The 101165-nt window shown below is 38.5% G+C and overlaps 2 protein-coding genes across 20 annotated transcripts in view; one reads left to right on the top strand and one right to left on the bottom strand.

The window, feature by feature from the left end:
• The window catches only part of CMAS (cytidine monophosphate N-acetylneuraminic acid synthetase), an 11259-nt gene extending 10430 nt beyond the window's left edge, over positions 1 to 829 (bottom strand). The window contains exon 1 of the mRNA XM_027449995.3: positions 592 to 829. Within this exon, the coding sequence (XP_027305796.1) occupies positions 592 to 752 (161 nt within the window). The 5' untranslated portion in view covers positions 753 to 829. The remainder of the gene's footprint in view (positions 1 to 591) is intronic.
• A 19820-nt stretch (positions 830 to 20649) lies between these two features.
• ABCC9 (ATP binding cassette subfamily C member 9) lies at positions 20650 to 97115 on the top strand. Of its 19 annotated transcripts, XM_072042195.1 has the most exons (42): positions 20650 to 20869; positions 22228 to 22265; positions 28419 to 28584; positions 31190 to 31331; positions 31697 to 31818; positions 32911 to 33077; positions 33731 to 33973; positions 39390 to 39584; positions 42710 to 42874; positions 44380 to 44535; positions 47262 to 47396; positions 48643 to 48805; positions 49420 to 49460; positions 50387 to 50529; positions 53241 to 53349; positions 54576 to 54686; positions 55607 to 55679; positions 57293 to 57398; positions 59266 to 59310; positions 61550 to 61588; positions 63153 to 63254; positions 64738 to 64822; positions 66204 to 66284; positions 67308 to 67445; positions 68073 to 68198; positions 68754 to 68850; positions 70515 to 70759; positions 71778 to 71926; positions 72725 to 72794; positions 73645 to 73802; positions 76472 to 76564; positions 79281 to 79383; positions 81669 to 81770; positions 84528 to 84648; positions 85706 to 85836; positions 87251 to 87329; positions 90262 to 90370; positions 90606 to 90709; positions 91389 to 91522; positions 91901 to 91963; positions 93790 to 93969; positions 94811 to 94950. In XM_072042195.1, the coding sequence occupies exons 3-41, from the start codon at positions 28440 to 28442 to the stop codon at positions 93925 to 93927; spliced, it is 4728 nt and encodes a 1575-aa protein (XP_071898296.1). In that variant the 5' UTR covers positions 20650 to 20869; positions 22228 to 22265; positions 28419 to 28439; the 3' UTR covers positions 93928 to 93969; positions 94811 to 94950. The 19 variants fall into 19 exon arrangements, with proteins under 19 accessions (XP_071898296.1, XP_005023062.1, XP_005023060.1 ...); XM_005023005.6 differs by lacking the exon at positions 93790 to 93969 and having other exon boundaries at positions 20651 to 20840; positions 94811 to 97115; XM_005023003.6 differs by lacking the exon at positions 93790 to 93969 and having other exon boundaries at positions 20651 to 20840; positions 22132 to 22265; positions 94811 to 97115.
• The last annotated feature ends 4050 nt before the right edge of the window (positions 97116 to 101165 follow it).

The raw sequence follows: 101165 nt of genomic DNA, 5'->3' as shown, positions 1-101165 counted from the left end.
ATTCTCATGTTTCTTCTGGTAGAATGAAAGAAATTCGTAATGCCCACGTTCTTAGCACAACTGATGTGTTTGCTTCTATGTGACTAATGGTTGCTGCCAAAGTTTCACACACTTTGCCACAAAGTGAGCTCCTGCTTCTGAGCACACAATTATTTCCTTCTCTTTGGCAATTCTGGGACTTTCTCTGCCTCCACGACTCTGGGAACTTGGAGAGGCTGACAGAAGCACGCTCCCTCAGCCTTACACAGCGCAGGCAGGGGGATGATTTTACTGCTGTCTTCGCATACATAGCACGAAGGCACAAGGAAAACCGAGCAACATTTTTTGGGCACGCGCAGCACTAGGACACCCTGCAGGACCACAAACGCCACTTGAGATGTCGCAGCTCTGTCACAACGAGGGCAACCAGCCTCGGGCCACCACCCCTGACACCCTTCCTGCTCCCGGCTCCCCAACCCCCGCAGCCCCACGCTGGCTCCCGAGGGCACAGCACCCCGCCGGCACCGACCCTGCCTGGGGGTAACGGCCCCCGCCCACCCTCACACACCCAGGGGGGTTGGGGGGGGGGGGATGCGGAGTGCGCATGCGCACCTGTGGAAGACGCCGGCGTCCAGCGCGGCGCGCAGCACCCAGCCGACGAGCGGCACGCCCGCCAGCAGTTTGATGTTCTTCAGCGGGATCCCCTTGCTGCCGCCGCGCGCCAGCACCAGCGCGGCCAGGTGGGCGCGCGGCCGCGCCTCGCCCGCCTCCATGCCGGGCGCCCTTCCCGCTACTGCGGCTGCATGATGGGAAGTGTAGTCCCGCTCCGCGCCTGCGTGTGCGCAAGAGGGCGGCCGTTGGGCGGGGACGTGAGGGAGGCTGGGAGGTGGCGTGGCGGCTGGGGCAGGGCGGGGCGTGGCGGGGCGGGGCGGGGCTGCCCTGGCAGCCTGGGGCTGAGCACGCCTGCAGGCCGCGTCAGGAGTGCTGCGTGGCCCTCAACTGACTGGATTCAGCAGCTTTCCGTCAGCTGCCAGCATAAATCTTCAAACTTTCACGTCCTTCCCGTGGGGAGAGCGCCGGCAGAGGGCAGAGTAATCACGCCGGAGCCTTTTGACATGAGAACATAAACCAGTCCTCGCTTGTTTTCCACCTGCTAATAACCGCGTTAAGCGTAAAACTACGCCCCAAGTTCTAAGAATTCACCTCTAGAAACCGGATGGATAAGATAAAGTGATGCACTACCAATGCTATACTGCCACAGAGGAAATTGCTTTTTAATACAATCTGGAAAACAGGAAGTAGAGGCTGTTGAGCAGCATTATGAAGTCAGTCCTGGAGACTCGCGTTTTCAGCCCATCACGGGAACGTGTCCCACATTTTGCTGAAGTTGTCCTCAGGTTATCTGAGATGTGTCACAGAGCAGATGGAGCTTGTCTACCGCTGCGAGGGGAAACACTCCCAGTTATATTCAGCTCTAGGAACACATTAAAAAGAATAATCGCTGGGGTTTTGTTCTTTCTGAAGAGGACATCTGTTCAATGAAACACAGCAAAGAGATCATATGCTCTATTAAATCTCTTTCTGAGCTTCTTAGATAGCTGCTACAATAATCAAAATGCCTACACATTAAGTAGGATACCTGCCAGAATAATCAAAATGCCTACAAGTTAAGTAGGAATGGGTTGAAAAGATTTGTCTTTTGGTTCATCACCTTGTGAAAATTGGATGATTTAATGGCAAAGATACTTGAACTTCATAATTCAGTTTGGTACTTTCTCATAATCCAGGGATATCCTAAACAAGGAGCCAATTCTGGTTCACCTTTTATTTACAAAGAAAAGAAATGACATTAGAAGATCTAGCATGCATCATAGCTTTTCTAGATGGGGTGCATCTAGTAAGAATTTTTATTACAGGTCTGTACATAATTAAAACCTGTTTGTATTTTTCCCTTCACACCAAAAGCACGTCTTTTACTCGTGGGGCTGGAATGGTCCTCAAGTTGATATCTTAAATACTGTTGCCTTTCTTCATAGACATGTACCTAACCCAGTCTTTTAGACTATCAGTACTCCAGGCAATCTTGAGAAACATATGATAGCAAAGCCTTTCCTAATCTTTACTGAATCTTCCTTTCTGCAATGTTAGCCCATTAATTCATGTCTTATCTAGAACAGATATTCAGAATAGTTTTATTTCCTATCTCTCTATAACAGGCATATGCATATTTGAAAATAGACACCATCTCAATTCTTAGACTTTTCCTTTTTAGGAGCAAGTTACCTTCATTTAGTTCAAATCTTCAGGCTTCTGATCATCCCCATTATTCTCAAGAATGATGATAATGTAGGACTCAAAATTAAACAGAACATTGCAAGTGAGAGAAGCAAAAGTACCAGTACCTCATGTACCTTGAAGGTTGTATTCTCATTTGTACATCTCTAGTTTTCCTTTTCTTGCACAATATTGACGTAATTCAGCCAGTGATTCACTTTGGCCTAAGATTTGCTCCTGCAAGAGCTGATACATAGCCAGATGCTTCCAAGCTGTGTCTTTGCATCTGGCAATACCTGCCCAAATGCAGTATCTTGCATTTGCTCCTACAGCAACCAGTTCTGTCCCCACCTTAAAATATTTTCATGTAAACCATGTTCCCCTAGTTTATATGAAAGACATGTGCGACATTGTCATGACTTTTAACTAAAGATATCCATCCTCTTGTAGCTGTAAGCCTAGTTTTTAAGATTGACTTTATAATTATTTGACTTGTTCCAATTAAGCTATTACTGACTGTTAGACTAACGGCCCAAATGCATCTATATCAACATTTTTGTTCAAAACAAGAGTACACTTCTGAATTGAATCTCAAAGCACATAAACTATTACTGTGTCACACTACTTGCTAAAGCACGTTTGGATAGTTTCCAGGCTATTCCCCCCACCCCCACCCATTTTTAACATATGTGGCATTTTATGCTTTATGGGCTTGATAACACTGAGATTTCAGCAGACAGCTGATTTAGTATCCAAAGATGAAACTCTGAGCTAGTCTGAGTATATATTACTAACCTAAACATATTTTGACTTGTTTCTTCTGTATTTGTACTGGCAGCTTGCTCCTGAAGGGACTGTGTGGGTTATAACACTCTGAGATAAGAACATTTGCTATTCTAATAATAGAGCAGTGGAGAACAAAACAAAGAATACAATGCTATGCTTTCTGTTTCTTTGGAGCATGTACTCTGTTTTATGTAATCATGAAATGGCCTGCAGGCACAGGTTTCCCAGAATGGAGGAAAGGGTTTCAGCTCTCCCATCACTGCTAGCTAATGCAGCACATATTCCCACATCACATAATGTGGTTGTGGTCTTGTGACTGTACAGCCTGCCCACCCCTACTCCTATCATGTCCAACTATCCTTGAACAATGAGCCCCAAACTGGCTCATTTCAAGGAAATACTGATAAGCTAGCAAAAGTAGGGGGAATAAATCTATTTTAAAAACATGTTCCATGTCATGCTATTCCACTGGGGATAATAAAATCTGCAAATTTCCTTTCTGGCCATAGTTCAGTTGCTATAAACTATCACACTGTAGTTTTGCTTTAGAAAGAAGTCCATTCATTCACATCTGTGCATAAGAGCAGGGAGACAAATGAACAAAATTGAAGGTATTAGGTAGATCTGTGCTGAGCTGTTACTGTGATCACTGTTCAAAGGTTATGATCTACTAACAGGCAGCACGCTGTGGACCTTAGCACAATGCCTATTAATCTCTTGGATGTTTAGAGCAATACTTTGTTACGCAGTATGTGACTATTAAATACAATGTGTTTCAAGCATGGCTGAACAAGAAACCTCATCCTAATGAGTGCCCGGGTATGCATTCAAACTAACATCCTCTGAACGGCCAGTTGTGACATCTACCCTGCCCTCCATCTTCTGAACTGCCAGTCAGTCATGAGTCTGTTCACAGTGATTGCAACACTGTTCTTAGTCTGTAAGATGGGAAAAGTGTCTAACAGTGGTTCTCTGAAGCTCACATTGGAGCTTCGTGAGTCAGAGCCTTTCTGGTATGTTGGTGAAAGCCTGACTCCTTAATAACAATGGTAAGACTGCCATTGACCTAACGGGCCAGGAGTAAATTTGTGTGCATGAAGTGTAGTTCAGTGTCAGTAGGGCCATGCAGGTGGCTCCAATTGCAGGCTCCTATTTTTTCTGGGACATACCTAACTTAATAAGTGCTACAGAAACAGATCAGAAAGACTCAATGAAAGCATGTGTTGGAAATCTCTGACTCAGAATCTCCCTCAGATTTTGGGAGATTCTGCTACATCTGGATCATATGGAAGTTACTCTTTCTTTGCCTTTCTCAGGTACAGGAAAGCTGAGAGGCTCAGATCTTGCCTTCCCTGCACTGAACTGTGGATACCTCCAGTGGAGTCTGTGGAGTCAATCACTAATGCTAGGGTCAAAACAATACAAAGGAAATAAGGAATTGGCCTCAGGATGACGAGCAAATCCCCTGTTCTTGCTATTGGAAGTTTCATGCAAATTTTGGGCTGTCCATACATAAGAGCTAGATAAATAAATATTAACATGGGTTTATAAAAAAAGCCAACTCTCAAGGGTCTAAGAATTCTCTAAGTCACCTCTGAAAAGCAGACTGAAAGGAATACAGTTGCTTGGAGCTTACACTTGACTTGGTGTATTACTTAGACTTTCTGAAGAGAAAATGGAGCAAACTGCTCTGCTGAAACATACTGAAATGCACTGTGTTTAATTAAATTCTGGCTAGATGGATTAGGTTCCCTATGGCCATCTGATGTACACAGAAGAAATCAGAGAGACCTGAAATGTGGATAATTAACAGTAATTTCAAAATGTTTAAGTGAACTCTTCATTGTTATTGCTTTGACTTTTTCATTATTATTGCTATGACTATTAAATTATTTGACAAATGGTGTTGATACTACCTGCCTGCCTATGAATATTAAGTATTGTAATAACAGCAGTAATTTATATTTATTTTTTACTTTAAGAGAATCCAAGCCATTTTGCAAATCAAATCATTTATGTTGCAGATGTTTGTACTTATACTTATTTTTCAGTTTTGTGGCTTAGATTCACCCTGCCTAAATCCGGGCCTCTAACTGAGGCAATAAACTAGCAGTCTGCATACCTTAGATATATACCTTCCTTGTATGGCCAAAAAAAACCAACACCATAATTTCAAATATCCTTCAAAAGGTATCTTTAAAGAATGCTCTAAAACACCTAATCTTTGAATTTCTCTCTACACAGGGTACATCAGAAGGTTGCGTCAGCTGGAAAATGAGTTTTAGTGATGCTCATTATCCCATCATACTTAGCTTTTTCAGATGCCAGGTTAGTGTGTCCTGATTGTATAGGTGTACTGGGTCTGGCTGGGATGGAGTTAACTTTCCCCACAGCAGCCCATACAGTGCTATGCTCTGCATGTGTAGCTAGAACAGCAGTGGTATCACACCAGTGTTGTGTCTGCTGCTGAGCAGTGCTGGCACAGCATCAGGGCTCTTTCTAACCTTCCTAGGGGGTGTGAGAAAAGAAACATCACCAGGGAAGCTGACCTAAACCAACCAAAGGGATATTCCATACCATGTGGTGTCACACTCAGCAATAAAAGGTGGAAGAAGGAAGAAGAGCAGAGGGGTGGGCTCTCGTGAAAACGTCGGTCCTCCTCCTGAGCACTGGCTATGTGCATTGAGGCCCTGCTTCAAGGACATGGTCAAGCATCGCTCATTTGTGGGAAGCAGAGAATAATTTCTTTCCTCTGCACTTCCACATAGCCTTTTTTGTTTTGTTTTGTTTTGCTTTGTTTTTCCCTTTCCTCCTCCCTTTTTCCCTTTCCCTTTTTTTTTCCCCTTTAGTTAAATTGTTCAGTTAATAATAATCTTTCCTTAATAATTATTTTTTTTATCCTTATCCTTTTATCCTCAACCCGTGAGTTGTTCTTTCCTTTACTTCCCCTCCTCATCTAAGGAGGCGGAATGAGTGAGCGGTTGTGGTGTTTAGCTGCCTAGTATGGTAAAACCACAACAACAGGTGAGATTAAGCTCATGGCCAGATGTGCAGGCAGGAAGAAATATTCCTCTAATTGAGACTTGTAAAGATCTTTGTTAAATTGGTTTGTTGATGTTGTTTTTATTTTATTTTATTTATTTTATTTTATTTTATTTTATTTTATTTATTTTATTTTATTCTGTAGTAGGGTTTAGTTATGGCCCTCCCTAAACTCTTCTTCAAATGTAAGGACTTGCTTTGTATCACAATGGATGACCTAAATATTCACTTAATGATCTAACAAATATTATATGTCAAATCATGGAATCATAGAATGGCTTGGGTTGGAGGTGACCTTAAAGATCAAGTTCCAGCCCCCCTTCCATGGGCAGGAATGCCACCCACTAGACCAGGTTGCTCAGGGCCCCATCTAACCTGGTCTTGAACACCTCCAGGGCATCTACAGCATCTCTGGGCAACCTATGCCAGTCCCTCACCACCCTCTGAATGAAAAATTTCCTCGTAACCTCTAATCTAAATCTCCCCTCTTTCAGTTTAAAACCATTCCCCCTTGTCATATCATTATCTACCCAATTAGAGTCCTTCTTCATCCCTTTTATAAGACCCCTTTAAGTATTGAAAGGCTGCAATGAGGTCACCCCAGAGCCTTCTCTTCTGTAGGCAGCTCTCTCAGCCTTTCTTCATAGGAGAGGTGCTCCAACCTCTTGATCATCTTTGTGGCCCTTCTCTGGACTCACTCTAACAGCCCCACTCCTGCTGCTGCTGGGGGCCCCAGACCTGGACGCAGCACTCCAGGTGGGGCTTCATGAGGGCAAAGTAGAGGGGGACAATCTGCCCTCTTTGAATGATATCTTTAGCTCCCTTCCAGCCCCCTTTCTTTTTATTTTATAAAAATTATAACTTGCAGTGAAGGCAATCTGACCAAGAAAATGGGAAGAGAAGAACCCCACACCTTCTATTATGTAGAAGTCTCAGAGAAGATTGCCATAGAGGGGAACTGAAAGACATGAGGGAATCAAAGGACATGGGAATACAAGTAAAAGCTGTTGTAAGAAAATTCAGCATAACAAAATTCAATGCAAGCTCTTGGAAAAAAAAATGAACATTTTATATTTGTTTACAAAATCTCTATGTAAGTATTCTCTCTGGGGACAGCAACAGGACTCGAGGGAATGGGATGGAGCTGTGACAGGGGAGGGTCAGGCTGGGTGTTAGGAAAAGGTTCTGCACCCAGAGGGTGGTCGGGCACTGGGACGGGCTCCCCAGGGCAGTGGTCACGGCACCAAGCCTGCCGGAATTCAAAAAGCATTTGGATAATGCTCTCAGACATAAGGTCTAGTTTTGGGTGGTCCTCTGTGGAGCCAGAAGTTGGACTCCATGATCTTTGTGGGTCCCTACCAACTTGGGAGATTCTGTGCTTCTATATAAATTGATGTTATGCGCTATCTTTCCCTCAGAGATTTCACTCACATGCACTCTTAAGGACCACTTGTGTGCAACACAGCCAACAAGGGACACTGGCTGTCAAATATTTGTCATTTCTCTGATTGACAATAGTGAGCTTGTTTTTTGACAGATCTTTCATATCCTTTAGGAACCAGTGCTTGTCATAGGGTGGTCTTTTGTTTCAGGATTTTGCTTACTCTAGTCTCCATAAATCTAAGGCAAAGTTGCTGCTTTTGCACATTTTTTCTTGTTTGTTTGAAATGTACATCTGTTTTTCTGATGGGCCAACAGGAAAAGGAATGCTATATGTCATATCATGGAACCTTGTTGCCATGTTCCTGTTGTCAGAAGGCAGCATCTTCTCATGACAAGTTGTCTGTGCTGAGGCCTTATCAGAGTGCAGGCCTTTTGGGCTTGACCTAAACATCACATTACTCAATTTTACTGCTGAGAACACTGTTCTGGGAGCAGTGTCCAGGGAATGGTGTTCTTCATTACCAGTACAGTCTATTCCTTTACTCCTTCCTCTGCTGTCTCATCTGGTGCTCTCACAAACATATGTTTCCATTCATACTGTGTTCATAACACTCTTAATATTTATTTTTTTTGTTACAAATCTCTACAACTTTAGCACACCAATCACTCATTTTATCTGTGTGCTGGGTCATTAAACAGTTTATCTGCCTGAGTCCATAAACATCCTCAAACTACAGCCTCTGTTTGCCTGCAATATATGTCAAAACTATTTATGAAATACATGTTTATTTTACACATTAACAAATTCTTCCACTTGAAACACAGGAATGTGTGTATATTTCCTCCTTCTTGTCTGACACTGACCATCCCTGACTGACGCTAATGTTTTTGGTCTGTCAAGTGCAGTGCTTTTGCATATTCCTTCTCAGCAGAGGAGAAATCCATTATTTGAAACCGTGATCTATAATCTGAACATAGCTTGCTTTATTTGCATCTGGTCTTGAGCAACTTATACTTTTCTCTATCTAACAGAGTAGATTTAATTATAGATTCTTATAGCTTATACTCTGCTATGTCTCCTGAAACTGCTCCTGTAACAGAGCCTGTCACGACCCTGTGTAACCCGATTGACAGCTCAAAGCAGCAGTGGCAGCTGGTGGGAACAGTGCCATCTAGTGACATTATTATAACAGCATTAACACCATGCCGTATTGAAGCAAGTAAAACCAGCTGAGAAAATCATCGTCAGAGATGGAATAAGAACTCTGCTAGATTACCCTTCTTACTCTAACAATGATGCTGATATATGTCCATTGGGAATTTAATAAAATTACCAGCTGTTTTTACTGTAGATATATTTCCAGGCAGGCATCTATGATTATTACACAAGAAATAGCTTCTGCAGATGCCATTATTCTATTACAGTATTCAGTTCCTAATTACTGTATTTTATATTTGTTTTATGGTCGGGCTGAGTTGGATTTCCTATTTTTTACAGACTAAAACTTTCAGGTACAGACCAGATGGTGGTTTCCCTTTATTAAAATGAATCACTTGTACACGCATGTTGCTCTTCTTCCTTTCAATGTAAACACCCTCCCTGTATCTAGGCCTCAAGCTGGATGGGAAACAAGTACAGTAGAGTGTTGTTGTTTGGACCAGTTCCTATTTTCAACCTCATTGCTGGCAGATGACCCACGGAGCAAGCCCTAGATAGAAAGCACATGCGAAGTCCGAAAATCATTTTGCAGGGTCAGATAAATAGTCCTCTTAATAATTTTCTATGAGCATGTGAATCACAGAAGAGTGTACAAAAGATCAGGCAGAGATCAGGGTCTCCTGATACTACCTTTGTAATTCATGCTGTTAGGAAATCTACTTCCCACTCCCCATTGCTTACGCAACAGCCGATAGAGTCAGAAAGTTCTTATTTCTCTCGTGCCCCCGTGTTTAGCTAACTGTCTTCTCAGACCGAAAGATATTTTGTGTCATGTTTCTGTAGGGTCACTTGCCTCAGCGCAGCTGCTGGGAGTATTACAGTGCTCAGGTCTGCACGTACAATCTTCCCGTTTCACTACAATGGAAATTTTTGAAAGACGGTTCTCACACTCCAACTAATCAGTTAGTGAGTAGTCATTTTGGACTACCCACACCAGAGCATGAGACACATTTCATGCATAATTGCTGCTGGGAAGTCAAGTCATTGAGTATGTGTTTGCAGAAGCTAACATAAAGCCATATATCATTTGGGATAGTTTTTACTTTTTCACAAACCTCTCCTCTCCCCCAAAATGTACTGTGCTGATTATGGATTAAAGAATCATTTTAACTTGATAATAAAGACAGAGCACATTCAAACATATGCAATGTAGTATGATTTTATGGATTTTTTTAAAATAGTTTCAGTCATGCAATTTTAATTGATTTTACCCTGATTTTACAGATAGCTGAGTTGACTAGTATGGCCAAGAGGTGATTAGAATGACCAGGTACCTTAAGCGACTCATGTACTCTCCACTTTTTCCTTGTTGTGTCTTGGAGAAGCGTTGGACACACAAATTTCTACTTTGTAGAAAGAGACATTATCTATTCATCTTATTGTCTCCCATCTTATGATGCAGTTTTCTTATACTTGTCTTTGCAAGGTTTTTGACATTTTTCAGTAAAATCTCTGAAAACATCTCAGGAGTTTTTGATAATGTGGAACTAAAAACTTTAGTCTGTTCTACCATGTAACCTTAAATTGTCTTTCAAACAACATTAAAAAGCCTGGTCTTTTAAAGTTTTCTACGCTTCATTACAGTGGTCTGCTTTCAAATATTTGGGCTACAATTTGCACGTATCATGTGTTGTATACTATATCTTAGAGCAATTTTGGAGATTCACAATTGTTTGTTCTAAGTGATCCAAAACAAAGATCTCTGTTCAAGCACAGGAGTGAGCTTTCTTGGGAAGACTAAGGCAAATCAAACACCACTTCTATACAGTGTTTCTGAGGAAATGATTCCTGAAAAAATAGTAACTATTGACAATACTGCACCTACAGGGATCTATGTGGTGCATGGTGGTACTAATTTAATGCTAATCTCTTGCCTGTTACAGTACTTGAAATGCATTACATCTTCTTTAATGTCAGTAATTGTTAAAACTACCTGAAAATTTATATTTGACATAGAAATAAGGATTATTCTAAGGTTGGATTAGCTGTGTCTCAGGGAGAAAGTGCACAGATGGCTGCAAGGGGATGCCATTCTGGAGCTGGAGCTCCTCCTGGTGCTGACCATAGCCACGCTGACCAGGACAATTAGCATCCAATTGCCCTGTCAACCATTTTGCTCTTCAGGCTAAATTGTCCATGTAAATAACACTGTAGGCTAATTTTCACCATGTCTTTCTTCCCATTTTCCTTAATGAGCTACTCTGTTAGCTCAGACCAATAATTTTTTGTATCCATTGAGGTGTTTCTTAGAGCTCAGAGGGAATGGCACCCATATGGTCTGACAGCAAACACTGTTCATAGAGAGAAGGAACCTGAATCATGTATTGAATGAACATGATGCTTTAGCTTCTGAAATTCCAGCAACCTCAATACTTGCTTCTAAAGGACTACAGGAGAATGTTGTAGATATCTGCATAAGATGGTTGCTCTATCAACATGTTTATTGGTGGTAGTTGATAATGAAATACAGAACATTTTTCATAAGGGGACTATTCTGCCATTGTTACAAGCTTTATAAATTTTCATGGTGAAAGCTGAAATGCGTATTTACAGGACAGAAAGCTTTCTGAACAAGAATCCTATTTTCTACTGGTTAACATGTATACAGAAACTGGGGTAAAAGCAGTGGGAATATAATCTATTGTAAAACAGTATTTCAGTTTGTTTTATTTATCAGGATTGCACTTTATGGGCTTCCCCAGACATAATTCAATGTGTTAGTACATTAAGTAACTCATTCCTCATGTTCATATTCTTCAATTATTATATATGTCTCTTTATAGCTTTGTAAGTTCCTCAGAAAATGTGATTTTTGCAGATGCCAGGAATCAGCATCTCCTCCCAACTTCAGTGGAAATGTACTTAACAGAATTAGCATTTGTTGTTAAGGAGGGAAGGTAAGATTTTCAAAATATGGGGTTAGTATCCAGTATCCTGAAAATGTTTAAACAAATGTTGTAAGAATGAGAATAAGAATTTTTCATGTGTAAGTCTTCTCACAATTTTATCAGACTTTTCATCTCAATAAATATGAGATATCAAGGACCCACAAAATTCCAAATATTAGGTTTTCCAACTTTTTTCTTTGCATTTTGCTACTAAAAGAAGGAAGGAAATAAAAGTTGGGGGGGGGGGAGGGGGGAGAAGAAGATAAGAAAAAACAGATATTTTTCATTAGTAAAAAGGATACAAAAATAGTTTGATTTTTTTTTCTTTTAAACTAGCAAGACAAAAGTTTTTCAAAGGACAATTTCAATCAACTCTTTTTGTCATGGATTTCCTAACAGCTAGTATAAACCAGCTTGATTAAACACTAGTTACCGGGGTGAATGGTAAAGAGCAGAACAAGGTATACTTTACAACCACAGGCAGCATATGAATTTAAGAAACTTCAGAACACAGTTGCCATGCAGTGGACCTCCCTGTCTTCATCATTATTCTGTTATTTTCTGAAACTGACTAAATTCCTTTCTCTTTCTTTCAGTCCAAATGAAGCCACCTTATCTTACAAGGGTGTCTGCTAAATACAGGTAAAAAGGGGATGAGCAAAACCATATTTTTCCTTAAAGACACAAATGCTCCTAGTCATTCTTTATAGTGTCTCCACTTTCTCTTCCCTTCACAGTGTAAATAAAAGACTGCACATATGCATCAGTTGCTCAGGACACAATACAATCTATGAAAAATGTATTGGACATGCCACATTCCAGTTTTGTGAACTCATATTTCTACCCAAGATTTTCTGAAAAGGGACAAGGGAGTTCTGCCTCATGACGATATCACTTCCTCTGTTCAGATATAACATCATATGTATATGATTCTTATATGTAATGGCTCTTGCTTTATGTTTCAAATGCAAAACTGCATTATACTGCTCTCAGATATCCCTCAGACACATCTAGCAGTTAGGTGCTGCAAGATGGCACACAGAATCTGTCTCATTGTAGATAATAAAACAGCCTTCAATTTAAAACATCTGCTGGGTGATAACACATCTACAAACCAGATCTGGATCTGAGCTGTGCAAATGGGGTTAATTTCTAATTATGGCTGGAATGACAAGCAATACATGACTTAACATGTAGTGCAGACTCACATACATGTACTAGCTTGCTTCCTGAGATAGCTGGGAGGAGGAATAAATTAATTCATCAGAATAGCTGCGTTCGGGATTGTGTGCAATCAACTTACAAACTGACTCACAAATGGAAAATTTGGCTAGAGTGATTCTGGTCATGGTTGTTCGATGATGTCCAGATTGCCTCAGCATGACAGCATTTTGTATGCAAAGTTACAAAAGAATCCGCTGGTCCACTTGAAATGAGGTAGTGCTCCCTATCAAGTCGATTACTGTTGCAGGGACAAGATGTAAAACAGAGAATGAACACTAGTGAAAGTCTGTTTAATTCCCTTTTACATTTCTCAGACCATTTGCTTTATTGCAGCAAATATGATGTAAATCTCCCTGAAGTCATACTAATAAATCTTATGGTGTCTGCTGAGAGTCTGCCTGGAAGCATTATATACCTCACAGTGTTCATTTTCTACTACTGTTCTACAGGAACTGTTATTTTCACCCCAAAGAGTCTTTTATTTTCTACCATTTTGTGCCATATGTTATCATGTTATTGCTGTCTTGGAACTGGACTGAGTTGGGCTGTAATAATGTTTCCCACTTTTTCTGTATTTATACAATCCCTTTGACGATGCTGTCAGACTGCTGTCACAGGATCATGACGAAGTATTACAGAAGTACTTTAGATATACCCTAATGAGGAACTTTCAGAAAGTGTTTTTGGAGAGTCTATGGGGATACCATTCCTTATGATGTGGTGTTTCTACAGTGTGATGATTGCTGGATAGTTTAGGATATTTTGATTTATTTTGATTTGAGGTCTTCTGTGTCTTCTGATTAGATATTGTATTCCACTGCTGTGTCATTGGCATATCCTTCTGTACAGAAGTAGAATTATTTGAAATTAATCTTAATGCTTTTAGCTAAATTCTTTTACAGATTTTAATCTGTAACCATGGGATTCAATAATGTTCTCTGTGCTGTAAGATAGACTTTAAACTTGTTTTACCATTTTCAGCAAAGGTCATAGATGGCATCAGCAAGGAGAGAAGATGAAAAGGTCACAGATACAGGATACTAGTCTTTAGTACCCACTAGAAACAGAAGTAGTTGGTAAGTCAAAAAGCATTTTAAGACCTGAGATACTACACTCACACTGCAGCAGTTAAATTACCTAGATGACATATTATTAACTCAAACACAACATAAAGAGTGACCACAATTAATTTAAATATATTTCAAAATTGCATTTTTTTATAAAAGTGAATTTTAATAGAAGTCTTTTATTTTATTTTTATTTTTATTCCCCGAAATTTCAGAGACTGGACTACTGGACTATGAGGATAGTCCAGAATAGCATATGGGAATAGCAAGAGACTGCACTACATATCTTGCGTTGGAAAAAAAAAAAATAGAGAGAGAGTGAGAAGGACCTTCTTAAGCATTGAATGCATCCTCTTATGGTAGTGACTTTTACAAGAATGTATAATATCTGGTGGAAATAACAAAACAAATGCTGTATTTTGGATACAGCAGATGTCAAATTTTAGGGTTAATATAAGCAAATATGGACTCTATGTTTTCCTGTAGAATGTATTTCTTATAAATCTTTCTTATTTCTTATAAATCTTTCTTATTTCTTATAAATCTTTACTTGCATTTATACATTCATGCTAGCATAGAGCGAAATACTGCTCAAGTATGAATAACAAGTTTCAGAACTAACATCAGAGATCATAAGGCATATTGGAGGAGGCTTGTTCTACCAGGTCTAGTAAAAATGGTGAAGATGACTTCTATAAGATACTTGTCATGATTATTACTCTTTTTATCACATTGTAAAGGACTCTTTTGCCATATTAAAAAAAATAAAAAATAAAAAAATAAAGTGGACTACATGCAAAAATATCTTGTGTTGATAATTTATTTCCATACCTCAAAGAAAAAAAAAAAAAGAAGAAAAAAAGAAAAAAAAAGAAAAAAAAAAAAAGAAAAAAAAAGAGAGAGAGAGAAAATAAAAAGATACAGGGTAGAAAAAGATTTTTTTTAGAAAAAGGTAGAATTTTCAAAAACGTTCCAGTTATCTAGATTCATAATTCTCATTTCTAAATGTATCATAGAAGCAGGTGTCCACTTCACTAATTCTATGTGTGTGAGAATTACTTAAGCCTAAAACAATCATACAGACTCTCTGTTAGTCTATGGAGTGAAATCACTCCATAGACTAACAACTTCAACTGTATGAAGTTCATACTTCAACTGTATGAAGTTCAACAAGGCCAAGTGCCGGGTCCTGCACCTGGGGCGCAATAACCCCAAGCAGAACTACAGGCTGGGAGAGGAATGGTTGGAGAGCTGCCAGGCAGAGAAGGACCTGGGAGTGATGGTGGACAGTCGGCTGAATATGAGCCAGCAGTGTGCTCAGGTGGCCAAGAAGGCCAACGGCATCCTGGCTTGTATCAGAAACACTGTGACCAGCAGGGCTAGGGAGGTGATCGTCCCCCTGTACTCGGCTCTGGTGAGGCCGCACCTCGAGTACTGTGTTCAGTTTTGGGCCCCTCGCTACAAGAAGGACATCGAGGTGCTTGAGCGGGTCCAGAGAAGGGCGACGAAGCTGGTGAGGGGCCTGGAGAGCAAGTCCTACGAGGAGCGGCTGAAGGAGCTGGGCTTGTTCAGCCTAGAGAAGAGGAGGCTCAGGGGTGACCTTATTGCTCTGTATAAGTACATTAAAGGAGGCTGTAGTGAGGTGGGGGTTGGCCTGTTCTCCCATGTGCCTGGTGACAGGACGAGGGGGAATGGGCTAAAGTTACGCCAGGGGAGTTTTAGGTTAGATGTTAGGAAGAATTTCTTTACTGAAAGGGTTGTGAGGCACTGGAACGGGCTGCCCAGGGAGGTGGTGGAGTCACCATCCCTGGAAGTCTTCAAAAGACGTTTAGATGTAGAGCTTAGGGATATGGTTTAGTGGGGACTGTTAGTGTTAGGTTAGAGGTTGGACTCGATGATCTTGAGGTCTCTTCCAACCTAGAAATTCTGTGATTCTGTGATTCTGTGAAATAGTGAAATATCCAGAGGGGAATGAGTTCCCAGTATCTTATATGCTTGCTTTACAATGAAAAGCAAGCTTATCTTCTTTATATTTATATTTTCTATTTATTTATATTTATATATATTTCATTTATATTTTCTTTATAGAAAAAATATATTTTCTCTTCAAATTCTGTATAGATAGTCTAGGCAACTAGCTAAGATGTAAGCAATCAATTATCAGCTATCTAACTCTAGGTTAGGTGAGTTCTGTTTTCTGGGTTCCCCTTTCAGGAGTTCACATTGAAATTAGTCACCTAAACATCTTTTTGTTCCTGTCTATGATGTATCTAAAATCCAAAATTTGAAAAAAAGGGGACTTGTGAAGGCAGGTGGCTGGTTGATTTCTATGGGAGAAAATGATTCTCTCCCTAGTTTAGTCTTGTCATGTTTGCAAAAAGGATAAAATCAGATCAGAAGGTTTGCTGGTTTAGAAGTGAAATGAGATTTTACGGTCAACATGCAAGAACAGTCTAAATCGTCCAATGTCAGCCCCAAGGACATAAATTCAATACAGCACAAATAAAAACAAAGAAAACACCAACACTTTGCTCCAGCTCCAGCCAGACATTAACACACAACATCCAGAACAGTGTTGTCATTTATATTTGTGAGTCTAAGCGTCTAGTAGACTTTATATTGTAGTAAAAAAGACTACTTTATGAAATTTAGGATCAAACACCTCTGTGCTTAAAGGAGATGCAAGTCTTCTGTTGTTCTTGACAGACTCAAAAAGCCCTCCAGTATTAGAAGAATAGCTGTCAGGTTTTGTGACTTTTTTTTTTTTTGACTAAAAATGTGTAATTTTGAATAAAAATGTTTAATTCAAACCGTACATGTTTTCTTGCCCATGTGACTACCCTTAAGTACCTTTATCAAACAGAACAAATACAACTGGAGACCTAAAAGTAATATTGTGTTTAACATTTAAACATATAACTAATTTTTATGAATTTTCCTAGTGCTTTACTTCATATTTCTGGGATCTGAGACACTGAGACTCAGCTAGTCTATCTCATTTTTGCTTACTGCCACTTTCTAGTTAATGCTCTGTGTACAAAGGCATGTTATTCAAGTGTTCCTGTTGCAACTTAGAACTTTCTAACTCTTTATGTGGTTGGACTTGTGTTTTTGTATTCATATAAAAACTACTTGGGGCTGGAAGTTTGGCAAAACAATGTGAGGAAGCATCATGGAAGGATATGCTAACAACTAAGTAGTAGTCCAGACTTATGCTTATGAGCCTTGTGTGGGACAACCCAGATACCTGCAGCAGTGCAAATCTCTTCTGCGGATAAACTGCAATTTTGCACCCTGATTCAGCCAAGATTATGAACTACTGAGATGAGTGTAGCATTGCATTTGGTGCCTGGGACTTCACTACTGCACCACTTACACTTAGTTGTCCGTCAAAAGATCAGAAGGATGGTACATCCCTGCTCAAGTCATGTGGCTGTATACACCTTTTATAGTGATGAACTCCGAGGTCTGGGATTTTCTTGTAGTTCTCCATATAGAGCTCTTTTCCACTTAGGTTGCTCTGTTGAACTTTTGCTGTATATATTTTCCACAACACTTTTCCCCATAGAAACCAGGAATAATAACTTTTTTTTTAAAGCTGTGGAAAATATTTTAAATAATGCTAAGCTTCTGGTGCTTCTCCTCTCCAAGCTTAATCACAATAAATATTTAAAAGGGACAGAGAAGTTATTCAAAGAGCAGGCTGCATTTTCCATTACATTAAAAAAAAATTAAAATAGAAAATTGACGTTTTGGTACTTCTTTAAAGTGTTCTTGGCAGATCCATTTTTTGAGATAAAATTAAAACGAATGCAGTAAACCTTTCTTTTATTTTAAATAGAACTGTAAGCATAAATACAATTAATCTTGAAGGTGTGTCACTCTGGTCTTTTTATATGATGGCAAGAGTCCTGACACAGCACTACTAAAGGATAGCTGCTGTGACAAATTTAGAAGTAAGATAAAGGCTTGATATGCTTTAGCTTATATAATTTCCTCCTAGCATTGCCTATGTAGCTATATTAGTGTAAGACTCTGGTACACATAGGTTTAAAATAAGTCAAGTAATTTATCCATACTTTTTCAGCTGAAGATCCATGAGAGGTTTTGTGAAAAACAGCTGGTTCAGTGTCAACAGTTCAAACAAAACCTGTGTGTATATGTGAAACAATGGTGATTTCAGCTCTTTGCCTAAGGAATGGGAGAGACTGAGGGCTTGTATGCAGCTACCTGAGTTGGGCTAATGAGTAATAGTTCTTTAAAGGCCAGTTATTTGATTGCTAGTGTTCGTGGGCCATGAAGTACGTGTTGAGGGATGTCTATGGACTGGTCTGCAATGTGGGAGAGAGCTGTACTCAGCAGAGACTCCACATATTGCAAAACAGCTCGTTATATGAACAGTGTCCAAAGCACAGGTACCCTCTGCTGTGTGGAGAGTTAAATAATCCAAGACAATTAGAGTGGAAAGTGCTCAGCTGGGAGCTGTGGCAAATTAATCCACGGCTGCAATGGATTGTATTCACAAAGGTGAGTGCTATTTCATGAAAACGTTTTCCCACTCCCGCTATTCCTTCACCATTTCAATTCCTTCAGGTTGAGCCGGTCAAGCATGATGCAAGCCTGCAAACAGCACAGAAACTATCGCCAGCATGTTAATGGGCTTTGGCACTTAATTTTGCCTGCTGCGAGCCAGCAGCCAAAACTCGGCGGTTTCGTAAGATCTGCGCACTTTCCCCCCAGAGTCATCAGGTAATGTGGCTGGCGGCGCTGCGCTCTGCAGCCCTTCAGCCCTGATGGCTGCACACCCGCTCCCCGAGCAGGGACGGCAGCGAAAGACTGGGGCCTAGGCCAGGGCTGGGGCTGGGGTTGGGGCCAGGGGGCAGCGGCCCGCAGTGGGGGGCGTCCGGGGGCTTCTGAGCAGTGGCTACAGGCATTCGGGAGGCGGGCGTGGGAAACTGGATGGGAGGTTTTGGGCAAAGACACCTAAAAATCACCCCATTTTTCTCATTTAGTTACAAATCCGAACGCATCTTAAACCATTTTGCATTCCTTGTTATTTATTTATTTATCTGGCGAATCAAGAAGCCCAAACGCAAAAAAAAAAAAAATCATTCTGGATCAGAGCAGAATGTTTTCTGACGTTTTAGAGCTTTCCGCTCTCCTTAATCCTTCTAAACATTCATTTAGAAAGCATTTTAGCTAAAAATTAAAGCATTCAATTGGAAAATAGAAAATGAAACATTCTGGTAGCTGCTACATTTATTTTCATTTACTGTACCCTTTTTTTCCTTCCTTTTAAAACAGTTTGATGGAAATGGGTGAATCAAATTTTCATGTTTTAATTAAGAAAATCTTTCCATTACTTTTTTCCCCTTGTCAGAAATCACATTTTTTATTTTTTTTTCCAAAACGCCACATGATGGGTTAAAGATTTTATTTTGTATCATCTTTAATGAAACATAGATATATAACAGAACTCAGATCCTTTCCCCTCAAAGTTACTTTTTCCTGAAACACTAAATATTAATATGTTTGAGGGAAGGAAAAAAAAAAAAAAAAGGCAAGTAAAACATTTCAAGCGCTGTGGAGGATGGTCAAGGACTGTCTCAGTCGCTCAGTGTAATGGTGTGTTGATGTTTCAAGTCAGTGCGATATATCAAAAGGCAGTACTCTTTTTTAGATCTGAGGGTCCCACTTTTTTTTTTCCCTATAGTCATAAGGTAAAAAAATAAAAAATATATAAATCTCAGAAAAAGGAAAAGGCTGGATTTGCCAAGATTTTAATGATTCTGGCAATATTTGGCCCCAAGCATTCCCCTGCATATTCAGATCACAGTTTTCTGTAATCCCTTTCATAGCATGAAAACACATTTGACCACAATCCATTTGAGACCATCTGTTCCCCGCTGATCTCAGTGCAACCCCTGGATTCTGCTAAGTCTGAGCAAACTTTGTACCAGAGGCCTCTAGCTCTGGTACCCAACCCCAGAACCGCTGTGCTTGTAAATGCTCTGAGTATTTATGCCAAACCCCAGGTCTAGCCCTAAGAACTTTGCCGTTTTTGGCCTCAAGGTGTATGGCTTGATAAAATGAAGCTATCATGACAGAAAAATCTGAACCTTGGCATATCTTGCTTCAATGGCACTGAAAGAAAATAGGCAACAAACCAGCCTTTAGGCTCTCGAGGACCTCTTTAACTTTAAATAAAGAAACATACGCAATGTAGCAACTTCCAGGGCTGCCAAAAAAATATTATCCCTTATAAATAAGGGCAATTGTATGGAAAATTATATCCCTGGAATAAACATAAAATTTACTTCGAATTTTATTTCAAGATTATTTGTTTTCCATCTATTTCAAAAGAAAAGCTATCCAGTGCTTTAAGTGATAAAAAAGTGGAATTTCTTCTATATGTTAAGTGGGAGAGTCTGGAGGGATCTAGGTTAAAGTAAAATATCTGAGTAGACTTATGCTTTCTCTTTTGCTCAAGATGATGGACAATGTACAAAATTATGTTGTCAAATTCAAATTAACCAAGCTTAATTCAAAGGAATTCAAAAACTGAAGCTCCCATGTCTGCCAAAAGTTAGACTACCTTGTCCAAATCAATTATTTCAGGATAACCATCTGATAATAGCCTGCGCATTGCAATGCAGCCTCTTGGATTCTTACCACTCCAGCGAGTAAGAATGAAAATAAAAGCAAGCAGAAGAAATCCCAGGGGACTGTAGCTTCAGGCGGCGAAAAATTGGTGCTTCTTGCTTGCCTGTCTCTTCCCAGTTTCCTGCCCCCTTCGGCGTGTGAGAAAGACAAGCAGAGTTTGTGCGCTTTGGAAACTCGATAGGAGGCAGCAGCTGATCTTCCCATCACCAGCCTAAAAATAATCCACTCCAGGGCTTGGAGCTGCTTCACTAAGTGGAGGAAAATCCTGCCACCGGGATGATATTGATCACATAGCACAACCGAGTGAAAATTTGGGTTGGTATTTTGTTTTTGTGTTTGCAAAGGTAAGCTACAAAGTTTGCTCTAACATTCAGCAAGCAAGCGGGGCATGCAGTGCCCCCCCCCACCCCGTCATCCCCCACTAACCGTCTCCTCCTCCTTCCCTTTATATCTGTGGGACAGGGCTGCTCCTTGTTCTTTCCTGGGATTACAACTCAGATCTGTTTTCCTTTTCCTTTTCCATTCTCAGGCATTCTCAGGCTTTACAGTCCCCTACCGCTGATGTTTTCTTTGCTGCTGTGCACAGGGTTATGTTTCTTTTTTTAAACCGTCCTGTCTTAGCATGTGGAGTCATAGGTTTTGCAGCAGGCAGCGTAGCACGCCGATGGTTGAAATTGCATTGTGTTAAGGAGCTTACCAAAAAAGAAAAAGCAATGTCTTAGATGTGTGAGAGCACTGCAGATGTTTGTGTGAAATGCTTTTCAGCGTCAGTATTGTGTTTAGCAGCCTTGGTGTTGTGATTTTCTCTGTGTTTGGGGCCTGATCCAAAACCCACTGAAGTCAATGAGATACTTTGCTTTGACTTCAGTGCAGTTTGGATCGGGCTGCTGGTATACACCAGTTAGTGATGAGAATGCTGACAAGTATCAGAAATTCATCACCTTAAGGCCCAAGGTAACTGGGACAGTGCTTAGCAAGGAAGCAGGGTATATCTAGGGTAGCTGGTCAAAGCCGAAATAGAAATGGAGAAGTTTGGTACAGGATCATTTGGGGTAAAAGAGATTTTAAGTGGGCAGCACTTTTTTGCCATTGACTTAGCAGAACTCTTTGCAAATAATGCATATCTATGGATTGCAGATTCCATTATATCAGGTGCTTTTAGGGAGGTAAGAAAAAAGAATTAATAGGTTTATACCTGGAAAGGAAAATGATTCAGAGCACTAACTGAAAATCCATGGCAAGTTAGGCCTTCCATACTGCTTATCCAACCTAAAAATAATTTGATCTTTTTTAAATTTTCTCTGTGAATTTCAGGAAAGAAGGAAAAAAAATCTTGCTTTTGTAATGACTCCATTACTGAGAAGTTAAAAACCAACTACTTTCATAAAACTCGCAGCATTTTCTCCATCCTGCATCTGTATGTGTACACATATGCATATATATATATATGTATACATGTATACATGTGTACTTGTATATATGCATATATGGGCATATAATGCAAATTCTAAGACCAAAAAAATATGAACTGAGACCCAAGTATGCTCTGTAAGCTGATGTATTTTAATCAGGAAGTGCAGCTATTGATTTTATTTTATTTTTTTAGGCAACTGAACTGCTGAAATAAATACTTTTTTAAAGTTCCATATTTCCCCCAAGCAAGGTCCACCTGAGAACTGTATTTATGCTGTTTCCTTTACAGTCATATCTTGCAGAGCGTGCAGAACAGTGATAATCCAGGTAAGATAAAACTCTTGAATATGAAGATTTTTAAGCCCAATTTTAAAGTCTTATTTTAAAGATAATTAAAATGTATTTATCTTATTTTATTTATTTATTTATTTACCTATTTATTTATTTATCTTATTTTAAATATAATTAAAATAAATTTTAAAGATAATTAAAATGTCTGTAACTCAAATTCTTAACAGTTTTGCACTCAGTGAGGCTATTCTTATTGTTTTTATGGAAATTTACATTATCTGCCATTTTCCCATTTTATTCTTTTCTATACCTTATGTAAATTATCTCAGGAATTGACTCTATGCATTAAGGATCCCAATTTCAATTTGTTAAAATGAGATTTGTAAGTGTTTAGGTTAAATATTACATCACATTCATGCTTAATTTGTTGTCCTTTTACTTTTTTCTTCCCAAAATGCTTTTCTTATTCACAATGAGTATACATGTATGTTCCTAAACTCTTTTGTACTGATTTCTGTTTATTATATTATGACAATGTCTGTACATCTTAACTCAGAGCCAGAAAGTCTCAGTTTGCCAGTGATGGAGATTTTTTGATGAAAATTTAAATGCTTAAAGGGCATAAACTTTTTTAGCTATTTCATTGCAGGGTGAGCTGCTGTTAGTTCACATCCTCATTAAAGTAAACCAACAAGGAATCAGATTGCCAAATGATGTCAAGGAGAGATGAAACTGTCCACTGGCACCATCATGGACTCATCCTCCTGACTGCTCTTTTCATTCCTCTACTCTGTGAAGTTCTGCTCATTGCTTTAGCTTGCAGCAGACTGTTTGCAAAGGGAGAAAGAAAAAGCACCACTGAAAATCTGTAACTAGTTCTACTGTTTGCAAAGACTGAAGTTAAACTGAACAATTTGTCATTAATTTTGAAGCACAAAGGCCTCTCATTGTACAAGTGATAAAACAAAAAATTACCAGGTATTTGGCAGCCTTACTGGGGCTGAATGTAGCTGCTACCCTCAAATAGTATGCACTTGTTATCCGAAGATCTTTATCACATTACTGCATTTCTCCTGACTGAAATGCTAGGTTAAGCCTAGCGTGCTTGCCAATGTTATTATAAAGTATAGCATTCCTACTATAATTATTAGTAAAGCAAATATATAATGATATCCTCACTTTGGTGCAATCAGCCCTGCATAGCTTGGTGGCCTACTGTATTCAGCAGAAAGAGGAATTATCTCTGGGAAAGCCATTTTTGTAATAGCCATAATACTGTTTTCTGAAATGAGTGTTAGGATCTCAACAGGCATCCTGAAAGGCTACTGCTACTTGATGAGAAATAGTGGTCAATAACTTCAGATGTCCAAAAAATTTCAAAACAACTTGTTACCCTTTCATCTGTCCTCTCCTGAATATTTATGTCTAGGTTATGCATTCTGTTGTTTTGTAGTGGCAGTTGGACTGCTCCTGTTTATTGCAGTCATTTCTGTACACTATACAAAGCCATCTGCCTGTAAATAAGCCTTCAGCTACAAACACTACAAACTGAGTAAGAACTTAGAAAAAAGGTCTTGATAATTCATGTGAGAAAAAGAGGTATGTGTGCTTTCCAGAGGCTGTCCCTTCCTTTGGGACACATAGGTAAAGATTTGCTAAGAAACCAGTGGACATTTCCCTGCTGTGCTATTCCCCATGACTCATAGGTCCTTGAGTTTGTCCTAAATGAGCTAACATTGAAATTGAAGTATGGCAGCTGCAACAACTCAACACTGGTCTCGTCTCAGGCTTGCAGCGAGCAGAGCTTCTTGTCTTGGAAAGAGTACCGTGGTAATAGAACACTGTTAACTCTGAGACTGAGTTAATATTTTTGTGGTTCCCCATTGGACCTTGTAGAGTACAGCAAAGCAGGCAGCTGCCTGGAGCAGCAGGCTGCCGGGGAAGATAAAGCAACCTGGCTTTGCTGCTCGATTCAGCTACATACAATTCCAGGAATTAGAATCTCCATGCTGCTGCCAGTGTCACCAAGGATGGAGGCTTGGCACGCGTAGGAGGGCAACTGTGATAACGTCTCTGAGTTGCAACAACCTCTGCTGTTCTCTCTACCATCCCTTAACAACAGAAATCTCCTCAAATCTCTCCTCATGTGGCTCTGCAGCCCAGCTTTTCCTCTTTGACCTCTCACTGCATACATACTGCAGCCTGAAAAATTTGTCTCCACATCTTTGGTAAGGAGAAAAGTTAGCTTTGGCTACACTGTGTGGAAAGCTTGAGTGAACTTTGTATTCTGACTTGCTTAGAGCTAACTCAAAGAGCTTCAACATGGCTATTCATTTCAGGCATAAACTGTTTTTCAGTGTGGCCAATATTCTGTCTTTGGCAATGATAAAGAACTGGTGCTTGGGAAAAAGCATAAGAAGTCTTTGGAGTATTTAATTATGTTATAGCATGATGCTTAGCACTGCGTGAAACAAGCAGCACTTCCTCATTTAGGCAATATACCTCTATCCATCTCTCTATAGGTCTAGTTCTAAATGAACCCTACCATAACCTTACTAAAGCCAATGGAAGAAAAGTCTAATTATTAATGAGGAACCCAAATTTGGTCAGTGATCATTCATAAATGTGTTTCATCTTCCTTTCTAAATCTGTATGTAGTTTTGATGAGTTTTAGCAGTAGGAAAAACTACAATTCTTGATATTATTTCTAAATTTGATGTTCTTCCATTTCACATTTTTATTCTGTGAAAAGAAACTTTATGGTATTACAGAACAAGAGGGATTAGTGCTTTCTCATTCTGCCTTTTATCGGTTATATGCAGGTGAGATCTTCCAAGCTATCTTCATTTCCAGAATCATTTTTTGACTCAAAATTTTCAAATGTGCATCTGTGCATCTCCAAAGCCTCCTATGTACATGAGTTTTCCAAAAGTCAGAACTAGGTCTAGTGATTTGAGCCACATGGGCAAAACTGGGCTGATCTTATCTGATCTGATACCTTCTGCACCTGAAGTGGATGCGAAAGGAATGCTGAAGTGGTTTGTTGCTCCCTGTGAGGGACAATTATTTCTCTGCCTCTAATGTAATGCAGTATATTTTCGTACATCACTATTCAAGACACAAAGAACAGCTAGCAGCCTGTCTTCAAACACCAGAAAGCATCCACGAAAGCTGGCATGTACCAACAGATGCAGCACATCTCCTCTGTGGGTCCTCCATTCACAGCCATAGTTCAGGTCTAGCTCAATGACAGATGGACAGTTGGAAGGAAGGAAAGGAGGACGGACGGATGGATGGACAGGAGGGCAGACCACTGGAATATTAATGTTTCCTGATGATCAGAATACTTTAATAGATTTTAAGCGTTAGGAGCATTAATAATGGTGGTCTCTGGATGTGCTGATTAAAAAAGAAGTATTTTCTGATTTAGTAACTTGGGAATTAATGGTCAATTACTTTATTTCATTTCATTGACAATGCAATCTTTTTGACCGTGTTTTTGTTTGTTGGTTGGTTTATTTTAACAAACTAACCAACCTAGACTCTGATTTCTCTCATTTTAAGAGAAGAAAATTAAATTCTAGCTCTTTGAACCTGTAACAAAAATGTTGTAAATAGACTGCTTATACGTATCTTGAAAATGATCATCAGTATGACAGACACTGTCTCTCTGTATTGGTGTTAATGATAGAAACAGATTCTTTCCTCAGCTCTATCAATGTACAAAGGATGGTTGTTTTTAAGACAGTATATTGTTGGACATACTCCACCATAAAACTGAGCATAGCAAAGGTGTTATGCATCTTTCTTGACAGCTTCTAGGGACCACTGTTTGAGGTGTCATAAGAATCCTCTAGAAACTGATGGTTAGGTCCTAGCTAGCAGAGAGCACTCTCCATGCAGATAATGGCCTATTCTTCCATGGGGACATCTACTGCCTATATTCCATTTCACTTCCAGAAAAATAGGAAGAAAGAAAAAAAAAAGGCAAAACAGTTTCCCTTAGCTTCTCTTGGACACAGTTTTAATCCTTTCTCCCAGATTTATATTTGACTAGAAGCCAAAAGCTACACTTGAAGTCAGTGATTCAGTACTTGTTTGAACCCAGGATCCCCCTGCCCTTCAGTACCAATCCAACCACTAGACCACAATAGCATCTTATGCTGTCTCAGAAAAGAGCCCTATTTGTGGGAAAGGGAGGAAAATTCCCAGCAGAACTCCCTTGGACTTCTGACCTTCGATAAAAATGAGGAAACAACACTTCTGATTTTCAAGAGATTATCATTACCATTTTGTTTCTCTTAAAGGAGACATGTCAAGCTTTTACAAATTAAAAACAAACAATCTCCTTGTAGGTTTTTTTTAAAAAAGTTATTTGTTTGTTCTGTTAATAACTCTACAGACTATTTAGAAAGAATTCATGAATTCAAAGGAATACTTATTTTGCATTATTAAACATTTAGAATTTTGAATATATTTTATATTAAAGTATAATGTCAGATTGATAGTGGTCATATCATACTATTCATTTTGGAGATTGGGTCAAATTCTCCATCAAATTTTGTTCTACTGAAAATTGGGTGGGTTACCCATCATCTGTTGCACCACAGTAAGTACATGAATTCATGTTTGCAGAATGTGGTCCACCATATGACCCTTTGTTATGCTTCACTTCTGGTAAATCTCAATCCACGAATCCCTGATATGTTTGGAAAAGGGGTTGCATTTATCACATTCTTTTCAATTAAACTCCTTTACATGTTTCAGTGATATATTTCAATATGGATTACGCTTTCTGGACCCAGAAAAAACTACTTAAAAGCAAAAAGAGGGGATTAGCAGAGGTTCAAAGTGCTTCTTTGATCTCTGTATTCTTTTGAAGATCTTTGTATTTGTGTTCTCTCCAAGGTAGTACTTGAGTAATTTATATTTACCTTGTCATATTTACCGTTTTTAAACAAGTAAACCGATAAAACTAGTCTGAACTATCTAAGGAAATAAGGAAAGCATTTTTCCTCATTGAACTAAATTTTTATTTTTTAAATTGTATTCATGTATTTTTTGCATGTCTTTATCGTCCTGAGTATGCAAAACTCATTAATGCCAATGTTATTACAGAAAGATGCATTCACCAAAACATACAATATACTTCGCTGAATTAAAGGCATTCTTTTTATTTAGCGTGTAAAATTTGAAAAACAATGTTGTAAGCAGATAAGTTTACACAAGCTATTCTACAGCACTACATTTCTGTGTATAGGTTTTGGGAAAAGAAACCAGCAATGAAACATTTTGGTGGCAATCTTCTTTGATCTTCCTATAAAGAAGAATGAATAAATAACTAATGCACAGGGTGATAAAAGCCAGAATCTGGCCATAACTCTGGGTCATATTGTGGCCCACACTCTGCAAGCATGAACGCGTGAGCTATCTTGGTGTACAAAGACAATCTCATAAGAAAACATGGAAGCCAGATAGTGGCCTAGATGAGGCTAAGCATGTGCATAAGGATTTGCAGGATCAACAAGCATGAATGCTGATTTACTGCCCATGCAATCTTCAATACAACCTACTTCGATTAAGTAGGTTTGCACTTTGTCTGGAATGACTAGTGTATATGATCACTGTTGTTCAATGGGACAATGAAAAAATGCAAAATATCAGGGAATTCAAAGCTGCCAAACAAAAGGTTCAATGTGCTTGCACTGAAAATGTGCAACAAATCTTATGAACAGAAAAGTTGCGCAGAGAGTGTTGTCTCATCAAAGAAAGAGTAACACACAGGATTCAGCTAATGTGAACTTGAGTTTTCTTACTAGAAGTGAAAGTATTTTTTCTCAAAAAATTCTTGTTCTTTTTCCACATCCTCTTATGAATATAGAGCACTTGAAGTCTAACTCTTGTGCATATAATGAACACTAGAAGACATTGCACAGAATATTTAATTAATGTATATTCGTTTAATATATTTAATATAAACACGGCCTTCTTTCCAATGTGCTTGTACTTGAACAGGCCCCAGAGCATTTTCAAAATACCAGAAATTTATTCTTTGTCAATTGCCCAGTGTGTTCCTCATGTATCTCTCTCTCTCTCTCTCTCTCTCTCTGTATGTAGCTGAAAGAAATGTTAGCAGTCTTGGTAGTCAACTCTTGCTTCAACATGTCTCCTGTATTCTCTTTTTTGTAGTAGCCAGACCTTCTGGAAGCCATGAGGCTTGCATTTTGTGGTAACGACAATGCTTCAGCCTATAACATCAGTGCTGGTGTTCTTAGAAATGTCTGCTTTGTGGATGCCCTCAACTTGGTTCCCCATGTCTTCCTGCTTTTTATCACCTTTCCAATTTTGTTCATTGGTGAGTTATTCAGTGGAGCTGTGCAATCCTACAAACACTTGAGCATGTGTTTAAACTCAGACATGTTTACATGTGCTTGGAGGCCTGTGGTGCAAACTGCTGGATGCTTTGTATTTGATAATTTTTAAAAAGAAGAGAAAGAGTGGTTTGATCCAGAGGACCCGGAGCAAACTCACTTGACATATTGGGGATTTTAGATACAAATCTGAAGTAAGAAACAAGAAAGATGGATGAGAACCAGAAAAAACAGTTTGAAATGCTTTGAAACTCCTCTGTGGAGAGGCTTTCTTCAGATTTGAAATAAGCAACTTGCAAACTTTGTTATTTATAGATGCTAGAAGACTTAAGACAGTGGGTCTGAATTCCCTTGAAGTTATGCAAATTTTGGAGAATATCTTGGATCTAGCAGTAGGAGAAGTGTAGGAAACTTTTAGAACAATAATTATCTCTTTTGTCAATATTTGGAAGCAAAGGTAGAGCAAAGGTTACAATCTTTGCCTATGGGAATGAAAATAATAAATGATAAATATTTCTGGGCTAAGTGGGCCAGTGAGCTAAGACACTTAATAACTAGTGATCAAAGCTATCGTAAGGTTCAGAGACTGAAAGCTAATTAAATAATTAAACGGGGGAATAGGAAACAAATTTTAACAGAAGAATAATTAAAGACTGGAGAAAAAAAAAAATCAACAACAAAGGTTACGGAGCACTGCATCCAACAGAAATCTTAATATCAATGCTGGATCTTTCTCTGAGGTAAGATGCGAGCCATCCTTGAATTACAGGGCTTTCTGCAGAAGTGTTTGAAACTCAGTACAGGGTCTGAGGGCTGACGTTATCTTTTACAACTTTCTGTGTTGTATCAACTTGTAGCAGGCTCCTTTAATATTTTTACAGGTATTAGCCAATTAATTTTGAAATAGTATTGCGACAACTAAGAATTCACTCTGTTTTCTAACAATGTTAGACATAAAACATGGTAGCTTAAATTATATGGCATGCAATTATATATGTGTGTGTGTGTGTATACAATTCTTTCTTTTCTATTTTGTACCATGATAAACAGGAGAAGTAAATGTTGGACAGAGCTTTAAGAGCCAGCTAGAGTCCACAACATTGACTGAATCTAAAATTGAAAACTGATGATGAAATGTGTGCAGATTTATGTGCAAAAGGTAATAAAAATGAAAAGCAGTTTGGAAGAGACAAAGATAAAAGCAAGGTCAAAGGAAGACATATTTGACTAGGAAAATCTTTGGAAACTCTGGAGAGTTCTTGAGTTAGACAGGGAGAAGAGAGGATATTTTGGTCCTGCAGTACTTTGCATATTAAAGGATGAAATGGTGATAAACTGATGGTTTCCAAAAATGAATAAACAGGGGTTCTTGTGTATGTCTTAGTCACCTGATGAGCCCTATGCATTATGAGACACTACCTCCATCCATAGTAGGGACTTAGAACTAGATGAGCCTTTCCAACCCAAACCTTTTTATGATTCTATCATTCTGCGATCCTTGTGTATCAAAGGTATATCCTCAACTTTAAATTCAGTTCTGCACCATCTGAAAGAAAAAGATGGAAAGCTCATATCCTAGTTAAAAATGTTTTTGTTTGTTCGTTTGGTTGGTTGGTTGTGTTTTTATTTCTTTACTTCCCCTAAAAATTGGTGTTCTTGAGTTTCTCTCTGTGAGTTCCAGAATTTGCTGTATAGTAAAAGGGACGTGTACGGACCAGAGCATTTAGACTGAATGGTTCAGGACATGCCTGTACCAGAATGGGAAAGGACAGAGGACAAGTTTCCTTACAAAGCAACATGCAAGAAAGAACTCGACACCATGAGAGACTAACCTCTGATCAAACTTCAGCACCTCACAGCACTGAGACGCCTGTCAGGTCCCTGGTGTCCAGCTTGTTTTCAGGTTACTGGCTTAGAGACAATCTTCTCTGAAGAGGATAGTTGATATCTGAGGTGATGAAACTGCAATAGGCTTCAAATTTAATTCATTGATTAAATCAGCTGAGTTCTGGTAGCCTAGTGGGAGCTTCGAATGCACAAGGCCAGGCTGCAGCAGAGGAGACTGGGAAATGGCTGCCTGGTATCCCCTGAGATAGTGCTCCCAGCCAGGCCTGAGAGAGACATAATAAATTTTATTTGTTTGAAGTAAATATATCTCTTTGAGGCCTCATTGGAGGATGTATTTTTATATCAGTTGGCAGCTTTGCCTGCTCTTGGTCTGTGGCTGGGAAAAACATGACGACACCACCATTTCAGTTCTGTCAGCCCCTGTCGTGCGAGGGAGAGACCGAGATATTCCTATTGTCTTTTTCATCTTTGTTCTTGGCCAGGAACCTCTTCTCTTTGATTGCTATTTTGGAAAGTCTGTTGTCCTGTTGTCTGCAGGGTCAGATCTAAATTATGGAGGGCTACATGGCAACTCAGACACTCCTGGGTCACAAGGGTAGTAACAGGTCTTGTAGCTCTTCTATGATGTTGATAGTTGATTTGCTTTTCAACTGATGAATCATGACTACGGCTTAGAATGGATAACCAGATCTCTTGCTGGCTGAATGCTAACTTTCTTCCTTCATTAATATTATTTTCCAGGCTGGGGAAGCCAAAGCTCCAAAGTCCAGATTCACCACAATACATGGCTACACTTCCCTGGACACAACCTACGGTGGATCCTGACATTCACTCTCCTGTTTGTACATGTGTGTGAAATAGCAGAGGGCATAGTTTCTGATACGTAAGTGACAGTGATGGGTGGATAGCCAAGCTAATCAAATTTGTTAATGTACACTGTTAACATGTGACACACTTGCTAGTATGTTCTAAAGAGTTGCTTTTTTTCCCAAAAAAGATGGAGCATCAATTCAGAAACTCTTGATTTCAATGGGGTAATGAAATGACTGTTCTTAGATAATTGTTATTCTCCTCTCAAGCTATAACAGTAAGTAAATATTGACAAAAATTAACACATACACATGGAGAAAAAAATGCTACTAGGAAAGTCGTATTTGTCCTCTTAAGTAGTTTAACAGAATACCTAGCAATGTAATATTGGGGAATAAAGACAACAGATTCACTAACTTAAACCTCATTTATTTTCAGACAAATGAAATCTCGCCATCTCCATCTCTTTCTACCAGCTATAATGGGATTTGTGGCTGCTACTGTATCCATAGTCTATTATCATAACATTGAAACATCTAACTTTCCAAAGTTACTGTTAGGTAAGTCTGAGTCTGATATTTCTGTACTCTTACAAAAAGCAGGTTAGCCAAAGTCAGCTTGCTTAGATTGAAAAGGAAGATGAAATCCAGAGGAATATTAAAAGTAATGTTCTGCTCATAGAACTACTATTGCTGTAGGAGTTACTACACCTTTTATTAGGTACACAGAGAAAACTATTTTTAAAAATGATCACAAAAGGGAAAGCACAGTATGCTTATAGTATTTCTAGCATGAGCTTTTAGGTGTTCTTTTTTGACACTGCTCATTAATTTTGGGGAAAAACTTATTCAACTCAAAAGGGCTATTTTGAAAGGCCATTTTTAATAGTAATCTGTTCACAAGCCATCCTGTGCAGATGGCTGTTGTTTCTCAGCATCTATTGCAGCTTACTCTGCATTTATCCAGTCTAATGAATGCCATCCCTTGCTTTTTCCAAATACGATTGGCAGGTAGGGGGTAAGGAAGGTTTATCTTTGAGAAACACAGCTACCTTGTATTCATGACATCTATCTCAGTCAGCAGGTGGTCAGAAGAATTTGACTAGACAATGAAGGATAATGTTTCATGGAACTATACTGTCCAAATTACCTGTATCTCAACAACCTGAACTAGTAATTGTCAGATACAAACCAGGCTGCAGGATATAATTAAACTGTATATACTTTGTTTCAAAATAAACACATTTCCAAATGCACACCTATGATGAACCCTACTATTTCAAGGATGCAATAAGATATTTGTCATGTTAAGTGATTTTTACTTCATTTTAATAACAGAGTTTCCCATCAGATTGTCTTCAATGGACTTTTTAACTGTGCAAAGACTCAACATAGTGGATCTCTCTGAAAGGTGGTAGCCAAGAAAAGTAAACAGTGACTTGTGAAAAGAAAATGCAAAGCAAATCTCATGATCCCCATCTCCTGACTTTGACATTACCCTTGGCCAGCCTGCAGGCTGGTGATACAGAAGATCACCATGCTTGCATCAAATTAAGCCTGAGAATATTTCTGCTTGAGAAAGCTACAGCTTCTGCAGCATTATCATAGCTAAACTATGTATTTTATAATGATGCATGTGCACCTGTTTTACAGCTCTCTTTCTTTATTGGGTAATGGCATTTGTCACCAAAACAATCAAGCTTGTCAGATACTGCCAGGATGGTGTGCCATTTTCTCAGCTGCGTTTCTGCATCACTGGAATTATGGTCATTCTCTATGGACTGCTGATGGCTGTGGAGATCAATGTTATTCGAGTTAGGGTATGTGATTTCATGATCAGGTTCTGAAAAGATATCTGTAGTATCTCAGGGATGAAGATGGATCATTAGTCCCAGTAACTGTAACTTGTGTCAAGTTTACATCCAACTTTGTCTTATCCATGAATGTCTCATTAATTCTGTAGAAATCAATGGGACCTGGTGTCTTTTTTAAATATATCCTTGATTTAGGCCCTAGACTTGTTATTATGTGTGCATATGAATATATATACATACAGAGAATACATATGTGTATATAGATATACAAGCATATTAGTGCATGTATAGGTATGTGTGTGTGTAATCTGTACAGTATATGTTAATGCAGATAAACTATATATGCATAAACAAGCATATGCTTTTACCCATTGTAATTTAAAACATATACCAAGAGTTCTTTTGTTGCTATTCAGACAGATAGGTGGTACTGGTAGGGTATAGTGGATTGTCTACATACCACAGTGGTCAATTATTTGACCGTTACATTGTCAAAATGGAAATACTCCTGCTTAAATGCAAATGTATATTTGACTGTAATGTATAATTGCTTTTACATGCAAATTTGTCACTGCAGTTATATTATACATATTTTTTACTAGAAATTGCACTTAATAAGATAATTCCTGGGGACATGCTGTTTATTATCTTCTTTCCAGAGGTATGTATTTTTTATGAACCCTCAGAAAGTAAAGCCACCAGAGGATCTACAGGACCTGGGGGTGAGATTTCTTCAGCCCTTTGTCAATTTGCTCTCAAAGGCGACTTACTGGTGGATGAATACTCTCATCATATCTGCTCACAAGAAACCTGTGGACTTGAAGGCAATTGGGAAGCTCCCAATTGCAATGAGAGCACTGACAAATTATGTTTGCCTCAAAGAAGCATATGAGGAACAAAAGGTAACCAGAGATGTCCATGTCATTGTCTTGGCTTTCAGAACCGTAAAGTCACTGTGAATTTCTTCTGCTTCTATGAAATCCTTGTTTTAGGATTTTTAACTTAGGACTGTTTGTTCCAAGGTAAAACTTGGCATAGGAAGTTCTAATCCAATAGTTACTGTTTGGTTTTAAGTGAATTTACAGCAGGGGAGAGTTGCCAAATTGAGAGCAAGTGGAAACTAGAACCATAACAGAATGATCACTTGCTGGATTCCTCTTTAAAAAGGAAAGCTTTGTTTAAATATTAGATATTCATGACAGCATGTTAATTTAGAAGTGTATTCTAATGATGAGTATTTTCAACTGGAAATACTCATCTTCACTTTCTCCTTAGAAATTCTGCCTTAGAAATGTTGCATGTTTAAGTAAATGTTGTCCTTTACCCTTGCAAGAGGATACAAACTCATGGACAAACCTGTCCATATGACGTAAGGGCTCAGCTGTGGTTTTCGTCTAAGATGCACATTGGAAGGGGAGCATACAATTAAGAATGTTAATGCAAGGGGAAGCTGGAAAGAGCAGCGCTCTCCACCCAGTAGCTGGTGGAGCTGCAGACTATTCTGTGGTCTCTGATATGAAGGCCTAATAAGTACAATTCTTTACATTTTAATAGATTGAGGTTGCTTCTTTTGCCTTTTGTAATAGATTTTTAGGCTATCAAAGAGTCAAAGACTCTACTTTAAGCAGAAAACTACGGAGTCATCAGAATTGGGCTTTTCACACCAAAGGAGAAGTGCATCTCTTAGACCAGCTCCTTAAAGAAGCATTTGATACCTAAATCTTACTTAGACCAATGAGCCTTAGACACATACATATCCCTGAAGAGCTCAGTCTTGTTCTTTTCTTTATCACAAGCATACATGACAGTGCAAGCATTTGTCTGTAGCTCATTTATATATTCAGATATAAATGTGTGCCTGCACAAATATGTGATTCAGATTCCAAAAGGCAACTGAAGTGTTATTGCTCCTGTGCATGAACGCAAGCGTTCAGCGCATAGCTTCCATCAATGTGCACCATGAACATATGAACACTTGCAGAATTTTGCCCATACATTTGCATGAACCTACATTTATAAAGATGACTTACATCATATTTTTTTTCTTCCTGTTGGTTTGCATAAATGTTTGAAGTCTCAAGGTTATGATAGCCTCTATTTGTGCTAATATTCTAAAACAGGCTATAACCCTTAACTGGTATGTTATAGACAGTGTGGAAGTAAACCAAAGTGCTAAAAGCAACATGTTGATTTTGTACATGGCTAGGTTAGAAAATAGCCACAGAATTTGGAAGGTTGCACGGTCTGCAATCTGGAATAGATGCTATGTCACTGTCTCTGTTGACAGGGTTGACATTAACCTTCCACAGGTGGTGAGGGAAGCCCCCATATCCTCTGGATTAAGTTGGGTTACCCCTGCCTGCACCTGCAGAGATCTGATCTCATCTGTACTCCCTGGCCATGTGGGAAGGCTACTGTTCCTTTCCAAAACCTTTTTATCACACCTTGATGAAAGACATTGTGCATGAAAATGAATGTTTTGTATTGTAAAATGCCTTTGACACAGCTCACATGAAGTGTGGTTTGTTGCTATGTTGTTGTTTTTCTGTCCATTCTGTCTGAAATTTAATTTGAAGGCATACCAAAAGATAAAGCAAGAGAAATTAATTAGGTTAATGACCGTTTGCTCAAAATCATTGTTTTCCTGTTCTGTGTCCCAAGCAGATCGGACTGTAGGCTTGTAGGGCTGAGACCAATGTTCTGTGGCTGCTATATTCTGCTAAAATAAAACGCCACTTGAGTAATGATGAAGTCTGTGAACACTGGGTGGAACCTTTTCTTCTTACCTTTGATGCCAGTAGGATCACTCCTGAAATCTGTATTCAACTCTTTTGACAGAATCCTTCTGGCTCCTACCAGATGAGGGTTTGCCCACTGACACATGAGACACTTAGTTAACACACAGTTAACACTTCTTGGTGACAAATCTGAATTCACTATTCTTTTCTTACATTTACCAATCTGCATCAAGCAGTTCTTGGCATTGTTAATTCAAACACTGCTCAAAATTATTGACTTATAACTATTTTTTTCAAAGCATCAAGTCATTTAATTTTAATATCACTTTCATGCTGCATTATATTTTATAGACTATTGAAGTCAGTTATCAGTAATGTTATCATAATATAAAGTACTTTAAAAGAGTACAATAAAGGCTAAATAACTGGAGATAGACATTCTACTTGTCTGTTAGTCTAGTAGTCACTACTGCCAAAGTCATTCCAGCTCTTACAATAAGATACAGGTTGTTTGTTACAGGATTTGTAGATTATTTGTAACAGGCAACATAAAATAGAATAATCATAAAATAGAATACAGCATGTGTTCTTTCAAAGTAGAAAATATTATAAACTAACAGGTAAAACATGCTCTTTTCATAACCAAGCTTACTTAAATATGTTGTTTGAGTTTTTTCCTAATCAATGTATTTGTTTTTTCCTAAGCGATGTTTTTTCCTAAAGGATGTATTTTCAGTAAAACACGCTGCAGTTGGATTTCCTTTACTTTTTTTTTTCCTTCAGTAAATATCCTAAAAGATAGACACAATATATTTTCTTGCTTTTCTAGGTAGTCTGCCCTAGAAACTGAAATACTTGATCACTGTATTTTAATCTCACCATTCTAAGAACTGTAACAGTGGATAGGAAGGTTGCTTCTGCAAAATAAGCTGTGGTGCACACCATGTGCATAGGGTTAGACCTTTAATGCATGTTCCCAGTTCCCACTCTATAAAAGAACATTTTGGCTGAAGATAAAAAATTCTTTATTAAGATTAAGATGATAAAAAAGTCCTTAATAATATCAAACTAATCTCTCACAGACAAATTTTTGGACCGATGTACTACATGTGAGTAGGACTTGTCATATAATCCTTAAAAATATTTTGATTGTGTTTCTGCTGTTGCTTGGTGTTGTTGTTTTTTTGGTAACTGTACAAGTGGTCTAGATGTTTCAAACCACAAACTAATGCATATACCACATATCCAGGAGAGATTTGCACTGTACACCATACTATACTGCAGCTCATAACATTAGGCCTAGAGGACCATTCTGTAAAATCTCTTGTGATTATTAAAAAAAATCCACTATTCTTTCTCCTCCATTCACATTAGATGCTTCAGTTATGTTGAAGTCCTGATTAAATACAAAGAGAACAAACATTGTTAAGCAGTAGAGATTAATAGTCTAACAACCCTGTGACAGATATTAAATGTCTAATGATGTTTCTATTTTTCTGTTTATAATTAATGTCTTTTTTTTTTTTTTTTGGTAGAAAGTTGTTTGAAGGAATATGGAATGACTTCACAAATTGAAGTGGCAGGTATCAGGGAAAGACAATAACTTTAAGGCTTACATTTGATCTTTTTTTAAATTTTTTTTTTGTCTTTGATATACTTAGCTTGAATAGCAAGGAGGATGACAATTGCACTTGTAATTAGAATATTAATTTAATTTAATTAGTAGAATTTCAGTGAAGAGTAAATGCATTAAATGCAGTGATGACAATTATGTGAATTTTGTATAAGTAATGAAAACAGCAATTAAAATAGCAAAAAAATAATTAAAGAAATTAGAATTCATCATTACCATTTCCCAAATTTGCCATTGATGGAATGCCCAGAATAGCATGTGTTGTTGTTTCTAAAAGATGACATGCATTTTCCTAAGAAGGTAACTTAGCTCCTATCAAACTGTTAAAGTGCAGGTCTCTGTAGCTTCCTGGTGAGATACAGATGTGTAGGAGTCCCTGGGTGCAGAGTTGCCCACCGTCTGCTGTTGTGGTCTGGATTGCCCCCAGCAGCAGTGAGGATGTGGGCACAATGCAGGGCAGAACATGCATAACACCCATTCGGACCAGGTCACTCTGTCAGTAACATGGTTTCAACAGGAAAGAAGAGGCTTGAGAAAATTGCACTCTAGCTCCTATTTCTAAATTAGTTCAATGGGATTCTTAGTCTGTCTGATTCCACCTGTATTCGTTTATTTATTTATTAATCTGGTTGTTTCATCTTCAAGTGTCAAAACATCTTTAAAATTTGGTCTCTGCTACCTGAATAATCCAAAGTTTGTCTGTGACATACATTCTCCTTGCCTACAAGCAACAAAAAAAGAGAATTGCTTCTGTGAAGTGGAGAGCCTGAAAACAGCCTGTTAGGTCTGGTTTGTCCCAGTGCTGCCTATTTCTACTACACTTCTTGCCATTGGTTATGACCAGCCTGGTCTAATCCCTAGAAGCCAGCAAACAGTTATCTGGCCCTCCAGTACATTTGTATATTTTTGGCACCATGGGAACATTCTACCTCACTGTTGAAGTGGCACAAAAGGAAAAAAAATTGAGAAAAGAGAAAAAAAATGCATGAAGCAGACAGACAATACAGACATACTAGCTTTTTGTTGGTTAACTTGCTGGGTCAGGGGCCTGTTATTACTGGGCTTTACTTAAAATGTCTCTGAGAACACTCAAGAGTGCTTGGCTTAGGTTATAACTTGCAGGCATTTGTGCTACTTGAAAAATGACAGATGCTTTTTTACAGTGTCAAAAGCTGCTGCCCAAAGTGCAAGACAGCACTCTGCAGACCATGGATCTGTTAAATAAACCTCTTTCTTCTTAAGATTAAAAGGGCCTCAGCAATATCAGTACTTCTCTGACAAGGCTCAGAGATATCCATTGGCTGGTGTTTTAGTGCAAGAGTCAAGATATTGCACAGATTCACAGAACTGAAGGCTCAAAAGGACCATTAGATGATTTAACATTACCTCCTAAAATAGCTCACCACTTTTACCTTTCTGAGTGCAGTAATTAGTGATTAGCTGAAGTATAATCTTCCCGAAAGGCATCCAAGAGAGAGAAAAAAATCCAGATAAATTAAATGATGTTCTTCTCGGTGTCTGACCATATTTTTTCCCTCTCATATCAGAAGCCTTTGGATCAAGTTGTTTCATACCTACTGTGAAAGTAAAGATTATCCATAGGAGCAAGGGCTTGAAAGGTCAGACCCTTTCCTGAGCACACGTGACAAATAGCAATATCTACATACCAGTATGCTTAATCTGTATTTGCATCCCTGTGTTCATTGGTTCAGAAAAGTTTTAGGGTTTAGAGGTGAGGAACCACAGTTACCAAGAGTAGGCAGAATTTGAATTTGCTGTGAACAGTGTCTGAAATCTGCTGATACCTACATCATGTTTGGTGCTTTGTCTACCCTTAAAACACCCTGCGGGAACCATTTGGGCATCCGGACAGGAATAAAAGGGAAGTTGCCACATACTGCCAAGGAGGCCTCTTGGTGCATTGACACCTTTCTTTCTGTTTTCCAGAAAAAGGTAGCAGACCAGCCCAACCGGAGTCCCTCAATATGGTTAGCAATGTACAGTGCTTTTGGACGACCAATTCTTCTCAGTAGCACCTTCCGTTACTTGGCTGACTTGCTGGGTTTTGCTGGGCCATTATGCATTTCTGGCATTGTCCAGGGCTTCCAGAACACAACCAATAACACAAATACAACAGAAAAGGTAACACGACAACATGGATTAAAATATTTTGTTTGGCATAAGTTCTTGATTGATATCACATATTTAATACTGTATGTTCCTATATGCCTATGATCATCGTTGTAATGTTTTATTATTACTTTCAAGCAAATTGGGTATTTTTGGTGAGAGACCATCAAGTTATAGACCTGAGTAGTGAAAGTCTTGGGTATGAATGCAGCACAGGTACAGAGGTAGTGCAGGCTTCCCCCAGCTGCCCAGCTGTCTGCCTCTTTGTGGAGTCTGTTCTGAACTTCTGGGGAGAAGGAACAGCTTCTGTGCTTCAACTGTGCCTCCTCATTTCAGGCAGGACACCTCACTGGTAGTGCCCCAAAGATGGATTCAGCAAGGAAGAGTCTGCGGATTCTGCCTAACTTCTGTCCATCTGTCTATTTGTCAGGCATTGACACTTTGAGCAATTTGCAATCCATTTTCCTCTGAGAAGCCAAGAATAGTCACCCTCTATGACTGATTATTCTGCTTGTTGCTGTGATGAAATACACTGAGTATGTGCAAAGTTGAAGGTCATCCATTTTGTTCAATAGAATCCGTTCTTCTAGAGATGCACAAAAGTTGCTGGTTTACATATTTCAAACTTCACTGAGACTGCACTTTCAGATTATCACCTCCCAAAGCACTGAGCAAACCTCTGATGCAAGACATTTTCTGTCATAAGAACAAGAATTTGTTAGTAACTAGTGAAAACATAAAGACAACATTTATTTTACTAGCTGACATCATACAAAACACAAGAAAGATATTTTCCTTTGTCTTTTTTAGGGTATGGAAATACAACCATACACTTTATATAGTGAATGTTTTATATTTGAGTGAGCAGGTATATAATGGAATAAAATTTTCCTCTGCAGATAAAAGATTTGACTGTCATTGTTATCCAATCATCTTCTTGGCTGCTTGCTCCTGACATTCATTTTCTTGACTGATTCTCTCAATTTGGCTTTAGACTCTCATCCAGCCATTACACTGAAGAAGCAGAATGTAACTGTGCAGCTTATCAAATAAAGCATTTTATCATCTTTGAACCTCCACATACTGGATTTGAGCCACAGAATTAAAAGGCAAAGTACATCTTTTGCCTCAAAAATAGGTGGTGTGTTTTGTTTTGTTTTGTTTTGTTTTGTTTTTGCTTGTTGAACAAACAAAACATTTTAGTTTGGGAATGATCATTTCTGGATCTCAAATGTAGTAACCTGTACCTTTTCCCCTTCCTTTATCTGTTGCACTCTTCAGTGAAGTGTATTCTTTTGTTGCATTTTAATCACCACTGCCTAAAAGGAAGATTAAAATCATCAGAGAACTTGAAAGTGCTCCAAGAGGCTGGCTTGGTGACAGTTACTATTTCTGTTGGATATATTTCAGAATACATTTGCTTTTAATTTACAGATTTTGATAAACTTTCCCTTGGTTGTTCTTGCTATTATGTTTTTCTCCTTTAAATTCTTTCTAGCTTCGATTAATGTAAATTACTTGAATTTTATGAGAATTTTACTTCATGAGAACCCTATATATATTGATAAAGGTATCTACAAATGGTAGTTTGTTATTGTTATCCCTACTATGTACACATGGGGAAGTTAGATTTATCTGACCAATTATGCACTTAGGCAGCCCTCGTATCAAAAAGTCTTGAGCTAGTAACCAACTCAGTCCTATTATTTCAGCAGGATTTAGGTGTCTTACAGACTTTAGCTCTTTGGAATACACCATTAGGTGCTTATAAATGTTTGAGTACATCTATGACTTTTGGAATTTTATGGTTTAATTTGTACAGAAGATGTCTGACTGGGGACAGGAAATGATTCCCCCCAGCCCCACAACGGGTTCAGCCCAAACCCAGGCTACCCATTCACTGTGTCTTTGACAGAGGGAGGAGAGTGGAGTGAGGTTAGAAGAGAATAGGACAGAATAGAGCAGAACCAGAACAGAACAGAAAGAACAGAACAGTTCAATAGGAAGGGACCTTCAAAGGTGATCTAGTCCAATTGCATGACCACTTTAGGGCTAACCAAACGTTAAAGCATATTATTGATGGCATTATCCAAAAATCTCTTGAACATTGACAGGCCTGTGGCATCAACCACCTCTCTAGGAAGCCTGTTCCAGTGTTTGACCACCCTCACAGTAAACAATTTTTTCCTAATGACCAGTCTGAACTTCTCCTGGCTGGGTGACCATGGTGAAGTGCACCTGCAAGCTCAGGGCACCTGTCTCCTCCCTGCAGTCCTCTGGGAGGTTACAGCAACCCAGAGTGATGAAAGACTCTGTAATAGTGTAGGTACGCAGCTTACCTTTCAATATTTCCCAGACCTTTCATCTCAGCATCAGCCTGGGGATTTCAGAAGAACAGGCTTTTCCTTTCTTTTTTTTGTAAGAATTCCAGTAAATCCTGCTTCCAGCTGGATCGGAAATGCCAAAGGAACAGCCTTCCTTGCAGTATTTTGGTACAGTTATTTCCTTCTCTGGCTGAAACAGAGTAGCACAACGAACATAAAAAAGTAGAAAAGGAAAACAAATAAAGTGTTTTAAACAAGAATTGTTTTTCCCCGTAGAGGCATTTACATGTCATTTCATGGGAAATACTGGAAGCTAAAATATTTCTTTATTCAGAGTACAAAGGTAAAATAGACTATATTTCTGGAAGGAATTGCTTCCATATTGTACAAATGCAACATACTCAATATTGCAATATCAATGCAATAAACCAATAACCAATCACATGTTATAGAAAATACTATTTTTTCAACTTCTTCATGTGCAGGTGGAATAAGCTTCATCTTCTTCTGAGTGGTATTTCTATCCTCCAAATCAGAATTCAATGGATAAACTAATGATAAACCAAGCATGATAATCTCACTGTCCCTTTTCTGCTAAAAACAATTTATTTCAGAACTACTAGAAATTAGTGTCCTAAATCTTTGGAACAGGAACAGACAGTTTAAATTCTGCCTAAATGATTATTATACGTACAGCGGTAAGAGTTATAATTCCTGTAACTTTCCCATATTACCATCAATATATTTTATTCTAATGCAGAACAGACAATCCCTCCTTTGCCACTGTTGTCATGTTTTTCCTTTTATTTTCAGTCAAAGGATCCATCAAATTCATATCTCTCCTCAGAGGAATTCCTCAGGAATGTCTATGTTTTAGCAGTCCTGCTCTTCCTGGCCCTTATCCTGCAGAGGACATTCCTGCAGGCTTCCTACTATGTGACTACAGAAACGGGTATCAACCTACGAGGTGCTTTACTGGTGAGCAAAGATGTTCCCGTGATCTGCCAAGAAATTCACTGACATTAGCTCCCACTTTGTATTTTCATTTATCTTGTCTTTTTTTTTTTTTTTTTTTTTTAAGACTCAGTTAATAATAATAGTTTGAGAGAAGATATACACTGTATTTTTACACAGAAAACTAGAAAATATAATATCACTGACACAGCCAAAGTCATGGCAGCAATTCCTTTCACTGAGAACTAGACACATCATAGTAATATGGAGAAGTTTAACACTCAGTCTGTGCATCTAAGAACATATCTCTGCAGATAGTATTAGTCGTATGAAGATAAGCAGCATTGTTCAGCATATTGAAGTTTGAAGCTCTGTGTTTGCCTTGTTCATTTGCTTAGGAAGTTATTTTTGCTGACTGTGAACAGAGTCATCTGCCATATCATTGGCTGAGCTATGTTTTACTGGAGAGCTGTCCATGAATCATGAGTGGTGATTCTGAACAGTTATGCCCTTTTGCACAGAGCCCTGTGAGATGGGACAGGAATGATTCATCTCCAAAATTGTCTTTAAAGCCAGCATCCATTAACCCTTTGTGGAAGTCATGCTTATGAACTAAAGCCAGCAGCTCCAGCTCAAACTGTGGGCTGTAGCTGGAACATCCACAAACCAAACTCCTCAGAAAGTATCAGGACTTTGAGCAGAACAGAAGTTGGACTGATGTTCTCCCAGGTATAACTAACCACAGGATTATTGTGCCATCATGGAGGCTTCTGTTTCTGTGTGCACAGTGACTGATGTAGCTGTTTTAAACATTTTCTCTCTTCTCTCAGGATTGAGGGTGTAGACTTGGTGAAGAAAGAGTACCTGATTATTTGCTTATGTTTTTATGTTTCCTGGTTGCCAAAATGGGGTTCTATAGGATTTACCTTGCTCACAGACAAAACAGGGCAGAGAGTACAAATTATTCTAAAAAATTCCCTAAAGCTGCACTGTGTGAAATTTAATCATAGCTGTGACTGGGTTCACAGCATTTGTCTTTAAAATTCTGGTAGGTAGAAGCCCTAATTAACCTTAAACCCTGTTAAGCTCCTACAGATTTTATGGAAATAGATGGCTAGGTACAGGAGAGAAATGCAAAGGAATATAAATCCACCCTGTTCAAAATTTCATAGCTTAAATTCAACTATTTCACTGGAAACAAGAATTTCTTTGACAGTGCCCAGAAAACCAGGCTCACTATGTGTTTATCAAAAAAAGATCTGCCCAGTCTCCTCAATGTTGATGTTATCTTGTCATTTTGTTCTGTTTTAGGTCTGCATTAAACAGCAAAGCTTTTGGAGTTTTTAAAAGTCTGTTCTCTCTCTGGTTCTTTTTCTCATTCTGTCTCCATCTCTCTTTGTCTCAAGTGAGAGAGTGGGAGAAAGGCTGTGCTAGGTAATCACTGACACTGAAATGTGAAACATCCTGCTGCTGCTATTGCTTTATAATGACATAATTTTCATATATGCCATTTTATTCCTTTCCCACAGGCAATGATATACAATAAGATCCTGAGACTTTCCACATCCAACTTGTCCATGGGAGAGATGACACTGGGACAAATCAATAACTTGGTCGCCATAGAAACAAATCAATTAATGTGGTTCTTGTTCCTGTGCCCCAATCTGTGGGCTATGCCTGTTCAGGTAGAGCATCAAAGTAAGGGCCAAATGTCAGGATCCTCCAACCTGTTTGAAAAGAGTATATGTCTGCTGTGAGATTAACACCAAATTCAGAACCTCTAGCACTGCACTTCATGCTCATTTTCTTGGAAGAGGACTAACAAGCAGAAAGGTGGTCCGTCATCTCCTCCAAGAACTGGGAGGCTGTGTCTTTAAGGGCCGATAAAGAGAGGATTTTTTTTTTTTTTTGAGGATTTTGCTGTCATTGATAAGATCTGTGGCTTTAAAATTATGACCTGTCATCTTTTCCCTGCTCATCTCTCTTCGTCTACTGACACAAGTCATTGCTTTTGCTTCTGCCACATAGCAGCAGCACGGGCATCTCTCCAGAGCCAAGCGTTGCATTTGCAGTGCCCACTTGTAACTGCACTTTGTGGCAGGAACGAAAAGCAATTGAATTCTGCTCTGTGACTGATGGCAGCACCAACACTGTGCTGCGTGAAATGCTCAGAGGTGCTCTGATACAAACACCTGGTTGTTATCAAGGCTGGAAAAAAAGAGCAGATGTGTAGGAAGGAAAGGTAATAATTACTGTCCTGAAAGAAATCCTCAGAAGTACATATATAACTAAGGTCCTAAGCCACACTGATTTTCCACGAAGCTTGAAATCCTATAGCACCTTCAAAATTTTAGCTTCAGGTGGGATTGGCATGGTCCTAACCTATAGGTGATTCCATCAACACCAAACAAGTTAAAAATGGTATAGAAGCCATTCTTGTTGCCTGGAACTGCGTCAATAATTGATTACACTAGACAGCAGTATGACTACTGCTAATGGAAACAAATACTGTTTTTATGTGTATATTTTAGGATATGGTAGGGTTTAGATAGTCATAAAATAACTAATAGAGAAAAAGACACAAAAAAAGTTTGCGTGGTAACAGACGTTAGAAATAATGTAGTGGGTTCAGATTTAAGTTATAAATCAATTAAAAGAGGTTTCTGTTTCACATCCAGGTTTATTTGGAAGTGTTGCTGTTAATATCAGTGTCACTAAATGAACAGGTGGTCTGGTTCTACTGAAGGAATGTAATGGGCTTCCTCATCAGCATTTCACTTTCAGGGAATCAGTAGGCAGTGAACACAAGAACAACTTGATCATATCTTTGTCCAAGAATGAGCATAACATCACCCAGGAATTTGCACCTGATGTTGAATTTAGTGAGCATCTGTGGCCTGGGTTTTACTAGTCTCCTTCTGTGCTTAAAGCACTATAAATTGTAGTGAGTACTTTACAGCTCTGCTTCAACAATAAAATCGGAAGGAAAATACTATTTCCTTCTGAAAGTATTATGCAGTTGATGTCAGTGGCACTGTTATTGTGATAATGTGTCTTTATGCCTGTTCAGTTCAATTGGCAGCTCTTAGCTCTTTGAAAAGAAAAAAAAAAAAAAAAGAGAGAACGAAATAACCCTTGGTAACTATGGACTCGATTAGAAACATACTGCTTTGGAAAAGATGATGGAACTGTCTTGCCTTATGCCAAAGAGATGAGCTAGCAGGGATGTCCCAAGAAACAGCAGTTGTAAAGGCTGCCCCTTTCTCAGGCAGAACAGCTTCTAGCAAATACTGAATTTATATCTGCCCAGTGTGATCAAATGTAGTATAACTGGCCATAGCTTGCTGAATACTGTCACTAACCTTAGGAAATGTATCGTGTATCCAATATATTTGGCCTACTATCAAAGGGCAAAAACTCATAACGGGATTGGGCCTGCAGTAAGGATTTTGGAGTTTACCCCAAATAGAAATTATTACCTGAAATCTTGTACTTTTCTGCTAAAAAAAAGGCATCTGTGTATGTTAACTTGCATTACAGATGCCTAGAAATCTAAATAATGCTTTCAGAATGTTGAACTCCACTGATTCTTTATAATTCTTCATATTCTTTATGATTCTTCATATTCCGTATAATAGGGCAGATTTAAAGAGAGAGCTGAGTCATGTAAGGGAGAGCAAAACAAAGTGGGGAACAAGTTCTACGTGTCCTATTATCACCGAGGATCTCTCTGTACCATAAAGTGAAGCTTTATATTAAAATACTTATGTTATAGAGCTTGTATTAACTTTGGCACCAGAATCACGGTAACTGCATCAGAGTCATTCCCAAGTAAACCTGTGTGGGTACTGTTTCTAAACATTTTGTAGTGTTCAGCCAGCACCTTGGTACTTTCCTACAGAGCTATACAGTATTGATGCACACGCTCATGCTTGTGTCACTCCCAGCACGTCTGCTTTGTGCTTCAGTGCCTGTCTTAGACATGCCTCTGTCTGCAGTTGGAAGAGGACCCATAGGACAGAATGCAAAAGTGATTCATGACAGTTCCATGACCTTTGAATGCTTCTAGCTTGATGTAAGGAGCTGTAGTGTAAATAAGACTTGAGGCCAGTGATTCTGTCAGATGCCTTGGGGCAAGCACCATCTTTTTTGGTGCTACTTCAGTTCTTTGGAATCATTATCTGGAGTTAGGACTACCAGGCACCAAAATAAACTGCAGTTAATGTCAGAAATAAAGGCATCTGGGTTCATTTCCCACACTTTCTAAACATGACCTTCTGAAATAAGGTCTCACTCAACTCCTAGGAAACATTTAGCTGTTTATTAGAAGAATAAATATATAGATACATTTGCTATCATTCCAGTGTATTGAAATCTACTTTTCCTTCTACATATCTTTTTTTCTTCATAGATAATAATGGGTGTCATTCTACTCTATAATTTGCTTGGAGTAAGTGCGTTGGTTGGTGCAGCGGTTATTGTACTGTTAGCTCCAATACAGTACTTCATAGCTACAAAGTTGGCTGAGGCTCAGAAGAGCACACTGGTAAGTAATTTATATTTGGGGCAAGCCATCACTTAATTCCATCATTCTTCCCTTTCTGTTTCTCTGTGGCTCAGCAGCCCTTGCTGTCTGAGAAAACCACCTCAATGTTTGTCAGAAAGAATCCAAAAAAAGTGTGTGGGCCTTGGTTTGTCCTCTCTACAGAGAGTATTTTCACCCAAATGGCACGGTTTTCTTTGAATTCAATTCTATGAAAGGATGTTACTCCTAAATTCAAATGTTGTATTTCATGGGATGTTACCAAATAGTACAAGTGACTGATAAATTATGGCAGTATTTTACTAAAGAATGACAACCCCCCTCTATTAAAGAATACAACCCCCTTCTGAAATGGCTGGAGGTTACACTCTCGCTCCAAGCGAATTCTCTAAAACTCAGCTGGCATTGCTGGATTAATATCTGTTGCGCCCTCTTCTATGCTGCGAGTTTATTTTATTGTCTAATCTAGTTTACCAGTTGCAAGTGTTTTCTGATACTTTGTCTAATGTTTAACCTTATTCTCATGGCCCTTGAACTTTTTTGATCAGCCTTTGATGTGCGAGTCCTCAAATATTTAGAGATCATTGTTATCTTAATATTCAGTAAGCAAATTATATCTAAGTGTATCTACTCTTCAGCACACTTCAATCCTGTTGAGTTATTGCAGTTTATAACAATAGAGGATTTATCTTCTGCACTGTTTCAGAAATCTTTCTTTCACCATTTCTGAATCTTTCTTTTTGCTTTCTTCTGAATTTCTTCTGACTCATAAAATCTTTTGGATTATGATTTTACCTGCACATATGATCAATGTTTTCTGGTGAGGAACAATTAGCTAAATACATGAATAAACATCTCACCTATTTTCATGATCATTCTGTATGAATCCCAAAATGAGTCTTGTATCAGCAATTACACGTGTAGTTTTCCATCTGTTCTTATGGACACCATCAACCTACTAATCCACCTTCCCAAGTTTCAACCTGTTTGAGGGATTCAGGTATTTTGTTTTATTTCTCTTCTCAGAAAAGAGTCATTTTTCCTCGTGATTGTAAGTATTTTAATATCTCCAAAGAACCTGAAATTGTATGTTGCCTTACTCTGTTTGACAACCGAAACCCTATGCAAAATCACAAACAAAATTATAATTCTTTAATGAATTTTACAAGAGAATTAAAGGGAAGAAAAATTCTCATTAAAAATACAAAGCATTGTCAATTTCTTATCCTTGTTTTCTTTTGAAATAAAGGACTATTCTACTGAGAGATTAAAGAAAACCAATGAAATACTAAAAGGCATAAAGTTATTAAAGCTCTATGCCTGGGAGCACATATTTTGTACTAGCGTAGAAGAAACAAGAATGAAGGAACTCACCAGTCTCAAAACATTTGCTCTTCATACATCTCTTTCCAGTAAGTAACTGTTTTTAGCTCTTGGAAATGCATCCTGTTCCTCATGTCAACATTCCTTCTGACTTCAGCTACAGTGAGATACAGCTGTGTCTATGACATTTTTCTGTGTGGAATGTATTACAGTAAAAAGACATGACAAATACATAACACAGAAACTTGAGAAGATGTCTTGTTGGTTTTTGTAGTAAGTTTTCTGTCACCTTAATTATGACATTACAACTACAAGTTGTTTTATAGTAAGGAGTCTCCAGATAATATCAGAAGCTCTGATTACAGCAAAGATAAATTAGTGTCTAAAGCAAATTGTATTTCTTGTACTGAGGAAGAGCTGAGGGGATAATGTTTTAGTTATGTTGCATAATAATTGTGCACATAAAACGTTTCATCCAAGTTCACTAAAGTATACAAATGAGATAATTCTTTGGCTTATTCATTTGTATGTTTAAGATCTCTCTGTCACGGAAGGAAATTTCTTCCTGCAGAGGAATTTTCCCTTGGGAGTTTTCAGTACTTGAATTGGAAATACCTGGATTATTCTATTTCCATATAACTAATTGTAAGACTGTTTTTTATATGTCATGTAATCTGATGCCTATTTTATCTCTCTTCCCCAGTTTTTATGAATGCAGCCATACCAATAGCAGCTGTTCTTGCAGTAAGAAATGCTTTTTTTCACTCTTTTTCTTAAAAAGGGGGAAAGAAAAAGAGAGGAGGAGAAAGAGAAGAAGGACACTGGTGTTATTGCAGGACCATTTTTTACAGTCATAAAAACAGCACATGAGTTAATACACGTGTGCTGGCTGGAGCATAGCATGATGTTAGAAAAGCCCATTCCCAGTACTTGTATTTCACCAGCTGTAATTCAAAAAAATAAAAAAAAATAAAAAAAATAAAAAATGAAAGGCCCATTTTATAAACTCAGAAGCTCTCATTTTGAGAGCTCTCATTGTGAGTTCTCATTTAGGTGGCTTTGCTTTTCTGTTGTCTAGCAGTGAAAAATAATTCCTGTTACACAGTGCATTGTAAGCCTCCATTTCAGTATTCACGAAAGCATACTACAGAGTTTAAGGAGAAATAAATTTTCCTTGTCCTCTGGCCAGATATAAATCTCAGCCTTCACTACAGTAGTTATGGCCTGCTGGTCAGTAAGAATTCTGCAGAGACCAAATTCTGGCCTTACTCAGAGTATGATGATGGTGTGTACCAGAATTCAATGAAATATAATAATAGTTTTGTGTCTGTGAAAAAAGTAAAAACATTTAGTAGATTTTTTTCTAAGTTGTCTGTTTTCTCTAAACACTGAAACTTTACAAAGTTTCTATAAAACTTTACAAAACTAAACATTTTGATTTTACAAAGATTTTTATTTTTCATTCTTAATTGCATGAGTCACTTGAAATTTCTTGCAAATGTTTAGATTCTTTTTTACTTTAGCAGGACCCACCTTTCTCTTCAATTTTCTGGAATTCCCAGCAAACTGAGATATGTAGTTATCTGCCTTATTGAAGTAAAACATTTTTTTTGTTTTCTTTGTTTTCAAGAGCCTTTATACTAATATGCTCTGTTTTTCCGATGTGACAGACATTTGTGACTTATGCATATACCAATGACAAGCCACTGCAGCCTGCCCAGGCCTTTGCATCACTGTCATTGTTCCACATCCTTGTCACACCATTGTTTCTGCTCTCCACTGTGGTTCGTTTTGCAGTCAAGGCTATCGTAAGGTAAGCAGTCCTTTTAGTTTCTCCATCTCTTTAACATCTACATTCATTTATACAGCAGGAAAGGTGCTGGAGAAAAAGGTTGTTCCTACCTAGTCACCTGGAAGAAGATTTAGAGTTGGGACTCAGAATGTTTATAAGCCTGAGAGAAAACAGAGTAACCATTTCTCTTCACTGCATGATACAGAGACAGATAAGTGTTCTGTTCTTTTTTGTAACTTCACTAAGTTTCTAAGTCTGGATTCAAAACCAGGCCGGTCTCTCTTGTGTTGAGGTTGCTTCTCTTCTCACAGTGTTGCCACCTGTCATTGCACTCACATAGTACTTTTCTGGGCTATAGCCAATGCAGAGGCTGATAAGAGAAGCTGGGTTGCAGTTATCTAGTAAGGCTTGCCTTGCTGGTACAAGGAGAGCAACAGGCTGAACTTGACCTCCACAAAGGATGCATTGTGCTTCAAGTGAGAAGTTAGTATAATCCTCTCTCATTGTCTAGTGATAGCATGGACTCTCTTTTGAAAGAGAGTGATTGGAGGAACATAAGGCACTGAAGAACTAATTATGCAAGAGCAACAGCACTACAGGACTTTTCTTATAGAGGAAATTCTAATTTTTTACTGTCATTCCCCTGAATGACATTAAAGAGGTGCAGGAGAGGAAGCAGAGCAAGGCAGAAATTTGGGAGTTTTGTCTCCAAGTCCAAGAGATCTTCATGTCAGGACAGCAAGGAAGCTGGCACAAAGTGGAAAAAAATAAAAAATAAAAAAAATTTAAAAAAAAGAAAAAGGAACTCATGAAATGTGTTACTTCATCAGAAGCATGTATGTGCCACGCATACACTTCTGCAAGTAACCTGACAAAACAGCTTCCTTTGTGCTGGGGTACAGAACACTTAATCTTAAGGAAGCTGGTTGGTAGTAAGTCAAACTTCAGATCTTCAGCTATTGCATCAGTGGTCTATATGGAAAGAGTCATGGTCATAGGGCAGTTATCTAGAGGTAGGCACTGCCAGGCTGCCCGAAGAGGAACAGACTGACACCTGATGGGCAGTAACATGTCAGAGGCCAAGCACTAGCAGGACATGAAGATCAAACTAGCCTTCCCACCTGGAAGGCTTAAAATAAAAAATCAGTGAGACTTCAGGCTACACAGCTGTAATTTACCAGCACTCATTAATAAACAAAAACAAATTAAACAAATAGTGTTTATTTTTATCAAAGCAGCATCAGAGCCACATGTGAGATTTTCCCTACGTTGCAAATGATTTCTGACTAGTGGAAAATATCAAGTCTGCCCTATAAATCATCCTAGCCTCTACATCTTTGTACTATATTTAATACAGCCTTGATATCAAAATGGTGTGGACATTTTCCTTAGCACTGCTGGCCATCCCTCGGGACATTATTTAAAAATATGTTTGCCAAAGCAAACTTTATCCTTTGGCAATCTTCTTTGCTATCATCTTTCTCCCATGAGCATCACATCCCCCAAATAAAGAATGAATTCCATCAGTTAAATATATGTATATAAGTATGCACTCATTTGCGTTAAGGTTAAAACACTAATACTGTGGTCAGAATCTCCATTTTATTTTAAAGAGTAGTTCTAGTAATACAAAAACTTTTGAGGGTACCTGTCCTCATTCAAACACAAAGTAATGTTTGATGTCTTATTAGGCAGATGATCAGAGCAAGGTTTCTTATCTTCTACAAGATAAATTCTTGCCTGATGCAGATATACTTATGAAAGACTGAAATTCTGTTATGTGAGTGAGACATCTAAAGAACATGTATACTGGCAAGAGGAAGCAATGACAATAGCAGTACATTCTTGCTAGCCACTACCTCTGTAGCTTGAACAGCTACTGGTTATTCCATACAAAATGCTCAGACAGGTCTTGAAACAGGTCTACTTTCCCATTTGCAGGTTCATGTTCAAATCATTCATCTAAAGGTATATACCCTCCTGCTATCTCCTGCACCTAGATCTTAGTTTTCACAAAGTGATGTAGCTCGACCGTGGCAGGTGGGAGTTTATGTTCATCTCTTCCTCAGAATGATGGAGCCAGGTACTTATAGCAGTCTTACAGGAAGTGGGACAGAGGGAAGATAAAGCCTTTCTGAAGAATGAAGAATTAAATGAACCTTTGTGCTGTATTTCCCAGGAAGCAGTTTTACAAAGTAGGCATAGAGAACTCTTGCTGTATTTCTTCAAAGCTGGCCATGGCTGTGCTGTTTTGTGTGGTGTTGGGTCCTGTTAGAATGTAGTTTATGCCAAAGCTGTGTTCAGGATGCACCTACTGCACTGATATTTTCAGAGGATGCAGGCAGGTGAATGACTCATTTATGCACCCTGACTGTGTGTAAACATGTCAGAGGCACAGAAGAGAGAAGTCTGCTGAGACGGAAACCATATTCACAGAGTTCTAGCAGCAAGCACATGACTTCAGTTCTCCTCTTCATTTCCAGCTACCACTGCATTTATTTCATCTGTCCTCCTGATAGGTGAAAATTGCCCCAATGGCAAGTGAAAACTTGCAGACAGTTAATAGGAAGAGGAAAATATCCCGCAAACTTTTATTGAAATATTTTTGGTGTATCCTGCTGGCTGGACTGCAGATAACTGGAAAAGTACCCATGGAAACCTGGGCTTATTTAACTCACTGTCCTGTGGTTGTTTTGTTGTTGTTGTTTGTTTTGTTTGTTCGTTTGTTTAAGTGTACAGAAGCTGAATGAATTTCTCCTCAGTGATGAGATTGGAGATGACAGCTGGAGAGGTGGGGACAGCTCTGTGGCTTATGAATCCTGTAAGAAACACACGGGACTTGTAAGTTCTGTTTCATGGAACTGAATTTCAAAGCAGAGAGCCCATACAACCCAGGACAAGGCCAATGGCCTGGCTGATAGGGTTCAGGTTTTTTTGGCTTCTTACCTGACATTACTGATGACCAGTTTTATAACTGTCCCAGGTGCATTTTCTGTGTTTACAGGGATTGTTCTGTACATTGACAGAATAATGGTACATTGGGCATTTTTAGGTAGGACAACTCCCTGCTCTGGGAAATTCAGGACTGGAAGTGGAAGAAAACAACACTGAAGTTTGTGAAATAGGAATTAATTCCAAAGTGCTGTTGCTGGAGTGCTAAAAATCTAGTGAATTTGAGTAAAATTTGAGGAATAGTTCTAGCCAAGACATCAATTACAACAATTAAGATGATTTGGGAAAAGATATTTTTTTCATTTCAAAATTTTTCTAAAGCTAGATAATTCAATTGTTTCAAACTGATGATTTCATTTAAAATGTGACTAGAACTCAAAGAAAGCAACAGAAAGAGTAAGCACAAAACAAGCTTTCTTTTCAGCTGAGTTAACCTTTCCAAACCAAAACAGCATATTTTTTCTTCTGGCTTAACAATTATAATAAAGGAAATAAAAACAAAATTATTTCAGTGTTTACTTTGTTTCTTTTGTCTACGTACTATGCCTATTCAGCTCAATACAGTGTTGCTTACAAATACCCCAGGTAGCTCTAAACAAGCTCATTCTACAATCAGAATTATGCATTAGTGGAGGATTCTGCACAAGCTAGTATAATATGCTTTTCACTGTTGCATCTATTTTGCTTCCAAGAACCAAGCTGGTAACTCTGTGTGTCTTCAAGTCACTCTGTGTGTCTGTTACTCAGTTTTACTGACACAGCTTTGTTTGGAGCTATCTCAGGTAGAGCAGACACACCTAATAGTTTGAGGAGGATGACAGAGCTGCAATTTGGTATAGTTACACATGGGAGACCAACATCAAAAAGATCAATTCCAGTTCTTCACTTAAGGATGATTAAAATATTGCAATATGTACACCACAGTATAGTGTTTTATCACACATATTGAAAAGCACTGTTTTCTTCTTGTGACCAAGAATGGTGGGAGGAAAGGGAATGGACTTTCTTTTTTCTATGGAACGAAATGCTTTCCTTTCTTGAGAATTCCAACTCTTCTCTTCTCTTCTCTTCTCTTCTCTTCTCTTCTCTTCTCTTCTCTTCACCTCACTGTTTAGCACACCAAGGCCATCAACAGGAGGCAGCCCTTGAGGTATCAGCTTGAAAGCTATGAACAGCCATCAAGGAGGCAAACACGTCCTGTGGAAACAGATGACATTGCAATCAAGGTGGTTAAAAAAAATCAACACATACCGTCTTCCTGCTAAGTACTACAATACTAGAAAGCACCTAATTGCTGTTCCTCTTCCAAAGGCAAATTGTCCATTGCAAGAACAAGAAAAAAAAATAAAAATAAAAAAATAAGCACTTTACCCAAAAATAAAGTGTGAAGAATTGTCTTCAAACCAATTCTTTACAATGTTTCCCTGTCTTTTTAGGAAACAAGAGGCATCATGAGTCTAAAGGAACAAAAACTAGATAATCTGATTCTCAGAATTAATACAGGTTTTTTAGAGTTTCCCTTCATGCACTTCTTTTTCACTCTTAGAACCAGGATCAAAATTTGTGTCATTTTTTGTCGTTTATTCTGCCATATTATTTTAAGTTATTTTGGACAGCTTTTCCCCCCATATGTCCTTGTTCTCTTTGCAAATAATGGTTCATTGGAGGTATGCACACAAAGGCCAGGTTCCACTGGAGAATATTTTTCTTATGGCCAGCATGAACCTTGAGAATATTTAATGTGTACATTGGGAATCCATTCACAATAGGCCATATATCACAATATGCAGAATTACTCATTCCTTGATAAGCCATGGTATTTTGAGTGTCGCCTGTGAAATCTTGTGATCATTATATTCAGTGTTTAATCTTTTATTTGACAGAATGAAAGTGTTTGGTACAGCTCAAGATCACAACTTTATCACCTTTCATGCTGTGTATATATTTGTGTATGTAACCTTTCTTATTCCCAAATTTTTCTGAGTTTGACAATCTTTTCTAACCTAACTTGCATTTTTATGTGTCTGTGTGAGAATACCTCATCATTCCTCATAGGTTTTTTTTAGTAACATATTTTAAATACAAACTAGACATTCTAGATTTTGCTCCTCATGTTTCTATATCTGACATGATAATTGTTTTGTAGGTGACCAACGGATACTTTTCATGGGGAAGCGGTTTAGCTACGTTGTCCAATATAAACATCAGAATCCCAACAGGTATGATAAATGCACATCTTAAAAATGAAATATGTAATATCAGATTGCTAACAATTCCATTTCTTGATGTCGTGAAAGGCTCAAAAATACATATTTAGTGTTTTTTTTTTTTAATAAAAAATTAGGATTAAAAATATACACAAAGTTATGAATTATATTGGGTATGGAACTTTGTCATCAACATGAAGTACTATATATACACAGAAAAAAAATGTAGTTTTTATATACCTGTATTGTTTATATTGCTTTTATAATAGCAGGAACAACATTAAGAATAAATGTAAAAAGGATGGTTGCAGAAAAATACAATTTTTATTATGAACAAAAAAAAAAGAGAACTCCAGACTTCTTCAAACCACAGGTTCATCTAGACCAGGATTTTGTTTAAGCAGTGGCCACCAGTCGGTGCACAGGGACACAGCAGTCATATATTGTACTTCTCTCATTCTTCAATGTTACCGTCTCCCAGTACACAGCTGTTTTTATCTCAGTGTATTCCTTGACCTTCATGCAGTTTGTCTTTTAAGGAATCCTGAATTAATTTCTTTTTCAAGTAGTCGTTTGGTTTGCCTCCTCTACATTTCTTGCATCCACAACATCTTTTGGCTAGGAGGTGCACAGGTTTACAAAACATTGATTTGTTTTGGAAAACCTATGAAGCAAGTGCAAAAGCTATTTTTTACTTTGATAATGGTGAATACTATAAAATTCCTAATGCTGGTCTGGTGGTATTTCATGTTATTAAATAAGTCTTTATATATATGAATATATATGTATTATATCCTACTGTTTACTTTCAAAATAGTTTGTTCCTTTAAGCTGACACATGTTGAATGTCACATAGCTGGTTAGTAATCCTAGAGTACATTATTCTACATAATCTTTCTCACAGTAGCATTAGGTGTCCTATACATGGATGAACACTCCTTTGTGCTGGCCCAGTCCCACCTGTAACACCAGGAGCAGATCTTGGCTCCAGGGAGTTTACAATCTAAGGCCACAGGTTCACAAGTTTGGTCAGCCATTCTAAGAACTTACATACTTTCGAAGGAATGAGTCCGTTAACACATTATCTGGCAAGAAACTCACCTGGCAAAAGCAACAAATAGTGCACTTTGTGATTTCAATAAGTTTGTGGCAAGATCTAACACCATTACCACCGTAGGGTGGAACTGCAGATGGAAAAGTGGGGTGAGGAGGAGGCAGGAGGAAGAGTACAGCAAAGGAGAAAAGAATAAAATGGATCTTCTTTCAGAAGCAAACACTTCTGTGATTGGCCCAAATTTTCATGGAATCATGGACTGAATCCTTACTGCCCACCCAAATTATCATTTGACCCTAAATAATTTTTACAAAATAATACATTCTCATACAATGTATGATAATGTATGTCAAAGCAATATTCTTGTGCTTATGGAACTTGGTGTGTACTTGTACTATCCATAAGTGTACTTCTATAATTGAACAGATGCAATGCTATCTAATTATATAGCGTATACTAACAAATTTAACCAACTATCTCAAGTGCTGTAGAATGGGATCTAGTTGGGCCTCAGAGCAGTAGTTTGTTTGTTTGATTGTTTGTTTTAATGTGTTTATTGTTATTATCATAGGTCAGATGACAATGATTGTGGGTCAAGTTGGCTGTGGCAAGTCATCACTTCTCCTTGCTATATTGGGAGAGATGCAGACACTGGAGGGAAAAGTTCACTGGAGCAAGTATGTATCGTATAGCTATTAATTGTTTTAATTCAAGAAGGAGGTAGCTGGATTTTTTTTTGTGAGAAATGTAAACTTCATGTCTCATACTGCTTCTTAAATAATTACCCATGTGCATCACCCAGATTCTCTTTGAAAAGCATCAACTGAAAGCTTATGAGGGATTTTCATTTCTGATTTTTTCATGGCTCGTAGCAGGCAGAGCAGAGTGCCTCAGGAAGGGAAATGGACCAGTATGGTGATTAATATCTAATATATTAGCACTAGGAAATAACTGGAATAGAAAGAATAGAATATACTCTTCCTGTTATCAAATGTCCTTCCGTGGTGGGAATCAGCTCTGGGTTTACAGTACTCATTATATTAGAAGAAAATCTTACAGCAAATAACATGTATTTCCCTGTTGTGGTAAGAACAATGAGGTTCAATTTATATCTGTTGTGTTTTGTCAGAGGCATTTATTGTCTAGTAACACTGTGCATAGTATTTGCAACTCAGATTGCACAAATAACAAGATTCTTCAAGATGCATTGAAGGGATGGGATAGTTAGCCAATGTAAAAGGAAAAACAATGTGGATTCCTACCCAGACTTAAATCAGCATTATTATGCTGCAACTGTTCACAAGTGAAGGCGTGACAGGCTGGAGCTTCTTCACTTGAGAAGTGGCATGTGTGGCATGTGGGAAAGGCTGTCTTCGCCACTCAGTGATATTGCTGCTAGCAGAAAGAAAAAAAAAAAAAAAGCTTTAATAAAAAAAAAGCTTTAATAATAATAGCATGAGAAGAATGTTTTCTCCCTTCCCTGCTATCTGCCCAAGATTCATCTGTGAAAGCCATATTCTTTCCCCTATGCCTACAGAAAGCAGACTGAGGATGCCAAATACTGAAGAGTGAATGCTCTGAAGAAGCTCTTATTGAGGAGGGGATTGCAGATGGGGTCAGACCTCTGGATCTACATGGATTCGGACCCAGTGAATGAAAATTTCCTATGGAAACTAAGTGGGACCTTTATTCCAGTGTAGGCAGGACAGAGGTTGTGGAAGTGGTGTGCTGTAACCCCAAGACTTGTTCTCTGGTTCTAAAGCTCAGTTCTGTTTCCTTAAATCTACCAAGCCAAAATCTTAAGTAGCTTTTTGAGGAGAAAGGATGAATTTCATCAAATATACCAATATTTTTTTTGCCCTTTCCTTGAATAGGAACCTGCTTTGTCATCTTTTTCTTACAGCAATGTTGCAAGATATTTTTACTTTTCCTGTGTTAGCACGCATGGCATTTTGTTGTTCCCTGGCCATATTTCACTGTCTGCTATTCTAAACGTATGATCTCACTAGAGTAGTAGGTACAGTTGGAGCCAAGGCAAGACTTACTTTAGTGTAATCATATGCAAGCTGAAGTTTTGATGGACAAATATGTGACTTGCCATGGTTAATTTTTTCAAGATATATAATGAAAATATTGAGGTCACAATGAGTTGGATTCTATTCTGAAGTAGTTTAAGAAAAGATGAGTCAGAATAGTGTACATAAAAATTATTCTCAAATATTTTCAAAGATATATTTGAGAAAGACTCAAATTGAGTCCTAGAGAAGGATATGAAATCTTAGAAAGATTAGAAAAATAGAGAAATCTAGAAAAATGCAAGATGTTACAGAAAGATTGTGAAATAATGTGAAACTTTATGTTGAACTTTCACAGTGTTTAAGGGATTATTGTCTGTTTACCAGCAATCTGTACATAACCAAACAGGTAACTCAGGTTTTTGCAAGCATCTCAGGCCTTACTGAGTGACTGTTTTCATTGCAAGGTATAATTTGGTTCCTTGCTATAGCTGATGCAAACATGGTTATGTTTTGCTGATAATTTCAGAGTGCCTGACAGAGAGATGAATACATGTACAGAAGGATACTTCAGGTATTTAACTGAATGGATTCTATACTTTACAAAATAGCAATAAAGGTCCTATTTACTTTCTTGAATCCCTTTCCATGTGATTACATATGCATGACTAACGTAGCTACTGATCCAAGGGTGATATGCAGGAAAGGTGAATTCTCCAACAAATTCAGGGGTAACAACACAGTAAAGTAATGATGGATCAAACTTCAGCCATAGTATAATCCTGCAATACATCACTGTGAAAGCTCATCATGGGACTTGAATGCCCTGTTGCAGTTATGGTTGGCTCTACTGAGAGCCGTATGCTCTATTGCCAGGGTTGTCATCGTTTTGGTGTCTTAGGGAAAGCAAGAGCGTAACACCTCTTGGCAAGAATAAATTTGATGGGCCAGATCTCAGTTCTTCCCAGTTATATGAGACATGCTTCAGGTGCATTGCAAACCTTAGACAAGGAACTGTGGTTTTGTTTTCGCAGTGAACAATCAGCCAGACAGATGTCTTAAACACTGAAAAACGAGTCTATCTAGATTCAGTGATTCAGCTGAGCCTGTTTCGGATCTGAGTTACTGTTAATTGTATACTGGCAAAAATGTATATTTTCCTCATCCACATCAAGCCAAGGAGTCAGAACCATCTTCTCAGACAGACAAGCAGAGAAGAGTAGCTAAGTGGAAGGCCCTTCACTGGGTATACAACTATCGAACAGGTTTCTGTGCAAACAGGCTGCCATGTACTAAGTGAGAAACAGGGGGAACTCAAGAGTTACTTGCATTAGACTTTCTTCCTTTTTGTTTGGTTTGACCTAATTTCTGACCTCTTTCTAATCTCTCACTAGAGTCCGTCTTTTGATTTCTTGAAAATTCTTTCCATGATAGAGAAGACTGGGAGCGTCTGCTCATAAAGGACAAATGCTGGTGAAGCAGCGTCTATTCAAACTGAGCCTCAGTTTGTGGCTCTCTGACCCTTCTGAGATAATCAGCAGGGATCATTCACCTCTGATCTAACATGTTCTGCAGCAGTTGGTGCATGAAGAAAACACACTGATTGTACACTTAAGGAGGCATTAATTATCAAAGTTCTTAGAAAGCTGATGCATAGCGCAGAAAGCAGCATGTCTCAGTTCTAGCACTTTGGGAAGATGCTAAATATGTGAGTCCGGCACTATAAGGGCTCTGCTATTAGAATTTTTCTGTCCTTTGCCAGATTTGGATCCTCTGCTTTCGAGTGCAGCTGCAGTTACTGGTATCCTAGCAGGCAAACACATTTCTGTTTCAGCAGCAAAATACTTCAGTTGGAGGATTTGTAGACTTGGGAAGGGAGGATTTGGGGGATTTTTTTGGTGGTTGCTTTGTTGTTGTTTGTTTGTTTGTTTAAGTGAGGCAAATAACACATTAATATAATTTTCCTAGTCCTTTCTAATGTCTGTTTCCATTTACCTGCCATGAACTTACTTGGTAAGGTTTTGCAGTTTGGAGTGATGCATTGCTGTTCCTGGCAGCAAGCACCATTGCTGGTCTAGAACCCCTTTGCCTGAATGCCTGTATGGCATTCCATGGCCTTGGCACTGTTAATAAGTTAATTCATGGACAAAGAACACTGCAATATCATTACTGTCATTACTGACATTGTGTGTTCTACAAAGTGAATTTCATGAATATGATCCTTAGAAGTGGAGGCTGACAAGAAAAGTCTAGGCATTGCAGTGCCATGCATAGCTTGATGCAGCCTCACTGCTACAAACAGGTTCAAAATCTGTTCTGATTACACAGTAAAAGTGTGTCACCTGAACCTTGCAAAATTATATCTGCAAAGATTGTCTTTGCCCCAATGAAATCTGATGTTAGGGTAGTTACCAGCTTCCATAGGTCATTGGTGGAACAGTATAGAGAAGCTGACTTACTGATTGTCATTTTTTTATATTCACAGGCAATGTTAATAATTTCATTTTAACAGGTTTTACAATGCAGTTTTGATTTTTAATTCATTTTCTAACAAGATAGATTGCCTGTTTAGCCACTATGCAAAATAGATACAAAACTGTTGTGTTTAGAAAAGTTATATGCTTTTAATTAGTCCATGTTTATTTTCCCTTTAAGAGCAAAAAAAAAAAAAAAAAACCTAACCAGACAGAAAAAAGCTGATGTTGAGTTCTTAAAGTATGTACTTAACTACAGTTTTCCTGTATATAAAACTTGCATAAAATGTTATTTTCTCTACTTCCTGCTTACTAAATGTCATTTACCATAACTTACAGTGTAAATGAGACTGAACCTTCTTTTGAAGCATCCAGAAGGTATTATTTCTGTTTTTAGTGTATCATAATACACTAATTTTTTCAGAATTTCCTCAAACTTTCATCTTCATACCCTTCAGCCATCTCTGTGTTTCCTTACTCTGTCAATAATTATTTACTGTAGAATTAACTGACAGATTGCTGTAAATCCAGTGAATCCCAGTCTTTCCCAGCCATTGTACCACTACCTCAATCTGAGGGCTAGCATCCCAGAAAGGCCCACATCTTGCTTAAAAGAGGTTGAGTGCTCCTAGCTCCCATTTGACAACACTGGGAGTTTAGTGTGTTCCATATCTCTCAAGACAGGACACCCAGATACAAGTCATCATCACATGTACCCTCCCATGAGCTTGCATGTTTTCTGATCGGCACTAGGTTTCATGCTGTTGGTAACCCAGCTGCTTGCTGCACGATGAAGCAGGGCCACGGCATGCAAAGGGAGCAGTCCAGCTCATATCAACCGGTAATTCCAGCCCTGGCTTCCATGAAGGAGCCTGCAGGATTAAAAGATGGGCAAGCTAAACTAAAAAGGCACGCCATAAATGACAAACAAGTAGTGGCACCAATAGCTGTGGTTGGGAGCCACACCGTTATTTGATACCTGACAGTCCTGTGGACATATTTCATACTAGTGGATATCGAACTGCTGAAACTGCTAAAATTTTGGGAGTACTACTGACTGCTTCTAACCAGCTATTACTCATACCCTAGCACCCTCTCTCTCAAAAGTAATAGATACTTACATTCAAAGCTAATTTGAATGCTTGGTTTTAAGCAATGCAATCAAAGAAACAGAAAGGAAAGATAACCGTTCAGATTTACAAGCCATTAACAGTGCTTCCCACACGTCTCAGGCATCACAGAAAAAGGCCTGACATTATATGATCATTTTTGCCACAATACACAGACAAAACACCCAGAAGTAAAGAATTTTCTTACACTTACTGTACATATTTAATGAAGTATTTAGACACATTTAAAATTAAGCCTAATAAGTACTTGGGATACTGTAATGATTCTTTCCAAATCTGTATTGAATTGTCCTCTCCTCCCATATCATGTCTGTTCACTGAACATCTAATAGGCTTAAAGAAGAAAAAACTTTGCCTGAGAAAAAGATATTTCATGTGCACAGGCTGGTAAAATAATTTAAGGCTTCAGAAAGCAGCAAGACAAGTATAGTGATGACATTTGAGCAGTGCCTTTTTACTACCTGTTTCAATGTTGGAGAAAAAAAAAATCATTTTTGTCATAATTTCATCATTCTGAATATTTATAATCTACTTTTGGATTGAAATTACAGTTACTAAATTGAGGTAGGTACCAGTCATTTATAGCAGAATAGAGTACAACCTAGAATATAGATTGTGCCACCAGGGGAGAGAGTGCGTGCTGTTCTAACAAAAGCATCTCATTTAAAGTTCTTCCCTTCACTTCAGTAACAATTGCTCTGCCTATGTGTTTCTCTGTATTTTTTTATGAATGAACATTGTTTCCCCTGATTCTCAGACATTTCATAATGTGGATGTGTTGCTTTTTACTAATATTCTTTATTCATCTACAGTAGAAACAGATATTCAGTGGCTTATGCAGCTCAGAAACCATGGCTGTTGAATGCAACAGTGGAGGAGAACATTATATTTGGGAGCCCATTTAATAAACAAAGGTAAATATGAAACCACTTGCAAAAAATAAAATTTAATAATAATAATAATAATAATAATAATAATAATAATAATAATAATAATAATAATAATAATAATAATAATAATAATAATAATAATAATAATAAAACCTGACTGCTTCCCTTAAGGGGTTTTGTCTTCTCCTTCTGGCAGAAGCTTTCAGATTCTGAAAAATATCAATGCACATGAACCCTAGTGTGGATTTAGCTAACCTGACTTTAGCCATTTTAAAAGGCTTTTGCTTTAAATTAGCCTTTCGAGGCTCTCTCTCTACCCTGAGTGCATGTCTAAAATTTATGTGAGGAATCACACAGCAGCAGCGATTCTCCATGGAATACAATGGAAGCCTTATGTGTATTTTTCAAGCAGCTAAAGTCAGGTGAGATGAATCCCATCTTTGTATGCTAGTGCCATATTTTTGTTTTGTTTAGTGGAGCTTGAGGTTGCCAGAGGACTATGGAAACAAAGATAGTAGGCATGTTTCCACTGAGTTTATGTCCTAATCCTGCTGTGATATAGTTGCTGGAGCACCCACTTTACAAAAACAATGCACATATGCAGATGGGGTACCTCAAGGAAATAACCTTAATTCGTCCTATAGAAATACAGGAGAAGGGAGTGTGAAAGCTGAACTGCATAGTTTCTGTTCTGCCTATCCAGCACTTGCTTATAACATCTTTCCAAAAAGGCCAGCTAACAAATACAGTGGAAAAAATGACTTAAGTAAAATAAATTGCTGTTGTTTCAAAGGTCATACTCATTTTATTTTAAATTATAAAAAATACAACCCATTCCTCTTAGTGTGTACTTTGATAAGATGTATGATTCCATTCCCACTTAACAAAAGTTAACAAATATCTCAAAATTCAGATAAGCACCTACATTTTCAGGGACCAGGTTCTTCAGCTAGTACATCATCCTAAATTCATTCATATCAAAGGGGCAAAACTGAATTAACACCATTCAGATTTTCTGGTCCCAGCTGCTTATTAGCAGATTATCAGAGATACCCCAAAGACCTAGAAATCTGATAACACATATCAAGTTTTTGCAAGAGGTTTCCTGATGCAAGATCAGAAGCACTGTAAGGATCCTTTGCCCTGAAATATCACACTGAAGTAACTGAAGAGGCACCTAAAAGGGGAAGAAGAGTAACTCATTGAAAAATGCCTTCAAATACTCCAGAGTCCAACAAAACTGCTCAGTGACAGAGAAGAATGTATCCAGCAATTTAAGTAACAGAATCTTCAAAAAATAATCTTGCCAATGAAAATTTCTGATAAATATGTGATTTTTTACAACATTTGCCTTTATTTTTGCAATTATCATTTGCAAAACATCACAGGGCCATAATAACTTAGCTGTGAATTTGAGATATAGGGGTTTTTTTGTTTTGTTTTTGTTTTTTTGTTAATAAAGCATGTGGCTGGTTAAACAATTGCAATGACCGTATTGGTTTTACAGATACAAAGCTGTTACGGATGCATGCTCTCTGCAGCCTGACATTGACTTACTACCATTTGGTGATCAGACAGAAATTGGAGAAAGGGTAAATAACCTCAAGGCTTTCGTGTTTGCTTAGTCTATGTATTAAGAAGGGACTTTCTGATGTCACTCATCTAATCTGATTTGGGTTGCCAGCCTGATAAATAATTGTAATTCACTAGGGTTTACTGAAGTTATTTTGCATTAGCTGCTGCAGCATTCTAGGCAGTCATGACAATGAATAAATGCTATGACATTAAACAATATTGTTATGTGATCTCTAATCTGGAGAGCACAAGACAGATACAAATCTAAATAATGTATTTTGTTTCAGAGATCAAAATTTGCCCCTACACATATATTGTTTCTTTGTATGCCATAGAATTACTACACTGGATGTTATGATACACAATGAAAAACAGAGATTCTCAAGGGATTAGTTTTGTGCAAATTTCCGTAGAAAATTGGGAAAGATTCATACTGGAATTATTTCAGTGAGTTTGTTGTTCACTATGGGATAAAATTCAAAATGTAGTAGTCAGTAAAAGGATAAATAGTGTTTAAAGTGATGGGTGAAATGGCCCTTTTACAGTATATTTATATAGCAGAGTGATGTTGCTGTGAGCATACAGAAATTTATACTGTATATTTTGTCCTACAGGAAAATTGGGTTACTTGGCACTGATCTTAAGCCAGGAGAGCTTTATTCCCAAGCTCTTGTCAAGCACATCTCCATTTTGGTCTGAATGTGTGTGAATGAGTTAGTTTAAAAAATCTAATTCTGTTTCCCAATAATGAATACATGGCCATATAAAGCTTAATTGAACATCCTTGGATAAATACTTGGACATCTAGACAGGACTGAGGCCTGTACAGCTACAGCACAGATCAGAAGGTCTCTGGTTTATTAAGACCTCAGGGATGTGAACGAGTGGCCCTCCATCCTTAACTGTAGGATGGACATGCCTGGAAAAAGGCTGACACTTTAATGGTTGAAAAGGAAAGAAAATGAAAGAAAATATATAAATAAATAAAAAGTAATGTGCTCCTTTTGAACAGCTGCACCATGCTTTTTGTTGTATTGACATGTTAAAAATTGTTTTGAAAAAAAAATTCTTCTTCAACTGTACCTCAAAAGGGATTTTTGATAGCCAATATTTTGCTTGCAGAATTTTATGCTAGCATTGGTTGCGTTTTTCAATCTAAGAAGCCTACTGTGCTTAGAGAAGCTCTTCATAATTCATACTTATCCATGATTCGTTGCTGAATAATAATTTTTCTTTGTCTGTAATGTAAGGATTATGCTTGTTTATCAACAGGATTAGCATTTTAACTAAGCAATTGATTTTTATTGGAACCTTGTATAACTGTAAAAATCATATTTCCCAAGACCTATCATAATGTTTATTCAAAGATGCATATTTCTGATCCATTATATTCATTAGGGGATTAATTTAAGTGGTGGCCAACGACAGAGAATCTGTGTAGCTCGAGCACTCTATCAGAACACCAACATTGTCTTCTTGGTAAGATTTTTCTTTTTCATATAGATCACATAAAGTTAGTAATAAAACTGTCATTCCTTGTATATATCTTCAGAAAACTTTATATTATCTTCAGAGAACTATAGGGACTTGTATTCAACTACAAATCCAAGTTATGGTGTTAGGAAATAAAAAGCCACCAGAGGCGGTATCAAAACATACTGGGAGACTGAAGAAGGTGGGATCTACAGAGATTAATGCTGAAGGAGGCAAACAGATTGCCTTTTACTCACTCACAGTGGTACCTTGTATCAACATGATCCTGCTGAAATCAGCAAGACTTCAGGATAAGGAGAAGCACTATAATGCAATTAGATCTGAGCAATGAACAGACTGAGCATGCAGCAGTCTCCTGTAGAACGCTGTGGATTCAGACAGACTTTTCCTTCTCGGTTACTAATTTCAGGGTATGTCAGGAATTTCAGGAGGCTACCGTTCATGAAAGGGCTGTCTGAGACCCTTCAAAATTAACCGGAGACTTAGCTCTGTTCTTAGAGAAGAAGTGTTTGTACAGCTGAGTGTTATCTTATTGCTAGCTGCAAGTTTAGTTTGGGTGAAATCAGTGTAGTTCCTGACTCTGCTTTATCTTAACTGTACCAGTTTCACATCAAAGTTAGACCCAAGTTTGACTCTGGTTTCCAACATTTTCAATTTTGAATGTGAAATTTCAGACTTAGTGTTCCTGATCATGTTTACTTCATATTGTCAGTGTGGCACCAGCACTGCACACATCTAGACACAAAAAATTAAATGAGTCTATTACTATGAATTGAAGAATAATGGATTCTAGGTCACTGCTTTATAGCAGCCCTCTGTCTAGGTCTTAGTCTTTAGAGAGAGATGATTGGTCATGGAAGATGCTTTCTATTAAAAAAAAAACAAAAAACAAAAAACAAAAAAATACTTCTTTAAATTAAAAAGATATACTTTTTAAACCCTGTTCTTTTTATTTATTTTATTTATTTTATTTATTTTATTTATTTTATTTATTTTATTTGATTGCAGGATGACCCATTCTCTGCTCTGGACATTCACTTAAGTGATCATTTAATGCAGGAAGGGATTTTGAAGTTTCTCCAAGAAGACAAGAGGACTCTTGTTCTGGTGACACATAAGTTACAATATCTACCACATGCTGACTGGGTAAGAAAAGAGCTACTACGCTGCAGATCTGCTAATGATGAACATATGTTTGAAGTTAACACTGTAATGCTTGACAAATTCACTATTGCTTTCTGTAATAGAGTGATTAATTCTATATATCATGTGGCTAGCTACAACATTACATAACATGGATTTTATAATAGAAGAAAACATTTTATTTTTAAATTATTTGTGTAGGATTTTTGATGGAAAGCCACTAAAGAATTGTGACTTAATTACAATTACAATTATGACTAACTTAATATGGCTTGTCCATGTGTTTTACAAGTACAGATGAGTTTGGCTTACAGAAATTTCAGTTTATGAGCTGTGCTAACAAAATTAAGAAAGTATTTCTTAAATATTGAATACAGTGAACACATAAATTTATATGAATGTAATCTCAACAATTCTAGGACATCTTGTAGGATCCAGGTCAGTGATTATACTACATATATTAGTTTATATATTAATATATTACATTATATATTATTATATATATTAATAATATATTATATATTATATATAATATATATATTATTATATATAAATATATTACATTTATATATTAATATATTACATATATTACTACTGAGTAGACAGACCTATTGGGTGCTTTCTCCCTAGATCATAGCAATGAAGGATGGAATGGTGCTTAGGGAAGGGACACTAAAGGATATACAAAACAAGGATGTTGAGCTGTATGAACACTGGAAAACTTTGATGAATCGCCAGGATCAAGAATTGGAAAAGGTAAATGTGGGCAAGGATATCAAGGAAATATTTTTCAGTTAATTTCTAAAAAATCAAAACATGTCATGAAGCAAGTTTTAAACTAGACACTAAGGAATAACACATGAACTGTAGGAGATGTAAGGTCTAGAAGAGATTGTCTGAGAAGTCCATCCTAGGTGGTTTTTAAGGACACATTAGGCAAACACCCTTTTGGAATGATGTGCACAATTGATCCATTCCTGGGGCAAGGGGTCTACTAAGGGACTTTCTAAAATCTATTTTAGCCTTATGTTCTGTTATTGCCGTAAGGATTTAGGATTCTTTAAGAGCTATTTTCAAAATTTTTATCATTCTAGAAGAGAGGGAAAGAAAGAATACAAGGCAAAAAAGAGGAAGAAAGTGTACCAAGCAGGATTTTCTGAAAGAAAAATCCTAAAATACTGTGTTTTTGCATTCTGTGGCCTAACTGATCCAAATAAAGTCTCTTTGAGGTTAATGTTGGTGCCAACACAGTAGCAGACAACTGAGCTCTCAAATATTAATTCTTATAATGATGATGATTTCTTATCACAGGATATGGAAGCTGACCAGACTACTCTGGAGAGAAAAACTCTTAGAAGAGCCATGTACCCCAGAGAATCCAAATCACAACTGGAAGATGAAGATGAAGGTATGTTTTATCATTTCATTTTTTTATTCTATTGCTATCATTGCCATTTCACTTGAATATACAAAGCTGACAGCTAGCAGTGAAGTATGAAGACGTTGAGGGGAGGCTGGATACTGGCAGCTGGCAACAAGACCCATCAGGAACATCCCTAGGATGACAGACCAGGCCTAAAGGGATTAGTCAGTCCTGAGAAGCAATTCAGTGATTTCAGGGAAGAGAAAAGGTGAAGTGCAGGCTTCCTCTTACAGGGAGCACTAATCACAGAGATTCCAATGGTGCTGTTTGCTGTAATGATCACAGAATACAGACTAGCTATTTGCAGGCTCTTTATTAATGCCTTGTGTTTCATCTGGCAAAACTCATGGTGGATTGCTATTTAGGACATAGATCTGTTGGGCCTTGATTACTGCATTTTGAGGAGATTCCCAATCATTGTACAGTAGGCAGAGCTAGACACCAAAGTCCTTGAGATGGAAATACTACATTGTCTTCATACTTACTTGGTGATGTGGGCAGAACAGCTCTTACTATGTGCAGTTATCACTACATTTTATCAGTTAATTTCTTGGAGGAGTTTAAATTGGGGTCACTCCCAAGCTCCTCCTTTTGGTCTGTGCAGGAAAGCCTTGCCAACAACCTAATCCCAGAAATTGGAAGCCATTATTTCTTTGTGGGGGTAATATAGAAAGTACAAAAAAAAAAATGTGTCCATATAGTCCACAGAATGCTTACAAAAAACAGTCATCATTAGGATTATAAGCTATTTATCAGTATCTTCAGGGCTGAAATATAACCTGAGAATGCATTCCAGGTCATCCACAACTCCTATGTGGCCTGGGAATGTACACGTCTCTGTGTCCCAAAATAGTATATAATTTTCAAAAGTGTATAATATTAACTTTAAAGAAAATGCTTCTTACTAATTCATTTTTAATGTTCAAAATCAGAAATAGGTTGCATACACTGTCAGTTTAGAGTTGTCAAGTAAGAGCAGGTCATCTTTTTTTTTTTACTCAAGTGTATCATGCAAAGCTATCAGACATATATTCTTTTTACTTGGTGGAAAAATATTTTAATGTAATATTTATGCATATATGAAATATATATTTGCCATAGCAAAAGTCTGCCACCAATTGTATTTCAGTATGATGTGCAAGTTATCAAATAGTCAATGGTAGGCCCAGAAGAAACACTAATCCAACATCTACATTCTTTTAAATAGACAAAACTTTAGTACCTCTAAATAAAGTGAGAGTAAAATTCACTTGTGCAACAAATGACAGAGCCTTTGAATGGAAAGCTTGGGAGAACGTTTTGTAATCTTGCACATAACCCAAAGTGCTCTGCTGACAGGACAAGAAAAACAGCTGAACACACTGGGAAAAGGCCTAGTCTCTACTATAAATACAGTCAGTAATGAAGACTTAACATTAGTGAAACTTCAACTAGTCGAAGACTGACAGACTACAGAGTTGCTCAAAGAACACAGGACAAAGAACAAGTCTTATGAAAATATGTCTGAAGTGTTTTCTGTTTTCAAATGATGAGTTGTATTTTGCCATTAAAACGTAAGGTTCAAAACAAAAGTCAACCACATACAGTAAAACCAGGTATGATTCTTAGGACTGCATCCAAGCTAACTTGATTAAATGTCTGAATCACAGAGGAAGAAGAGGAAGAAGATGAAGATGATAATATGTCAACTGTCTTGAGGCTCAGGACAAAGATGCCATGGAGAACCTGCTGGAGATATCTAACTTCTGGAGGATTTTTCTTGCTCTTTCTGATGATTTTCTCAAAGTTGTTGAAACACTCAGTTATAGTAGCCATAGATTATTGGCTTGCTACGTGGACATCCATGGACAATGAAAATGAACTCAGGAATGCTGATGATGCTAAGAGCACAAAGGTGGGCCATACCTTGGAACCTGACAGAAAAAAAAAAAAATAATAATTTAAAAAAATAAAAAAGAGAGAAAATGTTTGCTGTTCATTTCAAAGCCAGCTAGACTGGAAAGATAGATAGACATAGTAAAATTAATCATTAGATAGGATGTATGAAAAAATTATGCTAAAAATACAAGGCAATTCAAATTTTATCAGTCTTTTCAAACGTAAAACTGAAGCAGAAGCATGTTAAAGGTAGAAAAATGGTTGAGAAATGAGGAATCTCATAACAAACTTTTCCAGCTGGATTTTTTAACACCTAAGTCAATGACCCCATTTACTGGCTATCCGGTTATGTCCTGTCAGGAAAGAAAAGTAAAAAAAGAAAAACAAACAAATAAACAAAAAGTCTTCAAATATTCAAGTGTACTGCTTAAATAGGATCTGTTTATTGTTGTAAATGTAACTAATATACAAATATCTTATCAGAATCCACTTAGCAAACTTTCAGAAGGCTTAAGAATGTTATAGCCCTGGCAGATTAGTGTAGGATTTGCTCTAAGAATTTTAGTGGTGCTTGAGCTTAATAATGTGGAAGTTTCCAACATCTCTATAGTGCCTTAATTATTGAGATAATCTAGTCTGTTTGTCTGAATTCCCTGGCTAACAATTTGCCTACTTTCATGTTTACCCACCTAGTCTATCTTCATAGTTCTATAGTTCTATAGTTCTTCGTAGTTCTTCAGTGTCTTGAAGGATACTTGTCAGTAACTTGAGTAATCTTGGAGCAGTCAGATTTTCTAGTTACATTAGCTTCATGAATTTCAGTTCCATGACAGCTCTTTTATTTTCCAAAAAAAACAAACAAAACAAAACAAAAAACAATCTAAAATGTAATATAATTATGTAGTATCTGCAAAGTGACATAGCAGCTGTTTGTACCAGGTACTAGTTCTGAAGAGCAGTACCTTGAGAACTTCACAGTAGACAAAATAAATGTGTGTTTACTCCTAGGACTGATATATTTGTCATTTTATTAGACTTATCATGTAGCTGTCTTCAGCATCCTCTCTGGAGCAGGAATAGTCCTGTGCCTCATCACATCTCTCACTGTGGAGTGGATGGGTCTTACAGCAGCCAAGAACCTACATCATAATCTCCTCAATAAGATCATCCTTGGACCGATCAGGTACAGGAGAAATAATGTTCCTTCTGGAGGAAGGAACAGTCAAAATCTGCCCTCTTTTTAGCTGGAAATGTACTCCCGTGAAAAACTCTTGTAATGGCCCTGTTTCCTTCAAGACTTCAAAAAATCAAAATAAGCAGTGAAGCAATGGGGGAAAAAATCCCGTGTCAGCACATGTCAAATTTTGACCCTTTTTTTATCTGGCTGAAAGGTAGGTGTGTCAGATAGCTGCATGCAAGCTTCAAGGCTTGGATATCAAGGAAGGCTTTAAGTGTAGTTCTGGCTCCACAGTACCCAGAGCCAGCCCTGGGGTCAAATGATTTGAACACTAAGCTTCTTCTAATGCCTGTGGGGATAGATTCTGTACATGCCAAGCATGGTCTCTTGTAGGCAATGGTGTGGCCAGAAGGGTTCCTGCATAATGAATACAGCTATCACAGTTCTTTCACAAAACAACGAAGTCCTGGTGCCTGGACCTGTGCAGGAGGTCACATAGCAGCCAGGGAGAGGATTTGATCCTTAAAATGGAATGTAAGCCTGGAGGGAGTGTAGAAGAAAGAGCAAAAGGTAAAATGATTTGGGAGCTTTTGGAAGAGGTGAGTTAGCAGCTAAGTGGGAAAAATGCCAAGAGAAGCATTTGGATAGTTAGAATGCAGACATGATGGGCTGGTGTGATATTTATATTTATTGCTTAGATTTAGAAAATAGCTGGACACAGCCTTGTATTTTATCTGACCGGAATTTTTATCCAAAACTGGAATTCCATTTCAAATAACATTTTGCTTTTAATTTTTTCAACAGGTTCTTTGATATGACTCCACTGGGACTAATTCTAAATCGCTTCTCTGCTGATACCAATATCATTGATCAGGTATACATATCAATATATTCTGTTTTATTATATCTTAGCTTTGTAAATTTTCACTTAGCTGCTGAATAAGATGATGCATTAAAATATTCACTAGAGAAGAGCATAGCAAAAAGAGGGTCTGGAAAGGATAATAGACAAATTCAAAATATAAATTAGTCATACGTTTGTAGCAACAAGGGCATTAAACTATTAGATGAAATGTGATAGGAGATGGCAGCTCTTAATTTCTTCATATACAGATTAGTAACTTCTGTTGGAAAATCTGGGTTAGCAAAACACCAGATTTTGGATTCAAATCAGGAAAACAGAATTTAGAATATAATAACTTTTACTATGTGGTAGTACATGTGAGGTAAATAGGTGCTCCATCCTGGCTGTAGCACGTATGAATTTAGATCATTCAGGGAGAGAAAGGGATACTTTCATTATGTCTGTAAATCAAAAGGTTTGAATGAGCAATAATCCTGGATATAAGGATGATGGGAACTTGGAAGAAAAATTAAGAAGTTCTGAGAAAGAGAGTGCTGTTTCTCTAAATATTTAGTATATCAAGAACAACATAACTCTTTCTTCCCTCTTATATAAGTGAGGTGGAAATGGCCCCTACTTCATCATGATCTTTGGAACACTGACCTCTAGAATAAGAACTACTATGCTGTTTTTTAACCTCTGCACATTAGGGAAGTGGAACCACAGAAACATGCAGGCTCCCAGTGTAGGGGGGTATCAATGAGTGTACAGTAATATCATTCTACTTTCCCTAGGGTCCTCTAAAGGAAAAGGCATATAGTCGTGCTTTCAGTTGATTTTGTCTTATATATTCTGTTTTCTGTTTTTCTATTTGCTTTAGCACATTCCCCCTACCCTGGAGTCTCTTACCCGGTCCACATTACTCTGCCTGTCAGCCATCGGGATGATCTCGTATGCCACTCCGTGGTTCCTTGTTGCCCTTGTGCCCCTTGGCATAGCATTTTACTTCATCCAGAAATACTTCAGAGTTGCTTCCAAGTATGCATTTAAAATTTGCCCTGAAAATTTCATTTAAAAAGTTGGTATATAGGACTGTATTGAAATGTGAGATTATTGAACTAGTATAAGGGGAAAATTGCCATAGTGACCATGGCATCCTGTATACAGTCCTGAGGTATGAGTTTGAGCCATGCATTAGAGGATGTTTCCAGCTGATCTGACCACAAATAAGGTATTTTGGGAAGTAACATTTGTTGCTGAAGTCTTGTACACTATTAGCTGTTGAGAATGATTAGTGTGAGTTTTGGTAAGTCACCTGAGCCAGCTCACATCTGGTCAAAGCTCCTCTTTGATCTTTTGAGGGTTAGTAGAGGATTGAAAATAACTTCCTGGATTAATGCCAGTCATGACTTTTTCTTCATATTGTGAAAAAATCCACAGAAAGTTATTTCTGCTGTACAGCAACATCTCATACTCAGAATGGTTTGGCTGGTTTTAAAGAGAACATTTTTTTCAGTAGAAAAGTGCCATGATTTCTCAGAGTTATGTTTTTAGTACTAATTATATAATTTAGTAACACATCTAAGCAAGTCATTCTAAGTTTTTTCTTAAGTTTACTCAGTCATGCTTCTTTTTTTTCTTTTCTTTTTGTAATCAGACAGATGTCTGACTCATTTTATTCCAATCCCTGATACTTAAAAATGCCCATCAAGGTACCTGCTGGTGGAACATGCATGGAGGCCAAAATAACCTTCTCATCAGCAACATTTCACTTCAGGTCCTGTCACTGTAGTAGGCACATTGCAAAGCATTAACTTCTGGTTTTTAGCATCAATCTAAAAGTAATGGTGCTTTTAAATCAAGTGCTCCAGTACAGTTAATCTCATGGATAATTCTCTTATTTAGGTAGCCTGAGAAAGAATTATGCCAGTTATTCCCCTTAAATCAATGCAGCAGGTGGGGCACAGAGCAAAGTATCAGTAATTTATCTTCACTGTAGCCGGCTTTTCTTCAGCTTTCCTCAGAATTTCCAATGAATTTTTTTCATAAGAAAACTCCTTAAAGTCAGAATTGGCAAAATAAAAACTGTTTAATTCTAAAATAATTGCTTACATTTTCTAAGATTTTGCAAAAACCTTGTTATTTCTACACCGTGTTTACAAACTGAATCTGTGCATGACAGTCCAGCAGATCTCAAGGTGGCTAGGGAACCAAGGGACCTGTTTTTCATTCATAAATTCATTATGATCTTCTGTCACCCTGTTCTGCTATACACAGCAGTGCACATCATTTAAAATTCTTAAAATACACAAGAGTAAGCAAAACCTGATATATTAGACCCCAAGGAAATACCGTGGTTTCTCTCTGTGATTTTATAAGGGTGAGAAAAGTCTCCATCCATCTCCAAACCTGTTTTTCCCACGTGCTGAACAGATAGCCATAGCACACAAGCCAACAAGAGGTTGGTCACTCCTGTAGGTCAGCACACACACATGTGTACCATTGGTTTTGCAGTCCCTGATATTCTGCAAGTCCATAACTACCGATATTCTGCAAGTCCATAACTACCTCATTTATTTTATTTCCTGACAGTTTTCTGGGAAAATATGCATCAGCAAGTGCTTTATTTTTTTTAACTTATTTAAATTAAATTATTTTAAATCACTCATGAGGCACACAGGATTGAATTATGTTCTTCCACTTCATGATAGAAAAGTTATTCGTAGAAAAAATATTCTTGGGAAATGTATGATGAAGGAATAGCTTGAGCCAGTATTTATACCGTATTTGCATGCAATACTTTCCAGCCATATAAGCTTCAATAATTTTTAGAAATGCAAATATTTACAGTATTTCTTGCAGCACTTTGATTCTTTATTGCATTTTCCATTACATCTCTCAAAAACTTCTGTGTATTTTCCATCATAAATTTGAAATAGAGCATATTTATCATCAAAACATAAGCAGCAAATTCAGTTCTGTATACTGTAACGTTCAGCATCATGGAGCAGCTATTTCTGCTGGCCTATCTAATACAGTGTGCAAACAGAGTAGTATTTTAATAAGGAGTTTAAATATCTAATGCTGTGGCCTCTGTTCTGTTTATACTAGTACAGCTGGCTGGTATGCCAATGGCAGTGTGTGACAGAAAGATGTATTTGTCTCTGTGCCTTGGAAAAAATTCCCGTTTCAGAAGACTGGAACTTTTAGACTTAAATGTCATTGCTCCTTACAGTTTTTGAAAATAAGAAAATTTCTCATTCATATTATTGCTCTATCAGTGATATCTCTATTTCAACCAGTGGGCAAATATTAATGCTACAAACAGGTGGTCTGCTATACTCTGCCATATTTTGTGTAGAGCATGCTGTTGTACTTACAGATACTGAAAATGAAGAAAAGTTTTTATGCAAAGACATCAACTTTGTCAGGCCAGCTGAAACGCACTAAAATAGACAAATTTACAGATACACAAGCTTTATTTTATAACTGGTGTAAGAGCCACAAATAACATGCTATGAAGTTTCAAATTAACTGCTCTGAGCAGATTTTTGTGCCAGTTTCTTTCTACACTATAGAAATTGTATTTTGCATGATCCTGAAAAGAATATGTTCAATACATAAAATACTGCTGTTGTCCATTAGGCAGTAACATTTCTACAGGAAAAGATGTAATAGCTTCCTGCTGTTTGTTTTCTCTGCTCCAGGGACCTCCAGGAACTTGACGACAGCACCCAGCTACCTTTACTCTGTCACTTCTCTGAAACAGCTGAAGGTCTTACCACCATCAGAGCATTCAGGTCTGTAAAACCAATGATTAGAGGGAGGCTTGGGTTCTGGTCAGGCCCATGAAGCTTTCTTGGAGCATGTCAAATCACTTGATTTGGTGGACTTTAATTAAGCTATCTCATAAAAAGGAAGTGGTTTTTGTTTTCATGTTGCTTTTCCATACCTTTAAACTCTTGTGCATGTTTATAAACATGTTTTCCTCTGAATTAAAGATGGTGACAGTTTTAGGATATGCTTTTTAAACTTTTAAGATGTTTAGATTAACTGTGCCTTACTTGGACAGCAGGGAGCTCGCCTTTGAGGGCAGGCACAGGAATCACTCCTTCAAAATCCCTGTGCTACAGCCTACAAGCTGTGTTATCTAAGTGCCTCTGAATCATTTCTGTATTTAGCCAATACCTCAGTCAGGGATGCATTACTGCTGTACTCACTAGCTGGGAGAGTATATAAGCAACTAGAGAGACTTTCCAAGAAAACTACGACAGGACAGAACCTGATCTTGATATTCTACAATGTAGCCTTGTCAGCCAAAACAAAAAATTATATTCCAGGTGAGAATTTTTTCACTTTTCCATGCATATGTTTTTCTTTTCTTTTCTACATGAAATATAAGCCAAATTAGCTTATTTTCACTGCATTACAGCTAGCATGCATAACTTTGTCAAAGTGCAAGCTTGATGTTGTCCCCAAGTATAACTTGCACTCATTCCACACACAGTAGAATTCCAAACCAGAGTAGATCACACTGTACTACTATTTACATATGTATTTGATCTGGTTCAGCTCTGCAGGAGACTTCTGATATTTTTTCCAGCTCTACTGGTATTGGCCCATTTTAGCCAGCAGTGATCAGGCTGAGTTTAACAACAGTGCCTCTGCCTCTTTGCAGAGAGATGGACAGAGTGGGATAGAGTCTAAACCCTAGATGACCAGTGTCTGGAAGAACTCTTTTCTCATCTTGTCAATGAATTACACATTCTCTGAGACTGTTCCATCACTTCAAGCTAGCTTTAGGACCCAGTTTATTAGTCCAGAGAGCTGCAGAAAGGACTGTGGCAAGACGAGCAAAAACGTATGCAGTGTGTTGAAGAGATATGAGCCAGTGGTTAACACAAAATATTTTGACAAGCTATGTCAATATGAATGAAGTATTAAACCGGTAATTCATAATTAAGTTCCTGATACTGATGTATGCTGAGACATCTTCTTGAGACATTCAGCGTGGCCTTTCATCACATTATCTCCTGAGAAAGAAGAGGAGCTTAGCATTTCTTGAGAGTCATTCAACTCTTCCTTACCTAACAAAATAACTATGTGAGCTTGGATGGCAGAGAGTAAAAGACAGCCCCAAAAAATGACGAGGCATTGTAACCATCACTTGAATTTTGCCAGATCTCTGGTGCAAATCAAAGCCATTTTATTTCCCTTTTTTTGCTCCACTGTCAACCAAGAACCTGAAGTCTCCAGTGTTTTTTTGTCAGCAAGCTCATATTTACTAATAATTCCATTAGTCATTCTCTGTAGTTTGAGTTCAGTATGTTCCAGGATAAAATAGAGCAGCTCTCTGCATAACTTACCACAAAGTAGCACAGTTGGATAAGAAAGCAATTTCAGTGACCTTTGCTGTTTGTCATCTGACAGGATAAAAGTCTAAAAGAGCCCAGAAGATGAGCTGGATGTGGATGAAAAGATACAGATCGAGCAAGTCAGATTTTCCATTAGGAAAACAGGAGTTTTGCTGCCAGAATGGCAGATGAGCAGAATATTCAGTGAATCTTTGCTCCTCCCCACGTCATTGCTTGTTGCCAGTTGCTGCCTTGGGGAGGTTGCTTGCCATGTTTACAAGCTGTTCAGAGGGAAATGAAGTATCACTGGGAAAAAAAAAAAAAAAAAAAAAACAAGAAGAAAAAAAAAAAAGAAAAAAAAAAAGATAGGAAAGGTTTCTGGTAGAACAAGGATTACAGGAGCTTCATAGCAGGGCCCTGAAACTTTGAAATGTAGGAACTTGCCATGATAAAACAGACGATAAGCGGCAGTATGAAGTTTGGCTATTTCTTTCAAGTGATGGTATTGAACAGACAGCAGAATGTGAAATGAGAAAATGTCTTCCACCTGACTGCAGGCCAGACAGTGAAGTACTGTAAGGCACCATCAATTTACTGTATTTATACCAACAGAGATTTTACTTATATCCCTCCTCTCCACCCAAGTCTACCTTCATTTTCAGGTGCTCTGATGTTCTTGCACTGGTTTTTAAAGGTGATGGGCATTAAATGGGAGAGGCAATTGACACTGGAGGTGATACAACTCATTTCTGTAATTCAGAAATGATCTATAGGGATCATTGACTACATGGGATCTACTCCCTCATTGTAGCTGTCTGAGCCTCTTAGGCAGTGTATAGCTGACTGAGAAAACAGCTGAGCTAAGCAGCTGAGAGGTATCAATCTACAAATCAATCTACAACCTACTAATAAACAACGAAACTTTAGAGATGCCACTCATTTGGAAGACTCACAAAGCTGTCCAGCTAACTTCTTCCTGGTCAGAAAGCTTTGGCAGCAGGCTTGGGTCCTTAGGGAAGGGCTTTTAATCCAAAGTTTGGCAAAGGCACAAGGGCAAAGAGTTTGAGGTTGAGGGAAGGGGAGGGAAAGAAGAATTTAATACTTCATCCTTTTGTGTATGAGCGTGTAATGTGTTGTAATATAACAACTTTGCTCTCGGCAGGCATGAAGCCAGGTTTAAACAACGTATGCTGGAACTAACGGATACGAACAACATTGCCTACTTATTTCTATCGGCTGCCAACAGATGGCTGGAGGTCAGGACGGTACGTTCAGTTTAGTCCCAGCCATGATTTTGAAACCTTGGAAGCAAACAGAGATTTTGCATGATGCAGAAGAGAAGATAACAAGAATAAATCTCGCGATGAGATTATACACACTGTTACTTAAAATAGATTGGGATTGTTTATACACATAGGGGTTTATGCACATAGGGGTTTTTAAGCTTTCTTGGCCATGAATAAGAAAATACGAGTCTCCCTCATCTTTTGCTGTTGTGATGTCTACTGTCTGAAGAGACTGCAAGAACAAACATTTACATAACTTGAAATAAGATTTCTCTACTACTGTGCAGCATCTGCAGACCTGTCCCTGCAGCAGCTATTTTCAAAGCAGAGCATGGCTTTTAAGTAATTTTGTGAACTGTCATAAATCTGCCAGGGCTGTTTCAGGCATCATGAAGCTCCCTGAGATGTCTCCCCAACAACAGGTTTAATCCCACAGCTGTAATTTAGAGCCCCTATTTGCACAGCCCTTACTGCTGCTATGAGCCCATACTGTGTGTAATGTACAGGACTGTTTAATATCACAAAACATAGCAGAGCTAGGCTTCAACTTAAAAACAGTAGGCCACAACACAGCCAGTACCAGTGAGACAGGCTTCTGGATTTTATAGGGGCTCTCCAGTGACAGCATGTGAGGAACTTCCCTGATGTGCATGAGGGGCAAGCAAAATCACTGTGATTTCCGTATTCATCTGACATGAAAAGAGCAGAGAATGAACAGAGCTGTGACCTGATTTTGCTAGACACAAATAGTAACATACACAACTAATCCTCACATCAGGGGCATTATTCCAACCTTCACTTTGTGGTACACTGCTAAATTAAAAAAGCTGTGCTTCATTTCTTATGGTGGCATGGCTTTCCCTTGTGCATGAAGCGTTCAGCATGTGAGATCAAGCTGAACTTGCATTCACACCAAAGACAGAAAAATAACAGAGCCTCATCAAGTCCTGAAATAAGCTGTGGCAATGCCCATTAATGTCTCAGTCTCAGACTTGCTTACATGCAGAATGAATTTGATCCAAGAATATGCATTGCTTCATCATCACATTAGAAATAATGTGGTCTTGCCAAGGAATAGTTCATTTAGCTTTACCTAACAGTGCAGTGGTACTAATACCACTCAAAACTTAGGAGAGTTTAATGGCAGCTGTGAAGTCCTGTCACAGCTGCTCATGGAGATCCAAGAGCACTGTGCTTCTGTTTCCCAGTAGTTAGGTTAGAGTCTGTCATCTGCTCATCAACACTTCTTACAGAGAGATGAACTAGGCAACCCTTGTTTCAAATCTCAGAGGAAAGACTCCAGGAAGGACATTATCAAACAGGAGGGAAAAAAAATAGATGGAAAATGCTAACCCTGTAATCCAAAGTAAATATAATGCAGGGAACAGTAAGAGAGTGGGAACGCCAGCAGTCCCATGAATCAGGCACTTTGACAACTACAAGACCACACATATCTGGCATTCACTTCAAAACAGAGATACACATCAAGGAGATTGGTTCAAGCTCCTGCAGAGGATATGAGAAGTCAGATCTGTCCAATACAATCTCCACAGCAATTTCTGCAAGAGCAAGGCTTACTAGCCCAAATGCAGCCCTATAACTACATTGCTGTATTGCTTTCAGCTACTGCTACCAACATCAACATGGTGTTTCACTGCAAGCTGTGAGTGTATAGCAGGCTTAGAGATGCCTTCCCCATGCACAGTTTTCCATTGCACAATGCTTTATGTATCATGCTTTATTGCAGACACTTTATGTCTGTCTGCTTACAAAACGTGTGCATTAACTATAGAAGTCCTACTAGAATCTTTTCATGGACACTGTGAAGTCAGCATTACTTCTGTTTTGAAAGGTAAACCCATGTTTGAGAAGACAAGGAAGTTGAGAGGAATAGACTTGATTTGTTTTAGTAGTAGTAAATAAGGGTGTCAATGTTATGCTATTCTTATGTTTTTCTTCACACACTCAATAGATTTTTTATACCTCCACTTTTGGGTGTAGCTACACTGAGATGCCCCAGCCCAACTGTATTTGAAGAAAATACTGGACTGTTTCACTTGTGTCCAGCAAACTCCAAGAGTATTTCAGTTTGGGCACCAAAAGTCCTGACCTTTTCCAGGAAAAACAACCCAGAAGTAAGGACTAGGTGCCATTATAGAAGTAACTCTCAATAAACTGAATGTGCTGTGAGACTGAAGAAATTTTCTTGGTGCTGCATTTTAATGTTGTCTAGAATCTTTCTTTCTCCCTCTGTCTCATTTTAGGATTATCTCGGTGCCTGCATAGTTCTTACCGCAGCTGTCACTTCCATCACTGAAGGGCCTAACTCGGGGCTTGTGGGGCTAGGTCTCCTGTACGCTCTGACGGTATGTACCAAAGCAGAGGAACTTTCAGACCAATGTATCAAGTTTATGGTAGTTTTAAAAAATACATATACATGGTTATCTTCCAGCTTTCTTAATCTTGAAAAAAAAAAAATCTTGCAAATAATGGATTCAAGCCAAAGTTGAGAGAGTTCAGGGCAACTTGGACTTGCTTCAGGTTTTATGAGCCAATTAAAAAAACACAGCCATTCCCAGGCCCCGCGTGCTCCCAAGCAGAGCAGAAAAATTGAAAATGCGTAAAAGAACCTGCTGTGCACTCTGTTTTGAACAGCGCAGTGTTGGTTGCTCCTGTATACGGCAAAACCTGCCAGAAACTGCTATCCCACAGACTGTCATAACCTGGGTAATGTTTAACCAATGGCTGATAGAATCATTGCTGAAGAAGAACAAATGCCATTTCTGCTTTTGGAGGGAATCTGCTCAAACACCCAATATTCTCCATCCAAATCTGGATGGATTTGGGGATTGAGACCTTTAAGGTTGGTAGACATGGCCCATCATGACAAGTAGCAATTGGAAATCAGAGAAGATGGGGTTAGGAAAGACAAGATTTTGATGGCACAATAGCCAATTAATTTTAACTCTTATCATTAACAGTGAGCTATTTGAGATGAGTCACAAAGGTGAAACGGTGTTTTAGTGTAGTAGGCTGTAAGACAGGATGAGAGAGCATCATGGGCATAGACTGAGTACTATCATCATTGAGAACAAAAATATTGCTAAATTCACCAAGAGAGTGGGGATAAAAGCAGGATGAGGATAGTCGCGGGGATAATTTTTGAAATCATGTCTGGAGTGGCACAAAGCTGGCTGCTTTATGCACTGGTACAAGGAAGGTGGTGTCCTCTAGAGGATACGGGTATGGGTCTAACACTGAGATTTGGCTTTAAGCATAAATGCTGGTGAGCCTATGGTTGCAACAGAAGATTCTCAGCAGCTGTCTTAGGGTGGCCTTAGATCCCCTTCAAGCCACTGTTGCAGCACTTTGAGCATCTGCCAGCAACTGAGAATCAGTCCCAGAGTTTCAGCTTCACTCTGAAAACATTCCTGGTAATCCTGCTTCATTAGCAGAGATCTGGAAGCGCCAAGATGTCTGCATCAGCTTTGGCTACTTTGCATTTAGTCTGCATTTGCAAACAGATCATTAGTGCAAGTTAGCTGTTCGCTCAAGTCTGGTGTAGCAGATGAAGAGATGCTCCAGTTAAAAAGAGGTTACCTGTCTTTCCCCTCCCTCATAACAACATTAGTGAAACTTTGGATGCAGTTGGATGATTGCCTGCATCTCCTGACAGGTTTTTGTGTAATTTCTCTTTGGAGCTAAGAGAGGGCTGATGTTTGGACCTGGATGAGAGCAAACTGTTTGCACCAACATGATGTTTACTATAGACATTCAGAAGCTTATTCTCTCCCCTTGTATAAACCCTCCCAATTCTGTTTCACAACTGAGATAAAGGCTGAAACAATGGGCAGAGCCTTTGGGATACCAGGCTCTTTTGTCAAATCTGTTAGAGCTATGATTGCAGATAAATTTCTGAATCAAAAGCTGGACACAGAAGATGTGTATTTCTGACCAATAAAGAAAGTACTTCACACTACCCCTGAGAATAACTCCTTATCATTAGGGCAAGCAACTAAATCATCTAAATCAACCAAAACAAATATTGTTGACTCTCAGTGAAAAATATTTACTGTATGCCTATTGCATCTGTATTAGGTAAGTGGTAAAGAAGTGAATCTGAGTGATTTATTCATAATAAACATCTGTCAGATTCATCAATCTCTGGCAAATAAATGACAAAATCATTCTCTCGCTATGTTAGCATGTAGAATGTTCTCCGTAAGTGAGGTTTATACACCCTTATTCAGGTTTCTAAAGCTGCTCAATTTCTAAAGGTGCTTGTCAATCAACAGTACCTAATAAGATCATTTTTGTTGTTGTTGTTGTTTGTTTGTTTGTTTTTGTTTTTTAATTAGCACCTAAACAGACTTAGGAACATAAGTTTAGGAAATGGCTATACAGTTTTCAGCCTTAAATAGTCTTGACTAGGGATAAGTTTCCCTAAGTTACTGGGTATTGTTTGACAACTAGTTATCAGTAGTTACTTACTACAAGTAATACCTTTTTGATTACAAATGGGAATAAAAAATAAGAAGGAAATATCATTGAGCTGATAGTGTGTTTTTTCTCATATATTGCTATGATAAAGGAACACACATTTTCCACTGAGATAAATGGATTATGTAAATATGCACAGAAAGAAGCAGAATTGAAATGTCCATAAAATTCTTTTCAATGTATTTGCAAATAGTGAACTTTCTTAATCTTTAGTCTGTCTTTGAAAGATTATAAATTGCTATATTCCCAAATGGTATTACCAATTTTGATTTCTTCTGTGTCGTGTGTTTAAAGAAGGTGTCTTTCAGTACTGCTTACTTGGGAACAAGAGATTTCCCTAATCAATCACATCTACAGACTCTGGGTATAACCTCCTTCAAAAAAAAAAAAAAAAAGAGTATACTGTGTGCTAAATTACTATGTCACAGTTGTTTGCATTGGAGTATGACAAGCCTGTTATGTGTTTGATGCTGTTCCACTGAGTTTAGGACTGTTGCAATGCCAGTAACAGATCCACGGTGCAGGGTCTGGCCAAAGACTTTCACAAATTTATCTGAGTTTTATTCGCAAACAGATAGATGCACAGACCTGAACCCTGTCCTTGTTTTCTTTTTGTAATGTAGATAACAAACTATTTGAACTGGGTGGTGAGAAATCTGGCTGATTTGGAGGTGCAGATGGGTGCAGTAAAAAAAGTACACAGCTTCCTGAACATGGAGTCGGAGAACTATGATGGCTACTTGGGTATTGCACTCTAAACTTTTTTGTTCGTTGATTTTTGTTGTTGTTGTTCTTCTATAGGATTGTTAAAGCAAGGTAGACTTGGTCATGCAAAATTTATAGGTTTCCTTGTTATGTAGGAACTCCCACTGATTTGACTAACAAGGATAGCCAAAAGCAGCCATGAGATATGTAGCCTGTACTAGCCAACAGGGAAAAAAAAAAAAAAAAAGAGGAAGAGGAAGGAAGAGGGAGAAGAAGAAGGAGAAGAAGAGGAAGAAGAAGGAGAAGAAAAAGGAAGAAAAGGAGGAGGTGGAGGAGGAGGAGGAGGAGAAGAAGAAGAAACCTATCAAAATGTAGATAAGAATTAAAAATGCATTAACAGTCACATGCTTCAAATGTGGGATTTTTGTAGCCCCCATTTGCTGCAAGACAGAGGTATGATGGCAGTCAAACCTCAGTCAGACCTCAGCAACTCTTCCCTGAACTGTATGCTGCTCTTTGTACTGCTGCTGTTTTATTCAAATTAGCTTTAACTGGTATTTTGCAAGTGCTAGCAGTGCAGAGATGAAGAAGCTTACAGGTCAGAAAGCCTCCTTGGAGAGCCAGGCTCCTATTCTGAAGGCAAAACCTGACTGCGTATTTGCAAATCAGGATGACATATGAGCTGTGATAATGTCAACAGCTCAAGTTGTAAAGCAGTAACAACATCCTTCCTTGCACTGTCCTTCCTCTGCTGGTTACTGACCTCAGAAGATGTTAACACTCCGCTGACCTTTTCTGCCCTCTTTGCTTCTCCCCATTTCATTGCTAAGAGCCCCTTAGGCATTTACCCTCTCGTCTTATGTGTCAAGATCTGGCAGCTAAGTGCTAACGTGCCCTGAGACGGTTCTCAGCTCCCCTGCAAAACAGTCTGAACGCCAACCTAGCAGAGGGCGCACCCTTAGCCTATGTCCTTTTGGCATGGCCTAGGTTTCTCAAGTGGCTTCATGAAGACTCCCAGGAAGGAGGGAGGGGAAAGGGAAATGTCATAAAAAGTGGCCCTTTGATAGCATGTTTTGTTTTATTGTGACTATTCCAGACTCTTCTCAAGTCCCAAAAGACTGGCCTCAAGAGGGGGAAATCAAGATTGAAAATTTGTGTGTGAGATATGAAAACAACTTGAAGCCTGTTCTCAAACATGTTAAGGCCTATATTAAACCAGGACAAAAGGTACTGTATAATTGCATATGGTCCTCATTCTGGAGCAGATCCTTCCTTATTGTGTTTTCTTTTCTAAGGTAGCAGAAGAACAAGAATAACAATTTGCAGTGACATCCACATACATTGATGGTCCTCTCTGAGGTCCCTAGTCATGGGTGTAGAAACACACTGATGATATCACTTTATTGGCTGGGATCAGTTTTTCTTCTGAGATTCCCATCTCTTTCCGTGTCCATTCCCCTTGCTTAGAGCGAGAATAGGTGGCAGATGAGATTAGATGAACATCAAAAAGGAGATGAGTAAACACTCAAGAACATCTCACATTTCAGCATGTAGTGTCATTGGAGTCCAGGACAAAAAAAATTACAAAATTTTAAAAATCTTCCTGGAACAGATGTTTCTAAAGATTATTTAGCAAAAGGGAACTATTTTGTTCCAACATTTTTGACTGAATATCCCAACATTCCTGAAATTCTATTTATTTTTTTTTATGTTAAATTTCAGCTACTGAAATCATTATAAAATGCTCAAATCAAAGTAATATTAAATTGCACATTACCCCACTGATCAATTCAACAAGCTGAAATAAAATTCTACATGAACCAAAAAAATATATTTTTTCCCTTGGTTAAAATTGCATTTATTGCAATATTAATATTGCAGAAATTTTGTATTTCACTGTATGAATTGTGATGCATACATGCAAACTCATTGCATGTAAATGAGAAACACCATAAGGTCTCACTGTGAAGTAAATAATACTCTTTTTTATCAAGCTGAAAATACCTAGCTTTTACAATGTGATTGCTAAGGTTGTTTCTTGGGACAGGTGGGAATCTCTATCACATGTTCCATGAGCTCTTCAGTGTACACGTGAAGCAGCTTCACCTTTCACTTAAGGGTTCCTCTCCAGGTCTCTGAAATTTCAGCACTGCACAAGCCATATGGAGAAATTAAGCAGGTTTTCTTTTTCTTTATTTATTTTATTTTATTTTATTTTATTTTATTTTATTTTATTTTATTTTATTTTATATTTTATTTTATTTATTTATTTTATTTTATTTTATCTTATTTTATTTTATTTTGAGATAAGACATCAGCTGTAGCAGCTGAAATACCACTTTAAATAGGTTTTAAAATATGTTTGTTTGTTTGTTTTTTCTGTTATTACCTTCTGCCTGGAGTTTGGAGCAGGGTAACGATCTCTTCCTAATACTCCTTAGCATCAGTGAAAGCCCAATGCTTTTGTTTTCATTTTACAAGTCTTTTCTGATGCACAGATCAAAAGGAGTCTGCCACTGGCCATTGGGAAGGACCTTTATTCTCACCAGTAGGGCAGTCCAGTCCAGCTTTCCTGAAGGACTGCAAGTCTGACTTACAGCTTCGTTTTATAAGGAACATCTTTACATGTTTTCTTTTGCAGGTTGGGATCTGTGGTCGCACTGGCAGTGGCAAGTCATCCCTATCTTTGGCGTTCTTCAGAATGGTGGACATATTTGATGGTTAGTTTTCACTGGAGTCTGTTGTCACTCCTGACCTGCTCCCCCTTATGTCTTCAGAAGACACTATATTGATATTTTATATCCTGGCTTGGAAGACATTTGGTTTGAATGGGGCTTGTTATACCTGATCCTTAAAGTACAAAGTGTCCTATTGTGAGTAGCATTTGGTTCTTCCAGGAAATGTTGCACACAGATTATGCTTGTAAATTTTATTCATTTATTTATTTATTTGGCATTGACAAAACAATATGCCATTTTTGAGGTAGGAGGAAAAAATATGCAAGTCTCTGGAGTCTCAAAATTTCTCACTAAAGAATGACTGTATTAACTTATGATAAGTGTCATAATATTAGCAGAATAGAAACTGGAACTTGACAAGCCCATTCTCTTGATAATTATTTTTATTTTATTGTGTTTTCCCACAACTGCAGCAGGAACTGACTGAGGGTTTTGGATACCTTTTACTATGTTTTCACTCCTGCAGCATTTCACTCTCCTAGCTCATTGGAATGAACTAGTGTGCAGCAATACACACCCTGGCATTTATAATAAATATACATGTGAACTGTTGTACAAATATGGAAAACTACTGATCTTTTTGTTACAAAGATTTCTGTTTCTAAATTGGTCGTTGTGCATTAAATGTTTGTCAGGGAAACCCCAGTAGGATGTGCGAAGATAAGTAAATCTGATGCAGCTAATACTTGCTTTTGTTGTGGTTCTGTGCCTATATGTATATATGGTTTCTGATTCATGACTGAGGTTCCTGGATATGTAAGTAGTGCAAACAGTTTTATTTCTGCTCAGCTTTCAGTTTCCTTCTACTTTAATCTTCTTTCTATATCGTTTCTTTGTCTGTTCCTTCTGTATCCCTGATTTTTCCCTGTGGGAATTCCTCAGCTTTTTCTAATTGAGCTTAGTTTATCCTTTGTGCATAACCATCTCTCTCTCAGCAAAAACCATATTTGGACTGTAAGCTGATCCACTTCTGGGTGGGGTCCTGGCTCTAAAAAAAGATTATTTAACAAGATTACAAGTAACTTCAGTGAAGCCAAGAGTTCATTCAAGGTATCCATCTTGCTTCCTTATGTCTGTGTTACTTCTTAAAATTTTTATTTATTCCATATTCCATGTTCTCACTTTCTTCTTCAGTCTTTAGTGTTTTCCCTTTCTCGTCCTCTCTTCAAGCCATCTCTTTCTTTTGTCTTGCTTGAACGCCCTCATTACTTTCTTGGTTTCCCAACTCCTCTTTACTTAACTTTTTCCCGCAAGGAAATTATCTCATCTGCTCTTTTCTTTTCCTTGAGCACCCCGGCTTCTATCAAAAATATCTTACCTTGTTCCCAAGGCATGACATATTAATTTTTCTCTCATTAGTCCACCTCATATTCTTCTAACCTTCTCTTATGTCCTCATTCATGCTTGAGTTCATGCAACCACTGTTGTCTCATGCTGAAGTCTTATGAGCTGATTCAGTCTTTATGAAAGTCTGGAAATAATTGAGCTTTGCATTCCACAGATGAAATCTTGGTTCCTCTGAACTTCCGAGAAAAGCATGAGGATGTTAGTCTGGCTAGGTGGGGATTGGGTCTTTCATTGGAATAGGCCCTCATATTGTAACCTACAAAATGGAAAGTCATTAAAATTGGAAATGATTGAAGGGTCACGCACACAGAGCTTTGAATATCCATTTACTTGCCAGTTCATGGTTAGGTTCTTCCTGTTTGAGAACTAATGAACATTAAGTAGGTACTTTCCAGGACTGGGTGCAGTCACACCATGAAGTAATCCACAGGGAAAAGGCAGAGTTGAGCCGGATAATACTTTAATAATACACCTCTTATAATATCCTCATCCAGTTTACCCCGGCCCATCCCATCCACATGTGCAGAGGGAAGCTTCTGTGTCCAGGGAAAGTCATTGGATTCACTAGTTCCTGGCTTTTCTTTGAGGATCGAAGGGAAGAGATTTCTGTTGCCCTTCCAGCTCTTCAATTTACAGAGTAGCCATCCATGGTTCCTCTTATACGTTTTCTCCACCTTCCTCACCTGGATATCTACAGTTCCAACAACTAGCACATCATGAATCAGATTTTCAGATGAGATCCATATGCTCATTAACCTGGAGTAGTGACTAGGAATGGAAAAATCTTCTTGCTTTACCAAGTATCCCAGCTGTACCAGCAACTTCTTGTACGGGAATGAACTACTAGTTTAAGGAATGATTAATGTGACCACTTCCAGTAATCTTATGCTAGAAGAACAGTATATGGCTAATTCACAACCAAATATTTAAATGAAATTGATATGTAAGAACTGCCATGAATGGTATTAAAATGCTTGCAGTATGACATCCTTTTTTCTTTTTTTTTTTCCTTGATCCGCATCTTGTTAAAAAGTTAGTGCTATCCCATTCCCTCTGGAGTTACAAGATTTTTGGCTCCTGATGCATTATTGGTTGTAGAAACATATATTATGAAAAATAAGTGAGCATATCTGAAATTAAAGATCTTCTGCTACTGTTAGAGTCAAAGGGAATAGAGAAAGGTACAGAACATCACCTAACTATATAAGTTGCTCCCGTTCTTCTTGATCTGTTTGGCTGTAAACCTTAGGTTGCCCCAAAATAAATTATCTTTCAAGTGCTATTATTAATCACAAGCATAGGAGCAACACATTTCCTTGGGGAGGTGTGTGGGTGGGGAGCAGACAGAAAGGCAACAACATCACTAATAAACTAGATTCCCTCTGGCTTGTGTTAATGCATACATGCACCTTCTCCATGTTTATGTAACAATGCTGAGAGAATGCAGAAGCAAGCTCTTTCATCATCTGGAGTCCAGCACAAAGGATCTGCTTTATCTTTCTGCCTGTTATCTGCAAATCACATTTTGTGCAATTCTCTCACATCTTCTGCATGCTGTTTTAAACAGGGAGGATAGTGATTGACGGAATAGACATCAGCAAGTTGCCTCTTCATACTCTTCGTTCCCGACTCTCCATTATCCTCCAAGATCCAATACTGTTCAGTGGTTCCATCCGGTAGGTGTAAGCAGACAGGGGGTGAAGAAAAGCATTGCATGGCGTGTTTGTGATGGTTACTGTGGACAGGAAAGGATGGAATTGGGAATGAACATTCCCAGCTCACTCCAGTGTGTCCCCACAGTCTGTCCAAGAGAAATCAATTGAGATACACTGTGCCAAATTGTTCTGTTACAGAAGACCTGAATGAACTTCAATTGTAGTGACAAGACTCCTGCTCTGTTTTTCTTTGCAGATTTAATTTGGATCCAGAATGCAAGTGCACTGATGATAGACTCTGGGAAGCTTTGGAGATTGCTCAGCTGAAGAACATGGTCAAATCATTGCCAGGAGGCCTTGGTATGTCCAAGTAGCCAGGAATGTAGGCCAATAAAGTCATTCTACGTGAATGAGCATGCACTTACACAGATAGATACATGGGATCTTACACACTGAACCATCATGTTGACAGGCATCCTATGAATATACTGTCTCCATGACAGAGAAAATATTGTTAGTAAAAAGCTGGAGAGTAGTCTTGTTTTCCACTCATTTCAGAGAAAAATGTGGCACTTCAGCATCACAGAGGGGTGACCTATCATTTAAGAGTTTTAAAAGAGCAGATTTACCTCTGCTCCTTCAGGAGAACCTGGCTTGGCCAGCAGAGTTGTTGCTCTTGTTGAGAACACTGACAGAGCATTTACCTTATTGTTTGAGATTTAGTTCATGAAGGAAGCTCACCTAATTCCTACCATATTGTGTATTTCATATTACTAAGATACAATCCTGCAGCCTACCAGATTTAACTATTTTTGTCAGCTATTTGCTTAATGATATGTTGATCCTTTCCAAGAAGATGTGCTCATTTTTCTTGGTATCTCTCTATTCCAGTGTTCAGTCAATATTATTCTTACTAGATTTTACAGGGATCTTGCTTGATGCAGGAACAGTGCACAAGCAGAGCTTTCATGGTGACCACTCAAAATAACTGCATCCTGATTGTAAGAACGTACATTCAACTTAATTGATTTTATTACAGATGCAATGGTAACAGAAGGAGGAGAGAACTTCAGTGTAGGGCAAAGACAGCTTTTCTGCCTGGCCCGAGCCTTTGTTCGCAAGAGTAGCATTCTCATCATGGATGAAGCCACAGCATCTATTGACATGGCCACAGTGAGTATAGCAATTTATACCATTGATGCATGGATCTACTAGGAGAAGAGGCGTCATTATCCCCAAAATGTAAGCTATGAGATCTAGTTAGAAAAGAAAACTGACAGACTTTTTGCTTTTGTCTTGTGTTTAGTTTCAATTATTTATGTTGTATTTTGGGGGTCGATGCCTGCAGTGAGGGGAAAAAAAAAACAAAAACACAGATTAAATATTTTAGAGCATCCCTACATTTCACCTGTGTCATTTCATTACTAAGAGTCTGATGTGCGGATGGAAGATGGTGTGGAATATGACCCTGTCTTTTTGATGTTTGAAGATACATAACAAAGTAGAATAAAGAAGGATGAAATAACTGAAGTAAGTCTTTTACTTTGGTAGGAAAACATTTTGCAGAAAGTTGTGATGACTGCCTTTGCAGACCGTACAGTTGTAACAATAGCGGTAAGTATTGACACTCACAGATGCTCTGTCCTCATTTCTTAAGCAGTTATTCTTGCCTTTCAACATAAAAAAATCATAATGAAAACAACATAAAAGTAAAACCCAAGGTCAGAATATTCCCAAACTAAAACACTGAGATCTGAAGAAAGACTTTTGTCCTGGTTTCAGTTAGAATTAATTTTCTTCCTAGTAGCTGGTTTTAAACCAATTTTAGTTTAACACACTCTGATCAGATCTGCCGTTATCTCAACCTTTCGAGCCCCACGTTGGGCGCCAAAAAGACTGTCGTGGTTTAACCCGGCCGGCAGCTAAACACCACGCAGCCGTTCGCTCACCCTCCCCCCTCCCTCTCTGGGACGGGGGAGAGAAATGGAAAGTGAAGCTCGTGAGTTGAGATAAAGACAGTTTAATAAGACAGGAAAATAATAATAACAAAAATAATAATAACAATAATAATAATAATGATACAATGGTGATAATAGGGAAGTAATAATAATATGTACAAACAAGTGATGCACAATGCAATTGCTCACCACTCGCTGACCGATGCCCAGCCTAACCCTGAGCAGTCCGGCCCCCTCCCCCCGGCTAGCCACCCCTATATATTGTTTAGCATGACGTCAGATGGTATGGAATACCCCTTTGGCTAGTTTGGGTCACCTGTCCTGGGTCTGTCCCCTCCCAGCTCTTACTGCACCCCCAGCCTGCCCGTTGGCAGGACAGAGCAAAAGGCTGAGATGTCCTTGGCTTAGTATAAGCACTGCTCTGCAACAATTAAAGCATCGGGGTGTTATCAGCACTCTTCTCATCCTAAGCCAAAACACAGCATTCCACCAGCTACTAGGAAGAAAATTAATTCTAACTGAAACCAGGACATCTTTATAGGAAACTTCAGCATATAGATTGTCTCAAAAAAAAAAAAAATTGCAGTTATTCTCATTAACAAATTTAAACTGAATCCATGGGTCAAACCATTATTGAAAGTTGCTTTAAAATCTAGATTTGAATTTTGCCTCTAAAGTTCATGCATGTAAGGCATCTAAAACCATGGCACAAATTTATAAAAGGAGCTGAAATTCCAAAAGATTTAAAAGATTTCTCAGGTTGGATGGTCTTTTCTCTTTTAGAATAATAATTTTTTAAAAGGTTGGTTTTAGAATAAAGATTTTAAAAATTAGAATCAGCAGGGATTGCTCAAAAATTAATATCTCTTCAACTAAATGTTTCTGACATTTTTTCCTGTTTTTTTCCTGCCATTTCTAGTGACACAGAACATACCCAAATATCTGTGCAAGTATGCACAGGTATGTGCGTACATATACATACATAAACACACACACAGAGGATACCTTTTAGATAAATTCTACCTTGTGATTGTAGGCTTACTCAAAAAGCAGACATTTTATATCCAAGAGATAAATATGTGTTTCAACAGCTGTTTCTTCACCGTGTCTAGAATCAAGTCCTGTGGTTAGAGATTAGAGTTATGATTCCTGGACTCTGGTTTCAAGTCTGTCAGTGGCTAGTTGATGTCAGACAAATGACTTAACCCAGGGTAATTTACAACAGGCTTTAAGATTACTGGATACATAAGTGCTGAAGATGCTAGCAGTAAGCATATTCCCCTCCAGTTAAATGTCATTCAATTTTTTAATATTGTTCTTCACTCTGGAATCTCACTTTTCCCTTGCTTTTTGAAACTTCATGTCTCAAAATGGCACATATTAATATTTAGCTTTCCTCACACAGCTGGCTTCATTTCCTTCCTTTCTTTACTCATATATGATCTTTCCTTCACCCACCTGTTTTTCTTTTCTTTTTTCCAGCATCGTGTATCTCACATCTTGGATGCCAATATTGTCCTAGTCCTTTCTGAGGGCTCTCTAGTTGAATGTGACACTGCCTCAAACTTACTCCTCAAAGAGGATGGCCTGTTCACCACTTTGGTGAAGACTCACAAATAGACTCTCTCAGTCCACACTGTTCACAAGACTTCTGGCTCTATGGTAGTTATTTTTTACCTCTTTAGTTCCCTTTCATTCTGCTTCCTTTCTACTGCACAATATCTGAGATGACAGTGCAAGAAGGAGTTTATTGTGTGGTTCCTGGGTTTGTTTAATTTTGTCAATATTTATACTAATTACTTTTATCTAAAGCCTAGACATGCAACTAACATTGATTCTATGACGTGAAAGAAATCCACCCCATAAAGTAATCCCTGACCTTCAGCCTATATAATGAAATGTCTCATTTTTAGATCTAGTCATGTCTATATCTGACTGGCTATATTCACAAAGCATTGCAACCAAACTCTACCTGGTTTCATTCCTGTTATATAGGACTAAACTATTCCCTTCAGCAGACACCAATTTAATCACAGAGGGAGTTAAATGATTTGCAGAAGGAGACAACGTAGGAATTCCCTAAGATGTATGCAGTGTGTACAGACAATGTCTGAAAACCAAGGATTGGAGCAGGACGATAAACCACCTTGACTATACAGGCATACTCAGGATGTTTCTTCATATTTCCTTAAGGGGAAGATGTATTTCAGTGATGCCGTGGGATTTATTCCAACAGCTGTGTTGTCCATAAAGGCAATTAGCTGACTGAAAGTGAAGTGCGTGCATGCATAAGTATTTTCAGGCTTGGTGCCAGAGGTTGAAAAATATTTTGAGATCTCTTCAGATTAAAGATATAGTACAAGGACCTACTCCAAATACCACTGTAAACAAGGACAGCCATTCACCAACTTCATAGGCCTTGGATTAGGCCCATTAATGAATTGCAATGAAAACTATCAAAATGAAAACCTCTGTATGTGTTTTTTGTTTCTTTTTATGGCAGCATCGGGTTCACACTATTCTAACTGCAGACCTGGTCATCGTCATGAAACGAGGGAACATTTTAGAATACGATACACCTGAGAACCTGCTTTCTCAAGAAGATGGCATCTTTGCTTCATTTGTTCGGGCAGACATGTGAAGAATCACACGATGTATGTTAATAGCCTATTTTTAAACAAATCAAATGCAAATACTTTCTATTCAATGTAACATCACTTTAACCTTTTTTTCAGAGCTTTTTTTTTCTTTACACGTCCATCTTTCAAAATAATAAAACCCATTACAATACATGTATGCCTCAAAGAAATAAAAATATCACTTAATTAAAAATCCATTAAACTTCACAAACACAAACACGCAGGGAGAAAGTTTTTATTTCCTGGAAATCTGACATTTTTCTTAGACATTTTAAGTGACCTTATTTTCTTTTATAGACAACAAAATAATGCACTGTTCTTACAAACTGCATATGTTATTCTGGAAGCAAGAAACAAATCGTGCAGTTTGTCAAGGAAGCTAGAGACTCCCAGAAGCATTCAGTCCCCAGAGAGGAAAATTAAAAAACAACAAATCCAAACCCATAACACTTGGGGCATTCCAAAGGGATAAACTTTGCTCTTCAAGTTGTAGTAGAGGAGCAGTGAATGAGGGAAAGGAATTTCATCAGAAATAAGGAAATTCTTCCTGTCCTTCGTGTTAGTTCACACACTGTAGTTAGTACAGCACTATTTTTTCAGTGTAGTGATGACTTATCCCTACAGCCAGTTCCTAAATCTGTATTCATTCTGCAGACTTTTTTGAATCAAAGACCCCTATTTTTGAATCAAATCACCCTATAATTATGCATGCTTTGATAGGTTTATAGAGGAATACATTTTGTACAGTATCTTAAGACTTCATATTAAAATTTATCTGAATTTATCTGAACTTGCTATTAGTCAATCTTTTAAACATTTCCACTAAAATATTCTATTTAAAATGGCATGTAATTAGACAACCACTAAATGTGTTATATGTCTTTAGCCCTTCACATTATTTTTTATGTGAGAACAACCTGTCTTTTCCTTTGCACATTTCTGAATTATCCATAAATCAGATCTTGTCCAAGCAGACGTGATTTTCAAATGATTCCTTCAAGATTTTAGGTGCGCTTATATATATATTTACCTCACACATGTTTGAAAAGGTTGCCTGCACTTGGCTAATGCATATGGCTAGATTCTGAACTATGATAACTGCGCAATGAGCAATGAACCCCCTCTAGAAGGGGTTTAATAGACATATTTTCAAAGGCAGAGTTTGAGACATCAGTTTCACTAGTAGTATTCTATGTGATTCTTATTCATCTATTTTTATAGACAATTTATATATTTTATATATAAATATATTTTGACTGGCTGAGGGAGTTGGGGTTGTTCAGCCTGGAAAAGAGAAGGATACAGGAAAACCTTGTAGTGGACATTCCAGTACCTAAAGAAGGCCTACAGGAAAGCTGGGGAAGGACTCTTTGTCAGGGGGTGTAGTGAGAGGACAAGGAGTAATGGCTTTAGACTAAAAGAAGGAAGGTTTAGATTAGATATTAGAAAGAAATTCATCACTCAGAGGGTGGTGAGGCACCGGAACAGGTTGCCAAGAGAAGCTGTGGATGCCCCGTCCCTGGAGGTGTTCAAGGCCAGGTTGGATGGGGTTTTGGGCACCCTGGTCTAGTGGAAAGCATCTCTGCACATGGCAGAGGGTTGGAATTAGATGATCTTTAAAGTCCCTCTTAACTTAACCCATTCTGTCATTCTAATGTTCTGTAAGATTGAGGATGAACAAGAAGTGCAGTTATGCCTATTTCTAGTGTAAAGAAAAGAACATGAGACAATAATTGCTCCCCTTGGCCTCCAAAACTAGGACTTGAAATTGGAATTGTATTTAGTCTACTATTGTAAAAATGATACAATGGTTTATGTTTGGGGGTTTGGGTTGTTTGTTTGTGTTTTGTTTGTTTGTTTGTTTGTTTGTTTATTTGTTTTTTGTGTGTGTGTGTGTTTTGGTTGGTTGGTTTTTGTTTGTTTGTTTGTTTTGGTTTTGGTCAGTGATACGGGTCTTGGTTTGGTTTGGTTTGGTTTTCCCATCTTAACTATTGGAAATACAAGCTTTGTGGCACAACTAAACAAAAAAAATCAGCCTTGAAAATTTTAATAAGGGAAGCATCGTGATTTCCCTGTCTACTGTTGTGAAAAGTTTTTGCTCTTTTCCCAATTAATACTCTCTGTTGAACCCTGTCATACAAAGAAAATAATAAAAAATAATAAAGCAGATGTTTACAGCATGTTTTTATATAGATTTCAGAGCCAAAAGGCCAGAAATATTCTTGGTTTAATTTCATTGTATTCAGTGAAAAGCTGACTGGATTCATTGCTGTCAGACTCAGACAGTGTGAAGATGAAGTACAAATAACTTCACCTGTGTATCTTTGATGATGTCCTGATTTATGTTAAGAGATACCGATCCTATCATTGAAATCCTATTTCCTGTTAAGCCACATTAAGTGGCTGTAGAAGAACTAAGATTTGTTAGGCATCCTAAAGAACTTAAAAGGGGCCAAGAGTTAGCACCTCTTTCCTCTTACATTTGTTCCAAAGACGTCACAGAAGTAAGAAGACTGTTCTTTGCTCATCCATTCCTCCAGAGGTATACAGTGTAATAAACACTGCTATTTCAATATGTAGAAAAGAAAATACATTGTGGGCTGAGTATAGTGTACCAGCATGCTAGATTCATTTTGCTGAAGGAATGCAGGAGTACTGCATGGAGTTCAGGAGTTACGCAACTGTGGTCAAAGTGTTTGGTAATCATTGGAGCATATCCTCTAGCAAGTTTAAATGTACGATTTGGTTTCTCAAGCAATTAATCCTGCTCAATACACACAGATTCCAAGAGACAAAGCACACAGATTGCCATAGATCTGTCAGATCTTGCATTTTAGTCACCATGCCTATGTTACGTACTCAGCAATGGAATAGGCTGAACTTTTGCTTTGAAGAAGGGTGTTCCCAACAGTCACACAAAACAGTTTGATTACTAAAATAGGTGCAGAAGGGATTAAGTCTTTGAAACAAAGTTGTCTTGATTACATGTAAAGGTCTTAACTGAGGCCCCTTTAGGAGCAGTTTTCTTAGGCTGTTGGCCCTACATAGAATCATAGAATCATAGAATATCCTGAGTTGGAAGGGACCCTTAAGGATCATCAAGTCCAACTCTTGACACCGCACAGGTCTACCCAAGTTCAGACCATGTGACTAAGTGCACAGTCCAATCTCTTCTTAAATTCAGTCAGGCTCGGTGCAGTGACCACTTCCCTGGGGAGCCTGTTCCAGTGTGCAACCACTCTCTCTGTGAAGAACCCCTTCCTGATGTCCAGCCTAAACTTCCCCTGCCTCAGCTTAACTCCGTTCCCGCGGGTCCTGTCGCTGGTGTTAATGGAGAAAAGGTCTCCTGCCTCTCGACACCCCCTTACGAGGAAGTTGTAGACTGCGATGAGGTCTCCCCTCAGCCTCCTCTTCTCCAGGCTGAACAGGCCCAGTGCCCTCAGCCGTTCCTCGTACGTCTTCCCCTCCAGGTCTTTCACCATCTTCGTAGCCCTCCTCTGGACACTCTCCAACAGTTTCATGTCCTTTTTATACTGTGGTGCCCAGAACTGCACACAGTACTCGAGGTGAGGCCGCACCAGCGCAGAGTAGAGCGGGACAATCACCTCCCTCGACCTGCTAGCGATGCCGTGCTTGATGCACCCCAGGACACGGTTCGCCCTCCTGGCTGCCAGGGCACACTGCTGGCTCATATTCAACTTGCTGTCTACCACGACCCCCAGATCCCTCTCTTCTAGGCTGCTCTCCAGCGTCTCATCGCCCAGTCTGTACGTGCAGCCAGGGTTTCCCCGTCCCAGGTGCAGGACCCGGCACTTGCTCTTATTGAACTTCATGTGGTTGGCGATCGCCCAGCTCTCCAACCTATCCAGATCCCTCTGCAAGGCCTTTCCACCCTCATTCGAGTCCACAACTCCTCCAAGTTTGGTGTCATCAGCAAACTTGCTCAAAATGCCTTCTATTCCTACATCCAGATCGTTTATAAAAATATTGAAAAGTACCGGCCCTAAAATGGAGCCTTGAGGGACCCCACTGGTGACCGCCCGCCAGCCTGACGCAGCCCCATTTACCATAACCCTTTGGGCCCTGCCCGTTAGCCAATTGCTCACCCATCGTATGATGTTTTTATTTAGCTGTATGGTGGACATTTTGTCCAGTAGGATCCTATGGGAAACCGTGTCAAAAGCCTTGCTGAAGTCCAAAAAAATCACATCAGCTGGTTTCCCTTGGTCCACCATACGGGTGATCTTATCATAAAAGGAAATCAGGTTAGTTAGGCAGGACCTACCCTTCACAAACCCATGCTGGCTGGGACCAATGACTGCTTTGTCCCCCAGGTGCGCCTCAATACGTTCGAGAACCATCTTCTCCATGATTTTACCAGGCACTGACGTGAGACTGACAGGCCTGTAATTGCTAGGGTCTTCTTTCTGACCCTTCTTGAAAATCGGCACAACATTTGCCAGCTTCCAGTCTACCGGGACCTCTCCAGACTCCCAGGATCGTTGAAAAATAATTGAGAGAGGTTCCGCGATGACGTCCGCCAGCTCTTTCAGCACCCGGGGATGAATCCCATCCGGACCCATGGACTTGTAGGGATCCAGGTGGAGTAGCAGATCCCGCACACGTTCAGGGTCGGTTGGGAGTTTGTCATCCCCACCATCCCGGTCCTCCAGCTCGGGGCACCCTGGGTCCCGAAGCCCATCATCGGCATTGAAGACAGAGGCAAAGAAGGCGTTAAGCGTCTCTGCTTTGCCTATGTCATCGTCTGTGAGAAGACCTTCCCTGTCAAGGAGCGGCCCTATGTATTCTTTAGTTCTCCTTTTTCCATTCACATATCTAAAAAAACCCTTTTTATTTTCTCTCACAGACACAGCCAGCTTCAACTCTAGGTGTGCTTTAGCCACACGAATTTTCTTCCTACAGACACGAACAGCATCCCTGTATTCTTTCCATGTCACCTGGCCCTCCTTCCAGTAGCAAAACACTCTCTGTTTCCGCCTAATCTCCGTAAGAATGTTCCTAGTCAGCCACGCCGGCCTCCTGCCACGCCTGCCTGACTTGCGATATTTAGGAATTGCCTGTTCTTGTGCTTCTAGGAGGCATCGCTTAAAGAGTGACCAGCACTGGTGGACATCAAGGCCTTCAAGAGCAGCTTCCCAGGGGACCTTGCTGACTAGTTCCCCGAGCAGCCTGAAGTCCGCCTTCCCCATATCTAGGGATGAGGTTTTGGTGGCACTTTTCCTTCTGTCACCGTAAATTTTGAACTCAACCACTTCATGGTCGCTATGACCGAGGCGGCCACCAATCACCACATCTCCCACCAGACCCTCTCTGTTTTCTAGCAACAGGTCTAGGAGGGCACCTTTCCTAGTTGGCTCCGTCAGCACCTGCACCAAGAAGTTATCATCTAGGTGCTTCATGAACCTCCTGGACTTGCTCGTGTCAGCCGTGTGGCACTCCCAGTTAACGTCTGGCAAGTTGAAGTCCCCCATAAGGACAAGGGGAGTTAATCTCGAGGCCTCTCTTAGTTCTGTAAAGAATAAGTTATCGGCGCTATCGTCCTGGCCAGGCGGTCTGTAATAGACTCCCACAACGACATCCCCTTTATTCGTTCGTCCCTTGATCCTTACCCAGAGGCTCTCAACTTTGCCATCGCCGACCTGGAGTTCCACACAGTCCAGCCCCTGCTTCACATACATCGCCACCCCACCACCTCGCCTACCCTGCCTGTCCCTCCTGAAGAGCCTGTAACCGTCTATCGCAACACCCCAGTCACAGGATTCATCCCACCAGGTTTCGCTTATGCCGATGATGTCGTAGTTGCGGGACTGGGCCAGGACTTCTAGCTCATCCATTTTATTCCTCATACTGCGTGCGTCCGTGTAGAAGCATTTCAGGTGCGTCTCCTTACACTCAGCACCTTGTGGATCTAACCGAAGGACCTCACTGGCACACAGCCCCTCTGATTCTAGCGTACCATCCCTTAGGTCTTCACCGGCGTGCCTGGTTTTAGCCCCTTCCCCCTTCGACTCTAGTTTAAAGCCCTATCTATCAGCCCTGCCAACTCCTGACCAAAGATCCTTACCCCTCTCCGAGAGAGGCCCATCCCATTCGGTGCCATCAGGCCCGGCGTAGCATAGACCTTCCCGTGGTCAAAGAACCCAAAGTTCTGCCGGTCACACCAGTCTCAAAGCCACGAGTTTATGCGAACAGCGCACC

This window comes from Anas platyrhynchos, chromosome 1, assembly GCF_047663525.1.
Source record: "Anas platyrhynchos isolate ZD024472 breed Pekin duck chromosome 1, IASCAAS_PekinDuck_T2T, whole genome shotgun sequence".
NCBI classification, from domain to species: Eukaryota; Metazoa; Chordata; class Aves; order Anseriformes; family Anatidae; genus Anas; species Anas platyrhynchos.
This window is presented reverse-complemented; position numbering and strand designations above follow the sequence as displayed.

Excerpts from the sequence above, each read along its gene's own strand:
- ABCC9 (XM_005023005.6), top strand. The coding sequence starts at position 28,440 with ATGAGGCTTGCATTTTGTGGTAACGACAATGCTTCAGCCTATAACATC. Across the intron at positions 71,927-72,724 it reads ATCATCCTTGGACCGATCAG|GTTCTTTGATATGACTCCAC; the intron begins GTACAGGAGAAA and ends TTTTTTCAACAG. Across the intron at positions 85,837-87,250 it reads ATATTAAACCAGGACAAAAG|GTTGGGATCTGTGGTCGCAC; the intron begins GTACTGTATAAT and ends TTTCTTTTGCAG.